General features: G+C 38.9%; 3 protein-coding genes, 1 long non-coding RNA gene and 1 pseudogene across 4 annotated transcripts; 4 read left to right on the forward strand and 1 right to left on the reverse strand.

Annotated features, from left to right (window-relative positions):
- Positions 1-10,594: 10,594 nt before the first annotated feature.
- Positions 10,595-11,532, forward strand: LOC143181888 (uncharacterized). Its single transcript, XM_076382545.1, has 2 exons — positions 10,595-10,623; positions 10,668-11,532. The coding sequence occupies exons 1-2, from the start codon at positions 10,595-10,597 to the stop codon at positions 11,530-11,532; spliced, it is 894 nt and encodes a 297-aa protein (XP_076238660.1).
- Positions 11,533-22,487: 10,955 nt separating this feature from the next.
- On the reverse strand, positions 22,488-102,321 carry Naa60 (N-alpha-acetyltransferase 60). The gene is made up of 2 exons (XM_076382210.1): positions 101,654-102,321; positions 22,488-23,174 (listed from the first exon to the last, which is right to left on the reverse strand). Exons 1-2 carry the CDS (start codon positions 101,898-101,900, stop codon positions 22,615-22,617), a joined length of 807 nt encoding a protein of 268 aa, XP_076238325.1. The 5' UTR covers positions 101,901-102,321; the 3' UTR covers positions 22,488-22,614.
- LOC143181847 (zinc finger BED domain-containing protein 4-like) lies at positions 93,587-94,386 on the forward strand (annotated as a pseudogene).
- LOC143181676 (uncharacterized) lies at positions 98,389-101,604 on the forward strand. Its single transcript, XR_013002318.1, has 2 exons — positions 98,389-99,148; positions 101,251-101,604. It is a non-coding gene; the product is annotated as an uncharacterized LOC143181676 (long non-coding RNA).
- Positions 102,322-105,818: 3,497 nt separating the features above from the next.
- Positions 105,819-110,471, forward strand: LOC143181889 (uncharacterized). Its single transcript, XM_076382546.1, has 6 exons — positions 105,819-105,832; positions 105,875-106,142; positions 106,224-106,360; positions 109,679-109,814; positions 110,222-110,406; positions 110,453-110,471. The coding sequence occupies exons 1-6, from the start codon at positions 105,819-105,821 to the stop codon at positions 110,469-110,471; spliced, it is 759 nt and encodes a 252-aa protein (XP_076238661.1).
- The last annotated feature ends 33,708 nt before the right edge of the window (positions 110,472-144,179 follow it).

Here is a 144,179-nt window from a genome sequence, read left to right on the forward strand (position 1 = left end):
AAAAAAAGGGGGGGGGGGTTTCATTTATTTCATCCAAATATCCATAACCTTCTTGGAACATTATTGCAAAACCAAGATGGCGCGACCAAAGTGCGCCCCACGACCGATAAGAAGCAAATGCGCAAGAGGAAAATTCGAACGATATAAATACTCCTGCGCAAAGCTGCAAGCGCACCAATAAGGAAACAGGAAAAACAAAGGGACCAATCAGAAACCTACAAGATTTTTCAACAGCTTCGGAAAAGGGTATAAAAGAACGCAAAAAAAATCACAATCGCCACAGAAGAGAACATCATGCCGAAGCGAGCAGGCAAACGAAGAACCTATAGAGCTAACCTGGAAAGAATCATGGATAATTTACTCCAGATACCCGCTCCCATTCTCCCTATCCCAGAATCCGTCTTAGGACCGGTAACCATTAACTGAAATTTTCTTTATTCTTTCATTTTGAAAATACTAATAGCCTCTAATCTAACGAAGCAGCACCAAGAAACACAGTCAAAGCCGACTGTGCGGAGCAATGTGCCAGTCGTTCCAGAGACCAGGATAATGGTAGCAGGAGCTGTCCCAGGCCTTTATCCAGAGGGCGCCCCAGTCCTCGTCCCAACAAAAGCAGCTGCCCCTGCAGAAGACGCTCCAGCCGCCCAGCCTCCAGAGGAAACCTGGTCCCTCCCAGTCACCCCGACCAGACCGATAACCCCGGACCCTGGACCCCTCCCAAAACCCACGATCCCGTACCGGCTACTACAAGTGGACGTTCCAGAGCCAGACTGGAACCAATACAAGAACCTATCCCAAAACGACCCCCGAAAAAATTTGTGGCAAACAGGAAGCCTATTTGGAACCGGCGCTGCGGGTCCCCCAAATTCAAATGGGAACTGCAGGTGCACCCGATGCACGAGGCCACCAAAAGAAGACCCATCTCAGCGCAGAAAGACAAAGGAAATCCCAAAAGTCTTGAAAAAGCAATGGGTAAAATCCAAGTCAAGACTCGATCTCTCGAGGACGAGAGATTCCGTAAGGGGGGAGGTGTAACGCCCCACGACTCTGTCTCTGTCTCTTCCTATTTCACTCTATCTCTCTCTACTATCGCTGTCTCTCTCCATCTTATTGTAAACATATCTATCTCTTTCTATTTCTATCTTATTACTGTATATAAGCGCGTATTCTGTTATCCATTTACTAATAGACATTTTTGTATTACGACACACATTATATATTATAGATTTTAATTACATTCTCATATAAGTATAGCATATTTCGTACGTTTTCATATTAAAACAGCCACTATTAGAATAAGACCACCATTAGAATTAGAACAACTGCGCATGTGCGAACTCCGACTGGCGAGTATAAAAGGAGCTGCGAAAGCAGCAGGAGGATACTTCTCTCTGGCATCAGGTTCCGAATAGACGAAGATCTGGGAGGCAGCTGAGATACTCGTCCAGTGAGATCGAGACCGCTCCTTTAGGGGTAGCGACCGTTTTCCAGAGATCAAGAGTATTCGATGCTCCTTTACAGGTTCAATCTTGAGTAACTTTATGACAGGTGCACTACGACGATTCTAAGCAAGTGCAGTACGGGCGACATCTTGGAGGTAGCTGATATACTAAAGATCGAGACCGCTCCTTTAGGGGTAGCGACCGTTCTACCAAATAGTAATTGATGCTCCTTTAATATAGAGTTCGTGCTTGCCGTAAGCAGACGAATCGCTTGCCAACAAGCGCTAGAAGCCATTCCTAGTCGGACGCATTTCTAAGACCGCTCCTGAAGAGTCTTTTCTCCAAGGTAGCGACTGATGTAGAAAAGATAACGAAGGGCTTACGGATGCTTAGGCAATCAAGCAAAGATTATATGTTTCATGAAACCTTGAGACCGCTCTTAGGTTATAGCCACCTATAACTTCGGCAGCGACCAGGGCATACGAGACAAGATCTATTGCACACACACACACACACTTACACTGCGTATCGTTTAAAATAGAGGATCCTCTACCGCAATTAATACGGATTATTAATTAATAACAGCATAATTACTCTTATTCACGAATTTTAAGCATAGACACATAACCTAACTCTCGCGTTATCGAGATAAATGGTAGAAGTATATCGCATAACGATTACAATCAACATAACTTCGTCTGTACATAATAATTAACCTTATTTGTTCTTATAAATATTTAACGAATTAGAATAGGCATTAGTATTGTATTTACGTTAGAATTAGGATAGGGTTTACTGAATAAATTATTGTCAAGAAAGATCTAAGCTTTGGATTTTAACTCCTTAACCGCACGCCACACGAACCCCACTTTTCGTCCATCGGAAAGCCGCTCTTCCATGGACAACGTAGCATCGCTTTAGGGACGTTACATAAGCCAAAACAATTCATTCATCACAGCTAAAGAAATAAAAGAAAATTTGTCCTTACTCATCGAGACCACACAAATTAAATGTTTGTCTGAGGCTGATTTACGCGGTAGAATATCTAGGAAAAGACCACACATTTTTCAAGTAGATGCTCAGAAACGTTTACTGTTCGCCAAAGACCATTATAGGAAACCGCTATCGTTTTCGAAAAGCATCATCTGGAGTAATGAATCAAAATTCGAGTTAAAGTCAAATGAAAGAAGAAAATATGTATGGCGTAAAGAAGAAAACGCATTCAAAATAAATGTTATAACTCCAGTAGTGAAACACGGTGGTTGCTTTATAATGATGTGGAGAAAGGTATTCTTACAGCTACAAAGTATATTGGTATACTGAAGGAAAATTTATTTACATCTATTGAAAAATTTGGAGAAAATCGTACATATCAGTTTCAACAGGACAACGATCCTAAACATACAGCGAAAATTGTTAAGAAATGTTTTATTCAACAAAATATACAACAGCTCTCTTGGCCACCATAAAGTCCAGAGGCGTTCGTAAATATTGTGGCTTCAAGAGCAATTGTAAATAGTACATCTAGTATGTTTCCTCTGATCGTTCCATGTACTTCATTTGCTGCTACTTCCGCTTCATCGGTGGTCCTGTCTTCGTTCGTCTGTGAAAGTGAATCTCGTGTATCATTGAGTTTGGGATACGCGATGAAGTCGAAGACTATTCATGGGAAGAGTCGGGAACTGTGCTGCCAGACTGAGGACGCAAATCTTGAGAATTACCCCCTTCACTACGCATACTAACGCACGGGCCGCGTATCCGTGAGCTCGGCACTTCGGACAGCTTCGAACAGCTTCGGACAACTTCGGGTAGCTCCGAGAGGTCGAGAGAGAAGGTGGATCGTGATGCGCACTGTCTCATTCTATGAAATGTTTAAATCCCAATCGCTAGCAAGCGGCAAGCGGCACGCACTTTGTGCGAGCTTTCCAATTGCCCGGATATTTTCAGTTTCCAACTTAGAAAAGTATTCTAATGAAAAAAAATTTCGAAAATTTTTTTCTGCAGAAAAACTCATTTTAAGACCCCCTGATTACGTTTTAACTAATAAAAAAAGAGCTTTTTTATATCTAATTTTATATTCATATCTCAAGATCTTATTAGATTTAGAGCAAAATCGATGCATGGATTATCGAATTAACCCTCTTATCGAATTAACCCTTTCTGATTCAGAATTAATTGCACTTCAGAATTCAAGATTATCATAAAATAAATACTCTGATACTGAAAATTCATCAAATGTATTAGAATAAGAGTCCATTCTTGACCAGTAACGTGCACGTTGTCACAATCTTCAATATAAAATATTTATATTGGTAATTATTTAGAATAAGGACCTCCTCACCGATTTCTTTGAAACTTTTTTATATCATGTATCTTGATACGTGGATTAATTTTTCTAAATGAAATAATTGTCGCTCTCTTCTTATTTTCGAAATAAATATTTTTATATGCTTGAAAATTATGATGGCAGGCCGAGGGTAGGTAGCAAAAAGGGGATTTGAGTTAGATTATAGCTAGGGCCAGAAAAAGAGATGTTTCGAGTTGGTTAGAGCTAGGGCCAGGAAAAGAGATGTTTCGAGTTGGTTAGAGCTAGGGCTAGGAAAAGAGATGTTTCGAGTTGGTTAGAGCTAGGGCTAGGAAAAGAGATGTTTCGAGTTCGTTAGATCTAGGGCCAGAAAAAGAGATGTTTCGAGTTGGTTAGAGCTAGGGTCAGGAAAAGAGATGTTTCGAGTTGGTTAGAGCTCTAACCCAACTCAAACCCCCTTTTTGCTACCTACCCTCGGCTTGCTACCATAATTTTCAAAATTTTTCAAAATGTTTATCTCGAAAACGAAAAGAGAGCGATAATTATTTCATTTAGAAAAATTAATCCACGTATCAAGATACATGATATAAAAAGATTTCAAAAAACTCGGTAAGGAGGTCCTTATTCTAAATAATTACCTTTATATTAACCAAAGGAACATTAAGTCACACGAAAAAAAGCTTGATATATAAAAACGTTTACATGAGTACAATGATACTATAAAAAAATGACAAAGAAAAGCAGTAAATATATGCATTTCGAATGTCATGACCCACAGGTCGTTACACTGATCTATTCGGAAAGTACGATGCTACGCGCATCGCGATCGCGTTTCTTTTGTTTCACGTGGTAAAGCACCCAGTGGGGTGATCGCGCTACGTGACAGTTAACGGTTAGATCAGATCGATGGCTAATCGTTGCGTGTTTTGTGATTCGTGACATTTGTTGTGTGTTGTATCAGGTAAGTAAAACTTTTTTCACATCTAATTTTGTAGTTTCCCTTTAATTCCCCCTTTCCGCGAATTAAAGCTTATTTTTCTTGCTTGTGTATATAGCTTATATATTTTTACTATTTCATTCTTTTTGCGGTGAGATGGATACGTTCGAGAAACCTAGTGGAAGCAATTCACGTGTTTTCCGTGGTTTGTCGAACGTTAAAAGGCATACGGAATCTGCGAGACGTAAATACTTTTTGTCGAAAGAAAGTTCGCGAGTATGTATGGATGTTAAGGACTCGAGAAAAAAGACTTATGCCTCAATGGCTTGATATCGAAGATTTCAAGCCTTGGTTGCATAAAGTCCTCGAGGATCCTTTTTCGTGTTTTTGTTCGGTTTGCAATAAATCATTTGCTTGCGGTATATCACAAATTAGACGTCATGCCGATTCTAAATGCCACATCAAAAACTGTAAAAAGAATGGAATACATGTGAGGTCAAGTAACGATATCAGTACGCAATCTGAAGAATCACCTTTGTCATTTCTTGATCGAAAGAAATCTGCGGAGATTCGTTTCGCGGCCCTGATCGCCGACAGAAATATTTCGCATCAATCGGCAGAAGCGATTCTTCAGTTTTTCCAAGACGTCGGGAAAGATCCCGGTGTTTTGGAAAAAATGACGTTCGGTCGAACAAAGTGTAGTAGTATTATATCGAACGTTCTGTGTCCTCGAAAAACAGAACGTCTTAGTAGTATTTTACAGAACAATAAGTTCTCAGTATTTATAGATGAAACTTCAGACATTACCAATGAAAAGTGGATGACGTTTCTTGTTCGGTATGTCGATCCCCAGACTATGGATATTCGAACGGAATTAGTCGAATTGATGAATCTCGACGCGAAGGATTGTAGCGCGGAAAAATTATTTAGTACATTCAAGCATGCTATGTGGAAAAGACAAATTCCGTTCGAAAACATTGTCGCCCTATCTTGTGACAACGCACCTGTCATGATAGGACGACACTCGTCATTTAAGACTAAGCTTGCAGAAATTCGCGATAATTCGTTTTTTACCATGCCGCGTGTGTGTCATTCCTCGGCATTGGTAGTGCGTGCAGCATGTGCTACCATTCCCAAGGTCTGCGAAGAACTTCTTCGCAAAGTCGCGGCGTTTATTTACAGTAGTCCCAAACGTTCGGCCATTTTTCGCGATTTTCAAGAATGTTTCCAAAATTCCGACCGCAAAATTTTAAAGTTGTGTACTACGCGATGGCTGTCACATCATTCATCCGTAGTTACACTTCTAGAAAATTGGGACAGTGTGTTACATTTTCTGCAAGAGTTAGTCTTAAATGAAAAATCAAAGTCTGGAGAATATCTGTTGATCTCAATGCGAAATCCAGAAGCGAAAGCATATCTGCTTTTTTTAAAATATGTTCTCGAGTTTTTTAATAATTTTAATTTATTCTTTCAAGCTCGAGAAACAAGAATCCATTTGCTTCAAAAGACTGCGGAAACTCTTTTGTATAATATAGCAAGTAATTTTTTAAAACCCGCACTTTTGAAGCACATGGGTTTAGCAAAATTAATAGATTTTTCGCGAGGCGATAATCAGATCGCACTTCATCACGTTAATGTAGGTCCGGATTGTGATAACTTCCTCCGCGGGTTCATCGAGGAAGGCAAACCCGACATCGTCGAAACCGTTCGTATAGTTTGTTTAAAATTTTACGTCGTGGCTGCTAATGAAATTCGTGATCGATTACCAATCGATGACGAATTTCTTAGTAAACTTTATATTTTTAGTCCTCATTTAACTTTAGATTTTACTACCAGAGACACTTCCTTCAGAAGTGTTCTCTTTATTGCACAAAAGTTCGGCGGTTTCGATGAAGACGGTTTGCAAAAAGAATGGTTAGAATTGCATCTGGACTTCGCAAATGAGGATCAACAAAAATATGTAAATATGGATTTCGACAATTTTTGGAAAACGATTTTGTTAACCCCAAATGATCAGGGCTTTAGTAAATATCCATGTTTATGTAGATTAGTAAATTCAATTAGATCGCTCCTCAATTCGAATGCCGATGCCGAAAGATCGTTTTCCATGTTGCCGGACATAAAGACTAAGAAACGTAATAAACTTAGTTCGACTTCCGTCAATGCCCTTTGCGTAGTGAAATCGGCATTAAGGGCAAAGGGGGACAAACCTCAGTCCATGGAGATAGATGACAAACATCTATCTCTCATGTCCTCTGAGACTTTGTATTCTTGTTCTATTAAGAAACAGAACTGTCAATTACGATTATATGCCGCACATGACGACGGCCTCGCGGATACTCCCTCTTCATCCTTTGACGCGACTTAGCGATGTCCAGAATAGTATCACTTTTATTTTTATATTTATTTTCATTTAGATTCCTCTAATTTAATTTATTTTTGGACATCGCTAACATATAAATAGCTTTCTGACTTGCTTCATATAATTTCTATTCTTTCCCTGCTTTAGGTATGCTTGCCTGCTGTAAATATAATACGCTTGCTCGCTGTAAATATGCTTGCTTGTTGTAAATAGTATTTATAGACAGAACTTCCAGATAATTGTACATATAAATTTATATATATTAGTTATATAATAAATTTACATGTAACAATCATCTCGAAATTCCGTCATATGTAACTCTTCTGCTTGTGCTTTCTATTCTTTGGAAATGTAAAGAATTGTTTAACTTTTCCGTTTCATTTTATTTTTTATTTTGATGTACATTATATTACATGTTTTCGATCACGTAAACAATTTTTTACATTTCCCTCCCGATGAAAGAAACCACCACCTTCACGCGGTTTTCATCGAGCGGTAGTATGTACGTTATTTTATAATAGCTGCGAGATCAACTCATACATAAAATTGAAAAAATGTATTAAAAAACCTCATTGAAAAATATTTTATATTAAAAGCTGCGATAGCGTACACGTTACTGGCTAAGAGTGGACTCCTATTCTAATATATACATTTGACGAATTTTCAGTATCAGAGTATTTATTGTGTGATAATCTTGAATTCTGAAGTGCAATTAATTTTGAATCAGAAAGGGTTAATTCGATAATCCATGCATCGATTTTGCTCTAAATCTAATAAGATCTTGAGATATGAATATAAAATTTAGATATAAAGTTTCATTGAAATTCATTCAGTCGTTTGAATGCAATTGGGTTAATAAACATATGCGGTTTTTTAAAAAGAGCTCTTTTTTTATTAGTTAAAACGTAAGCAGGGGGTCTTAAAATGAGTTTTTCTGCAGAAAAAAATTTTCGAAATTTTTTTTCATTACAATACTTTTCTAAGTTGGACACTGAAAATATCCAGGCAATCGGAAAGCTCGCGCAAGGTGCGTGCCGCTTGCCGCTTGCTAGCGATTGGGATTTAAACATTTCAAAGAATGAGAGAGTGCGCATCACGATCCACCTTCTCTCTCGACCTCCCGAAGCTGCCCGAAACTGTCCGAAGCGCCGAACTCACGGATACGCGGCCCGTGCGTTAGTATATGTAGTGAAGGGGGTAATTCTCAAGATTTGCATCCTCAGTCTGGCAGCAGAGGTCGGGAAGAATATAGAATTCTGAGTAATTGTAAATAGTACATCTAGTATGTTTCCTCTGATTGCTCCATGTCCTTCATCTGCTGCTGCTTCCGCTTCATCGGTGGTCCTGTCTTCGTTCGTCTGTGAAAGTGAATCCCGTGTATCATTGAGTTTGGGATACGCGATGAAGTCGAAGACTTTTCATGGGGAGAGTCGGGAAGAATGCAGGATACAGCTCGCAGCTGTATCATGGGAGAATGGTTGGGATAGAGCGAAAAAAGATATGGCCTTGATCGTCCTATTAGTTGGATCGACGCGGGACGTTTTGACTTCTCTGTCCGCTGCCTAGCTGTTGAATCACGAAATTGTAGTTTCGGCCTTGGAGTTTCGTTATGGAACTATGAAATTAGCTAATTTGAAGTAAATGCTTTTTCGAAATTGATGGCAGCAGAAAGGGTAGTCGCTGACTAGGGAGGTGTAGAGGCTGGCGACTGTCGCCTTTCCACATTGTCCTGCGAAAACGCGGGATAAGTTAGCAGCCTCACAATTTATCACGACTTTGGACAAGGACGTAATTAGGAAGTCGCTGCGCGTTGGTGGCCTCACAGAGCTGGGGACCGTTGTCATCAGAGCTCTAGAGATGGAAAGCGTTGAGTCGCTTTCGCAGGACGAAGCGCAACAGTTTGCGCTTGTAAATAGGGAGCACTACGAGGGGCAGTAGTTCAAACACCTCACACGTTTTGAGTTCCAATAAAAAAAAATATTTGAAGATGATGCAGCCTGTGAAGAGGACACCCAAAGACAAGAATGCCTGTTGGATCTGAAGATAGTCAGGCCAGCTGCGGAAGAACTGCCCGGAAGCAAAGAAAAGAAAGACGTAGCGGGAGAACACTGGACTGCAATCTTACATTCCCCACCGAGGGGCCAGAAATTTGTTATCGCTGGACAAGAATAGGAATTCAAGGGGAACGAACAGGCTGGAGCTGAGACCACCTCAAGAGGAACGACAATGCGCACGAATTGGACGGCATACGAAGGCCGTGATGTTCCATTCCTTCAGTGAGAAAAGTGACTTGTAGAAAAGTCAAAGAAGAGAAGAAGAAGAGGGAAAAGGAAGCTGCTAAGAGTAGCCGGAAAGTAGACTTTCGTAGCGGATGTAAGCGTACAAGATAACAACGGGAGAGATAGACTGCATTCCATCACTGGTGGTCGTTGCAAGTCCTATAGGCGCGACTCCTACTTGGTAAAACGTCCGGCGCAAGGTCTGTCGTCTCGTGAAAATTTCTAATAGGATACAAAGAAAAATGGACGCTTTTCTGCAAGAAAATTGGCCATTCCCCGTTTCCCGTTGGATTAGTCGGTGTGAATGCAGTTTCACCGAATAGTGAAAAAGTCCTCAAGAAGATGGTCCCAGAGCACTAGCTTCTCGCCCAGGATTTTTGCATGATTTTCGCCTGGGATGATAGCCAAATGTTAAGACGTAGTTTGAAAAGGGCCATGCAGGTATGATTTCCTCTAACACCAATTTTTCAGACCTATGCTCGCAACGAAGAATGAGAAAATGGTCGAAGCAAACGTCTTCAGAACCAATAAGCTCAGAGTCTTCTGACAGTTGTCATGGTGATAAGATGTGATCGAACCGTATGATACAAACCAATGTAAGTTGCCCGATTGTAAATAAAGTTCTATTATACTGTGTTTATTGTTTGATATGTTTGTTATGAGCTCGTGGTACGCGCGGGGAGTCACCGATAACTGTACCCACGTACACGTGTATTTCAATACTCATGCGCCCATTTTCCAAAAATAACTTAAAAGCAAAAACATTAGCATGGTAAAAGAAGGCAAGCAAGTTTAAGAGAGAATTAAATGAATTGCCTGTACTGAGACCAGAAATATGTATTGCGTTAAAACTAGAAATAAAATGGATTATGACACCATAACGTAAATAAGTTACAAACATAGTGTAACAACCAGCTGCGATTTCGACTATGAAAAATCAAGTTTTGACAGACAATTTTCTTCTTACATTCAATAAATAATAACTGATAATTAGATCTAAACAGTGACATTGATATAAATTCTTAACTCATAACCCTTACCTCAAATCCTTAATCGAATCTTCGCGCCAGCGATATGTAACGCGCGTGCGCACATACAACGGAACGCTTCCCATTACGCGTGCGCACAAAATCAGTATCTGGGACGAAACCGAGTAGGCCGAGTCCCCACGAAAAGCCGCCCAATGGTGGCGACCAATGAGTGCGCGGTATAAGGCGCTGTTGTGGAAAAAGAGGCAGCGTGGTACGCAGTTGGTGAGCATTGAACGGCATGAAAGAAACGACGAATATAGCGAGATAGTTCGTTAATTAATTAGTAGAATTACGTTGTAGTGAAAATACAGTCTTGTCAGTCAGTCAGTCAGTCAAAAAAAGAAAAAGAAAAAGAAGAAAAAAAAAAAAGAACAAAGGATGGCTAATAACAACAAAGGAGAGGTGCAACCTGCACAAGTAGGCCGCATCGCAAAATTACCATCATTCTGGCGGGAGGACCCCGAATTGTGGTTTAGCGAAATGGAAGCCACATTCTCGATCGCACAGATAATACATGATGAAACGACATTATCGTACGTGGTAGACAATGCCGATCCAGTTATCTTGCCGCACATCGCGGACGTGATCAGGGCACCGCCGTCTCAAGATAAGTACAAGACAATCAAGACGCGCATACTTTCCGCGTTCGCGGAAGCAGAGGAAGTAAAGTTGCGCAGGGTACTAAAAGGCCTGGTACTAGGCGATTTAAAACCATCGCACCACCTGCAGCGAATGAGGAACGCAGCAGGAACACAATGCTCAGACGCAGTCCTGCGATCCCTGTTCATGGAACAGTTGCCAGAACAGACAAGGGCGATCCTGGCTGGTAACCATGGCCCTAACTTGACGAACGTGTCCTTACTCGCCGACAAGATCTTAGAACTGCAGCGCCATAACCTCATCATGGCAGCTTCAAGCTCGACAACCACCGGGTGTACAGCCTGTGGACCGGCGATCGCTGCTCTGTCCACCAAGCTGGAGACATTATCAGTCGAGCTGAAACGATTCCGGAGACGCACCCCGTCAAGAGGCAGATCAAGATCCAGGCCCCGGGAGCAACCAAATAGCTGGTGTCATTTTTACCGCAAGTTTGGTGCCAAGGCATGGAGTTGCAGACCACCGTGTGCTTGGAAAACAAGTACAGAGATGGAAAGCGAGAAAAGTCGTCTGGGATAGAGATGGTCCAGGGCGACGAGCAGCTGAAATACCGTCTCGTGTTAACCGATTATAAAGCAGGTATGAATTTTTTAATCGACACAGGTGCTGACGTATCCGTCCTACCACGCACGGTCGAGTCGCAGCCCCAGGAGGTTGCACGGTTAAGGCTGCACGGTTAAAGCTGCACGGTTAAGGCTGCACGGTTAAGGCTGCACGCAGCCAATGGGTCCCCGATAGTTTCTGCCATTGCTACATCGACGATATCCCCATCGCCTCTCGGAGTAGCGAAGAGCACGAGGAGCATATGAGGGCGGTGTTCCGGAGACTTCGCGAGCATGGACTAGCCATCAACGTAGCCAAATGCACGTTCGGAGCGAGCCAGGTTGAGTACCTGGGCTATCTTGTCAACGTGCAGAGAACAAGGCCGCTACCGGAAAGGGTAAAGGCGATCCAGGAGTTCCTGAAGCCGAAGAACGTTAGCGAGCTGCGACGTTTTTTGGGCGTCATAAACTTTTACCGACGATTCATCGAGCACGCAGCCGGAGAGCAGGCCCCCCTACTGGCATACATAGTGGGAGCTGGGAAGAGAGACCGACGACCCATTTACTGGAACGAGGGGAGCGAGCAGACTTTTGAGCGGTGCAAGCAGCAATTGGTCAACGCAACCCTGATGGTACATCCACGGGAAGACAGCGTGTTAAGGTTGTATACGGATGCTTCCGACACGGTGATGGGAACAGCTCTGCAGCAATAGAATGGGGACAAGAGGGAACCACTAGGTTTCTTCTCCCGGAAGTTTACGGACTCAGCGGAGATATAGTGCCTATGACAGGGAGTTACAGGCGATTTATAGCAGCCTAAAGTACTTCCGTTTTATGGTAGAAGGAAGGAAATGAATTATTCAGACCAACCACAAACCCATATATATAACCCATACATATGCCTTCTTACAGAAAGCCTAAAAAGCAACGCCTAGACAGCTGCGGCAATCAGATTTAATAGGCCAGTTTACGACAGAGATCATTCATATTTCTGGAACGGATAATGGGGTAGCGGACGCCTTGTCAAGAGTTGAAGCCATTCAAATGCCAGGCATTGTAAGCACTCAAGAGCTGGCAGAAGAGCAAGCCAAGGACAACGAGTATCAGGAATTACTGCGTAAAGGGTCGGCGCTGATACTGAAGAGACTTCGACTGGATGATTCTGATGTCACACTTTACTGCATCATCTCGACAGACGAGGCCCGTCCTTACGTGCCACTCAATCTCCGGAGAAGGATTTTTGGAATGTCCCACAACTTGGCTCACCCGAGCAACAGGACAACGCGGAAGCTAATCCAGCGGCGATTCGTTTGGCCAGGCATGGGCGCGGACGTGGCTGAGTGGACGCGAACGTGCATGGCGTGCTAGCTAAGCAAAATTCATAGACACACCAAGAACACCCCAGAGCATATCGAGGTTCCGCCATGCAGGTTTGCACACGTGCACCTGGATATCGTGGGCCCGCTGCCGCCAACGAAGGGTCACAGATACTGCTTAACGCTAATTGACCGTTTCACAAGATGGCCAGAGGCAGTACCGATCCCCGACATCACAGCGGGGACCGTTGCGGATGCGTTCTATGTGCCATGGGTGTCCCACTTTGGCACACCAGCCACAATTACAACGGACCGCGGAACCCAGTTCGAATCAACCCTCTTCAGGGCCTTAGCGAGATTGTTGGGATGCAACAAAATCCACACGACGGCGTACCACCCAGCATCTAACGACCTTATCGAACGCTGGCACAGGACACTAAAGGCCGCTATCATGTGCCGCAGGCACGAAAACTGGGCAAAGAGTTTACCAACAGTGCTGTTGTTCATAGAATGAACAGAAGGTAGTAATGTAGATGTAATGTAGTAGGTAATATCAAATATTTGTCTATGAAAAAGACTATTGTCTATATTGCTAACACAGAAAAAAGGAGAAAGCATTGTCAGAATGCAAACATTGTAATATATAAACACATCAGACACATTTCTCTTGCTTACTTGCTTAAAAGTATTCGATTATCTGAACAGTATGTTCTGTTAATCGATGTTCTGATAATCACATTTACCGATAACCGAGTCGTTTATCGATCATTCTATTAATCGGTGTTGTGGTAATCGAGGTTCTACTGTTATCTAACTATCATTAACTTATATTAAACGAATTAACAATTTCTTATTATTTGAAAATGTCATTATTTGTAGGCAATTTGGAGAGCGAAGTAAGGGTGCAAGTGGCCGAGGCATGGGCGCAAGGTCGACCTGATGAGACCGAGGTGGAGTTTATGGTGCAGACGTGACCCGTGGCGATTTTTAGGAATTGTAAGAATCGCGTTTAAGAAAATTGTCAATGGACATTGACGCACCGTAAAACTCCATCCTGCAGGCCAGATGGGGAAAACCCAGGCAGCGGCCGAGAGCTCGGGCGAGTGCACCCCACGGTATCCACGTGCCCTTACTCCGCTGACTTCTTTAGGCGGGTGGGTTTTCCCAAATATTCCGCAGATCGGACGTAGTGGGGAAAAACAACCACTCAGGATAGATTTAAGAGAGACAGCGTGTCAGCAGAGAGTCTGTCTGAGAAAACGAAGTGTAATAGCAACGTGCACGATCCGCGTGCTGGTCAGAAGTCCACGAGTGACAGGTCGATCGCAGTTCGATCGGAATTACGAACTCTAAATAAACTGTTAGTGTTATATGATAACCGTTCATTTTTCTATTAAAACCCCGCTCGTCCTCCCTACATATTTAAAAATTTAAAACGTGCCAATAGCGCACTAATAAACAGGCAGCTGGGGTTTACAGACCCAATTCAAGACGAATTACCTGGAGCGGGTTTGCGGGTGATCGTGAGTATAGCCTCAAATACAATCAATTGGAACGAAATTGATCATTATCGATTTTAATCGGGAGGTAGGTGTACTTTTTAAACGATTTTTAGTAACACACTTTATGGTTTCACATTTTGATTTGATTAAACACTGCTAATTACAGGACTATAAAATGAAAGACAAAAATACGTCATTCATATTGTATTAAAAGGTCACGGAAATATTAGTAATCTCTTCAGTTTTTAACAAGGAAAATGACGAAAAAACCAAACAATTTTTAGTTTACATGTATATTACAGAATTTCTAAATTAACTAATGTTACAGAATTTTCAATTCATTATTGTACTTACTAGACTGATCCTCATTTTACGATCTCCGAACTCTTTTGGTTTCACCTTTCTAAACCAGTTAATATTAATAAAGAGGTAAACATTGTGGGGGTACCCCTAGACAGAATAGGGAAAGATTGCGTGGCTGTGACAAGTGGCTGCGACAAACCGTCGCCACATATCTCTATGTTTAGGTTAAGATTGGAATGGATGATCGTTATGTATAAAGTTCGAGAGGATGTTTAAAACCAGAGCGATACGGGGTGAAAGAGAAAAAAATGACCGCGGAGAATGCGTCAGAGCGTGAATGAGTATAGAAGGAGAGTTCGATGAGAGATTCGAAAGCGAGTGGACACATGAGCGTCAAGAGTGGAACCACGTTCTAATAAAGCCCAAAATTCTGTACAATTAGAGACACACGTCACTTTCTTTCCGTTTCCCAACATAATCCCAATGCATAAAAAAAGCATTTAATCCACCTATTACTGTAAATTGTTTTATATTTATACCGTATTTAGACCATACGGTTGCATCAATGGATTGTCTCAGATCTTTGAAACAGATAATTAAAGCTCTTACTTAATCAGAAAAAAATTCAATGGATAGAAACACAACAACTATCACGCGAATAATGTTACTGAAACATAAAGTTTCTAAATTATTAACGAAAGACATTGACATATTTGTAATTGCAAAAACAATGGAAATTTTTAAAAAATAGATACCGAGATTTTATCCACGGATCTGTCAACACAGTTTAAAAATAATAGCTAGAATAAAGAACTACAAATTATAAATAAATTAAAAGCAATCAACGATACGGCAGAAAGGGTAGTTATACTACATAATAAAAAATTATAATAAATTAATAACAAAACACGAGACTCAGAAACAATTCAAAAACAGAATTTGTTGCAAAAAATACATATAATTATATGTAAAGTGTTAATTATAATTGTTTCCCCACTTGCAAGAAATACACATTCTTACAATCTTAGTGCAAGGTGATAAATAAGAAATAGTTACCTTAATAAAAATAATTTTATTCTATTTTTGGCAGAAACTTATATTCAAACACAATAATACATTGTGACGTTGCGCATAGCGCCATCCCCGGGTTTAGTGAATTTTGTGAAATTAGTAACAAGAAGAATTATACGGCTCCCTTGCAGAACACGTGCCGAGAGACTCCTCCTGGAGGGGAATACCGTGAATTCGAATCGCCACTAATTTTGGGTGACTCCGCACCGAGCGTGTACGACGTTTCAGGGCCGTAGAAGGAACCCGAGAGACCCCGAGGCCGTCCTCGTCCCCCCGGCCGTGCAGTTTCCGGATTCAGGCGCAGTATCAACACCGGATGCTACAGGGGCCCTCCACCCCAAGGTTGAGGGACTTGCCGCCCCTGCGGAGGACCAGCAGAGCCGAAAGAAAATCTGTCAACTACTAGCCAAGGGAAGGTCCCGCGGTGCTGCCCTTCTACTGTGGCTCAAGAGGAAGGCGAGGATGGAGACGAGCCCGAAGATCGTTGCCCAGGAGCCATAGGAAGTCCTGCGGAAATCTTCCCAACGCCGAAGAAACGCGGATTGTTGCCGCAGAGGAGTGGCCTGCCCTGGGAGCCTCACTTCACGCGTACGCGTCTGGACTATTGCGAGTATAATGAGGAGCTGTCGCGTTTGCGCGGAGGGACGTGCCGCGAATCGGGAGGGGACGCATGCGCGCGTGCTGATCGTAGTTACTCGTTGCCGACACGCTGAGAGATTGAGAGCTTGAGAAAATCAGCGAATAATTAGGGTAAGCTGCACAGATTACTTTGGTCTCAATTATCAGACACGGAGTGCCGTAGTACTAAGCGCGATTCGGATTTCCTTCGAGGCGCCCTCGAATATTGCGATATCGTGTAATTCGTCTGGATTGTTCTCGTGAAATTCCGGTGTCATTATGACTGACATAAACTTTGTAACGGGTGAGTTCGCGCGTGCCCATTTTCCGAGCACGCGTGTCTGTTTCTATTGCCGAACACTTGTACAACCTTTCGTTGCCGTGCCGCCTACGCGACCCAGATTAATTGTCGAATAAACACCTATGGAAGCTACATGTCGTTTCGTTCTTGCCTTGCCGCGAACACTAGATTTCTCCCCGCGTCGGGCCCACGACTTTTCCTCTCTCCCTCCGATAGTTCAATAACTTTACTAGATAATTTAGAATAATAGCGAAGCTGTGCTTATGCGAATGTACAGGGTGTAACAAAATGTAGTGTCATGGTTTGGTAGCTGGCTCTATCCCTTCGAGTCAGTGGAGATTTGTTAAAAGAAATTACCCTGAAATTAACCTTGACCTTGAAATTCAAGGTCAAATTTTTTTATGCTTGAATCCCATTCTATTCGCTATGGGGGTCAAACTTGTTAAAGGAACCGTAAGTCGCAACTCAACCGTTCTCTTATAAAACTGTTAAATGTTTTAACATCGTCTCCATTCCTTGAGTTTCTCATTCTTTGCCACAGAATAGAACCATCAAGATTCATGGCTGTTAACAATCGTGCTTGAACAGAGGCTTCGATTTGGCCACCATTATTTTGTAAACAGAACGGACTAGAAGACAGAATGGGAATAGACGACAGTAAACATCATAACTTTCAGATAACCACTGCCAATAATCAGTCTTTTCTGGCCTCTTGTGTAGTGAGTGTTAGACGTCAGTTATGCCAAGGAGAAGTAGAAATTAAAACGTGCATCAGATGCTTCATGCCATTAATAAAGCGTTTGGAAATTATACATTAACTTGCAATATACAGAGTGTAACAAAAATGTTACAGTTCCTTGAAAGGGGTGATCCAGGGGGTGATTTGAAACAACTTTCTCCTTAGCGAAAATGTAAGACGAGGCTTCATTAACGAGTTATTAACGAAGAACACCGGCCAATGAGAGCATGAGCTTGCTGCCCGAGTGACCGTGGTAGCGTTGGGTACGCGCTAGGCGCTACGGTTGTACTCCGAACAAGAAAGTCGGCTTGCATCGAAGGAAATAGCATTAGTATGAAAATATTTGCATATTATAAACGAAAAAGCAATGCAATAAAAAAAAAAATGAACGGAGAATTGGAGAATTAACGTTAAAGATAGAAACGTTGAAAGTAGTCTGCGTTAGATTTAAAACATAATAGTTACTAATGAATTAAATGCAATTCGTCTGTAGTTTGTAAATCTATGTCACTGGATCACTGTACCGATCCTGGTCATCGACCGTCGAAATGTTTGTGGTAGGGTAGAATTTTTCCAAAGAAACTCCTTCTACCCCCACGTAGTTTAAGCACCTCAGACCTTCCTTGTTTGGACACTCCGGGATCACGTCTCCTTCGAAACCAAAGCAATAATGCCATAAATTACCTAAACGCGTGCCCCTGATCTGTGCTAAGCCGGTTAGACTGGTCCTAGCAGCGACACCTCGAAACATGGTGCTAAAAATTTTTTTCTTATTCTTCGGGGACGGAAAAGATTTTCTCTTCATCGCGGACCCTTTTGGACCAATGCACGACATGTCTGTTTTCTGTCTCGAAGCATTGGATACGTAGGCAGTAAAAGAGTGGAGTGAGCGCTTTTGTAAAACTGCTTCTTGGTGCTCGTTGTGCACTTCTGCAAAGCACACGGAACGATGGGAAACTATGTGAGGGTAGAAGGAGCTTCTTTGAAAAAATTCTACCCTAGCATAAACCATTTCGACTGTCGATGACTAGGATCGGTACAGTGACCCAGTGACACAGGTTTGCAAACTACAGGTGAAGTTTTTTTCTCCTCTCCCTTTATTTTTTGTTGTATTGCTTTTTCGTTTATATGTTATGCGAATAAGAAATTTACGTATTCGTGTTTTTACGTTGCACGTAGTTTTCCTCGATTTTAAGTAATTATTCACTTCAAATGATAAACAAAAAAAGGACTCGGTATTATTTATTATGTCGCTTTCAGTTTTCATACTAATGCTATTTTCTTCGATGTATGACGATTTTTTTGTTCGGAATGCAACCGTAGCATCTAGCGCGCGTAGCCAACGCTACCACGGTTGCGCGGGCGGCAAACTCGCGCTCTCATTGGCCTGTGTTTTTCGTTAATAACTCGTTAACGAAGCCTCATCTTACGTTTTCGCTAAGGAAAAAGTTGTTTCAAATCACCCCTTTCAAGGAACTGCAACATTTTTGTTACACCCTGTAGACTGGACCAACGTTCTCAAGATTTTGAATTTGCTATTACTGGGCATTGGAGGGCAGACCGATTTCGTATTCATTGGAGGAAAGAGGAGCATATAACACTGTTCAACACGGGTCTGATTTTGTAAGTGTGAATAAACATTTCTTATAGATTTCGACGTGCTGATTACGAATCTGCAAACCGTTTTTTCCCAGAACGTACAGTTTTTGAAAAAATCAATTTTGAAAAAAATGACAAATTTTCAACTTTGGGATTTTTTTCTGCTTTTACCGTAGTAGTTATTTAGTTACTCTTTGCACGAAATCATTCTGTGGACTCTCCCGAATAAAATAATATAAATAGTTATTAGATTATAAACATCGAAATAGGTTTAAATAACAATTAAAGTGAAAAGGACACCCAAAACGCACCCATTTTCGCTGATATTTTTCACTTTATTTTAAAAAGTAAGGGTCTAGGAGAAAATTTGACTATACCACGCGATAGAGCAAACCTTTATACTAAGGAAAGCATCAGGTAAATGTCCAAAATTATTTTTGTTTTCAATATAGAAATAAAATAGTTTGGCGAAACGCGCGGCGGCGACAGTGGTACTCAATGACGTCAATGCGTATAGGGACCGCTGAACGGCAGGCGGTAGGCGAAGCGTCCTCCGCGCGCGCCGCTGTCATTGAGTACCACTGTCGCCGCCGCGCGTTTCGCTAAACTATTTTATTTCTATATTGAAAACAAAAATAATTTTGAACATTCGCTTGATGCTTTCCTTAGTAGAAAGGTTTGCTCTGTCGCATGGTATAGTCAAATTTTCTCCTAGACCTTTACTTTTTGAAATAAAGTGAAAAATATCAGCAAAAATGGGTGCGTTTTGGATGTCCTTTTCACTTTAATTGTTATTTAAACCTATTTCGATGTTTATAATCTAATAACTATTTATATTATTTTATTCGGGAGAGTCCACAGAATCATTTCGTGCAAAGATCAACTAAATAACTACTACGGTAAAAACAGAAAAAAATCCCAAAGTTGAAAATTTGTCATTTTCTTCAAAATTGATTTTTTCAAAAACTGTACGTTCTGGGGGGAAACGGTTTGCATATTCGTAATCAGCACGTCGAAATCTATAAGAAATGTTTATTCACGCTTACAAAATCGAAAAAAAGTCAAAATTTGTCGAACAGTGTAATTGTACTTGCTCGTGCTCATCCTCTTTTGGGTTTACGCGGCATTGCAAGTCGGGTTGACGTTTCGCACATGACTGTGCTACACCTAATTCGCGATGAAGGATTACGTCTATATCGTATTCGACTAGTTCAAATTCTTCATCATGGTGATCGTCTTCTACGACGCAATTTTTGTCGATGAATCCTGAAGAAATTAGAACGCAATCCACAGTTTCTGCAACATGTGGTTTTCACACACGAGAGCAATTTTTCTAACACAAATATTTAGAATTCGCAAAATACTAGAATCTGGGCGTATCGAAATCCACATGTAATGATCGTAAGGTTTAATCAAGGCCGCTTTTCAATTTATGTGTGGGGAGAAATCATTGGGGATAATATTATCGGCCCTTTTTATCTGCCAAACTCACTAACTGGAACACATTATCTTTAGTTTCTTCATTCGCGTTTCATAAATCGATTGAAGCAAATGATACCACAAGACAGGCGTTGCTAAATTTATTTTATGCATGATGGTGCACCATCACATTATATTAGACCGGCACGTGGATTTTTATCTGAAATGTTTGGAAGTCGATGGATAAGACGAAGACTTTCACCTCATTTGTGGCTGCCACGTTCCCCAGATCTTACGCCTCTTGATTTCCTTTTCTAAGGAGCAGCGAAACATATTGTTAACCGGTCAGGACTGTCAATAAGAACTATACAGCAATTAAAATCACGAATCGAAGACGCTTTTCGCCGTGTGCAGTTTATATCGAACATTTATGAAGAAGTTCGCAAAAATTTGCAAGAAAGACTAAGGGTTTGTTTACGAAACAATGATGACTATATCGAAGCCGGTGATCAAGCACGACTATTAAGAGCGATAAATCTTGATGGTTCTATTCTATGGCAAAGAATGAGAACCTCAAGGAACGGAAGACGACGTTAAAACATTTAACATTGTTTTATAAGAGAACGGTTGAGTTGCGACCTACAGTTTTCGTTTAACAAATCTAGTCTCCATGGTGAGCAGAATGCGATTCAAGCATAAAAAATTTGACCTTGAACTTCAAGGTCAAGATCAATTTTGCAGAAATTTCTTTTAACAAAAGAATGTGTAGAATTATCTGCTAAAACCATGATACTAAATTTTGTTACACCCTGTACATGTAACACTGTAGAGTTCCAGGAGTATGTAGTCCTGCTCTCGGATCAAGGGTGTTTTTAAACATATTATTTTCTTTAAGAATTCAAACCATTTTAGGGGTTGAGAATAAAAAGATTCGTCAACAAATTTTGCGTTACCCATAGTTAGGAACCACTGTAGTACTTACAAATACTTGGAGAATAAACAAAAACAAAAAAGAAAAATAGAAAGAGGGAAAACAAACAGTGATTATAAACCAGTTTAGAGGATTAGAATTATTTCCTGTTTGGAGTCATTTATAGATCTGGAGTTAGAACTAAAGAAAAATACAGAAATTTTTGTGTGCAGCAGCTTCGAGACACATAGTAGTTATAAGCTTCAGGCAGTTTTCCCAACAAAAACTATACACAATTTAATTTAATTTTAATAAAATAATCATTGAATTTAAAACTAATTTATTTATTGGGTCGGCTTAGTTGTTGGGTATTTGGAGCGTATAGTTCGATGAATCGGCTGAAAAGTTTAATAATGTGATAAAACGTGTTCTGTATCTTTTGATTAAAGTCAGCGTATACTTCGACTGAAGGTAGACTAAAATGAGTTCTTTAGATACACTCGTTAAAATTATGTTTTCAATTTATTCATGGCTTGTGGGACGCATGAAAGGTTCTTAATAAACACGATTGTAAACGTTCCATGCTGTATTAAAATTAGTTTTCTCACAATTATTCACGTAGTCAATCAATATAAAGTATAATACCATTAATAAACAATCGTAATAAAATCAAGTTTGTGTGCATACTTGTAAACAGTATTGTGAAATTGCAGAATTCGTCCTTTTTGAAACCGTTGAACATTCGATACGAAATATATATCGATTTTTTGCTTGTTTAAATACGCTTGCGTATTCCCAAAGGATTATACTCAAATCCCTAATACCCTGTGTAAAAATGTATCATGCACGTCTCATATTCAATCAAATTTCCAGATTTAATTACCTTAAACTGATTAGATCTGGCAGTTTGTATGTTTTATTTATTTCTAATATATCTATTGCGTATCTTAAAAACTAAATTAGTAAATTAATTATATGATCCATGGTGAAAGAATTACAAAATCTAATGTATAATTTTCAGTAAAGTAAAAAAACTATTTATTCGCAGTACTACTGATCGAATGCATATTAACTCTTGTTAATTAAGTATTGTCATTTATATGAAAAATCATTTATTTTGTAACTCAGTTTGTAAAATTTCTAAAATAATTACGAAACTGATCATTAAAATTTATTGTTTGAATAGATGTAACATCTAAATTGACATATACATGCAAGTTTTACAAAATAAAACGAAAACAAATATTTGGTTCAACATTGGTATTTGTCAAAATGTATTATCTATGTAGTAGCCCAAAGAAGTCGTTGCCAAATCCAACGTGGAACTCTGCATGGTCCTAGACTAGCCATTGCACTTATTATGTGACGTAACCAATTCCAAATACCCCATGGCGCATGTCCTCCATTTACATAAAGTACATATGTAAACCCATCTTTGCATTTGCCTCGAATTGAATAATAATATGGTAAAAAACTATGTAATCGAAAATGACATCTCTGGTAAAACAAGATAGCTGGTGCATTGCTAGACAATACGTGTAGGAAGACTGCTTTTACGGAAGAACGTTCTGGAGCAGTAACATGTGCTAATAATTGTTCTAACAATAACGAGGCAATTCCATTTCTTCTATATGCACGACGTACCCCTAAACTAAGAATATAGCCCACTAAACAATCTTTTCCTAAACTTGAACACAAAATACCACGATCCTCTGTGTTCAATTTGGCATAAGGCTTTATTTCTGCGACAATAAGCCCGATTATTACTCCACCATATACAGCAGCCAGTGCATAAAACCGTGAGGAACTTGTTATATCTTCATACCACGAGTACGGGTAATCTACGACAAAATAAATTAACATTTATATTAAAGTCATTTACATAATTGATATAGATTTATTCGGCTAAATTTTATTAATACATCGTCATAATAATATATAACAGTTTGACAAGAAAAATGAATACTATACAGTAAAAATGAAATAAGTATGTAATCAATCCTTTCAATTTAATAATAAACGTGATTCCTCTTACTAGCATTTTTTATTTATTCAAGGCCTTGGGTTCTTAATAAATCAAGGATCTGGCACATGAATAAGAGTAGTCTATACTAGACAGTAATAAGTGAAAAAAATACCAATTTCTGTATTTTTCATTACAAGCTACCCTTCTAGATTCCTTGTATTTTTACAATGAAAACGATATCAGATACAATTTGACAAATCTAGTTTTATCGGACATCTTTGTCGATTATTGTTAATTTCTGAAAATTTATCAATTGTTTTACGTGTACATTCTTAAGCTGGTCCCACAAACAGTGGTCCTGCATGCATTTAGACAGTTCGGTGTAGTCGTTGAGCTGTGAGTACCGTTGTATCCGAGTTCTGTGCGAACCATTGTGATTCAAGGATCCTTTACAAACGGTTACGGTTATCTACTGGTGTAAAATCAGTTAAGTGCTTTAGATTTAAGGCAATTGCATAGCTTCTGGACTTATTTTTGACACAAAGTCAATTTCTTGGACATGCAACACACGATATTGTTTAATCATATATTTTGATGTGCATAACACGGTACCTTTCCTTCTTAGGTGACGTGCGACACACGGTATCTTTAAAGTTGCTACTAACATGCCTGAATCATACGATCCAGAAGCCCAACTTTTGTTTTAATTTTGTTATGCAGGTGTTTCTGAATAAAGATTTCGTGTTTGAGATTTCATTTGTTAGTTACAAGCATCGAAAAATCTGGTTGAAATCACCAGAATTTCTGGTAATTTCCACCAGAAATCAGTTTTGGTAATTTCCACCAGATTTTTAGACGCTTACAACTAACAAACGAAGCCTTAAAGATAAAATCGTTATTCTTGATTTTTTTCTTATTTCAGTGTTTAGAATCACCTCATAAAGTTATGCCGTACTGTTCAGAAGCACCACCCAGTATATGGATTCCTTAATAGTCGAAAGCTAAAATAAGAAGCAACTTTCTTTTTATTTGGTTTATAATAAGGATTGAAAGAAACTGTTTATCAATGTGTTCTGCTCTTTCTGTCCCACCGTCTTATACTTAAAACAGAAATTTTCGTTATTTATACCCGTGAAAGCCGCGAGTATCATTCTAGTAGATAATATTCGAGATATGTGTGGGACTGGCCATTTAGAAAGCTTTGTTACTCATGCTCGTACTAGCCCATCTTCCGTTCGTTGTGGGTAATTTATCACAAGTCGAAGAAAAGTTTTAGAGCAACAACAAAATTTTCCGCAACAACAGTAATTTTCTTGTGGCATCCCCTTCGCACCAATATCAACTCGTGTTCTCCAAACTGTCACGAATTTGCCGCGGATTCACTACTGTTGGAGTCTCTCGTTATCATACAGTGAACACACTCGTAGACTGAGAAAGAGCGACGCTGGTTGTTACAGAGGCAAATTGGAAATCCTTACCATTATTTGTATGTGTTCACGAACAGTCAATTGTCTACGCGAAACGAGATAATGACGCTGTTAACTTTGACGTGCAGATATAAATTAAAGAAATAAAATAAAGCATGGAACTATCCAAAGAACAAGTTTCGTACGAGGAGAGACGTATGAATATGAGGTTATCTGAATTCAAGCAAGAGCGAGTAGTGTGGGAAATTCGATTCATTTTCTTTTTATTAAGCTTGTGAAACCCTTAGGCATTTATTTAGCTACAAGTTAACAAATAACCAGAATATTATAAACGAGTATATGACATATCATTGGACATACAGGATGGGCTAGAAATCATAGTACAACCAGGCAGGGGTGATTCTACGTTAAAAAAGAAGGAAAACTTTTGATATAACATTTTTTCATCCAGGGCTCTGTTTTTGAGAAAATCGAATTTAAAGTTGTTCAATCTTCTAAACAATTTAGTACAATTTACTTATCGTGCATTTTACTACTACGGTTGTCTCTGCCTGAGACAGAGTTTGCATTAGAAAAGTGTCCACACAGTTCGGTTTACGTTAGAAGTCATAGGTTATCAGACTGCGTACTAGTTCATTTCATCTCATTTATCTTCGTTTTATTAAATCATCACCAAGTTATGGCAAGATATTCCAATCGGGAGTATGTTGATATGTTACTTGCTTTGGGAGCTTGTGATGGCAACGCCATTGCTGCAAGTAGACTCTAGGCTCAACAATTCCCTAATCGTCGACATCCCGACCGCAGAGTTACATAAAAAGTGACGACGACGTTACAACAATTTTGAAGACAGAGTTTTCCAGGATATACACGATACTTCCACAATTATTAATGTTAGCAGAGGAACCATTCGTCGTATTCTGTACAATAACCATATACATCCATATTTCGTTTCTCGTATTGAAAATCTCCTACAATGTGATTATGTACCACGAATGAACTTTTGTCAATGGTTATTTGAATACTATGCTGTAGATCAGCTATCCCTGTCCTGTATTTTATTGACCGATGAATCCAAATTTGCACGAGATGGAATCTTGAATGTACATAATACTCGTTGATGGGCAAACACATATCTTCGTGTTTATCGCGAAATCTACATTCGAACAAAGTGGAGTGTAAGCGTTTGCGCTAGACTACTTGGTAATCAAATCATAGAATCCTATTTTCTTCCAGATAATTTAAGTGGTAATAGGTTGTTGAAGGATGTAGCCTTAACTACTAAAAGGAGATTACTCGAAGGAAGACAAACATTTTTTTAATCAAAATTATTCGTGTTAGATCGGCTACGGCGGTGAGGTACGTTGGCCAACTAGATCTCTGGACCTCATGCCTCTAGATTTTTATTTAAGAGTGCATATCAAAGAACAAGTTTATGAAGACGATATTACAAACATTACACATTTGAAACAGAAGATTATTGAAGAATTCAGAAGAATTAAAGAGCAGTAATAGCTATCGCTCTATTCAGATATTACTAATTCGTCGAGCAAACTTATGTATGCAGTAAAGAAGAAGACATTTTCAACAATATTTGTAACAGTATACTATATTGTAGTATTGTAATAATAATTAGTAATAAAAAATAAAAAATAAGTAATCAGTAGAAACACTTTGTATTGGTTTAACCACACAATCATCAATATTTGTAAACACTATTTCGGACAGAAACAACCGCAGTAGTAGAAACACAAGCAAATTGTACTAAATCGTTTACAACGTTGAACAAACTTTACAGTCGAATTTCTCGAAAACGGAGCTGCGGATGAGAAAATACTATACCAAAATTTGTTCTTCTTTTTTCACGTAAAATCACCTTTATCACCTGTCTGGTTGTCCTACGATTTCCGGTCCACCCTTTATAGTTCGTATTCTTTTACAAAAAACGAGATGCAACAACACGCTCTAATATTTGACTTCGCTATAAATATGTCGATGTTCATCAATAGTTGAAATCCTAATTTTAGAAGCGATTTTATTAGTTTTTGCCTTTGTAAGTTGTATAGTTAACAGTATCAATTTATTTAATACTTCTCAGCTCGTCATCGATTATACTTGAGCATAATCGTAATCGGAAATATTCGCGACGTGTGTGGGACCAACTTTACAGATGAAGTATCTGCTAAAGAGTAGAACACCTGTGAGAATATAGAAGTGAAACAATTGATAATAAATAAGTAATTGACAACAATCGACAAATCTAACCTGTAAAACTAGATTTGTCAAACTGTATGACATAAATTTATCAATAATACATGAAACTATAAGAGTAATATTGATGACCTCTTAAAAATTTTGGTTTAAGTTGAAGTTGTCATAGGATCAACTTGGAAGAACTTATGCCTTACGCTTACGGTATAACAAGGAACAAGTGTTATATATAATATACTCTCCAACAATGAAAATTTCAATCATCATTTTTAGACAAACTCAATTAATATCCAACTCGATCTTCATCTAATCAAATTACTAATAACAGTATTCAATATGAATTCCTTTTTCTAAATTACGATTGAAATTGAAACAAAGCGTATGATTTACTGTTAAATGTTTACTGTTAAATTTTATTCGATTCGCATCATGTTTGGATTTGCTTTTACTAGAAACACTTTAGCCATTTATTAGTACAATTTTCATTATTGGACAGTACATAGTAACGTTTAGGGTACATGATCAAGTATCGAATTTCTATACTGATTTTACTATAATATGTATGCTTGTCCGTTCTCAAAGTCTGGTACAACTTGAATTTCATATTCCACGTTTACATTAAACATGTAATCAATAAAAAACATTATTTTATGGTGTATAGTATAGTTTATGGATAATAAAAATGCAGAAGCTTTTGATTGATAACATAGAGATAATTAAATAATATAACAACAATGAAGGACTAGTTCATTTTTACGTCAAAAATATATTCAGACACCCTATAAACATAAAATTAAAAAGAAAATAGAAACTTTTTGTAGAAATTTATTATTTGGTTGCATGTTCCTTGTGTTTAATGAATTTTAGACAGTTTGGAACGTTAAAAACGATTTTTTTTTTAATGTCTTACGCTGGGTTTTTATTCCTCTGTTAGACGATTTTATCAATTTTCTTTAGCGTTTATCGATGTTTTTCACTAATTCTAGAGTCCAGCTGATTACTTTGAAATAGTTATACGCCTGAAAAAGATTGCTACTTTAGTTTTGTAACATAAATTAGTAACATGCAAATATTCTTGCAAAATTAAATTGCATTTTTCGTTAATTTATCTTCTAGTACTCAAATAATAAACCAACAGAGTTTTCATTATGTAGGTATTTACATGTAATTATGCAAAAGTGTATGACATACAATATTGCAGTTTAGTCTATAGATACCAAAAATAAAAAACTGTTGATTTATTACATGGTCAAAATAAAGTTCGTTAATCTATTATGTACTGACCATCAGAAGATAAACCATAGAAAAATGCATTTTGATTTTGCAAAAATAGTCGAGTACATTACAAATTTATGTTATGAAATTAATGTAAAAATTCTTTTATAAAGGTGCCAGCGTTCCCATGTATTCAGAATTGACCAGAGTGTCTGACCAGAGTCACGAGTGACATCCGCCAATTTGCTAAGCTGGCGACCAGTGAGGATATGCAGCTTGATAAACCGTGACATCATGATCACGTGACTGGCAGGACTGGTCGTGACCAAAGAGTGGATAGAGTGGAAGGTATGCGTATATACAATTAATAGTGCCCCTGGTGAGTCAGATTGGAAGCTTTAAACAGCCATTTCGAGTATGTAGTATGCAGTCACACTTGATGTGATTTCTATGATATACGATAATAGGTCATTTTGTTTGATTTTGTTGTGCGTCGGCGTTATTCAGAGCATCACAGAGCGTCATCTTTGCGTTTTGAGCTTCAAACGAGTCTACTCTGAAATTCTTTTTGGATCTTCATAAGCAACTGCCGTAGACATTACATCTTTCTGAGCGTGTTGTGGATTTGCAGTGACCGTACAAGTAAACAGGTATTCCTCGGACAGTATATTGTTATGCACAAGACGGTACATACAGTATGTCCCACGAAATCCTGGACAGTCGATTATTTGCTAACCTATTAAAGATACGAAAAAAGTTTTTATATGAAATTGAATGACAAAAGGGGACTGATTTATTGGCCGTAACAATTTTTTTTTATCATTATTGTTTACAGAGATATGAAAGTTAAGTTTGGTTTTTTAAATGGGATTATATATATTTTTTTTGATCAATAGATAGTACGTTTCAAGACGAATTCAGCAAACATTAATGTATACACCTTTTTTCAAATAGTTTTTAAGATATTACGCGTAAAAGTTTACTGATTTTCGGTACAAGAAAATCTGCGAGACCAGGAAGCACAGTAGGGAGTCTCGACTCTCGACCACACTTAAGATGCTACGGGTTAAACCGTGCCTCTTGAAACTGATACGAAGAGACTGTGGTAGGAACGGCAGGCCTAAATCTTGTACCGAAAATCAGTAAACTTTTACGCGTAATATCTTAAAAACTATTTGAAAAAAGGTGTATACATTAATGTTTGCTGAATTCGTCTTGAAACGTACTATCTATTGATCAAAAAATATATATATAATCCCATTTAAAAAACCAAACTTAACTTTCATATCTCTGTAAACAGTAATGATAAAAAAAATTGTTACGGCCAATAAATCAGCCCCCTCTTGCCATTCAATTTCATATGAAAATTTTTTTCGTATCTTTAATAGGTTACCAAATAATCGATTGTCCAGGATTTCGTGGAACATACTGTATGTGTTTGTATGTACGGTAAAATTACCGATTCGGTCACTTTTTGAAATTCGGTTTTGTCAATAACCAGAATAGCATCCGTATTCGTAACGTCTTAAAGTGATTTGATAATAAAACCGGTAAAAAACTTGATAATAAATCCGTGTCTGGTAGTGGGATCAATTAGTCAATTCATTTTTCTATTCATTTATTGTATTTATTGGAAGGTGCAACCAGTCCATGCGAAATGAAGAAAATAAATACAGACTTACAAATAACTCTCGTGAAACAAAGGCAGATCTATAATACATAAGACTAAATACGTATAAAGATACAAATTTAAAAAAATCCGCATGTAGGAAAATACATCAACATAATTATACGAATGTTGCTGTATTATCGATTCGGTAAAATGATCAAATCGATTAAAAACCACATCGTCTAAACTAGCTCTAACTCGTTTTTTAACGTTAGTGGTATACTTTCCAAAACATTGAATAGACATCGTTCCAAGAATCTTAAATAAACTTCTCCATTAATTGTAACATCAAAGAAGTATGGCCTAATTATCTAACAATTATGAATTCCACATCATACTATTATGGATTCTCTCTATCGAACATTACTTTCAAGTATCCAGAATAGATTGCTTGTCAACCACATCCTTGAACTTTGATTGGATACCATTCTGTTCGTATAAAAAACACATTTGTACATTTTAGTCGTTGTACAACATCAGAAGAATCGCGCTACCATTCGTACGAACTGGAGACGCTAGCAATAGTAAACGCATTGAAATACCTTTAAACAAATAAATTTAAATATATATAATGAAATAAATTTAAACCGTGACAGGGTGCTTACATGTGAACGTCTTATTAAACACGCCAAACAAGATGAGAGATGCAATAAAAAACGGTATACAAACGTAGACTTTAAGGAAGGAGATTCTGTTTTTGTAAAACCATCCGATACACGGCGAGCAAAAACGGATTTAAAATATCCAGAACTATTTACTATAGGAAAGGTGTTACCAAATGATCGTTATCAAGTTATAGGTATGAGTGGCAAGCTGCAGGTTGTACCTATGAACCGTTCGAGACTTTGGAAGAGTGACTTGTCAGAAGATACGAATAGCGACAGCGAAAATGAAAATATGGATGAACTGTGTTAGTAACACTGTGTTAGTAACTGTGTTTGTAACACTTGCAATGTAACAATTTAAAAGAGGCAAATACGATTTATTAAAAGGCAGTTATGTTATAAATCTCTGTCTTATGATTATTTTATGAATGAAGTTGAAGGCAGGTAGTCTGACGCTATTTCGCTTTCGACGGATTTCTTACAAGATTGGTGTTAGGAAATTGAGGTAAGCAAATGGCTAATACAGATCATGTGCTTTTTGTCAGCGCGCTTTCGCCATCGGCAGTCAAGTAGGGTACCTCTGGGGATACCATAAAAACACAAAGGGACGATACTGACGAAGGCGTTCTCACAGCTAACGGACGGTCAAAAGACCATTCTTGTACTGACTTTCGTCGTGTAAAGCATAGTCTTGAAAACGCCTAGTGTCTTTATTCGAAGACATTCCCTGATTTCGTCTTACATTGGAGAATGAAAGAGGGGAAGTTATGCAATCATAGAGTGTCTGTCGCGTGGTTGTACTAAACATGAAAGTCTTCGAATAAGAATACGAGTAACAAGTGTAAAAGGTACTGCGAGTATCGAGTACAAAAGGTACGGTGAGTATTTAATGTAAGAAAAGTAGAGTGGGTACTATGAATTGCATTGGGCAGTATGTAGCAACAGAAAAGTACAGTGAGTACTACGCTGTGATAGTTACGATGTCCTTGAATGTTTGTAATTTTATGATTCTTTTAACTAGGTGGTCTTAGTCAGGAATGGCCGAGTGGTTTGTTACTATTTAATGTCAAGTATGGCTGTTATATGAAAGGATGCTTCCCGAGAGCGTGAAGCATGTCAGGTTGGTCCTGTTAGCGTCAACAGATTTTAAAAAAAGGTTTATGACTGGAGTCGAGGATGAACGGTTCCGTGCCGTCTTGTCTCCGAGGATTGGGACTTATGCTATGGGCCCTTGAACGAGGGTGCGTGAGACTAAACAGTTCCGATGCCAGGCGATGATTGATGACCACGTTAAGTCTTCCAGCTATCGGATGTTGAAGAATTGAATGTTTATGTGAAGAGATAGTGAGTTTGGGACTAGCAAGCGGCCCGACGCCGCGTTGTTAAAGAACAGGGACTTTGCTCCTGGAGGCTCTGGCCATGGAGTGAGGAGAGTCTTTTGAGTCTCTGGCAAAAGGACCGTATTAAGGGACACGGCACTTAGTCCAGAACCACCATAGAAATCGTTCTTGGTAATTTTTCCTAACAAATAAGTAGTAGTGTTTTGAAAATGTTTTGATATCAGCTACAAGAGTATCTAGTAGACAATATACGATCTACTTTAAAAAATTATACTTGTCCGTGTCAAGGGTTTACAAGATCAGCACAAGCTCGAATATCAATTATCCCAATATGTCCCTCTTAATACCATACAACATTTATCTGAAACATTTTTCCCTGTCGTGCATAGTTTTCGAAATATCTCTGTTTCCAGATAAAACGAACACACTGTAGATATTCAATATCATAAATTACTAGGTTATAGTAAAACTAGGTGGTTGACATTTAGGCCAGCATTAAAAGGAATTTTAAAATTATTTTATGCTCTTATATTATACTTCATGGGTCAAAAGGAGTATTCTACAGTTGTAAAAGAGTTTTTTAACAATCCCTTTTCTGAACCATCATAATTTTTCGTTCACAATCAAGCTTCAATATTTCATAAATATATTCACAATTACATTTTCATGATAAATGAGTTGAATTATTTACAAATTTCATTTATAATCAAGTCTCTTAAAAACATTCTAAAAATCGTAGAGTTCCGTTTATGTCTTCTAAGCTCAAATGCACCTACGGAAAGAATATTTTTATTAATTAATAATATTTAGAGCACTAAAAAAACACAACTTAAAGTCGAAACACTTGAAGCTTGTATTTACACAAAATTTAATTACGAAATGAATTATTTAGAACTTCATGAGATTTTAAAAGATAACGACGAACTTTAAAGACAGACACATTTTTCAGAAAATTATTGTTAAAAGTATTCCTTTTAAAATTTTACTAAAGAGACACATCTACAGTTACGAAATCTCACTTATACCATTAAAATAATTCAAATTAGATCTGTTTTCATTATTTATTACCTAGAATCTGTCTAACGTAATTCAAACCTAGCCCGACACAAAGTACTCGAATTAAACAGTTTGCAATCTATAAAAATATACAGGTTGCAGCACGGTCACAGCAAAATCCACGATGTGGTACGGTCACGATACAGTCACGGTACGGCTATGTGTGAATTCTCTTTTAGTCTTTTGTTCGATTGTAACTTGTAAGAATCGAAAAAGATTTCGCGTCAACCTCGTTATTTCATTCACTTTAACAGATCTCAGTTTTGTACTGTTTATTCCTTTATTCTGTATTATATTACTCAATTTTAGTGTAAGTTAGTATAAGTAATAACAGTATAAGTAATAACAGTTAATGTAGTTGCACAATAACTACATATACAATCGTGTATGTTCCTCAAGGAGCTACATACATTTAAACGGGCAAAAGAAAGCATCATTTTCAAGAATTGCTTTTGGTATAAATAACAGTTTTATTAAAAAATTCTTGCATATATTTGAAAAGGCTTCACTTATGGAAAAAAAAAATTAGAAAAACGTTTCGTAATTTATTTGTTGTTGCCACTTGTGCCATTGTTTACAAGTTTTTCGTAAACAATGTCCACGATGTTAAAAACATCTTGTTGCATTTATCTGGAAAGAAGTACATGTTCCTCCGAAGCAAAAAAATAAAGCTAGTAGTTTTTAGGATCGATTTCTTGGATTTTGATTTTTGAAAAAGTTATAAGTGTTTGAATTTTCAAGTATTATTTTAACAAGTGCAAAATTGCAACACAATCGATTGAACTGTGCAAGAAAACGTAATTTCAAGACAAACACGTTAAAAATTGTATGTGTAGATTAAACATGGGAAACATATCTTTTTAAACTTATATAAAAGCGTCAATGCATGGCACGTATGAAATACCTTGCATCACAGACTAAATCGTCTGTGAATTTTTAACCAAACCTTTTTTTAATGAAAACAAATCAGTCGCAGGATTTTACTAATTTCTACCGACAATTATCGGTGTCGTTACGTATCGACGCTTATAGCTTGCACTATCGATGGTAATCTGTTAAACAGCGCTATCGAGACTTGTCGATAATTTAGTGGTATCGATAAATTCATTAGAGTTCTTAAGAATCACTAGCATTTTAAGGTATCAATGATCATTGCATTATTGAACCTTTGTTTTGAGGTGTATGCAACGATCTTTTTGCTGCATGAAAATAGGTTTAGTTGCGCTTTCATAATCTAGAAGGGAATTTAAGTTTCTCCTTATGGAACTGCAGTGGTAATATCCAAGACTATGCAGTTGCACGCTCAGTAATTGTAATTTCATCTACTTTTTCTTAGCAAATATGTAAAAACGCTCGTACCAATAAATATACATTTTTCAAATACAAGTTTTGAGTATTGGGAATACTCCCTAATACAAATTACTATTACACAACAATCAACTCGTGCAACTCCCAAGCAGATACATGTATAATTCGTTTTCACAGTTTCACACGTAATGGTTTATAATAACCGTGACATACATAACTAAAATAACCCTTCAGAATATGACTAACACGTTCTACGAAAACTGTCGTTAGCCTTGTTACGAGCCGAGGGCTAGATAGTCTTACCGAGGGTCAGGGTTTTTTGGAATATTGTTATTTTTTCGTGGACGAACCAACGGGTAACTTTGCACTCGTTGGGAGCGACCTCACGGATGTGGACGAACCAGTGCGCAAAGGCCAACTCCGGGAGCCACCTTAGGTTTTGGGTAGGTTTTCGTGGATGAACCGACACTCAACTTGGCGAGTATCGGGAGCCACTAGGATGGAATAAAGACTGTGGACGAACCAGCGAGTAACTTTGCACTCGCCAGGAGCCACGGGACTTGAACGAACCAGTGCGCAATGGCCAACACCGGGAGCCACTTGTAGGTTAGGAAATAGATCTTCGCAAGGATTGCGAAGATGTTAATATAGCCTCGTAACTTTCAAATTTATAATATATCTCGACCGGTAAAGATATAATATTTGTGGGATCGTTACGCGTTCGCTTCTTATTGTATTTAGGAAAGGTTTTGATTGAACTAAGTCCAATTTAACTAACCTTATAAAAATGTATATTATTACGAGTTTAAGTTGACTCAAAGAAATACAAGTGTTTATGAATTTAACGTGTCGCGGAACTAAGTCCTCTCTCTCTAGATTACGCACAGAGGTATGCGGGGGACGCGTTGATAAGACTACGTTACAGTGAATTTACTTTACGTACTGTACTCTATGATTTTGCTTGAAGGAGAACTAACGCTCGATCTTACTTCCAGTCTAAGCCGCGTACTAAACTCGAACTAGATTGCGAATGAGCCCGCTAGACCGAGTTTCTTGGCCTTTTTATAGTCAAAAATCTATGGGAAAAATGGTGGGGACTCGGCTGCATCGCAGAGTTTCCGAGAAAAGTTGAAAGATATTAGTTTCAAAGAAATCTATTAATTGGGTGCAACGGAAATGCCTATCGGCCCTTACATGGTGACTTCCAGGCAAAGTCAAAGGTCAACGGAAGTAGCTTCGAATCGAGCCCTTTCATAGTTACTTTACGTAACTCGTCTGGACTCGTAACAGCCTATACCGACGGTCTTTGGGAGCCTCAGAACACTATCGATGATTATCATTAAGTTCGCGAGAGTTATAACAACAAATACCGATATGTTCGTGTAGTAGAATTGTATTTATCTATAATTGTCAATAGAGCTCGCTATCGACACCGACAATGGTCGATAAAAATTAGCAGAATCCGGCTACAACTGAATGATGTTTGACTGCTTCGCTATAGATGGCTGTAATTTTATTCATTGTAGGAATTTTCAAATCAAAATTTCTGAGCATGTAACTAAAATATAGTACTATCGAATACCGATATTTTTGAAAACTTGATTTTTTAACTCACCTAGGTGCACGTAGCCCACTGAAGTTAATTGTAAGATAAATGTAAGTGCTTAATGTAGTGATGGGATCGATACCGATACTATTGATGACATTCAAGCAATTCGATACTAAAGTACTCATTGGGAAGTATCGATAAGTATTGAAACAAAATGTACTTGGTATCAATGTTCGATATCGATGCTTCTTCGTCTGATACCAAATCAATGTATTGAATCAAAATTTGTTTGATACTTCACGAATGTATCGACATCTACTTGATACCATACCCAACGAAATAATTGACATCTCTTAAATACTACACTCATTGATTAAATAAGTGAATGATCAAAAATTAAACATACATATATACTCATTTGATGCTTCACCGAGATATTTTAATACAAGAAATTATGTTTTATTAACTATGCAAAATAAATGTAAATATGATTAACATGGAAAACATTTATATTACTGTTGTATGCGGTTATGTGCATTATGTTTGACAATCTTTCATCTTTATTTATAAATCTATGAATATTTACAATCTTGGTCTCGGTATATGTATGTACGCATTCATCAATTTTAAATAATTAATTAATAAAATAACGTTCTGCTCACGACCACACTTCAAAATGATGCAATATCAATAATAATGCATCATAATATTTATAACAATAAACAGATCAACTTTGATATTACTTATAATTGCCTTTTATAGCATTAAAGTATGAAACAGGTATCAATATTTTCGTGGAAGTATCAAACTGGTATCGATACTTGTATCGGTTCCAACACTACTAATGAGCAAACAATGCTCCTTCACTTCATGCACAGTATGCAATTAGTCAGACCGTAGAATGACAGAAAACAAGAAAAAATATTTTTAAAAAATGATAAAATTATCTAATAGAAAAATAAGAAACAGCGTGTATCATTAACAAAAAGTAATTCTTAACATTCCAAACTGCCTAAAGCTCGTTAATAAACAAGAGAAGCATCCAAACAAACAATAAACTTATGTATAATATAAATCTTATGTGTATAAGGTGTCAGAGTATTTCTATGACATAAAAGAGAACTAATTTTTCATTCATGTTATATCGTTTAATAATTTGTATTTTATCAATGAAAAGTGTTTGCATTTTTATTATCCACAAAGTACACTGTGCAACACAAACTAATGTTCTTTCTTTTACTGTATGCTTACTGTAAATGCAGATCATTATAATCAAATTATACAAGTGACTCACTTTTCTTGTCGAACTTTAAGATGATCAACTCCTGGAACATGAACTTTACCCTACTTGAGGAACTTCAATACACACATCCGAGTAAAATTTAACTGAGTGAAGGTGCATATACAATTATATAATGAAATTTCGGTGATTATGCAGAACCAGGGCCACCTGACCGATTTCGATGACTATATTTTGGCATATATGTTGCCAAAACCAACATTTCTAACAACTTTTTTCCATACTTATAACCAACGCTTAGTTTTAGCTTCCGAGGTATCAGCAAAAATACGTTTAATGCTATGTCTTGTACTTTAAAGGTTTCACTTTTAAAGACGGGTAATAAATAAGTCCGATGTCGAATCGAAACCTAAACTGTAGGAAAATTCGTGTGCACAGAAGAGAAAAATAGTTCAGAGAGAATCTAAGCTAAATGAAACTGCCCATGAATGGGGCCCTCGTGCTCATGTTTTGGCCTCTGTAGCAACTACCACGTTGCAGTTTCCTTAGCAAGAATCTAAACACTGCAGCATAACTTCGTGTCTGTGCACATAACCTACCGAGAAATCTTCACTGGTACATTTGTGGTCGACTTTGCTTTGTATATACAGTGTCCCGGAAGTAAAGGTACAAGCAGAAAGGGGGCGACTCTACTAGAAAAATAACAGGGACAGTTAATAGACTGTTTCAATGTTTGTCACACCGATTATTGCTATTCAAACAATTCTGACCACATCCCCCTTCAATCTCTCTCTCTATTATTTAATAGCTCCCGTGTAAGAAAGAGATAGAGAGTATCAATACGACCAGATTCGTCTGAGCTGGCTATACTCTTTGTTTCAAAACATAAAGCCAACATAAAGGCATTATTACTGCAAAACGAAAGCAGATTAGACACTATTTTATGGAATATTTTATGATTCGATTGGGGTATTGTACCATCCCTCAAAATATTGAAACGTCTATATCTTACACCCTGCATATAGACATAGTGTTACAACCACGATGTTTAGCTGACGGCGCTGTTTTAGACTCTACTGATTACAGAATTACCTTGTATAAGAAATATTTTTACTGATATCTCAAAAACTAAAGCCGAGGGGCTTAAAATGACTCAGGACGTTCATCTTGACAACATTTCAAAACCATCGAAATCAATGGCGTATAGTCCTATTCTGAACAATTACCAAAATCTCTCCTAAATTTTTCATTATTCACCAAGATATTTATGAAACATTTATTTATTAATCCTTTATGGTCCAAAATCTTTTACATTGATACCATTAAAAATGGTTTATTTTTTAAACAAAATCCACAAATATTTTATGGATTTGATAGAAGTTCCAAACTCAAAGAAAATAATAAGAAAAACAAAAGTACAGTAGACTCCCGTATCGGAACTAATTGGGAGACAAAAGTGGCCGAATAATAGATCATTTTCATTTGTATTAAACTTCACTTATTTAAATAGAATTGAATAAAATCAATAACTTATTTCAATGTTTTCGGATTATATTTTCTTAGTTGCTAAATTACATAGGCGTGTAAATTTTAATATTAGGTTCCTGTTTCCGAATGCCTGATATTGTAGATTCTCTTACACTATGTATTCTTATAAATTTCATTGCACTTTCACCACCATCGAGGTATTTAATTATTTTAGATTTTTGCTTCAACAATTAGAACTAACCATTTCGGTTACTCTGTTAGTTTCATACTGAATTATCATGATTAGGATTTCTTCGGCCGAACATAGGAAAATATGTATTACATTGTATATAAACATCGCTACGAAACGCTGTTTAGACAACAGAACGTTCGGATAATAGGGGTTCAGATACGGGAGTCTCTACTACTAACAGATTGTACTAGACGTCCTGCTACAGTCTATGTATAGGACTGTTTTAATTGATACTAAGAAATATGCATTAGCACGAGATATTCCACAAAATGTCATCATGTAATTTCTAGATTCATCCCAAAAAATTTCATACAACTCTTTGAGGATTACATCGAAGAATCCCCTTGTAATTGTAAGTTGGAAAGTGAAAATATTTGGGCAAGAGAAAAGATCACGCATGGCTTGTGCCACTTGCACGCGACTTGGAAAACCTTTCAGTTTCAAGAGCGAGAGAGTAAGGTTCACTTTACATTCGCCTTCTCTTTCGACTTTCCGAAACTGTCGAAGCGTTCCGAAGCGCCGAACTCGCGTACGCGCAGCTAATTCGCTAGTTTGTGTAATGAAGAAATTTTGAGAAATGCACGTCACCAAATAGAGTATTACAGATTCCCATTCCACAGTGGCAGCCCTCCTAATTAGGCGCCGCTTCGTTCACACAAGTCCAACTAAATTTGTCACGTATTTTACTTTACTTTATCGTTACCCAACAAAAAGGAATACTCAGGCATGGGTTTACGCGAAACGATTGTTCGTTCTAACATGAGTTCATTTTGAGCTGGAAAAACGTGTATTCGAAAAAAAAGTTCAATGCAGCGCAATCTGATCATAATTTCGTTCAAAACTCTAAAACCAGAATACTAAAATAAAAATCTAAGACCAGGAGAAAACCCAATTGCTCCTAACAGCTATCAACCGATCATACTCTGACCAATACAGTGTAAGTTAGTGGAAAAGATAATCCCAACAAAAACATTGTTAGTATAAAAATATGCACCAAATACGTTCGTAAACATCCCGGTTATTCTGATCTTACAAAGTAGCGAATAGTGTGGTGCGCTATTGAAAAAGCTTGCGAAATAAGTATCACGTTTGGAGTCATATACAAATTGAAAAATTAAACCTACAATATACTTGACGGGCACTGTTTCATCAAAATCATAATTCATAATAGCTTAATTAATAATAAGCAAGTGTTTGTACAAGTTTCCCGTTTTTGTCGCTCTCTCGCCTGATTGCGAGAGCTAGGTATTCTACCTTCGGTTGCTGACAGGTGTATGAGAGATAGATTTTGGTTCCTTGACCAGGTTAAAGAGTTGGAACTTACTGTGAATTTTACCACTTTTTATTCAAGCACTGATTAGCTCTGGTACTGTCGCAATCTGTATCGCAAGACGGGCTATGCTTAAGCGCGTCAAGCTGATCGGCTTCTTCGGTGATCAGTAGGTCTGGGAGGCAAAACGGTGGAGACTTAAGACGACACGTTTTGCCAAGGTTTATGGAATTCACCAACTTGGCATAAAGTCATCCGGCTTAGTACGACTGTGCATCAGAGCACATTTAACTAACGGGAGCTATTAATATCCTTTCCCCTTAGAAAACGGACATTTCGAGCGTGAGTTGTAACGGGAGTACTAGAGTTTCATCTTTTACATATTTTTTCGCGTGTACAAAATTTAATTACAATCGTTTCTTAGGTTACTAGTTCGTGGTTACATACAGGGTGTAACAAAAATGTCGCAGTTCCTTAAAAGGGGTGATTCAGGGGGTTATTTGAAACAACTTTTTCCTTAGCGAAAATGTAAGATGAGGCTTCATTAACGAGTTATTAATGAAAAACACCGGCCAATGAGAGCACGAGTTTGCCATCCGAGCGACTGCGGTAGCGTTGGGTACGCGCTGGGCGCTACGGTTGTACTCCGAACAAGAAAGTCGGCATGCGTCGAAGGAAATAGCATTAGTATGAAAATATTTGCATAACGTATAAACGAAAAAGCAATGCAACAAAAGAAATGAACGGAGACTTGGAGAATTAACGTTGAAGATAGAAACGTTGAAAGTAGTCTGCGTTAGATTTAAAAAATAATAATCATTAATGAATTAAATGCAATTCATCTGTAGTTTGTAAATCTGTGTCACTGGGTCACTGTACCGATACTGGTCATCGACCGTCGAAATGGTTTATGGTAGGGTAGAATTTTTCCAAAGAAGCTCCTTGTACCCCCCACGTAGTTTAAGCACCTCAGACCTTCCTTGTTCGGACACTCCGAGATCATGTCTCCTTCGAAACCAAAGCAATAAAGCCATAAATTACCTAAACGCGTGCCCTAGCGTAAACCATTTTGACGGTCGATGACCAGGATCGGTACAGTGACCCAGTGACACAGGTTTACAAACTACAAGTGAAGTTTGTCCTCTTCTTCCTTTATTTTTCGTTGTATTGCTTTTTCGTTTATAAGTTATGCGAATAAGAAATTTACATATTCGTGTTTTTACGTTGCACGTAGTTTTCCTCGATTTTAAGTAATTATTCACTTCGAGTGATAAACAAAAAAAGGACTCGGTGTTATTTATTATGTCGCTTTCAGTTTTCATACTAATGCTATTTTCTTCGATGTATGACGACTTTCTTGTTCGGAGTACAACCGTAGCATCTAGCGCGCGTACCCAACGCTACCGCAGTCGCTCGGGCGGCAAACTCGCGCTCTCATTGGCCGGTGTTTTTCGTAAATAACTCGTTAACGAAGCCTCATCTTACATTTTCGCTAAGGAAAAAGTTGTTTCAAATCACCCCCTGAATCACCCCTTTTAAGGAACTGCGACATTTTTGTTACACCCTGTATATGTTATCTCTGCGTTTCACTTTCATTATTACGTACATGATAGCAGCAACAGTAACTATTACAATACAACCTCCCGTATCTGAACTTCTACTTTCCGAATACTTTAATTCTACTATTCGGATGTTCCATTATTCTGTAGGAATATGTACAAACTGTATAAGTATGTATGTATAATTTCCTACGTTTGACTGAATGTATTCTATTTTATTTCTACTTCTATTTTCTGGGATTTGTATTATGTCGCATGCATGCATTTAACTGGATGCGATGTCTACTCAAATAGATTGGGTATTCGCAAGATATTCTGTTATACAATTTTTCGGTATGTCTATTAACAGTTCTAACCATACTTTGAGTTCACAATCTATGTTTTCTGTGATTTTATATATCGGTAACGAATCGCGAAGGTATGAGATGCTATGTTCTTACAATTCCCTAGATCCTTCGTGTCTGCTATTATATATTTATTTGCATTTGTATTAACAATTATGATAGATGATTTTGTAGCTACTGACGCATAGCTATTGTTCCTAACATGTGTTGAGATTAATTTTACTTCTAGGATTTTGAACGTTTGGTTCGTAATATGTAAGTGGAATGCTAATTACAATTTTTTATCCATCTATATATGCGGATACGGTTGATATTTTTTCTAAAAGTATTACGTCATGCGGTTTTAATACTATTGGAAATTTCAGTCCATCAGGGAGACGCGGAGTGGTATTTCATAAAAGGTTTACTAATTAATTCGGAGATAAAAATTACTATTAAATCACGTTTAGTATCAATGGTAAAAATATCGTTCCTTTGTTTTTTAATGGAACGGTTCATACTAGTTCGTATTTTGCCAACCGTGTTCGAACAGTACCCGTACCGTGAAGGTTAGGTTTTTTTGGCAAACCATATTTACATTTTCGCTGGAGACTTCTTGAAATCGACCGAAGGGGACCCTTTTTTATGACTTCGAATACGCGGGCGAAACGCCGCACAGTAAGGGGCCCCACATCCGAAATACAACTCCTAAGGATAAAAATAGCAATAGGTCCTTTAGTAATGAAAATTCTAATTTCTATGTTTCTTATTAGATCTTCACAAAAATGTCAAATGTTTTTCTGATGAAAGTGATTCAAACATGATATAATTCTTATTTTTTTTTTTCGGATCCTACTAATTCGAAAATACTGAAGAATAGAATTCAGATAGGCTTGGTCGTCAGTGAAATCATGGTCGCGGCACAGTCATGGCAAGATCATGTCACGGTATAGTCGCGATATGATCATGGTACGGTCACAATAGGACTGTGTGCTAATAGATCTTAAGTCAGTGTGAAGTTCAAATGAAATTATTGATAAAGATTGAGAGACTGATGGGGTTTACGATGTGTACGTGACTTATTCGCTATTTTTCAGTATAACAATTTCGTCTCTGCACAATTATTGCAGTTGTTCAGTATTTAACGTCGTAAACAGGAAAAATTCTAAATCCCGAACAGGACACGGAACCCTTGGCTTTTTTCTGGCACTCAATAGCAATTGACGTGACGTAAACCCCCTGAGTAGTTGCACGTGGAAATCTTAGCGACTTTTGGAGGCCTAGAGTAAGTCCCAGGTCATGTGTTTTAGTTTTGCATTCCCCTACCGCTCTATGTACTGAGGAGTGGGCGGTGTATAGGTCGTTTTGACATTGGTCCTCTGTTTTCCCTTCCACTTAAGTTCGCTATTAAGAAGGGGAAACAGAGTTTTCGTGGAAAGGAGTAGACAGGAAGAAAGGGAGAATTAACACGAACGGTAGACGAGGCATTTTCTTTCGGACTTTTATCCTTTGGCTCTTGCCCGCTCTTTGTACGACCACAAACCATTGTATAAGTACTATTTCCTTATATATCTTTAAGTGTTTGTTATTGCTTTTGTTCATAATAAATTATGTATAAAATCAAGTGTGTTTGAACCAGTGTCTCTATTAACACTACACTCAAAACAGTTATTGTTGATTGGATATGCTTCTGCATATTGGTAAATTGGAAATTCGTAAATTTTATATTTAAATGTTTCTTATAAATTATGCAAATAATTTGGTATACTATTTGGTATCTGTAGTTGTTTTTCTATCGCAATTTTACTTGCTTTTCGTCTTTGATTTAAATTTATTACGTTAAAATTAATTTTTTCTGCGTCTTCGGGATCCATTGTGCCAAAAAAAGTTTTTACTAGGGTGCCTATTCTATTTATTAAGCCTCTGATCTTGTCTTTCCTCGTTGATGTCTGTGGGAGAATTTTGATAGCCCCTGATTGTTCCTGACTTTGGTGACCTGCCCATTGGAAGGGGCGCGTGTCTTTCAATGGGTGATCGGGTCATTAGGGCACCGAGGTGGGAGCCTGGGTTGAGTGATGCAATAAGAGAGGAACACGACTAAGAAAGTTGGGAGAGGTCAGAATGCGAAGATGAACTATTTTGTAATAAGTCGTCAAGGCGGTCGGACCTCTCGTGTACTTTAAGTAAGAGAAAAACTCATTCCTAGATATTTCCATTATATTTTACATTATTTTCAATTTTTATCATTCGTTTTGTTATAACACTGAAGTGATTGTAACACGTAATGTTTATTTGTTGAATGTATCGGCTACTTTGGTCATACCTGGTTTCCAGCTATTTGGTGTCTATCTGTATGACTATTTTCCAGGAATCTGTAATAAGGTTTAAATCTCTTATGTGGTCATAGTAGATTTCTGGTATGTTTGTCTGATGTCTGATTTTTATCTCTGGATCCTCGCCAGTAGGCGTTGCCTCATTAAGTCCCCATGACGTGAGGAGCTTAAAATGAGTTTTGCTGCATTTCCAAATTGTCACCTATAAAGGGAGTTGTTCTCTCGCGGACTGGTTTTTCGTTAAACGTTTTCTTGAGAAATAGTTATGTATGTTCGAACTCAGAATGATGTGTTATGTGTGTAAGGTGAGTAGTTACGTCTTTATTATATTACACTGTTCGACAAATTTTGACTTTTTTTCGATTTTGTAAACGTGAATAAACATTTCTTATAGATTTCAACGTGCTGATTACGAATCTGTAAACCGTTTTTTTCCAGAACGTACAGTTTTTGAAAAAATCAATTTTGAAAAAAATGACAAATTTTCAACTTTGGGATTTTTTTGTGCTTTTGCCGTAGTAGTTATTTAGTTGCTCTTTGCACGCAATGATTCTGTGGACTCTCCCGAATAAAAGGATATAAATAGTTATTAGATTATAAACATTGAAATAGGTTTAAATAACAATTAAAGTGAAAAGGACACCCAAAACGCACCCATTTTTGCTGATATTTTTCACTTTATTTCAAAAAATAAGGGTCTAGGAGAAAATTTGACTATAGCACGCGATAGAGCAAACCTTTCTATTAAGGAAAGCATCAGGTGAATGTCCAAAATTATTTTTGTTTTCAATATAGAAATAAAATAGTTTGGCGAAACGCGCGACGGAGACAGTGGTACTCAATGACGTCAATGCGTATAGGGACCGCTGAACGGCAGGCGGTAGGCGAAGCGTCCACCGGCGCGCGCCGCCATCATTGAGTACCACTGTCGCCGCCGCGCGTTTCGCCAAATTATTTTATTTCTATATTGAAAACAAAAATAATTTTGAACATTCGCTTGATGCTTTCCTTAGTAGAAAGGTTTGCTCTATCGCGTGGTATAGTCAAATTTTCTCTTAGACCCTTACTTTTTGAAATAAGGTGAAAAATATCAGCAAAAATGGGTGCGTTTTGGGTGTCCTTTTCACTTTAATTGTTATTTAAACCTATTTCGATGTTTATAATCTAATAACTATTTATATTATTTTATTCGGGAGAGTCCACAGAATCATTTCGTGCAAAGATCAATTAAATAACTACTACGGCAAAAGCACAAAAAAATCCCAAAGTTGAAAATTTGTCATTTTTTTCAAAATTGATTTTTTCAAAAACTGTACGTTCTGGAAAAAAACGGTTTGCAGATTCGTAATCAGCACGTCGAAATCTATAAGAAATGTTTATTCACGCTTACAAAATCAGACCCGTGTTGAACAGTGTTATTTGCCGTGTTTTTATGTTTTATTAATTTTTGTATTCCCAGTGTTACCTATGGTTGTAGTTTCCTTATTTATCTTAACTGAGTTAGTTCTTTCCTGTTCTATGCACTTTTAATTATTTAGAACATTATCTTATTATTATTTTTTGATTTTGTTATTTTTATATTTATCCTTGTATGTTACTTCTTTGATGTAGTTCGGTATTAATTTAATACATGCGTTTTGTTTTGTTTGTTTCAGGATGGGGAGAAGTGGGAATGACCGTCTAGAAAGAACGAAAAACAATTTTTCCTACTATAATATATCTAAAGTAATAACAAGATATTTTTATCATTTTTTAAAATAAATTGCATATTAGTTAGTTAGTATTAACTGTTTCCAGCTCATTTTCCTTTATTCGACCATTTCCTATTTCCTGCACCCTAGTTTTAAGATAGGTTTCAGTTAGTTTCCGCTTTTCCCCTTTAATTCTTATTATACAGTATGTCCCACGAAATCCTGGACAGTCGATTATTTGCTAACCTATTAAAGATACGAAAAAAGTTTTTATATGAAATTGAATGGCAAGAGGGGGCTGATTTATTGGCCGTAACAATTTTTTTTTATCATTATTGTTTACAGAGATATGAAAGTTAAGTTTGGTTTTTTAAATGGGATTATATATATTTTTTTTGATCAATAGATAGTACGTTTCAAGACGAATTCAGCAAACATTAATGTATACACCTTTTTTCAAATAGTTTTTAAGATATTACGCGTAAAAGTTTACTGATTTTCGGTGGAAGATTTAGGCCTGCCGTTCCTACCACAGTCTCTTCGTATCAGTTTCAAGATGCACGGTTTAACCCGTAGCATCTTAAGTGTGGTCGAGAGTCGAGACTCCCTACTGTGCTTCCTGGTCTCGCAGATTTTCTTCCACCGAAAATCAGTAAACTTTTACGCGTAATATCTTAGGAAGTTCGTGTAAATTCATATTTTTTTTTTTCGTTCTTTTGTTATAATTGTCTTTACATATATAAATATTATTTTCAAATTATTCGATGTGAAATAGTTAACCAATTAAGCAATTAAATCCATAGTGTGTGTATGTGTGAGTTCGTGTCTAATTCTTTCTTCTATACAGGGTTACCAGCAATAACAAATTTAAAAGTGAGGCGTTAAAATTATCTTAAGGAGATTTTAAAAGGAAGAAGAAATTCTATTGGTGAGTTTTTGAAATTAATACTGTTTCCTTCTTTCGTTCTAAAAATTTAAAGATCAATCATTTAGCAACAAGTGGTAATAATTTCAGATAGTCTAAAGACTGTGGGAATCCCCCTAGTCTGAATTATTCCACAATAAAAGAGGGAATGAATGTCTACTTGCACGTACCAATATAGATATTTTTGTTCTTACATATACAGGGTGTTAAAAAAAAAACCATTCAATATTTATATGGTATATAGGATACATTGTACTGAGTAAAAAAGCTTTAGTAAACATAGGTTGAAAGGTCAACCGTTTATATATATATAGTATTATCTATCTACACATTTTTATATACTTTCTTATTGGAACATTATGTTATTCGACCTTTAACTAAATATAGCAATAAATTCAACTTACATATTTTATATTCTTTTCTCTTAATTTCTTTCGGCCTTTATTCTATTCAGATTTGGAATACGTTTTGTCAAGGACTGTAGCACCACCGATCCCTTTAACTACTCGAAATAACTTTTCAAATTTTATTTACTTCTAAATTTAAATCCTTCTCATGCTCTCTTCCGTGCATTAGGAATAAAAAATATTAAAAATATTAGCGTTCGGGCGTCTCAACCCGCTCGGCGCTTAACAGTGTCCATATACAGTCGATGCAGAAAGTATTCGTACAGCGACCAATTTCAAATAAAACATTGTATACTTATGTCAGCAATCAATTTCGGCACAAAAAGACGATGAACATATATTTTTGGGTGTTTGAAAAGTAAATTTTGTGTAATTAAAATTTTATTACCTTTAACATTTACAAAGTTGCCAACAAAAACAGATAAATGTGCAAAAACAAATGCACAGAAAGTATTTGTCCAGTAATACAGAAGTCAATAAAGTATGAAAATAAACTAAATATTTAACATTTCCTTTTGCCTTTACAATAGCTTCCTCTAGTAGAGCAGCTTTTACACTTTCTTTGGATTTTATTTCATGACAACGAATTTTCTGCTCCAGATAATCCCATACATGCTCTATGGAGTTGATGTCTGGTGACTGTGGCAGTGACTTCATATATTTAAGGGTGTTATATAAAATCCATTGCCTAATGTTATATGCTCAATGCTTGGAATCATTATCATTGAATATCATTATATTGTGTGAATATAAAATCATCTTTAAAACCTATTTTGTTTGCACTAATATTTGCTTATTCTCTGCAAAAAATATAGCTTCTATCTGTCCTACCGTAATAATGATTTCGACTTTTATATTTGACTTTAACGGTTTTTTAGTAATAAGAGAGATTTTTTCGCCATTATCTATCATCATGGTCCATGGAAGGGTACACATGGTTCCTAATTAAGTTCACGAACAATTCCAGACCTTTATCCGATTCCACATATTGAGGATTTTTCTCGTATGCTTTGAGGAAAAACAGTTCTTTCCATATCAGATCTCGTGCGCACGTTCCGTCTGATTCCGGTAAATTCAGAGGATATTTCGAAAACTGCAATTACAACGCCATTCGGTTTATTCAAATATACCGTCATGCCATTTGTTCGGTTCGCGGGTAATCGGTATACTCGCGACACTCGTTTTGCCACTCGCCAAATTAATCTTGATTGGCTGTTTCAAAATCCGGATGGACCTCGTCAGTGAAATGTTACAGTGAGTCCGTACGATGACTCTAGTTGCGGTGAAGTTCAGACGGCTCTGACTTCTTGTCGAAGAATCGAATGTGTCTCTTCGAAGATTCGAATGTGTCTCTTCGAAGATTCGAATGTGTCTCTTCGAAGATTCGAATGTGTCTCTTCGAAGATTCGAATGTATCTCTTCGTTTTTCCCGGAGTCCGTTCTTCATCACCCTACATTCCCCAAAACGCGCGACTTTAAGGGCGTCACCGAATTTGCACGACGAAACAAATCGGCATTGATTGGCCTTTGGCCCAAAGAAGGAAGATCTTCCTAGTCACCCTGACGGGGGCAAAGGAACCGCCCCGATTTCCTCGCGACGAAAGTGGAGGAAACGTTTCCTTCAGGTCGAAGGCCGCGAAAATTGGGGAGGAAGAACGAACCCCGGAATAGCGTGGCTCGAGCGGGCCCACGCGCGTATTTTCCGAATGTTTTTATGGCCGTATTGTCCCGCGAGTCAGCATCAATCCTCTGAGTCCGAAAAGAATGAGCTGGCGAAGGCACCGATTGCGGGCAATACGGCCCTCGATGGTTATTAGGGATGAACACTCCGTTCGAAGAAAGCACGAAATTACTTTATTCTGCCAGATGTGGAATTTTTGAACGTACGGATGAATACACAAGGTATTTACAAGAAACTCGGATTCCCACATCTGGCAGCAATAAACGCGATTGCCTCTTCGAACGGAACACCATTTGGGCTGAGGAATGCTGCTGAAACATTCCTGCGTTTTATTGACATGGTTTTAAGGGGGCTTGATTTTTGTTACGCCCATCTAGATGATATTTTCGTAGCATCAAAGACCGAGGCCGAACATGTCAATCATTTGCAGCAGCTTTGCTCACGCCTGGATCAGTACGGTGTTCTGATAAACTCGGGCAAGTGCGTTTTCGCGGCCAAAGAGGTAACGTTTTCGGGGTATACTGTAAACAAAGACGGCATAAAACCATTACCAGATAAAGTTAAAGTCATTGTAGATTTTCCTAAACTTGGCACAGTTAAGCAGCTTCGCAGGTTCCTCGGTATGATTAACTTTTATCGTAGATTCATACCTATCGCTGCGGCTGTACAGACTCCGCTCAATCATCTGCTTAAGGGTCCGAAGGTGAAAGGAAAGGCCCCGGTTCAATGGTCGAAGCAGATGGTTGAAGCAGAAACAGCATTTCACAAGTCAAAAGAAGCGTTAGCTAATACTGCGTTATTAGCGCATCTATCGAGTCGCTCGCATCTCGTGATTATGGTGGATGCCTTGGATTTTGCAGTAGGCCTAGCGTTGCAACGCCTTTAGCCTTCCATACGAAGTCTTATCTTCGCGTATGATCGTGAATTGCTAGCCATTTATACAGCAGCTAGAAAATTTTGGGCATTTTGTAGAAGGCCGAGTTTTTACCGTATACAGTAATGTTGCGGACGAGAGCCGCTCTCGGGTCTGGTCGCGGCTCTCGTCCGCGACTGATAGTCGATTCGACTTCCTTTGTTCTCGGTCGCCGAGATAATTGGTACACGACCGGAGAAGCAAAAAAAAGGGTCTCGCTCGACCATCGAGGTTCGAGCTTGATGCCCGAAATCAATGACGTCAGAAAAGACAATTTAATAGGAAAAATTGAAGTTCCTTATTTGCAAACAGATTTTCACGCAAGTAACACCAATCGATTCCTTGTGCTCTCCCGATAAAAATGATATCAAATACGACATGATTCCTATTATTTATAATTAAGATATTTAAATAATAAAGGTTGGAACCCTGCGACGGTTACGGAGAATCGTCAAAGTTACTTTTCTATCAGTTCTTTACGAGCTAAAAATGACAGTAAATGAAGATTTGGCTAACAGAATTTATGTATATTATATTTAATCCATGTCGGAAAGAAGATATTGAAAATAAAAAAATAAAAATTTCTAAACATTTAAAACGGAACTTATATACTTTTTGTGTTACGCTTTCATTTTCTTAATAATTTCAGTCATTAAATAATTAAACACAAAAATATGAGGGAATAATAGGGAGTTAGCCCTACGACGAGAGCCGCGCTCGTCGAATCGACTACCACTCACGGACGAGAGTCGCGCTCGGGTCTAGTCGTGCCTTAGAATCGACTACCATTCACGGACGAGAGTCGCGCCCGGGTCTGTTTACATAACGCGATGAGCATGACCTTTCGTTCTACAAACCAAGTTTTATGTATCTTTGTTAAAAATAATCGGAATCATGTCGTGTTTGACATCATTTTAATCGGGAGAGCACAAGGAATCGATTGGCGTTACTTGCGTGAAAATCCGTTTGCGAATAAGAAACTTTAATTTTTCCTATTTAAATCCCTAATGCTATCGTTGTTTTTTATGACGTCCTTGTTTTCGGGCGTCGAGTTCGAACGCGATGGTTCCAAGGTTTCTCGGCGGCACGTATCAAACGAGGTAGTGGGGATAAACCACAGTTCTCGTCCGTGTAGACGAAACGGCTCTCGTCCGCAACATTACTGTACACCGATCACAAACCCCTCGTTTTCGTCTTTCGGCAGAAGCCAGAAAAATTTACACCACGATAATTTCGTTATTTAGATTTTATAGCGCAATTTACTACTGATATTAGGCATGTAAATGGTAAGAATAATGAAGTAGAAGATAGCTTATCGAGAATAGAGTCAGTAACTGCAGTACTGAATTATGAAGATTTAGCACAATCGCCAGAAGTAGACAAAGAGTTAAGAAGACTTTCATCCGGTTCTAATACTTCATTACAACTTAAGAGCGTTAAGTTAATTAATAGCGATTATACATTCTTTTGTGATGTTTCAATGAACTCCGCTAGACCATTTGTCACCGCATCGTTTCGTAGACAAGCGTTCGCGTCTATTCACGCTTGTGCTCATCCGGGTATTAAAGCTACGATTAGACAGGTTAAGGAAAAGTTCGTTTGGCCATCGATAGATCGCGATTGTCGTGAATGGGCACAAAGTTGTATTGAGTGTCAGTGAGCAAAGGTTAGTAGACACGTATGTAGTCCGACATCTAATTTCCCTTTGCCGACTGCTAGATTTGAACATATTCAGATATTGTCTAACGTGCGTGGACCATTTTACACGCTGGGCCGAAACGTATCCTATCGCGAACATGGTAGCGAAAACTGCGGCAAAGACTTTTGTAGCCGGGTGGATTGCACGATGAACAAAGTTTGATGAAAAAAATAATCACTTCTAAGAAACATTCTACATTTATACTCAAGCAAAATGCAGACGAACGACTTTTGTCATTGCAATCCCGCAACAGTAACGATTGTTAACCCATTCGCGACGATTGACATACTGATGTCATACTTCTACTGACCATTTTTACGAATGACGTACTGGTATGTCATGCAAATTTTAACTTTATAGACGATTTTCGTATATGTACGACTTCATAGCATTGTTAAACAATTGTAATCATGTTTTTTACTATAGGATAAATGGAAGCAAATGTAAGAATCTTATAGATAAGATAAGAACTTTCAAATATTTTTTCACAAAACTGATTACATCGCTAATATAATATTATTATAAAATAATAACAATTTTATGTTTTGCGAAATATACATTTTTCTTCTTTTATTTAATAGGTATGTTTAGGAAGCTATGTTGATTTACTTCTTTTCTTCTGGCGACATATTGACTTCATTGCCTTGATTCTGACGTCATATTGATTTCATTAATTTAGTCTTGACAGACATAGCTATAATATCATGGTATAATATTACACAGCTTTAGTTTAGAGGCCAGAATTCTATTTTCATTAACCTAAATCACCCAGTACTGATATTCCGTACTTCAAGGAAGTTATGATACGAGTCAGATTCGTAGAAATTTTGGACTATTTAGATACATTTTAATAATAATTCTACTTTGGGCAGTACTGGTTCCCTGTACAAAACAAGGCCAGTTATCAATGTTATTAAAAAAGAAACATTCTTATAAAATCTAGAACCAGCCTGTATTAAATTTGATATAATGAATCTAAAAGGGCAGAAACTGGAGTGAAATTTTATAAATTCTGTGATTCGAAAACAAAATATATTCATAACTTCAAAATATACGTTTGGAAAGATAAAACAGAAAAAGAAAAAGCTAGTACAAGAATAGTATTGGATTTGATGAAATAGAAAGTGAACTGCTTTATAAAGAATATGCTATTTACGTTAAGAACTGGTATAGCCCATTAGATTTATTTTGAAAATTATTTTTAAAACTAATGCTTATGACACAGTAAGATTAAACAGAAGGGGAAAACTAAAACAATTAAAAAACATAAAATTAAATAAAGGAGAAGCGATGATAATGTCTTTTAATGGATTAGCAACCATAAAATGGAAAGACAAGAAAGACGTATGTACCATACCATACATGATCTTGAATTCATGGAAACTATTGTCTGTATTTTGAAAGAAGATTCTTGGTAGCTAAGGCCTCTAACTTGCGGTGTTGCAGCTATCCTGCCTTGTGAGTTGTATTTCTCCTATACGACACATATCTTTCTTAATGGGTCCTAACCTATTCCCTGTTTTTCTCTGGCGTCTATGTTTGTCTGCCTGTTTTTTCCCCAGGCATCCTCAACGTCCTTTCCATGGCCGCTGAGAAAGTGTCAAATTCTATTGATAATATAGGGAGGCTCTAATGCACGGAAAAAATGGCGGACAACTCGAAGAATGTCTTCTCATGAGGCAGTTCGAGTTACGTATGTAACTCTATGGAATTATTTAATAGTTACTTAAATAATGCTAAAGAATTAAACTGATATAAATAACACATCATTAGTGGTTTATATCATGTTTCGGAATAGTAAAAAAAAAAAACTAAATCAACGCAAGATACATCTGCGCATCCGTTTTCAATAACTTTTTGTTTCTTCACTTTTTGTAAATTATCTATAGAAAGAAACCTTGTCTTTGCTTGTTGTCGTTTGTACAGACAATTATTAATAGTTTGTGAAAGATAAAATGGTTGATAGTTTGACAGAGTGGCCTGAAGCTGTCGACAAATTACAATGTTAATCTCGAAAAAAATTTTTTGTAAGAAAAAATGATAAATATTTCTACAATATCTAAGTTATAGATTTCACAATCGCATGTATTCTATGATAAAAATAATTAAAACAATACAAAATAGCGCGGTCAAAAACTGAGACTAATTTAGCATTCGAAAATTTCGATACAAAATCGTACCGTCATTTTTTTAAGATTGAATAATATAGAAACAATAGAATGCCTGAGATAGGTAAAGACTGAAAACTATGCAAATTTAAATAACTGTTACCTACAATAAATGTATTTATATCACATACAATAGAATAGTATGCATTAGAATCATTCCTACTTACATACTTGCTTACTTTCGCGAAACAGGCTGTATTTTTTTATATTATCATCTCACGTATATGATACTACGAATTGAAAAATTCAATCTCAAATTGATATATTATCGATTGAAGTGAAAGAAAAATGATTTCAATGCACACATTTTGAAAAAAAAATAAGTAGAAATTACATGTTTAAATATCCTGTATTTTGTATATTAATTGAAAACACACCAAACAATACCTTGAACTATCTCGCAACTTCATCTGAGTCCATGTAATAGTGCATCGTAATCAAAATCCCTTGCATTTGTCGAAAAAGTGAGTAAGTAGTCGATTTCGCACGGGCGCCATTACATTGAATTATCTGCAGATAAAGAAATCTGCTTTATCGAGTCTGTGAGAGAGACGAACTTGCTCTTAAAGATAGAAATGGAAATCCGATCTCCTACACAATCTTGCAGGAGATACGTTTCTGGAATTGGATCCCTTTCGAGCCGAGCGTTTTCGAAGCACGCCTCAAGGATCTTCTTTCGATATACAGACAATAATAAATATAAACGTAAAATTAATGATACCGAATGTAAGAAAATACGGCTTTCTTAAAAATCATCATGCCATGGGCGTTGGCTTGACGCTCTGCGGCGACAGCAACGGCCGGCTGTTCTACCGTGGCAAAGCAACGTGGTCCTTTGCAGGGAAAACACCGCAGGACCTAACCTAGCAAAAGCGACACGTAGGCTCAACGCTGGGTCTTCTGCCGCCAGGAGGCGTCCACTCTTATGCGACCTTGCGAGCGGAGTCAGTTCTTTAGGAAGCCCTCCGCGAATTTGTATTTACACTATCCTTGTGAAATATATTTAGAAAATTGAAAATCCGTTCGTGTTCAGATTTTGATATTTCTAATACGAACGTTTTAAAACATATCATGTACAAATAACGAATATTCAGTTTAACTTGAAAATAAATTTTTGTAATATATACAATATCCCGTTTCGTGTGAGATTCGTTTCATGGATGAAGTCTGCACACGAAAACAAAGAAAAGTTTATATAAACATATGTACGTCTTATTCGACCTTACTTTCGAGTTAGAGGAAGTTCCGTTCTGACACCTTCTATCTACTTACCTTCACAATACATGTACAAAATGATCTGCTTGCATCGAAGCAGACGCTCGGAGACGTTACTTTATTGAATGGTTTACCCTTTTTATTTACCCAGGTATTGTTCGTACTGCGTGAAAGCCTTATACAATTTTTTGGCGTAGTATTGTAAAATTACCAATGAATGTTCTGTATACAATGTATTGTAAATAAACTCAAAGATAATAACTCATTGGGTTTAACTCTGGGAAGCGGATACGTCAGGCAATAGGACCTTCACAACCTATCCATTTATTCGGGAATTTTTCATTCAATAATTGTCTTGCAACTCGACTAAAATGTGACCCGCATGAATCGTATGCGGCGTATGATGTCAAGTGGGACATCTATTAACGATGTATTCAATTCTGTACGTAAGAAATTAACATAGTATTCTCTTATTAAACGTCCAAAAAAAGGCCCAATTAAATAATCACTTATTATTCCGGGCCATAAATTTAAACTAAATTGTTGCTGGAACCTTGACGGAATAATACCATGTGAGTGTTCCTCAGACCATGCATGTCTATTATGAAAATTTATCGCCCCGTTGCTGGTGAAGTTTCATCGGTGGAAAATACAAGAGATACAAACAGCGTTATCAGACAATGTCACTGAATCTCCGTTTACAAGAATGGGATAAAGTAGGATGATGGAGCGGTTTTTACCACTCCGCTCTGCTTTTCTTTCTCCAAGAAATAGTTGTATAGAAAAAATAATATTTGGTACAGTGTTGCTTCTCCCACTCCGCCACACAGAGCGGAACGCTGGAAGCCGCCCCAGCATCCTACCTTCTACCCACTCCTTCAAACAGAGATTCAGTGACTTTCTCTGATAACGCTAGATACAAGACTCTGATCCAAATCGAACATTTGAAAAAAACAAATATAATAGAAAATGTTACTCTACGTTCAAAATCAATTTTCAAAAGTCCTTGTTCTCGCTGCAAATGAGATGGATATAATTGCTGCTCTCTCAATGTTCTCCACGCAATCATACGCGAAACATTTTCTGCTGCTGCTATTCTGTGCACATTGTCTTCGTTACTTATTTCAATACAATTTAGGATTCGCTCTTCCAAATTTACGGATCATCGAGTACAATTAGAAATGCTGAAATTTTGTTTCCAAACGGAATTAGAGTCACAAAGGCGTTTATGTATTCTTTGTTATGTTTCCCGATTAGGTAGATACCTTCTAAGAAAACGCTTTATATACAAATGTCTTGCTTTAGCACTGTCAGACTGGGCAGACCTATAGCAAAACTGCATTTCAACCACCTCTTGGTTCGAAAAACTTTTCGTTTTCAATAATCTAATGCTTAGTGTTACTGGTCAGTAATAATTCATATATGATACAAATTATAAGACGAAACAGAAAGATAAACATAACTCATCCACTAATATCTTCTGAAAGAATTATTCCAATATAGAACTTGCCATAACTTGAAAACAAGGTCGAATAAGACATGTGTAAATCTGAACTTTTTTTGTTGTTTCAATGTATAAAATCTATTTCTGGAACAGAACCCATATAAAATGGCACAGTCTGTATTATAATATATCTTTCCAACAAACACGGCAAATGTGGGATCAATCCCAGTACCTCTATGCTACAAGTGGTATTGCTACATGATTTATTAGTATTTGTTTTTCTTACATTCCTTCCTTTTACTACTTTTCATATATTTTTCGAACAGTTTCAAAATGTATTAAAAATGGAACATAAAGATATTTGCAGTCTCAAATATCATTTTATATACCAACCAGAACTCGGCAGCTAGTGGCGAGCAGATAATACAAAAAGATACTAAATCTGAAATAAATATATGCTTAGTTTCAGCACCGATCGCTATCAAGTATTTTACACTTGTTATGTTGACTTGGGTCCCGTTTTTATGCTCACTAGGGCGCGACAGTTCTCGTCTCGAATGGGTTAATCACTCATCGTTGCAATTTCCAACTGACAATGGTATGAATCTGACTGACAGTCGTTAACAATATGGAGTTGCAACGACAAAAGTCGCTCGTTTGTATTCAGTCTAACATCATTTAAGAATGCATTGAGTCGAAAATACAAGTACTAAATACAAGAACTGTCCCGAAAGTGTTCTTGAGATTGTAGTATAGGCAATGGTTTTTGTATGGTAATGGTTTGTAATCGTGTTAAATGTGAGTTCCGTAGGGTATGTATATGTAGAATCAAAGTGATATTTGTTGGAACACCAATATTGACCAAGTTTTTATAAAAGATTAAATTATTATACTTGAAGTTTTCAAAAGATTTCAATAGGTTTGTTTGCTTTAATATCTTAAATTAGTTTTCACAATTAGTTGATTTTTTAGGGGATTGGTTCTTGTAGTAATAGAATTTTGAGTGTCCATTCAATATTCCGCTAAGGCGGAAAGATGACCATGTTTGGCACACAGTTGGTATTCTTTGAAACGTGTACTGATCCTCCTTCCGGCCTCACCTATCTACACTTTGCAACAGGAGCAAGGAATTGGATATACTTTCGTGGCACTCAACAGTGGTCTTCAATCTTTTACATTCCGACGCGTTCTTCCAATATTTGTTGATGGTTCAAAAATTGTAGGAATGTTGTTTCTCCGCGGAATCTTACTAATGCGATCAATCGTGCCTTGAAGGCGTGGAACGAAAACCAGTTTTCGGTATTCACGATCTTATGACGAATTTTCCTCAGTTAGCGATGAGTTCTGAGTTTGTAATTTCTGTAGAGTTTGGTGAACTTGTCTAGTATTGTATCCATTCTTACAGAAGGTCTTGCCAAGATGTTTAATTTTAGTTCTCACGTTTTAAGGTATCGCAAGTGTCAACGCCTGTTATAGTAAGGAGCTTATGACGGAGTTTTTCCTGAGAAGCATAGTGGTGCAAGGAAGTATGCAGGTATCTGTGTTAGTGAGGGACGGTTTGACCTAAGATACCGTCTTTATTGCGCCGTACCAAGACATCTAGGAAAGGAAAGTAATCTCGCTGCTCAGTTTCTACAGTGAACTTAATGCTTGAATATATTTGCCATGTTTCCAAACGACAAAAGTATTGTCGATACACCAGAACCAAAATGAAAGTTTGAGAGGGGCAATCCGAAGGATTTCATTTTAAAAGTGTTTTATGAAAATATCTGCAATGATGGGCGACATAGAAGAACCTATTTCTGCCCCGAACATTTGTTCATGAACTCACCTTGAAATTGGAAATTGGTGGAAGCAGAACAATGCAAAACAATGTTTAATCAGTGAGAAAAGGATGAAAGACATTTTTTGGGACTTTTTCATGATGTCAAGAACGTCTGGGACAGGAATATTTGTGAACAAGATTTACGTCAAAATCTATCAAAAGGTTACCTGGGTCTGTTTTGATCGAGCTGATATTCACAAAATCCACGGCGTTTTTTAAATGGGATTAGTTATGATTTACTAGTTATCGGAGAGGTTCGATAACGGGCTAGCTAATAAATGGTAGCACCAATATTGTTTACTATTGGCCGGAAAGGAATAAATTATTTATGTATTTTCAGAAGGCCATGTAATGATCAAGTTCAGCGTATATAGAGTGTTCACAAATGGAGCGGTTTATCTGAGAACAGGTAGAAGAATTCCTGTGGTGTGCGGTTCAAAAATGAAATTCAAAGACTACAATTTCTCTTACGAATAAGTATATTAATATTTATTAAATTAAATGGAATACAATTGATATTGATACTTATTCTATACTTATTCTCAGACTTCTTGGGTAATACGCAAATCGATGGTTTGATTGTTACGTTACTAAACTAGACTTGGTAGATAACTATTACGGTTAACATATTGACTGAGCTCATCTGATGGACACTAAGTTAGAGTTAATGACGACCTAGAATTGACCAAGGAGCTGGTTAAAGTTATCTCAGTAGGTAATCAAGGAGCTGACTAAAGCTATCCCGATGTACAGAAAGCAAGGAGCTGATTAAAGCTGCCTCGATCGAAGGAACCAAGAAGCTGCTTAACACGTTCGTCGCTACGCCACCCATATTTAGGTGAGGAGTATGCTTCTGTGGGCACCCCGTCACCTAAATATGGGTGACGCTGTTCTTGTTAAAGTTCATAGGATTTTCAGTTGGGCCCGGCGAGAAGAAACGAACGTGTTAAAGCTGCATTGACAAACTGCATCGATTAAGACCAGTAAAGTTAAGAACCACTGGAGCTCTCTATGATCTGGATCGTTATAGGAATCTCAAACTGGTTTGAAAATTGCCCTCTTTCATCAATATCAGTAATCCCCCTCATCGGAGGAGAAATGTTGTACCGCACATGCGCGCCCATGTACCGTCCCAGAATATTAATCACTGTCATGTTGTCATCTTGTCGTTAGCGTGTCCTATAAATCTGTGAACAAGCATGCCATAGGATCCTGTTTGACTGCGGTTCTGCTGCTATACACATACGTCTATGGAAGAACCCTGATGCTAATGCGTCCGCATATAGCGACATGACTGTTTAAATTGAGCTATTGAGGTTAGGACGGGTTTGAGTTAGGCTTCCGGCCAACTTTATAAGTATATGCTATACTATTTTATTATTAATATTATTAAAGATGATTAATGATATATTTGATTTTTAAAATGTTAGGGCATCGAGATAATTGTTGTTTATTACAGATATATAATCTAGGAGCACAGGATTCTTTAAGGGAGAGGGATTTCAAAGTTTCCAATGAAACATCAGTCTCTTTGAACAGTTTAATGGTTCTAATGGACCAGCTGATCCATTAAAAATTCTCTGATTGGCGTCATTATTCCGCACAAATAAGTACGGATATATTAATAGGACTTCTTCAGAGTGAGGACACGGAACATTACACGGTATTATCCGAGAGTCATTAATACGATTATTCTGATAGCTTTCATTTTTTACGACGTTTTTGCGTTTCCTCAAAGTTTCCCTTCCAAACAAATTTTACGCTATAATTCTGAAACTGTACACAAAAAACTGTTTCAAGTAAACGTTACTCGATTTGACGAGGATTATTTCAATAATAAGATAATTAATTAGAAAGCAGACGGCTTCACTAATTTTGACGATTTTGCAATGTTGTACAGCACGAGATTTTGAACAACTTTTTCCTATACGGCACGTACGGCACGTAACATAAAACAATAAAATGGTTGCTAGGTCAAGATTTCCTTTAATAATAATCTTCGACGAACTGGTCTTTTCCCTCAAGCAACAGATATACCATTTTTTACAGTCCTTCAATAAGTTGCGGGTTGAATGTTGCCTATACGTGTAAAGACTAATCATCTTTAAAAGTCGTCGAAGATTATTATTGAAAGAATTCTTGACCCAGCAAGCGTTTTTTTGTTTTATATTACGTGCCGTACGAACGAACTTTGAAAATATCTGAAAATTCGGAAATATTTCTGAAAATCCAGGAATCCTTTCGGAAAAGATTAGAGATATGTTTGCGTGCATCGATTATAAACATATGGTAAGTCCTTATTATTCACAGGTAGCGTTCTTCTTTAACACTTTAGCTAAAGCACTCACATGATTCAAGAATATGTACAAAAACCAGAGATACTCCCGCTATCTGTGCAAACTATAAAGGTCCCCACCCAGCCAACTACAGCAAATGTCCTGCATTAACAGCATTTCTCACGAAAAGGTCAAAAACCACGCCCATTCAAAAAACTAACATACCATATACCCCTCCACAAAACCATAACTACCCACCTAAGACAACTGAATTCAAATATGGCAATTTACCAACTTACGCCAAAGTCACAGCTACAAATTTGCCCGCTAATCCAAAAAACCACAGTCATTCCCAAACACATGAAGACCTAAATGACGTACTAGAAAACGTAAATAACATAAACAGTACAACTGATCTGAACATGTTCCGGACGATACTTGAACTCATTCAAAAACATTACACGAAATACACAAATAGCCTTGAAAGAGGTAAAGCCACTATATTTATTATTCAACAATTAGGTGTCCAATATAAATAATTTCCCTACTAACATCATGATGTGGAACGCCACCAGCCTAAGGTTACAAATACCTGAACTCCAACTTTATCTAGAAACAAATAATATAGACATAGTTATTTCCGAAACCTGGTTAAACACAGCTGATCCGTATAATATCAAAAACTTCAGGATATTTACACAGGATAGACCCCAAAATACAACACAGGGAGAAGGAGTGGCTATACTTATCCCCATTAATACTACATGAAAGCATAAGACAACCCTTAATCGCCAACGTTGAAAGAGTCTTTGTCAAAATTAAATCCAACCCTACTCTTATTACACTGTCCAACAGCCAATCAATCTGTGTTCCGATACTCATTATCCTTTGCTTATAGAATTTCGTACGTTGATTACAAATCTGAAATCCGTTTTTTTTATCACCCTCAATCTCTGAGAAATTTAATTTTTAAGAAATTACACATTTTTCAACTATGAACTAATTTTGAGGCGTTATTACAAAAGATATCTCAGTTTTGTTTATATATAATGATTCTGTAGACTTCCCTTTATTGTATCGAGCGTTCGCTGTTTCTGAGCACCACTGTCGGCAACCCAGTACCTACGGAACAATTTTGCCTAATATTTTGGAAAAAATATTTGTGTTCCCACTTTTCCAGAACGTTTCCTTGAGAAAAAAGGCTGCTCCATTGCGTGGTGTGGTTGGTTTTTTGCTGGACCTTTACTTTTAAGATATACTCAAACAAACCTCAAAAAATTGGTGCCAGTTCAGTGTTACTTAATCTTCAATGACTGTTTAGATGTATATATATATATATAATATAAAATATATAATATAATATAATATATATGTATATAATATAATATAATATAATATAATATAATATAATATATATAAATAATATATATAATTCACAATAGAATTAAAATTAGTATCAATTGTGACGTTGCGCATAGCGCCGTCCCCGTTTTGTGAGATTATGCGAAGTTAGTGAAAAGAAGGACCGTACGGCCCCCTTGCGGAACACATGCCGAGAGACGCCTCCTGGAGGAAAATATCGTGAATTAGGAATCGCTGCTAATGTCGGGTGCCTCCGTGCCGAGCGCGCAGGACGTTTCAGGGCCGTAAAGGAGACCTGAGGGACCCTGAGGCCGTCCCTGTCCCCTGGCCGTACAGTTTCCGGATTCAGACGCCGTATCTACACTGGATGGTACAGGGGCCCTCCACCCTTGGAGTTCAGAGACTACCATATAATAATAAATGCCATACCATAGATAATTTATCGTCACATCACCTGCCTATTCACCTTGAAATTCTCACGTCATCACAAAATGTTAATAAAATACGATTTGAGTTCACCGACTGGAAATTATATAAGACTTTGTGCAACAACTATAACCTCAAGACGGACATCCAGACACCAACACACTACGACCAAGAAATACTAAATCACCAAGTAACCCGGATTATAAAGGACAGGAACAGATCAAGAAGAAAATTTCAAAAAACAGATAATCCTTATTACAAATTACAAATTACTACTCATCACAAGAATACAAAAACTACTCTTGCAACATAAAAACAGACAATGGCAAATCAAATTATCAAAGATACAAAAAGCTGGCAACACATTGTGGCAAGTATACAAAACTACTGGAAATAAATCACAACAGATCCCCACGCTTCAATCTAGAAATAACCAACCACACTCTACTAATAAGCAAAATGCTGACCTACTTGCCGTAGGTCATACTTCCAACAGGTACACGACAGAGCAGACGAACTATCCTCAATGCTAGAAACAGAAGTTAACGATACTCATAAACACACAAAATCTTCAAATAGACACATATACTCTTCCATTTACCCCAAAAGACATACACGACATTATAAGCAAACTTCTCAACAATAAAGCACCCGGTTCTGATAAAATCACAATTAAGTTAAAAAACATTACCAGGAAACTCCATGTCCCATACAGCAGTTTAAATCCAGTGTACTTAATCAAAATATAATAAAAGACCTTGTAATACACTTCAAAGCTGATGAACTTGCATTCAGAATGACATAAGGGCAAGAGGGGTTCCTTGCTCGCACCAACTGAATTCGTCTTTTCTCAGGCATTATGACGGTTTCGGACAATAATAGGAGTTCCCCTAACGCCGGAGCTAATGTCGAATATTAGCTATATTTTTAAAAAATTAAATACGACACAGTGACCAAACTGCGAAAATAAAGAGGAGTTTCGCCTCTATCACCTTTGCGGTTTGGCCGCCTTGTTGCGTTTCATTACTTAAGGGCCTAGGATCAGCTATGTCAGACCGGCAACATTACCGAGAAAATTAGGCAAAAATAGAGGTTTATGCCATTACACTTTTTATCTTTATATTAGAAGATTCTAAGATGGAAAAGGGCTCCCTCGATAGAGAAAGATTCAATCGAGTGCGCTCTGGTCATGGTTTAGTCAGATTCTGTTGAGTAAGTAAAGCAAAAATCGACAAATTCACAGCCATGAAATCAAAGCATTTTTAAGTAAATTGGAAATTGTTCTGAGCAAAATCATGACCAAAGCGCACTCGATTGAATCTTTCTCTATCGAATGAGCTCTTTTCCAGCTCAAAATCTTCTAATATAAGGATGAAAAGTATTATGGCGTGTTGACAGTGCTTTTTGTCAGATTAGGAAAAAACAGAGTAAGAAAGTAACAAGTTCCGTTCGGATTGTGCACACCAGGCGGCGCCTAATCAGCAAACCCTGTGGCGGATATTTTTATGTGGGAGGCAAGGAATCGAAACAGTCATTTTCACAATAACACGCGGTTGTCTCTTGTATTACTCCTTGTGTTCTGTGACTCTTCGAGACTCTACAAAAATTTCTTCTACTTCTAGACCTTAGACTACTTAGACATAGAACGTAAATTAATAACGAACTTATGCTATAGCTATTTCTCGGAACTCCTCGCTTTATACGTTCGGTTAACCTTATATCTAGTGATATAATATTGCACGGGTAAAGTGACACCACAACCCATGATATCCAGATTTGATACCGAATTTTGAGAATTTGCCCCTCCACTGCACATACAATAGTACGAACTGCGTGCATTGTTCGTGTCCTATAAGAATTCCCATGAAATATCATTCTGAGAGACACTGTTGTAGCACCCACAGTAGGTGAGCTCAGTGCTTTGGACCGCTTCGAACAGCTTCGGAAAGAAGTTTGAAACGCTTAGGTCCAAGTTACCTAATGATCTGACTCTTGACTGCAAGCAAGGGCTACTCGCAGTCTTTTTGATATTACAAATATTTTCACTTTCCGACTCCGAAGAAGATTCCTAGGTGAGATCTCCTAAAATTTTTGAAATTTCGAGGGATGAGTCTAAAAATCAAACGATGACATTCTATGAAATATCTCGTGTCAACGTGTATTTTATTATAAAGGACTAAATTAAAACAAGTTTATGTATAAGATGATACAACTGAGAAGGGATCATTCTACATGTAAAAATAAACCGAAAATAAAGAATAAACCGAAAATAAATTTTTTATATGATACTTATGTTGTGCCCCGCGAGATGATTCGCAGGACGAGGTACGGAACCTGGTCCTTGGGTTCGCGAGCAGTTAAAGGATTACTCCACTCCACTGGGTGATTTTAGCAAATTTTCGTTCATTGAATAAAGTGTCTGAACAGTTAGCGAGCGTACAAGTGGTCGCTTCGACCTTTCGTTGTTCGCGGTCGTCTTCGAACTCCTCAATTCTGCCTATATCGAATTCTGTCTCGCTGTGGGATCACACATTATCATATATCGCCCTGTCCTTCGAATCAGAGATCTGATTAATTTCTATAAAGCCTGTATTATTTCTTCTAACTGCAAAAGATTTAGTGTGCTTCCTCCGTATACTTGTTATCTCCGGCCTTCACCTGGTCCCCTTTTTCGCTGTCAATAACCGAGAAATGCTGATGCATTTCACAACATTGTTATGCGAGCGATTATAACCGACACCGCCGAGTTGATGCAACAAAACAACGCGTAAACGTTTTCCTCTTAGGTATTACGAAGAATGACCCAAAAGGAATATTATAAAGAGGAGGCGAGTTAATCAGTCGTTAGTCTTTCAGTCAGGATTAGTCAATCCGGGATCAGAGCGAATCTCTGACCATCGCCGCGACGTGAGAGCTGTAACACTGTAACAGTGAGGGCGTATCGCGTAGCAACGGTAAATCGCGTAACGAGTCGAAAGGAATAGCTAATAATTCCGCGAAGTTCATATCCGCCTCCCTTTTACCGCTTAGAGAAACTCCGCAAAGTACGAAGTAGGGAAGTACGTGAAACAAAGGAACTCGCGACGCGAAGCAACTCCGAGTGACCAGCGACCGGCTACACTAGCGAGGTGACATCCGTAACTTTGTACTCTCAATTAAGTAGAAGAAGTTGGTATGTAAACTGTGAATTGTCAAATACATATATAATTGTTAAACCCAAACAAGATATATCAGTTCACTTTCCTCCCTCTCCTTACGTTACATATAAGAGAAAGTTTAATCAAGGTGTCCTTTAGCACTTTACAAGAGCAAGAACCTCTAAGGTTGATCTCTGCCGCTTGAGACGACCGCCGTCTAGTTAGGACGTAACATACTAATTCTTTCGTATGACTCGATAAATATTAAGTTCTCCGAAAGTTCTTTTCGTTTTTTCAGTAGGTGTTAAATATAAAATATTTTGTATTCTGTGTACTATTTTTGAATAATATATGATTCGCTGTGTTCTACTATCTTTTGCCATCTCTTCGGAAGCCTCATAATGCCACTTTTCCAAAATTCTCTTGGCTTACAGATTTTTCGGCAAGGGGCTTCGTAGTTAAAAAAATCAAAAACGGAGTTTTTCAGGGTATTTCGGGCAAAACCGTAATAAATAGATATGATTTTTACATCACCTTTACATAGTGAATGTATTATGTGATTTTTAACATTTTGCATTGTAAAGAATAATGGACAAGTATGACAATTTTTTAAATGGCTCAATTGAATGATGCATATGGGCGCCTCATATTCAGAAACATCGTCGGAACAATTCCTATCGATCAGCTATACGGACAAAACGTGGAACATTCCAACTACATTTTGCTGGTCAAGCGTACGTATAGGGAGTTGGAGACAGCGGACGACCGGCTCTCTAAAAAACTGCCGTATTGTGTGTTCCTGCACTCATACGTGATGGCCCTTAACGTTACGTTATTCGACATCTCGCAAAATGAGAATAAAGAAGGTCGACTGCGTAGTGAGGGCGAAGCTGGAACATATCTGGACGGCATGATGTTACCACCGCCCATAGTAATGCCCATAGAGTAACCTGGGTAAAATGGTGACCCATCTGGAGACACCGTGGTAACGAATACACCTGCAGTTGCAATTCCCATGTGCACCGAAGGTCCGGAGGGTGGATCATTTGGAGTAATTACTGCTAACAGTCATAATGGTTATGAGTGCTACATCAGCACCCGTGTAACCAGAAGAAGGATTGAAGCATTAATCCGAGGTGATGCCACCTGGACACCCCTTGCGCAACCATTAATGCCACAGGGATTCGTGGCTAATAGCAACTTCTTTGGTTACGGTGATATTAATACTCTCACGCCTGACGCAAGGAATTCTATACAGGGCTTACGATTCCCAATTGACCAAGTGTCTGCAGGCGTAGAGACAACGCTATAATATAGCCCCCAGATAGCGGCCCTGAAAAATAAAGTCCTTGAGGGTATTTCTTCAAAGATAAAAGTGACAGGAGCTCGAGTGACAAGAAAGATGGTGACTCCAGTTGGAGAACCTTTGGTTGATTGAAATGCCCAGTTATGGGCACCCTGTTCAATGGGAGCAGCGCTGTCCAATATGGTGTATCTCCTTGTTCTAAAACGTAGAAGAGATAGCACATAGAGTTTGCGGGACAATAAATGGTGAAGTGCCCGCTGCATGGATAGAGACACGAAATGCAAAGTTTGAATACGTGGGTCAGTTTGCACTAACTTATGGTGTCGATAGTTCGACATTGCGACAGTCGACTCATTCAGCTGTCTCATCTACGGAGAGTAGAGTAACGGATACTGACGCTTTTGTTACTCGAAATTTTAGAATGTAGTCTTAGGTGGAGTATTCTTGGATTATCAGGAATTACGATCTATTCAAATCAGTAACAAATTCCAATCAATCAGTGATAACGATGACCTTGAAGAAGAAACTTCAGTAAAGGAGGATAACAATAAAGCCAAAAAGAAATTTGTGAAACCCCAACCAATTTTCACAACAAATTCTAATTTAAAAAACATAATAAATAAACTATCAACAGTTAGTATTCCAAAAATAGCTTTTGCTATAAAAGAAATAAATATTAATAATCATACCACATATGCTAGTACAATGGATTATTTTGAATCAATAATTTGAATATTAAAAGAGGCAAACACAATTTTATAGATATACCCCAAAAAATAATAAGCCTAAATCAATGTTAATTAAAGACATTAAAGGAGATTTCAGCTTACCAGAATTCAGAAATATTAGACTTACACGTTCCAAATACCAAGATAATTAATATATCAAAATTTATATTTAACAAAATACAATCTGGTCAATGCCATCACATATTACAATTGTCGCATGATAGTGTAACATTTGATCTTTTTAAAATAAAAACCCTCGCTTACAAAAGGATTAAATGGGAATACTTAAGGAAACCGTTAATTTTCCAATGTAGAAAATGTCAACAACTGGGATATGTAAGTAAAAACTGCCACCTACAGTATAAATGTGTTAAATGTTCTCTTTCACATCTACCTAAAATTTCGCAGAATGCGTCTGAAGTAAAGTGTGCCAACTGTAGTCTAGCAGGACACCCTGCTTCTTATAAAGGGTGTCAATATATTAAATTTGCATTAAGACAAAAAAAGCTTCAACAGATCAGTTGATAAATAAGAAGCTTGTTCTACAGATAATTTTAGAGGCCAAGCTCATAACAAATCACCTTTGGAAGGAAACAATCAGAGAATGGAATAACCCTCAACAATGGTGCCACCTTCATGGATAGATAATTTAAAGAAAGAAATTGCAACGTTAGTTGCCAATCAATTTCAAACTTTAGTAGCTCAGATATCAGCTAATACTGAAAAAATAGATTTTATTCTTAACATACTTTATATAACCAATAATGAATAATTTATACATATATAAGGATTACTTAAAGATAGCCGTAATTAATGTCAATTCAATTAGAACTAACTGCAGAAGAATGGTACTATTCCAATTTTTAAAAGACTACAGTCATGAAATAGTTCTACTATCTAAAACTAAATTGGTTCCACAAAATAGAATAACTTTTAAAGATTACAAGATTATAAGAGTAGATAGACCTTAAAAATTTTGACCTCATCCAATCCTACTTATAAACCAGCATTATCCTTTTTGTATATCTGCTTCGCTGACTCAAAGTTAAACCTGAGAGACAATGTGGGTGGTAAATTAAAATCGTTTCAATATGATAGTGATCATAATGCAATTAGTTTCAATTTCGATCTAAACACTGAAACATTTACTTGTGGATTAACTAATAAAAATAATTTTAGATTCAATTTTAGAAGTGCAAATTGGGTTAACACTAGATTGCCTAAGCAAGTCATTTTGACTGCTTTTGAATTTCAATTAAGAAAATAATGATTTAAATAATGACACAGCTTCTTATAATTTTGTGACTTTTTCTACAACATATAAATGGGTTAATTAATCATTGTTATTACCAAAATACGCTGGGTGGTCGAAGAAGTATATGGCACTATAGGGCAGAAATATCGTTTACTACACCACAGTCTAGATAATAAAATGCTCCCAATTTTAAAATCGTTATGTCAAATAGCTGGGTTCTTACATAATATGTTTGGAAAAAGATTAAATTCTGATTTAGAACTCGCCGACACAATCGTAGATTACATGAAACACTACTACTACTTACATGAAACAGGTGAGAGATTAAATCGACGTAAAAAACTTTTTGAAACAATATCTGCTACCAGTCTCATCTTTTCCGGAACTTAATGAAAACCAATTAAGGATATTAATTACCGGTGCATATCAATTATCACAAGCAGTATGCTACTTTAGCGAATTAATGAATGATATGGATGACTTGAATGTTCAATGTTTGAAAGAAAATAGCAGCACTTCAAAAATGAAAGTTCAATCGAGACACATAAATTCTAAAACATATCAATGTTACATACAGTATCAGCCAAACACAACACTCATACAGATATACAGCAATATACTTGTGATTGTGCGAGTGGAAACCGAACTGTAAGTTGTTGTTCACATGTAGCCGCGATTATATATTATTTATTACATGCGCGTTATAAGTCCAGAATTGTCAAGCCCGCGGAAATACTAACACATTTATGTGATGCAACAGGTATACCTACAGTTATTAACGAAGACAGCGACGCAGATTATATTCTGCAGCAATGTATTTCTGTTATATACCTTAATATTTAACATACCAGCCTCCAAGTTCCATATTACAGATAATCCGTTTTTAGAGCATGAACTATCTCATAAAATGAGCTCTTTTCAGGGCTACTTACAACAAGAATAACTCTGTTCCTAACATGAATAAAAAAACAGACATTTTCAGGGCTACCACATACTTGAAACGAGGAAAACTCTATTATCAACACATAAAAAATATACATCAAATAGTGCTCTGGGAATTAGATATCTCCCGTTTCATTGAAATCGGACCCTTTTCCAGTAAGTTGGAAGAAAGCTAAGGTAATACCCATTCTAAAAGCTAATAAAGACCCCAAGGATTCATCTAGTTATCGTCCCATTAGTATGACCCCTTCTCTCAGTAAAGTTTACGAGGCCATTATAAATAATAATATTTTATATACTTATAATAAATTCAAAATAATCCCAGACTGTCAATTTGGATTTAAATTTCAACATTCTACAATACATGCAATTCATAAATTGTTATCTGATATTAATTTACTGGCTTCTAATAGCAAATTAGCAGGGGCAGCCTTGTTAGATCTGGAAAAGACTTTTGATTCTGTTTGGCAGTATAGCTTAAATTTATAAACTTATTAAAAAACAATTCCCTATCTGGCTAATCTCATTAATATGGCTAATCTCATCAATATTCATCTGAAAAGTTTTTGATGTTAGAAAATTTGCAATAAGGAACATTTAATTTTCCTATTTTATTTAATACACAGTTGAGGACAAAAATAAGTGGATTGGTAGTAGGTTTAAGTATCGGTGAAGTTTAATCTAATTAACATTATTGTTATATATATATCAATTTTATTTGTTATATACTTTATAGTATATTCATTATTTAGTACATAATTGAAGAACAATATTTACATTTTTGAATAAAGAATTCGTATTTAACGAATTAGTCAGCTATTTTTCGAGAGACAAAAATAAGTGGACATTTGGTTACAATGTCGTGACAGGGCGCTAATGTTTACAAACACTATGCTTTTGTACTGCTTACTTGCAGAAGAATCAAACGAATATTTTAGTGCCTGTTCAAGCTTTGTAAAAGTAATATCACGCTTGAAAAAATACCAAAATGTCAAAAACAGAAGATATTTCCCGTCAAATATGCCACTTAATTGTTTCGGACTGCCATAATAAATTGAGTTACCGTGAAATTGCGCGGAAGTACAGTGTATCGAAAAGTGCTGTAGAAAGAATTTATAAAAAATGTTTAATGCATAATACTGTGGAAAATTTAAGTGGCCGAAATGTTCGAAAATGTAGACAAGACCCAACGATCGCCTCGAGAAGTATTGCAGAAACATTGCAATTAAATATTTCAACGAATACAATTAAAAGAAAGATTGCACGAAGCTGGTTTAAAATGTTGCAAGGCTAGATGTAAATCACATATTAATCAAAGAAATATAAAAAAACCTTTAGCTTTTACTAAAAAATATAGTATGGACTGACGAAAGTAAATTTGAATTGCGACAACTAAAAAAGAAACAGCAAGTCTGGAGGAAAAGAAATGAAGCATATAAGAACCTGTTTATTACATCAACCGGTTAAATTTGGCGGTGGATCATTGATGGTATGGAGGTGCTTTTCCTGGAATGGAATCGGTACATTAGTACAGATTGACGGAATAACGACTGCAAACAAGTATATTGATATACTAAATGAAAATTTAGAAGAGGCAATATTAAAAATGGGTCGCGATGAAGAATTTGTCTTCCAGCAGGACAATGACCCAAAACACACTGCCAAAAAAAGTGTAAAATTTGTTATGGATTCGAACATCAAATTGCTTGAATGACCGTCACAGAGCCCCGACATGAGTTCAATAGAGAACTTATGGAATTTATTAGACGGAAAAGTTCCTTTAGATAAGCGAACGAACAAAATTGAATGTTTTAAAAATTTACAGACTGCATTTACAAATATTAGTAAAGATTATATTGAAAATCTTATAAACAATATTCTATAAATAAATATTAAATTTATTATGCATTTTATTTTCCATGTATTTTATTATGTGTCCACTTATTTTTTGTCTCTCGAAAAATAGCTTACTAATTCGTAAAACTATACGAATTTTTTATTTAAAAATGTAAATAATATTCTTTAATTGTGTACTAAATAATGTATGTACTATAAAGTATGTAAAAAATAAAATTGATATATGTAACAACAATATTAGTTTGACTAAACTTCACCAATACATGGATCCACTATTTGTCCACTTATTTCTGTCCTCGACTGAATTTACTAGTGATTTACCTAAATTATTTAATTTAAATGATAATAATAATGCGTCGATGATTGCCTTTGCTCACGATGTCATAGTATATGTAAATAGTAACACTGTTATGAAAAAGCAAGAATTATTAGAAAAAATGGTTGAAAAAATTAATAAATATTACATCGAATGGAATCTGTCAGTTAACCCAAGTAAATGTGAAACTATTTTATTTAGGAAGCCATTACACTATTCATCTAGCAAAGCAAAAACAGGTAGTAATAAATTCCAGACACACATATCAAAAACAGATTCAAATATGTAAGTACCAATCCCTCACAAAAAAGAAGTTAAATACCTAGGTATGCCCTATTGACTACTTATTAACAGGTAATATACAAATAGATATTCAATTAGATAAGGCTAGAAAAGCTTTCCAGGCAAATAGTCGTATATTTCGAAATAGTCAATTAACAAATAGAACAAAAGTTATACTACATATGTTATTAGTAAGGCCAATAATTACATATGCGGCACCAATGTAGTGGAATAATAGTGGAAATTGCGAACATTGTTTTCTCTGATGAGACAATTTTCACCATTGAACAATACGTAAACAAATAAAACGATCGTGTGTGGTTGCCTGAGAGGTCATACGAGAATTTAAACACTCGTCTTGCCACCAGACGTCATTTGCCTGTTCAGATGATGGTTTGGGTCGCTGTGACGGCCGATGGCCACTCTCTGCTCGTGTTTTTAGAGCTTGACGTCAAAGTGAATGCCACCATTTACCGTGAAAAGGTCTTGAAAGCTGCGCTGAAGCCCTGGATAGACATTTCGGTGGCAGGTCGTGGATGTTCTAACAGGACTCAAAATCAAGTTCCGCACTTCATTTTCTGCTCAACAGTGGATGTCAAATTCTCCTAATGCGAATCCCATGGATTTCTCAATCTGGGCTATTTTAGAGGCCAAGGTCAACATTAGAAAATACGAAAGTTTGAACGCTCTAAAGTCAGCACTTGTCCAGGAATGGAAGAAGATTCCCCAGACACAACTACGGGCAGCGCACGATTCGTTCTTTCACTGTTTGGATGACATTATTCGTGCAAAAGGAGGATATATCGAACAATGAGCATATGTACATTCAATTTCTTGAATGTTTACGAAAATTTTTCCTTTGGAGGAAATAGAAATATTAAAAAGTGTATCTATTACAGCGCTTTGAAGTTGTAACAGTCCAGCCACCCTGTATATTAAACAGAATTAGAGGGTATGCGTTTTGATGATATATATAGAAAAAAAAAAAATAATAATAATAATAATAATTTCGCCCACATAAAAGACACCCTAATGCTCAGCCACCAACACTGTCTCGAAGGCAGCTAATAATGGGTTATACCACTCTCAAGGCGATTATATTTTGTGATAAAATGGGATTATTACAAAATGATGAAAACATTCCGATAATATATCATTGAAGGAGAAACAAAGCAAACCAAAAAATAGCCATTAATCCTCTTGATTTTAAATTTAACAAAGAGAAATTTAAATTTTCTATTGATCTCCCAAAAGTCAACATTTTTGACTTTCATAGACTAAATTATAACAAATATTGGTGGTTAGAACCTAATGACATTTTCCATAGAGAACTAACTAATAAAAAAAATACTCTTACGAATGATAGAAGACGATATAATTATAATAATATTATATAATATAATGTAAATAGAATTACTTGTAAGTATTTAAGTAGTTTCTAAGTTTAATTTTTAATTTTAGTTTTTAAGTTTTGTTATTTTAAGTGATAAACCAAATAATATTATAATATGTGTTCTTTTCCATATTTTTCCCAGAGTATTTTCATAGTGCAATTAATTTTGCTGTGATGAAGAGATATATAGTCATCTATAGTTTTTGTTGACAAAGAAATTATTTTTTCTATATTTAGTAGTAAGTTATAACGTGAGTGCCTTAATTATATTTGGTAATATGTTATGTTATTCATAATAATCATTTTTGGCTGTTCTTTACTGAGTCTATTATCGCCATTGTAAAAGTCTAATTTGTATACTAAGAATAATAAACTTCTGCATTAAAGTAAAAAAAAAAGTGAGTATAGTGTCTGATTGGGGAACTGCTGTATAGTTTTTGGCGTAGGTTCGCGCCCCATAGGGTTCCAATTTTTCTTTTATTTATTTATTTATTTATGTGGACCAAATCTTCCAAAAACACCCCACCACTTTCGGGAGGTGACTGGGGTAGTATGAGATTTTTACCCATTAAAACCCCCACGGTGGCCTTCCCTATCCTGTCCCTATCCTAGAACCGTGACAGGTCGTACTATTATTTAATCGTCGTCACTATCTTCATTAATAATAAGGACCACTGGGTCTTTATGAAACATTTTACTTAACATTTCTGCGAGTCGGACAATTGTCGACAGGTACCGTGCGTGCGATAAGTACTAGATAATTGCTACCACGTACGAGCAACACCCGATTCTGCGGTTACCATTCGCACATTCACAGCAATACCGTTTGATTCCCGAAACGCCAATAGAATTTGGTGTATAATCAATATAGCAACGATAAGTTTTACAACTGATGTACCGCGATTTGACTTCGAATTTGACTACATATGTTATTGTGCTCCTTTAAAAAACGAATACAGGGTGACCCATATTAGGTGGCGGAGCCGAAAAGGGGATATTCTTGGGGTGATTCTAAACAACCTTTTCCTTTGCAAAAATGTTCTCTGAAGCTTTGTTAACGAGTTATTAACGAAAAACATCGACCAATCAGAGAGCGCGGATAGCCGACGGACGACCGTCCGGTGACAGGGCACAGGCTACTCGTACCGTTCACTATTCGCCTGTGCTCGAGCCTTGTACAAGAAACTCAAGATCTTTACGTTATTGCCCAATTTCTCTTAAACTATTGGAATAAAAATTATGAAAAAATCAGGGACACGTTAGCTATCGCGCAAAGTCGAATTATGATCATATTAATTCAGTACATAAAACCACTAATATCATTGTTCAAAATTTTTTTCACAGTTTTTAAATGTTTTCGTAGTTCCTACGAATCGTACATTATTTTACTGTGTATCAAAACATTGAAAATTGTACAAAAATATTTATTTCAAAAGGAATGAACGAAAATTGGACGTATTAGTTGCTGTAATCGGTAACAATTACGGAAACACCGATTTCTATTTTTTAATTATGATGGACCAAAGCAAAAAGTGTTTCAATACATTGAGGTTAATAAAATGACTCCCTCATTCGAAAGTAAAAATAAAACTTACCCATTCGAACAGAAATTCACCTGCTGCTTAAACACTTGCTCCACTGAGTCACTGTGTCGATTCTGGTCGTTGGGGGATGATGCCTGGTAACATACAGCATAGGGTCTACTGATCGCAGGTATACTACAAGGTCAAGTGCTCGTTTGGTGAAGTGATCAGTGTGAGTGACCGCGAAGTGTTGTAAATGCAAAGTGGTTTCTTGTGGTGGCATACCAGCGATCAGCGCTACCTGCGCAGATCATCCGCCAATGATTGGGATCAGCACAGTGACCCAATGGAGCTAGTGTTCAAGCAGCAAGTGAATTTCTCTTCGAATGGGTAAGTTTTATTTTTACTTTCGAATGAGGGAGTCATATTATTAACCTCAATTTATTTAAACATTTTTTGCTTTGGTCCATCATAATTAAAAAATAGAAATCGGTGTTTCCGTAGTTTTTACCGATTACAGCAACTAATACGTTCAATTTTCGTTTATTCATTATGAAATAAGTAACTCTTGGACAGTTTTCAATGTTTTAATACACAGTAAAATAACGTACAATCCGTAGGAACTACAAAAACATTGCTTTTTATGTAGCGGCCAGCAGTACGTACAAATAAGAACATTTGGCGTGCAGATGGTTGGCAGGATTTTTAGACACGTGCGTAAAGAAAGCTATTTTTGAGAAGATAGTTCCGTTAGCTGTTTTAAACAATGCATGTTTCCTTTTGTTCAAGACTTTTATTTTTGGGCCTCAATAGCTACGGCGGGTGTCATAAAGTCCGGAATTTCCGAGAGGCCTAAGCATTGCGAGATTGACAACGTGCGGGCCAAATGGTCAAGCGACTCGGGCCTCTGGGAAATTCCGCTGCGTTGCCAAGTTGGGCCAGTAGACCGTTCTCCGTAAGGTAGTGACACGAGGTCACCGTCACGACGGTTGAAATAGAGGGCGCGACCGAGCTGGAATTTTCCCATTGGTCAAGGAGCGTGAGCATTGGCCAATGGGAAGGTAGGGATAGGTTCGGCGCGCTTTCGTTGCAGCAGAAAAAAAAGACTTGAGAGAGTTGACTTGTAGACGCCTACGCGACAACCAGAAAAAATAAAACACCTTCTTCAGAAGCAAAATAAGTGATTTTTGGAAACACATCCTTTCGCTAAATTAATTTTTTTTTACTATGGCATTACTTTACTAAATTGACTTTTTTTAAATTGTGTTCTCTCGTTTTTTTATTTTTTACAACTTGGATAATTAATTTAAAAATCTGAATAAATTCCATATGTGTCGCGATAGCTAACGTGTTCCTGATTTTTTTCATAATTTTCCATCTAATAGTTTAAGAGAAATTGAGCAATAACGTAGAGATCTTGAGTTTCTTGTACAAGACTCGGGCACAGCAAGTAGTGAACGCTACGCGTAACCTGTGCCCTATCACCGGACAGCCGTCCGTCCGCTATAGGCGCTCTCTGATTGGTCAATGTTTTTCGTTAATAACTCGTTAACAAAGCTTCAAAGAACATTTTTGCAAAGGAAAAGATTGTGTAGAATCACCCCAGGAATATCCCCTTTTCGGCTCCGCCACCTTATGTAGAACACCCTGTATTATTATTTTCGCTATCCATTAATTCAGATAAATACGAAACTGCCTGTGATAATTTGTATGAACCGGTAAACAAAATTTTTAATTCCTGTTGTGTCATTTCTGGAAAGTCTAAAAAATCAGATACTGACACCTGCCTGAATGGAACTTTTCGTTTACTCCAATATCTGTTTTCAACTTCTGTTGCTAAAGTGTTTTCTATATTCTGCCGATCTTGTATTCTTTGTGATATCATGTGAAATTCCTACATCAGACTGTAAATGTTTTTTGAATTTATTATTTAAAAAGCATGCTATTTTAAAAAATAATTTTGTGGCAATAACTTGTTATCTATTTGGTAGTAGAGAAGTTTATATTTTTGACCAAGAATACCGTGAGTTTCTTCAACGACCCAACGAACTTTGGTGACCTTTCGAGATGTACTTGATTCTGAAGTTATAAGTTGATTACGTTTTCCTTTCAGTGCAGGCATCAGCACCTGAAAACCGCATTCCTGTAGATGGGATTGAACATCGAGAAATCCTCTATTAACTACACAAATGTCTCCGCGTTTTGTAAGACTTTGTAATCCATATGGATCTTGCAAAAGGATTTTCATTATTTGAGCATCAATTTGATTGGCATAAATGGATCCAAGCATATCTATGATGTAACCATTTGTCGTGCACAGCGGAACCTTTTCCTGACCAGAATAAGATTTGCGCTTTGGGCCTTTTCAGTGACGATGTGACCGCTGCAATCCTTTAGCAAAAGGGCCTTGCTCTGTGTCCCCTAGCGAGAGGATCATCCTGTATTTTCTGTGAACAGGCGGGAGGTGATCATGGGCGGTGCACCGTAAAGGTCTTTACAGGTATACAGATTAAAATATCAATGAAAGTATAAAATATCAAACAGCATCCGTAATAGTTTTTAAGCTTATTTTTAAGGTGTTTGTAAAACATTTTTAAATGATTATTATTTGCTGCCATGTAGTTAATAATGAAAAGAAAATCGGAACCATGTGGGGCGCGAACCTATGCCAAAAAGTATGCAGCGATTCCCCAGCCAGACCACTTTACTCACTGCGCCACGGCCACTGCTGAAAAAGTGGCTCATGTTCCTGAATATGAGGCGCCCATATACGTCATTTAATTGAGCCATTTAAAAAATGTTCATACTTGTCCATTATTCTTTACAATGCAAAATGTTAGAAATCACGTAATCCACTTACTGTGTAAAAATGATGTAAAAATCATATGTATTTATCACGGTTTTGCCCGAAATACCCCGAAAAATTCGGTTTTTGATTTTTTTAATTACGGCACACCCTGCCGAAAAATCTGAAAAAATTGAGAATAATAATCGTACCATCATGTTGTTACTTTAAAAATAAAAAAGTGGTCATTTTTAAACTTTACTACAAAATCTGCATTTTTCAGTATGTTTTTCCAGTTTTTCATTTTTTATGCTTAGTATTTGTAACCGAAAAATCTAAAAAAATTCTCCAACATGTATCACTATATCATCCATGTTACAGAATTTTTTCAGAATTTTCCTATTGTGTTAAATAGGGAAAATGTGGCAAAAACCGGTATTCTTACTTTTCCCTATAACTACCCCCCGGTTGAGGTAAGGAGTTGAAAATTGGCACAGAATGTTTTCTTTTGATACCCTATCGAATGCCACATACCCGACAAAAATCGGCTCAAGGGCACTTTTGACCCCCTTATCCTGCTAGACCCTTTAAAGCAAAGTGCGGAAAAATTAGAAGTGGTAGACAAAACATACCGCACGTATTATTAAAGAACAGATTATATACAACGTACCCCACGTTTTAGAAACACCCCCAAAAAGTCCAGACATTAACCCCATAGAATACTTATGGGCAGAAATTGACAAACAACTTAGTAAACATAATATTAATTCCAAGGAAGGATTAAAGACAAAAATTATGGAAGTTTAGAACAATATAAAAAAAGATATTACTGAAAATTTGGTTGATAGCATGCAACGACAGTTGCAAGCCATAATAAATGTTCATGGTGGTCCGACAAAATATTAAAACAGTATAATTGTTTAAAATATGTACTAATTAGTTTAGTCGTTCAAATACTTTTGTGATGTTCATTTAGATGACATTACCAAGAAATATTTGATAAGTATTGTTTACGTTATCAGAGATACTTCAAATTTAACATGTATAATCATGATACTTATGTGTTATTACATAAATAAAAGTATTTTGTAATTCGTAATATGACTCATGTTGTTTCAATGTCAAACTTTTCATTTCAGAGCGTTCGAATATTTTCGTGACTCACTATATGTTCTTGGTACATATTTCGAATAGTTTTTGAAAGTATGATAGCTCGTAACTTTTTCATTTTCGAAAACTATTTGTTCAAGCAAAACAGTGAATAACAGGGAATTAGTAAATTAGAACACTTTTCGTAGCATTCTGTACGCAGACGAGCATGACCTTTCTTTTTAAAAACCAAGTTTTATGTATCTTTATTATAAATAATCCGAATCATATCGTTTTTTATATTATTTTCATCGGGAGAGCACAAAGAATCGATTGATGTTATTTGTATGAAAATTTATTTACTAATAAGAAACTTTTTCCTACTCTTAATCTCTAATTCTATTCTTGTATTTTATGGCTCCATTGTTCTCGGGCGTCGAGCTCGAGCGCGAAAGTTCCCAGAAATTTGTGTCTCCGTGGCACATATCAAACGAGATAGCGGGGATAGCTGCAGCTCTCGATCGTGATGCCCCAAACGGCTCTCAATCAAGCAATTACTGTAGCTAATATCCGTTTTCAGGTGCCGTTTAGCGCTAGGGAAACTCCCCCAAACTTCGAACTTCGACCAAAAGTACTTACTTGTGAGATCAGACTTATCCACTGTGACCAATTGGACCCGCATACTTCCCAGACACAAATTTATCACCTCTAAATAGTATTTCAGAGTACGGATGGGCGATTCTACCCGATTCTTTTAGAATCGATCGATTTTTATTCTGAAGAATCAATTATTTTATCGATTATTTTAAGAAGCTATTCTTAATCCTTTGTGGACGAGTGTTGACAAATTGTTGACAAGTCTTTTTCCCGTTGTAGACGCGTGTCGGCAAATAGTCGCCTACAAGTTGATTTATATTACCCGTTCAGACGCGGACCGGTTGCGGAATGGTTCCGCTCAAAGAAATATTATTACATGTAATACAATGTAACCATTTATACATAACCTAGCATTGGTTCAGGCGCGTTGCGTCTCAGATATGTGCCGATCGACATTCTCTGCAAGAATGTTTTGTCTAACGCGATACGTGTCTGAAGCTGTCGGAACGTGCATGAACGTCTACGTTCGCATAAAATTATATTTAACCCATTTGCATCCAAGCGCGGAATATCCCGCGAGCCCACGACTGTCGGCTATCACTGAGCGCGAACATTTTAAAGAATACCACGAGAAGTAATTCGTTCAGGTAGTTATTTTAATTTAAATAATTATATTCTACTTCTTAAATAATATTTATTTCTCTCCTTTTTCATAAAAAAATGTAAAATGCGATGTTCGCGATGTAACATTGTGTATCAATCGTTTTACACAGTACAGTTTTAACAAACTCCGCGAACAATTTGGATGTTGTTTATTGCATATAAGATCGACCACGCGCGGTGATACGAGCCAGTCGTCATTTTTAAAGCATCCATTCTCTGACCGTCTTCGGAGTGGTTAACATCGTATTGTGCCTGCTCATCTCAGTAAGGACTAATAAGTGTTTACAGTGTCGTGCTTCGTGTGTTTTTACATAGACAGCGCGTGTGCTTTTTGTGCTTAAGTTTTGGATTGCCTTGCCTCGTTATCTGTCTAGAAATTTACGACTACAGCGAATTTAAAAATACCCTACTAGCAAAAGGCCTTCAATTCCATACATTTTCGTTAAAGTCTGAGAAACCGCTCACGGTCATTCTTAAGGGCTGCCATTAGAGGAAATTAACCTGAATGGATTGTCGCCCATTAACTGCTCCCAAATCAAAGGGAAGTCCTCTTCTAATTCTGTTATCTACAAAATCTCCTTCCCGCCTGCCACCTCATTCGCGCAAGTGACAATAATAAGTCACCTTTTCCATCTAAAAGTATATTGGGAGAAGTTTAACAATTCAAAAAATAGACGCAATGCTTCCGCTGCCACTCGACCCGTTCGTGTAAAAAATCCCCTGATTCGTCCCCTAAGGGGCGAATTCTCAACAGAGAAACTTCATAACAAAGCTTCAGTCCCTAGATTAATAAATCTCATCAAAGATTACAGTTCCAGATATGACACTTCCTCACATAATAACCCCCGGGTTAATTCTACCAATCCACTGCCAATTGAACAAATTCCATACAGAATTAAAATCCGTTTCTCACTTTCATGTATTAGTAAAACACAAAACCATAATACCAAAAATACACTCTTCGTAGCATGCTCTTGCTGTTAATGCGCTGTCTACATGGCTTGGAAACTTCTCTTAAAGTTCAAGTGTGTTTCAACCCCCCTTAATAACTCTTCTATGTTTCAGCCCTATATGTTTCAGGTTTTTTTGAAAATTTTTTCTGAGCAACTTCATGTATCTCGGAAGGAAGTTACGTCAAGCATTTATTCAGACACTCTACTTCGATAGCGTGCAGTAGGTGGAGCCACCTCCCAGCCGCTACAAGACCAGGACTCATCCTCTCTAAAAAAAAAAAAAAAAAAAAAGTGATACGAGCCAGTCGTCAATTGAATGTCGCTGATGTTTCTGCGCGGCAGCTTAAATAGAGTCATGATGTAAATGGGTTAAACAGTCTTTGAATCGGGACGAGATATATTTTTTTCACCACGCATCTTGAAAAATTAATAGAATTAATTACAAATTTTACTTTCTTATGTAAGCAAGAAAATAAAAGATATAGTGATAATGATAAAAAGGAAAGTGCTTAGAAGGAAATTGGAAATATTTTAAATGAACTGGGTAATGTTACACTTTATTTCCCATTGATTAAATGAACATTAGTCATATGCTATTACATAAATAGTTTTAATTATGCAATCACCCGATAGCTCCATATTCACTATTCAAAAAATCTGTGAATGTGTCTCGTACATGAAAAATCATAGAGATACTACTACCACCTTGCGATGGAAGATTTCGTACATTTTCTCCCAAAAATACCATAACCGGTTTACAATTGTGAGACGACATGGTATAATTGTGTAAAATACAACTTGTTAAGCCGATAGGACTATAGAAAATGTTTCCTTATAGTTAAAATAAAGTGATCCACTGTTAGCTGGTACAGTAATAGTAACATGCTTTCCATCCAAAGCACTTATACAGTTAGGAAAATTCCAAGTATTCCAAAATTCATCAGCTACTTCAAGCCATTTTTCTCAGCTAAGTATGGTCATATACTCTGATAAAAGATGCTTAATTATTGCATTGCAAACCTCAATGACAATAAGTGAAGTAGCTGTATGTCCTAATCGGTAACTGTAGGCTATAATTCTATATGAATCACCGGTTGTTAAACACCTGAAAAATGGCATGTATGTTGGATTTATTTATTATAATACTGATGATAATTGTGGTAATTATTTGGAAATTCACCCTCCTCATTGATTTCAATGACCTTGAAATATGTTGCCATTATTCTGAACAACTTTTTCCTACACATGTAGTAAGCGGTCTCTTTTATCTTTCGATATGTTCACAAAAGTTTTTTAAGATTTTTTTCTCAAATTAAAAGTAAATATTTACAATTTAATTAAGAGTAAACATTTATTTGCGTGCGGAAGAGGACCCCACGAAAGGACCCTTCTTCTGGTTTGAGCATCGACAGCGTCCGCATCGGTGGAGCTTTGGTGACTTTTATAATTGATTACGCACACATTTGCACTATTTGCTGCTAATCAGTGATTGTTGTAATAAATGCCCACGAGTTAGACTACGATTTATATCGATTTCTAACAAAACCTGAACAAATAAATAGCGGTGAATATACAGTATGTCCCACGAAATCCTGGACAGTCGATTATTTGCTAACCTATTAAAGATACGAAAAAAGTTTTTATATGAAATTGAATGGCAAGAGGGGGCTGATTTATTGGCCGTAACAATTTCTTTTTATCATTATTGTTTACAGAGATATGAAAGTTAAGTTTGGTTTTTAAATGGGATTATATATATATTTTTTGATCAATAGATAGTACGTTTCAAGACGAATTCAGCAACCATTAATGTATACACCTTTTTTCAAATAGTTTTTAAGATATTACGCGTAAAAGTTTACTGATTTTCGGTGGAAGATTTAGGCCTGCCGTTTCTACCACAGTCTCTTCGTATCAGTTTCAAGAGGCACGGTTTAACACGTTCGACGCGCGACAGGGTAGATCTATCGAGTTGAGCCCGTTTCCCCGGAGAATTATTGACCCGGCGGTGCTGCCGCGCGCTAGCATACAATCGGACAAACCTTTTTCGACCATTTTTTAACCCCCGCATGCAACGTGTTAACCCGTAGCATCTTAAGTGTGGTCGAGAGTCGAGACTCCCTACTGTGCTTCCTGGTCTCGCAGATTTTCTTCCACCGAAAATCAGTAAACTGTTACGCGTAATATCTTAAAAACTATTTGAAAAAAGGTGTATACATTAATGTTTGCTGAATTCGTCTTGAAACGTACTATCTATTGATAAAAAAAAATATATATAATCCCATTTAAAAAACCAAACTTAACTTTCATATCTCTGTAAACAATAATGATAAAAAGAAATTGTTACGGCCAATAAATCAGCCCCCACTTGCCATTCAATTTCATATAAAAACTTTTTTCGTATTTTTATTAGGTTAGCAAATAATCGACTGTCCAGGATTTCGTGGGACATACTGTATATAGTGATAAACACAGTTTTGTGAATATCTCAAAAACTAAGAGACCGTTTAGTACACGTACAAGAAAAAGTTGTTCAGAATGATAACAACATATTTCAAGGACATTAAAATTGGAGAGGAAGGCTAACTCCTAATAATTACCGTAATTATTAACTCTATTCAATTTTTTCAACTAAAGAATGTAAAAAGCTATGGAATAATTTTTGAGACAAGTTATCGGGGAGCAATAAAAGCAATAGACACAAACAGTGGACAAAGCGCAAATAAAATTAACCTTTCGGTACTTGCGTGTGTGCACAGATATTAGTTTTCGATCGGAATAAGCATTTTACTCAAAAAGCACTGTGGCCTGAGACCCCAAGATATTCTTTTTGTGTGCTGTTAGCCTTCGAGGAGTGTTATTGTACTTTATTGCAGGCCGTTAGGGTTCCACGTCCGACAATCGTAAACTCTCTGTACCGCGTTTAGGCTTCATTCGTTTTATGATCTTTGTTAGACGTAGTTGTAATAATTTTTTTCTCTTTACTTTCTGAATACAAATAACTGGAACTGTCCTCGCAATGGTCCGAGGAAATTCCACTTGACGACCACGTCAAAAGCTTTCCCCAAAGGTGCTCATTCTTCAACGACAAATACTTCACTTTGGGGACCATGGTGTCTCCTTCACATTCAATATGATATTTACATTGATAAGCTCAAGGATCATAACAAGACAGTCTTGTGCAGTAAGTACATTTACACATACAGTTTCTGTCAACAGCTTTGGAGCATGCTCTTTAAATGCGCAGGCCAGGACTGTTAGTAAAAATATTTGATTGTATAGCAGCGCGCAGCATTCTCGACTCGCATGCTTAGAATGCAAACTTTGTGCTGGCCATTCCAAATAGATTTAGATATCTACATAAGATATGTAAAATATTACCTAATTGGTTATAACCTACGCGCTGAACTGGCGATTCACGATAAGCTTCTCTACGCGGAGCTTTCCTAAAATGTAGTAAGTCCATCGTGGACACAAGACAGCAAGTCATGGTCATCGTCATTTAGACATTTTGTCCATCGAAACATTTGTTGAAGAGCAAATTCTCGAATTGGAACTCAGTTTTTACGCAGTACTAAAGTTTCTGAATTTTCAATAATTGACGTTGTGTCGTTACACAGATTGAAAGTGTGCGACAAGCGCGCGACGAAATAGGCCGTGTTAGATTTCCGACGAATGGTTTACGATGTGGCTAACTAAAGTAACAACATTATGTCTTTATGTGGAATTATAAAAAGCGAGTAGCTATGGACTAAGTTAGAGATAATTGACCTTTATATGTACATCCGCGGCGAAGTATGAGCCGCCGGGTAGGCACCGTTAGGTCCGGCTTTTCCGATTTTTAGGACCACGGACCCCACGACGACGTCCGGCTGGAAGGGTGAAAATCGTGCTCACTGATTGGCCATCCCTCTGGTATGCGAAACAATATACAGGGTGTAACAAAAATGTCGCAGTTCCTTAAAAGGGGTGATTGAGGGGGTGATTTGAAACAACTTTTTCCTTAGCGAAAATGTAAGATGAGGCTTCGTTAACGAGTTATTAACGAAAAACACCGGCCAATGAGAGCGCGAGTTTGCCGCCCGAGCGACCGCGGTAGCGTTGGGTACGCGCGCTAGATGCTACGGTTGTACTCCGAACAAGAAAGTCGTCATACATCGAAGAAAATAGCATTAGTATGAAAACTGAAAGCGACATAATAAATAACACCGAGTCCTTTTTTTGTTTATCACTTGAAGTGAATAATTACTTAAAATCGAGGAAAACTACGTGCAACGTAAAAATACGAATATGTAAATCTCTTATTCGCATAACGTATAAACGAAAAAGTAATACAACGAAAAATAAAGGAAGAAGAGAACAAACTTCACCTGTAGTTTGTAAACCTGTGTCACTGGGTCACTGTACCGATCCTGGTCATCGACCGTCGAAATGGTTTATGCTAGGGCACGCGTTTAGGTAATTTATGGCTTTATTGCTTTGGTTTCGAAGGAGACATGATCTCGGAGTGTCCGAACAAGGAAGGTCTGAGGTGCTTAAACTACGTGGGGGGTACAAGGAGCTTCCTTGGAAAAATTCTACCCTACCATAAACCATTTCGACGGTCGATGACCAGTATCGGTACAGTGACCCAGTGACACAGATTTACAAACTACAGATGAATTGCATTTAATTCATTAATAATTATTATTTTTTAAATCTAACGCAGACTACTTTCAACGTTTCTATCTTCAACGTTAATTCTCCAAGTCTCCGTTCATTTCTTTTGTTGCATTGCTTTTTCGTTTATACGTTATGCAAATATTTTCATACTAATGCTATTTCCTTCGACGCATGCCGACTTTCTTGTTCGGAGTACAACCGTAGCGCCCAGCGCGTACCCAACGCTACCGCAGTCGCTCGGACGGCAAACTCGCGCTCTCATTGGCCGGTGTTTTTCATTAATAACTCGTTAACGAAGCCTCATCTTACATTTTCGCTAAGGAAAAAGTTGTTTCAAATCACCCCCTGAATCACCCCTTTTAAGGAACTGCGACATTTTTGTTACACCCTGTATAAGCTGAGTTCTAGGAATTCTGTCAGATTACAAGCATTTCGACTTTGAGCGAGAACATTTGACCTTGCGTAGAGAAACTCTCGAGGTTGTAATTACTTGACAGTGTAAGATACAGTCAGATCTCATCAACTATCAATCGACTTGTGTTAGTACTATTGTGTAACATTTTTACGTCAACCGAAATCCCAATACCACGATTTACGGGAAGCTGCGTCAACAGGCTATGATGATGGAATCTCCGTCTACGTAAGTACATTACTCATACGTACTATTACTGTTTTATCCTTCGAACATATTAATCCTCTTTTTATAATCCAATAAATGTACAATTACATTTTGTTTGCAAAATTCACTACATATACGGTGAAAATTTTACAGAGACGGTTCGAAAAGTCCGCACGTCATTTGGTCATCATAACGCACCACCTTGCAGCACTGTGGTTAATTTAATTACAAAATTTAAAGTTAGTGATTCAATTTTTATCACGATAAGCAGTGGCTGTCCTCGTAACGGTCGATTAAATGAAAACATAGCCGCAGTGAGTGCAAGTGTTGACGAAAGTCGTTCCACCTCAATTCGCCATTGTGCTCAGCAATTGAACATTTCAAGATGCTCTGTTCAATGAATTTTGACAAAAGATCTGCATTTGTATGCCTATAAGATCCAACTGACACAAGAACTGCAGCCAGCAGGCCATGTGCAGCGCCGTACATTCGTAAATTTAGCGATAAGTCGCATTTTCAACTTACAAGGGGAGGGGTTGAGTTCCGGGATGAGTTTTGTGATTCATTATATAAGGGCTGTCAGCAAGAAAGGATCGTGAGTGGAACGGTAGAATGCTTGGTTGGTGTGCTCCGGGTCCCTGGTTCAAATCTGAGTTAGTGGTAGAATAATTTTTTTTTCTTTTTTTCTGTATTAATAAAATTTTTATATAGTTAAGTAATTTTTATTTTATCTCGCGTTAATTTTAAATTCGAAAATGCATTTGTAATACAATTAAAGTGACGATCCTAACTGTCCAGAATAATGTTTATATACCTGACCGAATACCTGCTCGACGGCGATGTCTTCCAAGTAACTTTTGCGTTTGGCGAGTGCATTTTTGCAGAATAACTGAATACATTGTTGCTGAAGGTACATATTTTCCAAACCATTTCTACATTTGATCGTTAGTGTAAGAGTGCGAGCGCAGAATCGCACGACGGCACGACCATTGTCGTGCCATCTAGCGTTACGGAAGATGATATATTTTTGTTGATAGCCTGAGCGCGATCGGGAGCAACGAGTCTGTTTTGTTTTGTTTCGAGTCCTGGCTTAGGCGTGCAGAGACAAAGAGAAGAGTCGTTCGATCTCCGCCGCCATGAGGTGCTAAATACATTTCTCGTTACCTTCAGCTAGCGGTTTTCTTTATTGTGAAACTTAATTGCGTAATCCTGCCGATTAGTTTGATACACGTGGTGACGGTGTATTCTGTTCAACATGTCGAGGACAGTCGTGACAGAACTTTCTAACTTTACCGTTGCCGAGCTGAAGAAGATTCTCCGAGCAAGAAGATTGAGCACTAGTGGGTCAAAAATCGAATTAATTGTGAGATTGATGGAGGCCGATCCACAGATCGAAACTTAGATTGCGACGTTAGTTACCGAAATTGCGAACCGAGAAACTGATAACCCCGAAGGGCCTCAGGACGATTTAGAATCGCCGTTTCGTTCGCCTGAAGAAACGCAGTCGGAACTTCTGGGACCTGCTTCGGGTAAGGCGTCGGAATTCATTCAGAGAGAGAATGAATTCTTACGAAGAGAGAGAGACCTGCTGGAAAGAGAGTTAAGACTTATGCGGTTGGAGAAACAGATGACTCCTACAGATTCTTATGTTTCTACCAACACTTCTACCAGCAGCGTTAATACAAAAGCAGTGGCGGAAATGTTAAACGAATATGCGGACGAAAAGGAAAAGTTTGAAAATTGGCGTCGTCAGGCGGAACTCGTGAGAACCACCTATAACCTCAACAAGAACATAATGAAGGTGAACGTCCACCAACGATTACGCGGAAAAGCCCTGGACTGGTTTCACGCGAAACCTACCAATATTATCCTCTCTGTCAAGGAAATATTTGACCATCTACGTGACCGATTCGATCACCGGCCGAACAAATTAGAATTACGACGAGAATTTAAACGTCGAGTGTGGCAGAAGAATGAAACATTCGCGGACTATTATCATGACAAAGTTAATTTGTCGAAAAAGGTTACGGTTGACACAGAGGAATTAGTTTATTTACTTCTTAACGGCATTCCCGACGTAGAACTGAGAAACCAAGGAAGAATGCATTGCTTTAAATCGCCCAGTGATGTACTCCGAGCGTTCTCCAAGCTGACAGTAAAAAGCCCTGTCAAAGATGACCGAGAACGAAAGGACCTCAAATAATTCATTACGGCGAAGCAAGAATCGTCGACAGCGTCGACTACCCGTCGGAACGATCTCCGATGTTTCAATTGTCATCGAACAGGACACCTTCAGAAGGACTGCCGAAAACCCAAACGTGACTTGGGTACCTACTTCCAGTATGGTAGTGCAGATCACCGAATTGCGGATTGTCCAAAGAAGACCGCGTCAGCGTCGAAGCCTACGGCGAGTATGTCTACAAATGTGGTACAACCAGTGGCGTCGAACATAGCGTTCATGGTTTCAGTTGCGTTCCAAGTTCAACATAGTCCCGGTAATGTCGCTTCATATACGTTATCAGCCATGATAGATTCCGGATCCCCGGTTAGTTTAATTAAGGCTAGTTTGGTACCAAAGAGCTGTTATACGCCAATTACTTCGAATCGTCCCATGTTTTATGGTATTAATAGGTCCCCCGTAGATATTAAAGGCGTTTTTGAAACGGATGTCGTAATCGATGACGTGAATCTTCGTCATACTTTTTTTATTGTCCCAGAAACTACAATGTCATATTCTATTATATTAGGAAGAGATTATATTACTTCACCGTTAGTAAAACCTAGTACTAGCCGTACTTTTGGATTTCCAATGAGTAACGAAGATGCACCAGATAGTAGCAATAATAGTGTCCATCAGATAATGCAAATTGAATACGTGGAACAGCCAACTACAGTAACAGATCATTTAAATGTTAATCCTAAAATCGATTCCAGAATATCGGCGACGTTGCAAAATTTGTATGAAACGGAAAATCAAGTTAAACATGATAACGAAGCGTATCCTAATAATGTAGAGATGGTAATATCTTTGAAAAATGAGTAACCTATTACTTTTAAACCTAGAAGACTATCATTTTCCGATAAAGCAAAACTACGGGATATTCTAGATCAACTATTGGAGGATGGCATAATTCGTCCTAGCAACTCTCCTTATGCGAGTCCCATTGTTTTAGTGAAAAAGAAAAATGGCGACTTAAAACTTTGTGTTGATTATCGCGAACTCAACAAAATCACGATAAAAGATAATTTCCCTACACCACTGATTGATGATCGTCTTGATCGCTTAAAGAATAAAAAGTACTTTTCTAAATTGGACTTGAAGAATGAATTCCACCACGTAAAGGTCGCTGAAGGTTCTATTAAATTTACTGCTTTTGTGGCCCCATGGGGACAATTTGAATATCTGAAAATGCCATTCGGATTAACGAATGCACCGCATGTCTTTCAAAGATATACCATTTAAGCATCTAGTCGAGCAAGACAAGATTTTATTATATATCGACGATCTTCTAGTAGCTACTAATACAGTGGATAGTCATCTATCGATTTTACAAGAAATTTTTCAATTAGCATGTACTAGTAAATTAGTAGACAAGTGCTCATTTCTGTACACCGAAGTTACATACTTGGGTTACTTAATCGATGAGAACGGCATTAGACCTAGCAAAGACAACGTAGAATCCGTCTTGAATTATCCAATCCCTAAAAGTGCCAAAGAAGTTCAACGATTCGTAAGTTTAGCAAGCTACTTTCGTAGGTTTATTAGAAACTTTTCGTTAATCGCGAAACCATTCTATGATCTGGTAAAGAAATCAACCGAATTTCGATTTAGCTCGAAAGAACATAAGGCATTCGAAATATTAAAACAATGCCTAGCAAGTGAACCGGTATTAGCCATTTATGACCCAAAATTAAAAACCGAACTTCACTGTGACGCCAGTTCCAGCGGTTTTGGTGCTATTTTAATGCAAAAGCAGTTGAATGGAATTTTCAGGCCAGTGTTTTATTTTAGCAAGAGGACATCCATTCCCGAGTCCAAATACCACAGTTTCGAATTGGAATGCTTAGCTGCAATTTATGCGATCAAGAGATTTCATATATATTTAGCTGGTCTCCCCTTTAAAATTGTTACGGATTATGATAGCTTTCGTCTAACCTTGAACAAGCAATCCGTCAACCCTCGGATTTATAGATGGGCCCTATTTTTACAGAACTATGAATATGAGTTAGAACACCGTGTTAATAGTCGAATGAGTCATGTGGATGCGTTGAGCAGATGTCATAATATTTTAGTGTTACAATGTAATACTTTCGAACAAGTATTAGCAATCAAGCAAAATCAGGATAAACGTATCCAAGAACTCAAACAGCGATTAGAAAGCGTAGAAGATAAGTTTTACGAATTACGCGATGGATTAGTTTATCTAAAAGCGAAAAATCAGAAATTATTATTTTTTGTACCTTCGAGCATGGAAACGAACGTTATTAGAACATGCCACGACGACTTAGGACACTTGTGTATGGACAAAGTGGTAGAATATATTAATCGCGTATATTGATTTCCGAAAATGAGAGAAAAGGTCCGAAACCATATAGATAATTGTCTAAAGTGTATCAATTTTTCTCCTATTGAGGGCAAAAGCGAAGGTTATTTACATTCGTTACAAAATGAAAAACTTCCCTTCCATACAATACACATTGATCATTATGGTCCCTTAGAAAGAAGCAGTAGGGGCTATAAATTTATTCTTACCATTATAGACGCGTTTTCTAAATTCATTAGATTATATAGTTGTAAATCAACAAAAACAGAGGAAGTGATTAAGCATCTAAGAGATTATTTCAGGCATTATAGCAAACCTTACAGAATAATTAGTGACCGAGGCTCTTGTTTTATTTCAAATAATTTTAAAGAATTTGTGACGAACGAAGTGATTAGTCACGTTTTAGTTGCAGTAGGAAAGCCAAGGGCAAACGGACAGGTCGAAAGGTATCACCGCATGATTACGCCGATGCTTGCTAAATTAACCGATACATTAAAAAATTGGAATCGGATATTAGGACAAGTAGATTTTGCAATCAATAATACTCTTTGCAAATCAACTGGAACTAGTCCTAGTATGATATTATTTGGAATTAATCAGTTAGGTTCTGCTAATGATACACTAAGACCGATATTGGATACATATAGCGAGGACAACAGACAGCTTGACAATATCAGGGACGTAGCGAGTAAAACAATTTTGCAAAAACAGAAAGCAAACGAAGTAGAATACAACAAAAAACGTAAACCTGGAACCATCTACAAGACCGGAGATTATGTAATGATCCGTAACTACGATGTTACCCCAGGGATAAATAAAAAACTCATACCTAAATTTAAAGGACCATATGAGGTCACCAAAGTTTTAGACCGTGATCGTTACATAGTTAGCGACGTAGAAGGTTCCCAATTGTCGCGAGCGCCATTTTCTACAGTAGTAGAACCTGATCAAATGAAACCATGGGTCCGCGTACATGAAGAATCTGAATAATCTTATGTATAATGCGCATATTAACCCTTTTATTTCCTATAAGTAATACATACAGGGTGTAACAAAAATGTCGCAGTTCCTTAAAAGGGGTGATTCAGGGGGTGATTTGAAACAACTTTTTCCTTAGCGAAAATGTAAGATAAGGCTTCGTTAACGAGTTATTAATGAAAAACACCGGCCAATGAGAGCGCGAGTTTGCCGTCCGAGCGACTGCGGTAGCGTTGGGTACGCGCTGGTCGCTACGGTTGTACTCCGAACAAGAAAGTCGACATGCGTCGAAGGAAATAGCATTAGTGTGAAAATATTTGCATAATGTATAAACGAAAAAGCAATGCAACAAAAGAAATGAATGGAGAATTGGAGAATTAACGTTGAAGATAGAAACGTTGAAAGTAGTCTGCGTTAGATTTAAAAAATAATAATCATTAATGAATTAAATGCAATTCATCTGTAGTTTGTAAATCTGTGTCACTGGGTCACTGTACCGATACTGGTCATCGACCTCTGGAATGGTTTATGGCAGGGTAGAATTTTTCCAAAGAAGCTCCTTGTACCCCCCACGTAGTTTAAGCACCTCAGACCTTCTTTGTTCGGACACTCCGAGGTCATGTCTCCTTCGAAACCAAAGCAATAAAGCCATAAATTACCTAAACGCGTGCCCTAGCATAAACCATTTCGACGGTCGATGACCAGGATCGGTACAGTGACCCAGTGACACAGGTTTACAAACTACAGGTGAAGTTTGTCCTCTTCTTCCTTTATTTTTCGTTGTATTGCTTTTTCGTTTATACGTTATGCGAATAAGAAATTTACATATTCGTGTTTTTACGTTGCACGTAGTTTTCCTCGATTTTAAGTAATTATTCGCTTCAAGTGATACACAAAAAAAGGACTCGGTATTATTTATTATGTCGCTTTCAGTTTTCGTACTAATGCTATTTTCTTCGATGTATGACGACTTTCTTGTTCGGAGTACAACCGTAGCATCTAGCGCGCGTACCCAACGCTACCGCAGTCGCTCGGGCGGCAAACTCGCGCTCTCATTGGCCGGTGTTTTTCGTAAATAACTCGTTAACGAAGCCTCATCTTACATTTTCGCTAAGAAAAAAGTTGTTTCAAATCACCCCCTGAATCACCCCTTTTAAGGAACTGCGACATTTTTGTTACACCCTGTATAATGTTTTATATATGTGTACATCTATCTTATAATACTATACTACGCATTTCATGTTATTATACTCAAGATACTGTCTAATTGGTAAGCTCTTGTAAATGTGTTTACGTCAATTGTACTTCGCGTGTCTCCCATGACCGAGGACGGATAGTGTCAGAAATGGCCGAACTGTAAGAGTGCGAGCGCGGAATCGCACGACGGCACGACCATTGTCGTGCCATATAGCGCTACGGAAAATTACATATTTTGGTCATAGCTCGAGCGCGATCAGGAGCGGCGAGTGTTTTTGTTTTTTTCGAGTCCTGGCTTGAGCGTGCCGAGAGGAGAGCGTCTGTTCGGTCTCGACCGCCGCGAGATGCGGAATAAATATTCTTGTTACCTTCAGCTAACGGATTTTTCTTTCGAGAACCTTACCGCTGACCTTCCTACAAAAAGGAGGTTCTATGTCGGACAAAATGATAAATGCAATTTTATTCAGAATTTGTAAAGATTTGCTTCCTACTTCCATCATAGAATATAAAGAATTTCTAACATTACTTAAAGTTCTGACGCCCCTCTATAAGCCTCCTTTGAAAAAAAACGATGACGAAAAACCTCAAATTACGATACAATATCATGAAACAGAATTTCATTAAAGATCTACAAAATTCAGATTTTTATTGTCTAACGCGCGACGATTGGACTGATTGCTCTAATCAGAGTTACCTAGGAATAACAATCCACTATTTATAAAATTCTTCAAATATAAAAAGTGACTGTTTAGGATGCATATCACTACATGAGCGTCATACTGCTTATTATTTTAAAAAACACATAGAAAAAATATAAGAATTTAAACTTAAAAAGGACAAAGTAACGACAATAGTATCGGATGGCGAGACAGCTATCAAAAAGGCCTGCGTCGAATTAATTGGAAAAGATCCGCATCTAATCTGTATTACACATGTTGTTGCTCACCTTCTTCCCGATACATTGCATAATTTTACAGAAGTAACAAGCATTATCGACGAAATAAAGTCCATAGTAATACTCGCCAGGAGAAGTATTCGAACATCTGATAAATTAAAAGAAGTGCAGTTACTAGCAGGAAAAACTGAAAGGACTGTGCTTAGACGTAACTTAGAGAAGACTTAACCTTACACAAGACGTTCCAACTCGATGGACTACAAAAAGTGACATGATTGAAAGATACTTAGAATTGAAAGAACATATTTATACTGTGATGTCAAAATGTGAAAATCCTATCGATGTTTTGAACAGAGAAGAAATTAAAGTTATTAGAGATATATTCCCACCCAATCATGGAACCCATAAGAAATGTAATTACAGATATAAGTGAAGATCAATATCCTACTTGCAGTATTATAATTCCAATAGTTCACTGCATGGAGCAGAAGATAAATAACATAACATAAAAATTTAATTTTCTTTATATATAACACGGTTGAATTGCGTCTCGATAATGCAAAGCATTGTGGGAACTTCCCTAATCGAGCGCAATCCTAGCCTTTGGGTTTATAAAACCAAATATCTTTTTCGGTGACGCGATCGACGCGATCAATCATACCACGGGTATGCTTTCGTACGGGCCCCGTCACCCAAATATGTGTGACGCTGTTCTTGTTGAAGTTCATCGAATTTTTAGTTGGGCCCGGCGAGAAACTCGCGCTTGGCAACGAACGTGTTAAAGATCATATTGTGTACGTGGTGAGCCATTCCAAATATATTTTTCCATTTGTTGAACATAAATTTGATTCGGAATTGTGACACCCTTAGTTAAGTTCACACTTTTTATAGTTCTTTGATTATTGGAAACTTGGCAACGCATAAGCATTATGGAAAACCTTGCCAAGTGAATATTTAAATTCAAAATTCAAAAACACCTGTTAGAACGCTAAAGATGTCATCTTCCTCGAATCTCTGCCGGCGATGTTTCAACATTTTTTTGGCTAATCAGCTATTGTAAAGCGATACACTGAATGTATACGAGAGATTGCCGCGAATTGGGTGGTGCGTCGTGTGAGAAAATTCGTGATGTAAAAGAACGAATTAGAACATTCACACATACACGTTACTCAGATTTCTTTAACCATAAAGCTTGACCAATCACGGACTCAATAGCGCCGAAATCGTGTTCTCATTAATGAAGCAGCGATATAACCCTTTCATAGTCGGAATGGATTGACCCTGAATCCTTTCGAAGGCGTGATGCCGCGACACTTGTTCGACGTACAACACACGTCGAGATGTGTGTCGTAAGTCCCCTATCTTTTAAAGATAGAATTTTCTTCTATTTCTTAATATTTTTAAATAGGAAGAAAAGGACTTAGAAAGTTCGTGTCAATTCATTTTATGTCATAATTTTTCCTTATACATATATATTATTTTCAAATTATTTCGTATAAATTAGTTAAATAGTTATTCAATAGTGTGCGTGGGTACGTGTCTAATTCTTTCTTCAAAAACAGGATTATCAGCTTTGAATAATATATTTTGAGAGTACAAGTGAGATTCTGTGTGTCGCAAATATATCAAGGAAATTTAAATTCTATTGGTGAGTTTTTAAAATTGATACTGTTTCCTTCTTCTTTTAAAATTTTAAAAATTAACCCCTTTATACCAAGTGGCAATAACTTCAGATGGTCCAACAACTGCGGGATTCTTCCTAGTCTGAATTATTGCACATAAATAGAGAATAAATGTCTACTTGCTTATAGTATAAACATTTCTGTTCGTATATTATAAAGTTTAAGATCTCTTTATATCCATCCATTTCTTTTATAAAGTGGACGAAGTTTCTATAAGAATATCATAATTTACAGCCAAAAGTTCGTTTATTCGATTTATGTTAGTATAGTGTCAAAACCTTACGAACCACCAATATATCATTACCATAAAATAGTGCATGTAAACAAATTCAAAAGTTCTCAGTTTGTAAACAAAGATACTTGAATGCTGATCGTAGAAAGTACGAAATGTAAATAAAAACGATAAGTTTTTCTCAGTTCTGTATCAGTATTACTATCAGTACTATCAGTACTATAAGAAACATCGTCCATACTTCAGACAGAGTAAGTATTGAAATTTAAATACAAAATTTTTTAACATTCTTTAACAGCACAAAACGTATGTATAAAATCTCCTCAAACTAATAAAACCAATAGAAACCATAAAACCAATAAAACTAATAAAACCAACCAATGATTCGCTAAATATTGATCAAGAATCTATAAGTGCAAATTCTAGTATAACAAGACATCTTGAATTAGAGCAATATTTAGAATTAACAAGAATTTCGAGGCAGGAGGACATTTTCACATATTGGAGAAATGTTGAAAAATCATTCCTATTTCTGAATAAAATAGCAATGAGATGCTGTCGATAATTGCTACAAGTGTTCCTTCGGAATGCCTGTTTTCTAAAGCAAGCTTGATCATGTGCGACAACCGTAATAGATTAATTGGTAGGCACTTAAACATATCGTTATTTTTAAGTTCACTTGCTCGAAAAAACTGGTGTGTGTTCTAACTTTTATTACTTTCTTTAAATTTTAACTTTAATTCTTTCATTGAACATTTGTCTTTAATTCTTTAATTTTTGTTAATTGTTTAGTTAATCTTGGCTTGGCTTGGCTTATTGTTTCATTATAATTGAAATCTACATATTGATAAGATAACACAGTTTTTGTCATAAAACCCAATAATTCCTTTTTTATTTGAAACATTTAAAACCTAACCCAAATCTAGCTTTGATGCAAATATCTTATTGCTGTGTGCATGAAAATAAGTATGATAACAATTTGTCTAATGGTTTATATGAGATACATTTTAGTTTAAACGTACACTTTATGCTTTTATGAATTTTCTAAATTATAATTTTTTATTTTTCAACTTTTACAAATAGAAAATGAAACTAGAATATTTTCAATTAAATAAACTACAACTGCAATTATAAAGAATATGTATTATACATTATACTTTTTAATATAATAATTCATTAAACATGTTTTATCACATTTAATTGATTCTACTCTTAACCTTAATCAACTTTAATTAATATCCTTAACTATTCTTTTTATCGATTCTTCAGATGTGGTATTGACGCGATGGTGCGTGAATGGCAATTTGTGGGAAATTCTCATTACACGCCAACGCGTGATTGGGAGCAAACGTATTACACCATTGTGAGCACTTTAGGGCTTTGCAACGCAAGAAGTTGATGTATGAAACATAATATAACAACTAAGTGTATAAAGGATAGAAGATATACAGAATGTTCATCGATAAATGCCATTTGAAATATCTGTTAAATGAATGACTGTGCGAAAAAAGTGCATACGTTAATGCAAGGCAAGCAATTTTTTACTTCATTTTTCAAGGCCATTTGAAGGTTGCTTTATTTTCTTTTTAATGGATGTTATATTTTCGTTTCACTGCAGTGAAAGAGCGTAAAAAACAAATTCAAAACACTACTGCTTATAAGTGACCTTGAAATGACCTTCCAAGTCGTAATTTATGACTTGCTATGAAAAAATTGTATTCGAGAAGGCTACATCTATGTTTAGTAACCGAAGGAAGAAATTTTAAACATATTCGGTGGACAAAGTACATGAAAGAACAAAAAAGCTCATCCTCTTCTGTTACAATAGAAACTCCCTTTTTACGACTTGGAACGTCACTTCAAGGTCATTTGTAAGTTGTGTTTTGAATTTGTTTTTTACGCTCTTTCATTGTAATAAAACAAAAACTAGCAATCCATTCAAAAAATACAGTAATTTCCAAATGACCTTGAAAAGTTAAGTAAAAAATTGCGTTGCATTAACGTATTCTGCGTAAAAAAGCTATTAAAAATACATTTGACGCCTTTTCTATAAAGTCAATCGTTTAGCAGTTATTTCAAACGGCACTTATCGATGGATACCATATATAAAGAAATAAAACATAACATATCAACAGCAAAAACAATTGTTAACAACTAATGTGTAAGAATATATTACAACTTAATGCCATCAGCTCAGGTGAACCGTTATGTTTTAAAAGTATTTTTGAACATTAATTACCTGATGTTATATCATTTTCTAAATTGTAATAAACTTTTGTAGAAAATAAAGTTTAAATTAGCAAAACTATTGATTTTTTGTGTAAACACAATAAGACAAACGTTTCTTGTAAGTATTATTTAAGAAATATTTTTGTCAGAAATTAATTAGTACTTTAACTGCTATATACATAGAAATCGATTATTACATGCATATCCATGATGCGTTCAATTATTGCAATATGATCAACAAACGAAAACTCTTGGGGTGCAAGAGCAATAGAAAATATATCATTACTCGTGTCCAATTTATCTTTATTTTGAAAGAATAACATTTTAAAGATCTAATATTTTTATATGTTATATTAAACCTTTCGGTCTTAGCGCCGATTATAGTCGGCATTCATGTGAAGATCTGTGGATCCAAGCGCCGATTATAGTCGGCGTCTATGTGAATGCCTGTAAGTTCGAGCGCTAACTATAGTCGACATTCACGTAATGAACTATTGAATCTAAAAACCAACACTCGTGGTAGTTACTCCGTATAGGTAGAACATGTTCGCGGGCAGTTACGCTGGAACGAAAGGGTCAAGGGAGTATATTGGTCTAGAAGTGACAAAAAATCGATTTTTGGATTTTTACATTTTCCAAATATATATGGCCTTTAAAATATTTTTCGAATTCGTTAAAATGATAAAATTATAGAAGTTTAAAAAAAACCGTACGCGGATTTCACCGCTAGCTGAATACCATTGTGCTAGACATCAGGTGAACGTATGACTGTCCCCTTGGTTCCCATTATGCCTGTCTCCATGTATCATTCATATGATTTACTGGAGAGATGTTTGGAAGCAAATACTCAAAATAAAAACGAAAGTCTGCATTTTCTCGAACACCTGCATTTCGGACCAACAACAATTGAAATTTTGCAATATATCTGTACATATTTGATAAAGGCTTGAATACTATTCTCAATATGATGTTAATAATAGGAGTCAACATTGGTCGGAAAACAGAACAAAAAACGACAAAGAAGATAAGGTGCGTGAGAACAAAGTTAAGCAGCGCAAGTCAAATATATAGTACAAAAAGGCTACAAAATATGGACAATTAGCTTAACTTCAATTTTTTTAAGATAAGGTACTGTCAACTGAAGGTAAGTGCGATTAATTTTTCTGTATTGGAGAAAAACTAAAAGTAAAATTTAAACCTCATTTTTTCGGAACTACATTCTTTAAAATGATAGCCACAATATCTCTATAACGGTGCATTCGTCTTAATGACCTTTTGAGTGCACATTCTAAAATGATGTCATTCTCGACTGGACCAAAATTATAGAAATATTTATAAAAATGACCTTTTAATAATTAATACAAATTAATACAAATATTCAAGAGAAAAAAAGAACTTTCCTCTTTATCATAGCACCGGTTTGTTAAAAATTAATTTTAATGTATGACTGTCATTCAAACGATAGTTACAACCTTAATGAATATAATTTTTTTTTAAACATTTCTTTTAGATGGCTACAAAGCTCATACAGCCATGTCACATTTATTATTTTGTCGTATGTGTCTGCATATTACTAAAAGACCAAATACAATATTTAAAAAAATGTTGTGTACTATATTTACTCTGATTTTCTACAAAAAATTTCAAAAAGTGATAATGAAACTCACATGCTAGACCAGAATACCCCCTTAAACCTTACAGGTTGTATGTCACTTCCGATATAATATTATAATTTTACTGTATCAGTTATGTCACAAGGGATGTGACATTCATATAAGCATGAAATAAAACTATGACGTAGCTATATATCAGATAAGCTGTATCCAACATAGAAGATACTTTGGAAGGCTAGGTTTTAGACATGAAGACAAAAAAGGAAGTTCATGTGCACATATGTTCAGAAATGCTTAGTTTTATAATTATACGCTGTTTTATATTAGATAAAACAATAGCCAAGTTCTTGCATGTACAAGGTGTAAAAATATTTATGGTTACGACTGAAGGGGGCGAATCTACACATCTGAATCAGTGAACATTTGCAAAACAACTGAACCATAATCTTGTTTATAACATTGAAAATTAATTTTAATTTTCTTTATTATGTAAATGTGTTCAGTTTGTTGAGTAAAGAAAATATTTGAAAGGAACTATATGCTACAAACAAACCATTTAATCAGGAAAAATTGTTAAATAGTTGGTATTAGTTTCATTGTGCAGAATCACACATAGGAGCATGAGCCAACCACACTCTGCTATACGACAACATCTAGACTGAATGTGAGGCCCAACATAGTGGTGTGCGTATTGTAATACTAAATGGTTCGTTTGCAACATATGGTTCCTTACAAATATTTTTTTTTATTCAACAAATTGGACACATTTATATAATAAAGAAAATTAAAATTAATTTTCAATGTTATAAACAAGTCTGCGGATAGATTTTTCTGCAAATGTCCACTGATCCAGAGGTGTAGATTCACCCCTTTCAGCCATGACCATTAATATTTTTATACTCTATACATGTGCTATCTTCTGTAAGGTCGAACTAGTTCCAAAAATATCCCAGCTTTTTAAGTGAGCGAAACACTGTCATGGATCTTAAAAGGAATATCATACCTAATGCAATATAGAACAGCATATGACTGAAAAATTAAGCATTTCACAACATATGTAGATATGAACTCTTTTCAATATCTTGCTTCGTACATGCCCCACATGTTTGGAAATACTTATACAAAGCACTAATGTCAAAAAAGAATAAAAAGTTAACGTATTTTAATGTGCTATAAGTGGGTTAAGAGTTTTACGCCAATACCGATCTAATCTCTTCACTACAATCACAAACACATTGTTCATGAAAATTTTCAGAGTACTTTGATACTTGAAATATTTAGATTATCAACCTACTTGACTACCTCATTCATATGTATAAACTATATTTCATTGAAAAATGATTCTGTAAATATTAACTAAATAATGTTATAAAAAGATAATCTTTCTTTAAGACTTTAATATTAAGCATTCTCAATAATTATTTCATTATCTTAAGTGAAATTATTATGCAAAGTTTGTTACAATTTGAATTTAACTTTATAGATTCCCTTTACACATAAAACTAATTAATATACAATAATATAATAGTTATAATTATTTCAATAATTAACATAATACACACGATTGTTTTATTTTTGCATATAAATAACCCTGAAATGCACACATTACTTTTCTAGGGTACTACACGGTACATTGGGTCTTCCAAGTTTAGCGTAGAGTTTGCTGGGGCCATAAAAGAAACGAGTGTACTGTTCCAGTAGAAATTAGATAACGTTACAACAAACCTAGTTCTTTCCTTTCTAACCAATAACAATATTTAGCAAATGATTATGCTATTATATATTCCATATTCCTTAATTGATTCATATGTATAAATCCATTTAATACTGTATAATATCTGGCTTAAACCTAATATGAATTGCCTTCTAAAATAACATAAACAAAGCAATAAAGTCCTCTATTTATTTAAAAGACTGAACACAGAACCATAAAGGATTAATTATATTTAAAAAGTGCAAATATAAGTTATCTTCATATAACTTGTAATATATTTTTTTTAATACATAGAAAACTTCATACCAATTGGAAACCAATCTTGACAAAGTGCCCGTACTTCCTCTAAATCATCAGGGCAGAGGAAACGCAGCTGGACATCACTCAAAACACATAAGGGTACAGTTGCCGGTGTCACGGAGGTTTTTTGTTCAATAGACGAATTTCTTGCAATCTTCTCATCTGTATATTTACGTTTACTTTCTTGAGCTACTTTCAACTCACTTCTTTCAATTTCTGGCAAAATAAGGTATCGATTAAAAGATACGGCCATTACGCCACAGCTTTTCTGTCATTTCATTAATCATTTCTTGAATAATCTTAAGCATGTCACGTTGCATGTAAACGTTTGCTAGTAAACATATCGGGATCCGCAGACATTTTGTTTTCTCCCTCCTCTTATCCCACATTCTATCTTTCTTTTTTTCACTCGCTACCTCAATCCATTTCGTTCTCTTCTACTTTCTTTCGCGATATAAACGATTCTGCACAACCTTTAACAGTATGCTTCAAATAATAATTCATCAGGACTATCTAAATTACATTGTTGAACAAAATACTTGATCACAATTCTTGCCTGGTCTTATCGGCCTAGGGTCACTACGAAAAATGGTACATGCTCTCATCTGTGACACCAGGTTCCGTGGCGCAATTCTCACTACCACAAGCACAGTTCCAGCTGACTCGAAATCTCGTGACGTAGAGTTCCTTATTTACTTACTGAGGAACTCTATCGCGACGTAAAAGACCCGTTAAATAGAGATTAATATAATTTTTGCGTCACTACTAAAATCATTGTTAAATTTGAAAAAATTTTATTAAACCAGTAAACAGAAATTCAAACACGTCAATTACAAACAGCACCGTTACACGCGTGTGGCGCTAAGAATTGCGACATGGAATCTGATATTATAGATGAGCTGACTGTTTTTCGCAGTAATTCTCAAGGACTTTGCCTATACAGCATACAGAGGGTGTATTCGGGAATTACTGCCAGTACTGGTAGCGTTAAAAATATCGTTCATTTATACACTTTCAGTATACTGCGGCAGTAATATCATCAACTCTAGCTGCTTATTACTCTCAGTGCTGTGAGTACTGCAGCCAATGAGATGAAGCAGTTATGCCACGGACTAAGGAATAAATCCATAGGTTGTATACCTTCAGCAAACTGTAGGAACAGCAAATGCCAGGCAATGATGTCATAAACACCAGCCATCTTGGTGCTGCGAATACTTGAAGTTCCAAAAGTAAAGCAATTGCAGTAGCTAGGAAATTCAGCATGCTGATTGTTTGAGGATTTGAAAATTATTCGCGCTTCGAGCAAAAGTAGACAAAGAAAAAAGATGTCCTCCCTTGAGAATCAGGAGAATGGAGAATTGGGGGGATATATATTATGTTGCATATCCAATTAGTTATTTTTATTACTTAGACTGAGTTCTTGGTCGTGGAGTATTAAAAGACTTTTCCAATGAATGTACAAAATGATTTACTTAGATGAAAGAGTTTATATTGAAATTCTCTAATGAAATCTATATTTTAAATAGGTCTTTATAGTTTGATTTCTGGATTTATAATGTGTTCTTTTATAGTTTTTAGATTGTTAAATAAACATACGTTTGCTATTGTAATGATTATTTTTACATATTTCTAATAAATAAAGCGGAAGTTACAACTGTACCGAGCATATAATTAGTTGTATATGAATATTATTACTTTTTACATTACATGAAAATTTTAAGTTTAAACTTCCCTCTAGAAGAGAACACAAAACTATTAAGTTTACAATCCGACAGAGGCACTGTATGCAATCAAGCTCAAGGAATAGTCGTCAGATAACGATATCACTACACTTGTGACTTCTTTTCTTTCCAGTATGGAACCATCAATCCTGTAACCGTAACCTACATAAATGCGAATGAATCGATTTCTTCCGAATAATTATTTGCATCGGCAGCGCATAAAATTTTTGTTATGATATGTTTGTGAACTATTTGCTTGGTTTGATTTGAATTTTTTAGTCCATGTCATCCAAAATATATAAATATAATGTGCATGGTCGATAATCGTTTGGATATAGCAATATAATGAAATAATAATTTAATAGCCTACTAGTAGTGGAATAAGATACTAAAACACCATATTTTCTAATTGAGAAAGATAGAAGGATAGATTATCCAAACTTTGTAGGTTAAAGTTTTACATAAAGAAACTTGTAAAACTGTCTCTCGTATATTTTTTTACTTATTTGTAACAAATCTCTCATATCAAGTATCTTTCCTGAGGCATAGAAGTTGTCTTGTTACTCCTGTATTTAAGAGTAAAGACAGACTTTTCATTTATAATTATAGACTGATAAGTAATAGAAACCTTACGTCGAAGGTATTGGAGAACATAGTTTGTGATACATTATCATTTTTATTAAAAAATATATTAACTAAAGAACAAGGTTATGTAGCTGGCTGGTCTACTGTAATCAGTTTAATGAATTATAGTTGATACAGTGTACGTTAATTTTAGATAGGCTTTTGTCTCTCATTCCATATTATTATCTAAACTATCTGCTATCAGCTTTAACCATCCCCTTTGATTGGACCTTAAGTTTTGTAACTAGTAGATCCTAAATAATAAAATTTAATAAAAAGTACATTAGTTTAGTTAGTTTGGGTGTTCCTTAGGCCTCATATCTTGAACTGTAGTTGGTCAAACTTTATCAACGATAACTGTAGGGTTGTTATTAATAGTATGTTTCCCCATTTTTGGGATCATATACAAATGTTTTGCAGTATTATAAATAAACATGATACTATTTTCCTACGGATTAATCTCTTAAACCAAGAAATATGTCATGAAAACAATCTTATAAGGGAACATCGCAAGGTGTAAATCTCCGATTTCGATGAAACTTGGAAGGATTATAGAGTAGCTGAAAATATCTGACGCGTATTTTTTTTATTGGCATTAATTTATTTTAAGGAGATGATAGCAAAGTACAAATAAGTAACGGCTCATAAGCTGCAGGTCCGTCATTTGAAGTTCTCGAGAGGTTTTTTTTCAATTTCTATTTAAAATAATTCTAATTTTCATGTACCTTTTCACAGATTAGAATTATTTTGTAATAAAAACTACTAATCTTGTTTAAAAAATGTTTATGTAGGATATATGTGTTTCTTAAGGTCACTCGTTTCATAGCCGAATTTTGCACAAAATGTAGTCTAACTAGGAATGTTATTATTTTAATTATATCGTAAAAATTCAAAATTTTATTTTATCCATATTTTGTGTTTTGCTTTGTGGTATTCACATACAAATTCGTGAAACGATCAATTAACATTTAGTCAGTGAAAACAACGAAAATATACTATTTTTTAAATAAATTGATATTTTTAAAAACTGTTTACATAGTTGGATTCGTCGTTTAAAAATACGAATCGCCCCATTTACACCATTTTGCTGCAAGTAATAAATTTCGAGATATTAAGCGAAATATGTTTTCCACCTTCCACTTTGAGGATGGTTTTCATCCCCTTAACATGAATTAAAGCCAATAAAAAGAAATACTCTCAACACCTTCCCCTTTAAGATACAAATTTTGACGCTCTTACAATACATAATCTTCGTATTTAGTTGGGAGTCTAGTATTTCTTTTTGTTTTCTATTAAGCCTTAACATTTTCATATATCGTCTTATTAGTACTTTCGTTACAATTTATCAACACTCTTACTCTTTCATCAATAGTCACCTGCTCTGTCGCACTTTCATTTTCCACTTAATCCCCACTACTGCTATTCAACTGTGATTCCGATGCATCCTCATACATAATGGTTTCAGTATCTTTTTCCGCATCAACTTCCTCTTTTTCACTCATATATCCAAACTCATTATTATTATCACTCTTACCAACAGAATTTCTTAACATACTGCTATTCCTTCGCAACGTCTGTCCATTCCTCAGTCTTAATTAAGTATGATCTTGGCTCATTACATTTACTTAAAATTACTGTTTTTTTTCAATGGGCCGCACGCTAGGCCGTATGTGACCGTGGTTAAAATGTATTCCTGAACCGGGACCGAAGAATCGCGGCGCAAGAGAATCCATTAAAGATTGCGATCGTCCTCGTGTACGCGTATTTTCCGGTACATTTTCTCCATGTCTGCAGAGAATGTGAACCTGAACCGTCGCCATTGGAGGATGACGTCGGCTAGGTCAAGCTGCAGTTTTGGCTCGGGGTGAAAGCAATCGTTAAGGGATACGCCGAAGGTAGTGCGATGTGAATTTTGGACTCACCGTTTGTGTCGTGCAATATCCCGTGATGCGGCAAAAAATATACCTCGGAACCCTAGCCGTCAGATCCGCAAACTTTGCGCATATGATCGAGTTGCTCGTACTCCTCGAGGAAATTCGAGTAGGCCTTCCCGAACGCGGGACGCGACGCGAAACTTCGTTCATTGCGGAGTAACATGCGTAGGGCGGCCGATCGCGATTCTCTCAGGTCACGAGTATCTCTGCGCCGAGGTAAACGCACGATGAACCGACCACTGCTGTCGCGAGAGTGAATGCTGGAAAAATGGTTCTCACAGTGCTGTTCCTCGTCAGTCAGCGCCAGCCGCCGCTCGGTGTTCGGCTTCTCCTAGGCCGAGAAGCGTTGGAGAAGGTCATGTAGCTGCTGATCAACTCCGCACTGGAAGCTGGGTGATGGATGGATGGATGGAGGGTTTTTACAGCTATATCTCGTAAGTTTTTACTTTATATTTATTTCTGTTTGTCTATCGGATATGCGTTCTCCGACGCGCGTGCAGACGCTGCGTCCAGCCGCCGCGTCCATCGACCGCGTTTGCGGGACGCGGCGCGGCGGCCAGACGTAAGCAGCGATTCTCAATAATTGTTTAATAATGCATATTGTTTAATATATAAAACAGTTGAATAATAAAGCAAAACAATATGTCGTATGTTCAACTGTATTCTTCAGATAACGATAGCATATTATATTGACTAATTACTGAGAATCGCTGCTTGCGTCTGACTGCCGCGTCCCACGAACGCGGAGGCTGGAGGCAACATCTGGACGCGCGTCGGAGACCACGTCTTAAGATCTCATAAATTATAAATTCATATATTTTCTTTATTTTAGCGTATCGTGTGCTAAAGCTCCGTACATTAATTTAATCGTATAGATGTGGTGGTTTTTAGTCAACGGCCATTGTGTGTTGGACATTTGGACATTGTGTGGTAATTGAAATTTAAAATGGAGCATCGTGACATTAGAGTTGCGTACAAGAAGTGCGTTTACTGCAATTGCGGAATAACCACTTGCGATGGTAGAACTGGAAGAACATTTCATGCTCTTTAAGTCTCCGCTGATGAACGTTTAATCATTTGGTTAGTTAATTGCGGTTTGGAAGATTGGGTGGAAAAGCCAAACACGGAATTACAGTTTTCATGCAACAGGGCGTTTAAAACAGGATGCAATTCCTGAATTGTATCCTATAGACGGTATTTCTACTTCTAACGCGTCATCCAAGACACATGTCAATTGTTTAAAGGATCAGGTATGAAACTTGAGAAGCAAATACAGCAATTGAAGGACAAATATAATGTCATTCGCTTGCGACTGGGGGCGAAATGTAAAGCATACACGCGTTTAAATGAGAAGCTTTCTTCAGGTGACATCAGTGATGATTGTTTGAAGAAAGTAATCGCGAAAAGGGTTTGTGGGTTTCTTTTGACATTTAATTTAATGCAATTATTTTCACGTAGAAGGAATAAACACACGTCGAAACAAGAGCGATTATGTCAAACATTGCATTACACTTCGCCCTCTTTATACAACAAAATGCTTGAGCAACTCAAATTTCATTTCTCCAGTCCAATGACTATTATTCGTTGGTTCGGAGTAATTTGGTCTGGGATTTGCCAGAATTTATTTCGAAGTTTGAAAATTAAAATAGAACATATGGATGATATGTTCCGCAATTGCGTTCTGTCTTTTGATGAAATGGCCATAAAAAAGTTTTTCGCGTTCCACCCAGTAAAACAAATTATTGAAAGTTTCCAAAATTTGGGGCCTTTGGGTAGATACCTGTGTGGCGTGTGTAACGGCCAACTCGCCCTTGCTGTGATGAATTCATTGTTAGTGTATATTTTTGCCTTTAGTCTTCGTAGCTTTCTCTTTTCTACTTTTCCTGATGTGTTTACTATTTCCTGTCTATTCTTTAGAGTTCTACGCTCTCAAGGGTTCGTCCTGGCCTGGTCATCATTAAGCACATTTGGCGACCAGACCAGGGCGACTTTAAGGACTGTTTCTTTTCTTTCAACTTTCTCTCCGGTTTTCTCTCCTTTCCGTTTTCCTTCTTCGTTCTTTCTACTATCACTATCTTTCTTTACGTGTAGGTTTTAAGGGCGGAATTTTCTAAGCGCGGAACACTTAGTCCGGAGCAACCGAGTAGGCACGTCTACAGATTCCTGTATACTTCGTATGAGTGTGACAATAAAATAATTGAGAGCTGAATTAGTTGGAGTCAATTTGTATTATTCGCTTCACCTGGTAGTAGGTACTCTTGTACTTGTTTTTATGCTCAGAGGTTTGTACAATAATTGGAAACAGCCCCTAGCATTCTTTGTTTCGAAAAACGGTGTATCATCGGAAAATTTATTATTAATTACTAGATTCAGTTTTAGATGAATTACATAAAGCAGGCTTAAGGGTTAGAGCTATAGTTTGTGATCAGGGTTCAAGCAACCAAAGTATGGCACAAGCTAGAGTCACAGTTCAAAATCCAAATTTTTTTAGAAATGGTCAGAAAATTTTCTTATTGTTTAATTATTTGCATTTGTTCAAAAGTATTAGAAATAATTTATTAAAACATGATTTTTCCATTAACGGTTCGCGAGTTTCCTGGGGTGATGTTGCTGCTTTGCGGAATTTAGAATCTCATAAAGGTACGCGAGCAGCTTATAAATTATCGGAAAAATATATAAGGCCAAATTCGTTTGGCAGAATGAAATGCAAACTTGCTTTCCAAGTTTTTAGTCATACGGTATCTTCTGCCTTGCATACAGCTCACGCCACTGGATGCGTAAGGTCAAGTACTGCACCGTTTACTGGTAATTTCTTTGAAACGCCCAACAATTTGTTTGATAATTTAAATAGCAGAGTACCTTGTGATCCTAATCCAAACAAGTGCGCAATCTCATATACAAATTCAACGGTTAGAGACAATTTGTTGACACAACGTGAGAATATCGCGAATTGGTTCGTTCTAGGTCCACATGGTCCCAAAACTCCGCATTGTTTCTTAGGATTACAACAATTTATAAATGCCACCTTACAACTTTGGGACGATTTACATTCGAATGGTGCATTATTTTTGTTAATTTCGCGCTTAAATTCAGATGTTATAGAGAATCTTTTTTCGATTCCTAGAATGCATGGTGGCACTTATAACCACAATCCTTCTGTGAAAGCGGTGCGTTTAGCTTTGAGGAAAAATAGAGTACTAAACTTGCATAAGAATTTGCTGTATGTGATCATACAAAAAACAAATACAATGCAGTATTTGATAATTATTATCCAGCATTACGCAGTGAAACATTGATCTTAGATAAACTGTTTCATATCCGAATTGGTTTACCGAAGGTGAATGTACTGCACATAGATAAGAAATGGTATATCTCGCTATGACAATTAAAATTCATAAAGACACGATTCGGCTTGGTAGAGAACAGTGAAACGATCGCACAAATTATTCAAAATTACAACATTTCCAAAACCTCTGAATGTGCTTTATCATATATTAGGCCTTTTTCTTATATTTTTATTAACATAAAATAATTTTCTCCACTAAGCCGAAGCAAAAATTGCACTTGTGCACTGATACACTTTTTTTTGCGTCGGATTTAGTTTCTTTTCGCATAATTTTAACACCCAACTCCTCGACAGCCATACACTCTGAGTATTCGAAACGAACTCAAACCTAACCCAGACCTATGCGAGGTTATGCGAAGTTATGCTAGTTTTAAAAGGGTGGAGTGATCACCGGTGTGACTTTCAGGCCACTGTCGGAGGAGGACCGTTCGACTTCATGCCGAAGCATGGAGGCAATAACCCGTTCCTACCCACTGCCCCAACCTCGGGATCTCCCCTGTTTTAGCGGCCCGGACGTATATAGGGAGCGCCTTTCGATGAGGGTACGTCGTCATTGAAGACCGTACCATAGTTTCTCCCCAGTTGAAGCTAAGTGGTATATCACGTTGGGTGAAACGGGTCCTCGGACGCACTGACCCCTGCAAAGGGATCAACTCGACTTGCGCCGATTTGCACCGAATCTGTTCTAGATTGGAAGTCTTTTTAACCTATAAAGTTTTAATTGCGCCCCGGGACCTAGAACCAGCTATCCTGGTACCCCCCACCCCCCACCCTCACCCCCACCCCCCGCACACACACACACACAATTACAACGCAAGATACATAAAAGGGAGAAGCCTAAAGTTAAGTATAAAACCTGTAAATAAATAAATTTACCAGTAAATAAGAAGAGAGAGTAGTTTGTAGAAAATTAGAAATAAGATACTCACTTGTATTTGCAGATCAAAAGGTAGCCGAGATGGTGGACTGCGAAGGAAAACGAGACGTCGAAACCGATACTGAGATGAAGCAAGAAAGCAGGACCAGGCTGGAAGAGGAGTCCGTCATGAGTCGAAAATTCCAGCTGCCGAGAGGAATCGAAGTCGTTGCCGCCCTCGGAACCCAGAGATCAGAAGCGAAAGCCCTAGAAATTAAGTAAGAAAATTAACAGAATGTAAATAGATAAAGAATAGGGACACAGAAACAGTAATATTATATAGAAATTAATATGATTAATTAACTATGTCTTAAACGCATAATCATAAACACACTAATAGAATAGGAAGTAAATAATTAGGATAGTATTATGATTAATGGTCAAGCGAAAAATAGAGAATTAAGCTGGAATAAGAATAAATAAGAGCAAGCTAACAACGATACAAGTATAGAAGCGCCTAGGAGAAACGTCGAAGAGAGGAGCGGTAGCGGCGCAACGTCACTACCCCCCTTCCTCTTTTTCTTTCTCCTTCGTCACCTTCGTCTGGCACCATCCCCCTAAGCAGCATCGGTAGCCGCAGACTGTTGAGGAGCTCTGCGACAGGAGGGGCTGGCGGCGTATCACAAGACACGCGTGCAGCAGGCGGCACGCCAAAGACGCGCCGTGAGACAAATGTGCCATGAATGCGGCATGGTGCACCCCTCAGTAGGGATCGGAGGTAATAAAACCAGTAATTTGATATCATGTGTTAGAATCGCTTAAAATAAGTGATCTAGCTGGGTTCCGGACAAGGTGAGAGTTGCGGGTAATGAAAAGAAACAATTACACACATTCAATTTTAAGTCGGCCCTTAAAAGGGCTTACGACGTTTATTAAATCTTTGACCGTGTATCGTGAGAGCTGGGGGTTCCTCTGGTCCTGGCGGGCTCCTAGTGGCTGGCGGCGGAGCGGAGGGCCCTGGGTGGTCGTGGCGATGCCGGATTCTGCCTCGTCAGCGACGTTGGCGTCTGAAAACGAGAAAGAGCGGCGAAATCGCGGCGGTAGCGAGAGTATGAATCAAGCTGTACCAAAGTGGACTGTATTATCGACTCTTCTTCTCTGGCGAAGGAAAAGTCAATGAGCGAGTGGCTAGAGAGGAGGGGGGGCCTCTTCTCTTCACCTTTGCACCTTATAGAAAGGCTCGCTTCGTACGAATCCCGATAAATGCGGGGATTCGCGAGCGGGGGGACACGCTATAACTAGCAATTGCTAGTCCTGGAGGCTGAGGACGGCCGGAGGCTCCACGACTTCGTTCACCTCACCGTGTGCTTCTATTCGTCACACGGGGGTTGCTTCTAAACGGGGTGGCAGAGCGCGAGTAACGCAGAGGTGATAGGCACGAACGTTAGCTCTCTCTGTTGTAGCCCGTCTCTCAGGGATCAACCAGGCAGCGGCCTTTGTTGCTCCTGGGCGAAGACGAAACTCAGAGAATCAGGGCAGACCCCGATTCCAAGAGCACAAATCTCGCTGAATTGTCACCTTTTGACGAACTAGGTGCTCTGTCGTACGTATAATACGTATTAAATCGAACAGAGCAGCTTCCTAGTTGCAGGAGACAACGGTTCAGCTATGAAGCAAGTAAAATGTCAAGTGTCTGTCGACCAAAGTACTTAAAATCGTGTAATTGGCTATGCGGATGATGGCTTGACGACCTGTCTAAAGGACTGGCGCAAGCCTCACTGCCGAAAGACGACTGCTGCGAGAGCCGCGTGTGTCTCCGCAAAACGCGAAACACGCTAATTTTGCCGCTAATTTTGAGGGGTAGTTTCACCCCCTAAATATGTGTTAGAATCGCTGAATTCAGGGATCTAACAGGGTCCGGATTAGGCGGTTAAGAGAAGGTGTTAGAATCGCTGAAATTCAGGGATCTAACGGGGTCCGGATTGGGTGGTTGAGAGGAGGGTGTCAAGAAAAATTGTACAATTTATCAAGTTTAAGTCGGCCCTGCCAAGGGCTTAAGTACGACCTTTATTTTTTGAAGTTTAAAAACTTTGGGACGGGCCTGGTTGTATTCGGGACGCCGAATGCACGGGCCCTTCTCCTCCTTCGATCGCTGGTCAGCGACGCTGGCGTCTGGAAAAGAAAATAGCGGTAGAACCGCACAGGTAAGCGAGCGTATTGCTTTCTAGCTATACCGTGTCTTCCCGATTCCAGGCTTCGAAAACGAGCCTATGTGGAGGGGGGAGCAATACCTTGACGTATCGTTAAGGTAGTGCAGTGGACTGTATTACCGACGTTTCTTCGCTCTGAAGAAAGCGTCGGCAGACGAGTGTACAGAGAGGAGGGATCCTCCTTTTCTCTGTTTAACCTGCCTTCCAAGAAGGCTTGCCTCGTACGAATTACGGTTGTAAGCCGAGATTCGCGAGCGTTCGACCCACGGCACTAGCACTAGCTAGGCTTGGTGGCTGATAAAGGCCAGAGGTTCTACCACTCGCCGTTCACCGCGACGTGCGCATCTATTCGTCGCATGCGGGCTGCTACCAAACGGGTGATATAACACGGGCAACGCAGAGGTGATACACTTACGTTTACCATCTCTGTTTGGTGCCAATATCGTGGCTCAACCAAGAAGTGGTCTTGATTGTTCCTCCGACGAATAGCAAACTCAGGGAATCGAGGTAACCACCGATTCCAAGAGTGCAGTTACTCGTCTTTTAAACTATCGCGACTAAACAATCGCTGCTCCTTCGCACGTGTAGTACGTGATTCTCGAATGGAGCAATAGCGAGCTGCAGTACGATATCACAGCGTAGAAAGCGTCACGAGCTAAGGAATTTGGTGCCCAAATTTCCTAACTCAGCAGACTCTTCTGTAATTGCTGTCCCTTGCTACCGTGCGAGCGATCGGTGCAAGACTGACTTCGACATGCGAGCGCGAGATGCTCCGCGAAAATCGCGGAGTCCCCGAAAATCCGCTACGCGGCGCTCGCTTATCATTGTCTATCTTTGTCTAATGTACCGATTTTCCTCTCTCTCTTTGTCAGGCTCCGATACCCCCACTCGATATCGGGCCTGAGGTTCAAACAGCTGATCGTGATCGCTCACCTGTTCGAACTGCAACTGCATCGGATGAAAAAACGAGTCGTAATTTGAATGTACCGAGTTCATTCTCAACGCAACTGAATCCCCTACCGAAGGCGACCTTTGTTCGGTCACGTACGTTAACGTACTGCGATTCTCGCGGACGAAACAAAGATTCGAAATTTAACTGTATTTTAAACATACCGTCCCCCTTGCACTGTCCGTGCAAAAGGAGTATCGGCAGCTTCAACACAAATACAACTCGGATCGCGAAACTTGAAAGACCAAAATTTCTTTAGGCGATCAAGGGAGAGAGCAAAGTACCGCAAGTGGAGTTCAATTGAGATGAACTCACTCACGGCGCTTCGCAAAAATTCAATCAAACAAAATTTAATTGAACTTACTTTGCACTAGGTTGACAAGAACCTGGGTGGCCCCGGAGGAAACGCATGGAAGTTTCGATGGCCACCCCGATGGCCGTTCGGGTCATCTGCTCCAGGGTACCGGGCGGCGGTCGGGTTCCTCGTGCCGAAGGGGGTGCCGGCGCTGGAGGCCTCAATCCGGCCGCGACGGTTGACGGTGGTTGACCGGTTGCGGGGGTGGCGACCCGCCGTTCCGCCCTCTTCCTCCGTCGCTTGTTGGCCCCCTTGGAGGGGCCAGCCGAAGAACCAGCCTGCTGCTTTGGTGGTGCAGTTCCTTCTTGCGGCTTACCTCCCTGCTCTTTCCAAAGCAGGGACGTAAGCAGGCCCTCCTTGTTCCATTTGAGCAGGTAACGTCCTCCCGTTGCCGGTATACGGTATCGCCTGGTGGTGAGCGGAATATGCCCCGGCACTTTGTAAGTTTCCGTACCGAGTTTTAATTCCCACTCTTCCTGGGGAGGCGTGGGTGGTCCACTCGCGTGTGCGCTTTCTCGCTCCGGCGGGGCGGCGGTGGTGAGGGCCTCCTCGCCGATCCGCATACAGCGGTCGAAGCTCGCGGAGATCGCTTTGTCGCTTGCCATTGTTGCTTGGCTAATGATCGTCAACCGGCTGCGATCGGATCAAATTTCGGTGGCGCCCGCGAGTTCGCGGGGGGCGCTCTTCCCTTAGAGAGAGAGAGAGAGAGAGAAGTACCTCATCTCCCCTCCCTGGACTGTCAAGGGGGCCAGGAGCCAAAGGGGGGTTCGTGACCGTTTGTCTTTTCAAATAGAACGGTTGCCCTCACCTTTGTCTCGTTCGGCCTTTACCGAATTTTGTCCGGTGTTTATTTCGCCTGCTCGACCTCGGCAACCGTTGCCGCGGCAGACTCATCCACGGGTAACTTACACATCCTTGTAATCGGACGTGTATATGTGGACTTTGCTGTACGGACTTTTACCACCCGTACATTTTCGTCCTTACCCGGGAACACCTCCTCAATTCTCCCCATGTCCCACTGATTGGGGGGGAGAAGAGGATTCTGCACTAACACCAGATCCCCTGGTTGCAGTTGCAGTTGGGTGGTGCGCCACTTATAGCGATTTTGGAGGTGCGTGAGATAATCTCGCGTCCAGTGCCTCCAGAGCTGCTCGTGAAATTTTTGAATCGCTCTCTACCGCGATAATCGCGAGAGTTTTTCAGTTTCCACCGACTGCAGCGGAATCGCATTTAGTGGATCTCCTGTCAGGAAATGTCCGGGCGTCAGAGGCGCATAATCATCTGGGTGGTCACTCAGGGGGGCGATCGGTCGCGAGTTGAGACCCGCTTCGATCTTGCAGAGAAGCGTCTGCATTTCCTCTCCCGTCGGCGTGAATTCACCCAGTGTGCGCTTTAAATGGTGTTTCACCGATTTTACGCCGGCTTCCTGCATTCCACCGAAATGAGGAGCGCTGGGGGGGTTAAACCTCCACCTTATCCGCACAGAGCCGCATTTGTTTTGCATTTCTGTGGAGGAAAACGCCTCACAGAACTGCTTACGTAACTCTCGATCGGCCCCAACGAAATTGGTGCCATTGTCGCTGAAAATGCAAGACGGTATACCACGTCTTGCTACAAACCGATCGAGTGCAGCTAGAAACGCGCTCGTCGTATAATCATGGACGAGCTCGATGTGGACGGCGCGCGTGGCGTAACAAACGAACACCGCGATGTACGCTTTGTGAGCCGTCTTTCCTCGACCAGCGGAGTCGCGGACACGGTAAGGCCCCGTGTAGTCCACTCCGCAGTTGTCGAAGGCCTTTGCAGGCCTGCAGCGTTCCGGTATCAAATGCTGCATTATTTGCGTGGAGGCGCTGCTTCGCCATCTCACGCATCGCATGCATTTGTTTATAACGGTCTTCGCTGCGTTTCGGCAGCCGAGAATCCAGTAGCTTTGCCTCACAGTATGCAAGCTCAGCTGCAAGCCCCCGTGCAACGTATCCACGTGGCACTGCCGGATTATGAGTGTTGACACATAATGTTTCGGCAGTATTATCGGGTGCTTGGTTTCCCATGCAAGCGTCGCATTCTCCAGTCGTCCGCCAACCCTCAAGACGTCATTTTCGTCGAGAAAAGGGTTTAGGCTTTTTAGCGGAGATTTCTCAGGTATTCCTCGGCGTTTTTTCAAGCACCGGTACTCTTCTGAGAAATGCGTACCTTGTATGTGACGCACGATACGTTCAGTTGCGATTCGCAATTCTGACGCCTCGATTACTCGACTGTCGGGTGACCCCTGATCGGCGCGCGTTTGTTTTCGCCAGCGAAGACAATACGCCGTTACACGCAACAGTTTCTCCACGTTTGAAATCGGAACAGAAATTTCCATTCCGGTTTCGGAATCGTTACATGTGCATGTGCTATGCGCTTGCTTTCAGTGGTCTCCACGGAAGCTGACATCGCTGGCCACTCCACTTCCGGTCCGCTCAGCCACCCTGGTCCACACATCCACAGTCTTGACTGCAGAAAATCTGCAGCCTCTATCCCACACGAATTTATATCCGCGGGACTTGAGCGTGTTGGCACGTAACGCCATTCAGCGCTCGGAAGAGACGTTTGGATTTTTGACATGCGGTTGGCTATCACAGCCGTCCATGTCGATGAGTGTGTTTTAAGCCAAGCGAGGGCGATCGTAGAATCTGTCCAACAGACAACACGATCGATCGGCAGTGAGAGAGATTTTCTCACATGCACGATAAGCTCGGCGAGCAGTACGGCCCCGTTCAATTCAAGAACTGGGATCGACTGCGCTTTGATCGGAGGCACTCGCGTTTTTGTTATTAGAAGTGTAACGTCCCTAAAGCGATGCTACGTTGTCCATGGAAGAGCGGCTTTCCGATGGACGAAAAGTGGGGTTCGTGTGGCGTGCGGTTAAGGAGTTAAAATCCAAAGCTTAGATCTTTCTTGACATTAATTTATTCAGTAAAACCCTATTCTAATTCTAACGTAAATACAATACTAATGCCTATTCTAATTCGTTAAATATTTATAAGAACAAATAAGGTTAATTATTATGTACAGACGAGGTTATGTTGATCGTAATCGTTATGCGATATACTTCGCGAGAGTTAGGTTATGTGTCTATGATTCGTGAATAGAGATTAGGTTATGTGTCTAAGCTTTTACATTCGTGTACAAGAGTGATTATGCTGTTATTAGTTAATCCGTATTAATTGCGGTAGAGGATCCTCTGTATTAGACGATACGCAGTGTAAGTGTGTGTGTGTGTGCAATAGATCTTGTCTCGTATGCCCTGGTCGCTGCCGAAGTTATAGATGGCTATAACCTAAGAGCGGTCTCAAGGTTTCATGAAACATATAATCTTTGCTTGATTGCCTAAGCATCCGTAAGCCCTTCGTTATCTTTTCTACATCAGTCGCTACCTTAGAGAAAAAACTCTTCAGGAGCGGTCTTAGAAATGCGTCCGACGTAGAATGGCTTCTAGCGCTTGTTGGCAAGCGATTCGTCTGCTTACGGCAAGCACGAACTCTATATTAAAGGAGCATCAATTACTATTTGGTAGAACGGTCGCTACCCCTAAAGGAGCGGTCTCGATCTTTAGTATATCAGCTACCTCCAAGATGTCGCCCGTACTGCACTTGCTTAGAATCGTCGTAGTGCACCTGTCATAAAGCTACTCAAGATTGAACCTGTAAAGGAGCATCGAATACTCTTGATCTCTGGAAAACGGTCGCTACCCCTAAAGAAGCGGTCTCGATCTCACTGGACGAGTATCTCAGCTGCCTCCCAGATCTTCGTCTATTTGCAACTTGATGCCAGAGAGAAGTGTGTTCCTGCTGCTTTCGCAGCTCCTTTTATACTCGCCAGTCGGAGTTCGCACATGCGCAGTTGTTCTAATTCTAATGGCGCTCTTATTCTAATAGTGGCTGTTTTAATATGAAAACGTACGAAATATGCTATACTTATATGAGAATGTAATTAAAATCTATAATATATAATGTGTGTCGTAATACAAAAATGTTTATTAGTAATTGGATAACAGAATACGCGCTATTATACAGTTATAAGATAGAAATAGAAAAAGATAGATATGTTTACAATAAGATGGAGAGAGACAGCGATAGTAGAGAGAGATAGAGTGAAATAGGAAGAGACAGAGACAGAGACAGAGACAGAGACAGAGACAGAGACAGAGTCGTGGGGCGTTACAGAAGTGATGTAAACACCTCATTGTTTATCGTCGTCACTCTCAAGTAGGTGACGGCGGAGTAGGCAGCGAGTGATGCGTCACAAAATCCATGGAGCTCCACAGAGACTGCATCGGCTCCGTATCGGATCCATCTGGGTAATTTCCATTCGTTTAATCTACTCCAATCGGCACAAAATGTGTTCCACATTTTGAGCGTATCCGCGGAAACGTGCTCGTCACACTGGATTTTCTCCAGCTACTGGGTTTGCATCAAAATTTTCGCGCGGATTACGACTGGCGAAAGCCAGCCGAGGGGATCGTACAGTTTTGCAATTTCCGAAAACAAAGTGCGCTTTGTTATCGTTGTTGCAGACGTTTGAAACCGTTGCAGGTTGAAGCAGAAAAAATCTCCATATGGTATCCATCGCAGACCGAGTACCTTTAATTCGAAGTGGGAGCTCTGTGGAATATTTCGTAATAAATCTGACGAATTTCCAGCCCATTTGCGAAGGTTAAATCCACCTCGCTGTAGGAGCTCGCACGTTTGTTTACGGATTCTCTCCAACAACAGTTTGTCGGGAGCTCCCACAAACATATTGTCTACATAGACGTCCTTCTCGAGGACAGGCGCGGCGAGCGGGTACCTGTCGCCGTCCTGTTTTTTCAATTCGAGAAGCGTTCGCATTGAAAGATATGGAGCGCACGCCGTACCTTATGTGACGGTATTCAACTCGTAAGCGTTAAGTCGCTCGGTCGCGGGGGTGCGCCACACGATGCTGTTGTGCCAGACAACGCCCATGCGCATAACATAATTGCGTCACCCGAGAACGCTCTAGAAAGACACGTGTTCCGCTAAGCTCGTTCCGCTAATTCAGCATCAACATCTCAACGTTGTTGCTAACAGGAGCATATATGGTAATGTGCAACCTCACCAAAAAATGCCGAACAGAACTCGAGAGAGTCTGAAATCGAGAAGCTCGAAGAAAACCACGGCCGAGAGCTGGTCGAAGCGATCACTGTAACCTCCCGAACTGTTCAGTACTTCTGCTCAATAAACGGAGTTTTGTTGAAATCACCTGCTGGATTCTAATCCTTTAACCGCTCGCGAACCCCAAGGCCATGTCCTGTCCCTTGTCCTGCGAAGTCACCACGCGGGGCACAACAATGCATTGGAAACAACGATCCTCTTTAGCGACGAGAATTTGACGATACATCTTCTCGTTATCCGCTACTAGCACGTATTCATACAGACGCCACCTCGTTAATACGGCGGTGATATCGGTCTGTAATTTTTGACCTATGTGGAGGATGTCGTTCAGCGAGCGTCCGCCCGTTGTTTTGCTGGAGACGTTAAACACGACGCGCAGCTTCGTCGTAGCGTTCTCCGTGCGAATAACCGCTCGGTGAGGGATATAGAGTCGCGTGTTATCGACCGACTCCAGGCGACTCATATGATTCAAAGACTCATATTCAGTGAGAAACTCACTGTATTCCCTCACGAGGGTTTGGTCCACGTCCAGTTTTCTCCTCAACCTTGTCAAAGCGGAGAGAGCTATTGGGAGAGATTCGCCCAACAGCTCGTCCGGGTTTGAATGGTTAAAAGGCAACCGAACTATGAACCTTCCCGTCGCGTCTCGCGCGACGGTTTGTGCGAAGTGCTCTTCGCATTCGTCCTCGACTTTGGTGTTTTCTAATGTCGAGAGAATCTCCCAGAATCGCCGTATCGCTTTATCCTGCGATTCAAGGACGTTGCAATGCAGCGTCCTCACGGGATTTTGGGAGAAGATGACTGCGCCGTTTGATTAATGCAAACGAAATTGAAGATTCTGAAGTTAGTATAGAATTAGAGAGCGAGAATGAACAAAATGAGGAGTTAGAAGGTGAAGAAAATATAAATTTAAATTATGCTAGAACCAAAAGAAATAATATTGTTTCATTATTTTAAAAATAAATATGTACTTTCATAAACTATTGCATTTTTATTTATAACATTTGGAATAAAGGCGATACATAATACACATAATTACTTAAGTCATATTACATTTTTTAATTTTTATTCGTTGGAACGTTGCCTTATCAATATTTCCAACAAATTATTCCGTTGTTCTTGTATTTTATTGGATTGGTTAATTTTTTCGGTTAAAATTTTAATTGCTTCTACACGTTTCTCCTGTATTTCTAACTTTTTTTTTCTAATATTATAGAAGCTTTTATTTTTACAAGTCCTAGTATTGTCCCTTGCAGATTGATTCGTTTCTGCCTCCTCAGTAGTCTGAATCTGAATATGTGCTTCTAAAGGCCTCTGGGAGGCTGAACTGTAGCTTGGGATTAAAGCATTTTCTATTTCCCTCATATCTAAGTTACTTGTATCTGGAAAAAGCGTCTATGTTGTAAATATACTGAATTATGAGAATAAGTGTAGTAATTCATCGAATTCGTGCTGTTATTACTGCTCACTTCATACACATTACTCACACACAATGGTTGGTGGTGCACAGAGGAACTTGGGTGTGTAAATGTGTGCAAATGCATGCGTGTAAACTGAGTAGTCCTCTTAACACTATATGGATCGTCTACTACAAATATGGGTGAATGCATGTTTGGGTAATGTATGTTTTTGCGGTGTGTATTTCAGGGAAAATAGCATTTTGCTCATTCAGTGGTGCTAAGAGGATGCATGATGCCAGCGTGGAGGAAAAGTTAATTGTTGTATCGTCGAGAAACGTTTCCTCGAATTCTTCATAATAGTCCCAGCTTATCCTACCACGTCCTGACTACTTATTGTTATCTTTAATGATTCTAAGAGTTTTCTTCATATTTCGTAATTTTCTGTCCAGCATTTGTGCATTTACAGTAATTCCGTGTTTTTGGAAAATGTTGACAATTTCTGTCCACAACAGTTTTTTTTTTATTTTGGGGTCCCGGAAACGTAGAATTCGTTCTCTATTCGACTGTATTAATAATTTGGTATGTCTGTAATTCCAGACAAAAGTGTTAAAATCTGCAACATGTGTAAATAGGATATTAGTATATGTATACAAAAAATTAATAAAAGGATGAAGATTACGTTCAATTCACAAAATGTTTTTGACATACCTTGAGCAGAAGGTCCTTCAATCGTTCTTGGATATTCATTTCCATCTATACCATGTGTAAAAAGACATTAGTATATGTATAGAAAAAATGAATAAAATCATAAATATTATGTTTAATTCACCTAATTTTTATTACATACCTTGTGAAGTGCTTTCTTGTTCAAGTTCATGCATGGAATTCAAATTACTTGAATCTGTAACGTGTATAGACAGGATATTAATATATGTATACAAAATGATAAAGATTACATCTCATTCATACAATATTTTGTACGTACATTGTGAAGTACATGGTTGCGCAAGTTCCTCGATTGACTGAAAACTATCTGAATCTGTAACATGTGTAGACAGGATATTAGTTTATAACAGGATATAAAGTAATAAAATGATAAATATTGTAACGAGTAAGAGGGAGGCCGCTAACTCCCCACTCGTGGCCGCCTCAGGCGGAGATGGTTCGCGCCGCGGCCGCGAGGCGGCCACCGCGGAATCTCGCGTTCTCGCGAGTGAAATAGCGACACCGCGGGAATAAAAGGCGAACCAGGCAGCAGAGCGTTCCAGCGCTCTTTTCAATGCAGCCAAACTGCTTCTGTCTAAATTAAAGAATTGCAGCTCCAACGCGGAAAAACTCACGGCATTTTTTGAAGTGGCCCAGACTCTCGACTAATGTTCGCTCTTCCTAACTTTTTACTCTGGAACGCTGGTTCTCTAATCAAAAAAAGGAACGAACTTATGCTAGTGTTACAGAATAATCAAATTCATATAGCTCTCACAACCGAGACTTGGCTCAACCCAAATGCTGACTTCTCCATACCTGGCTATAAGGTTGCAAGGAAAGACAGAGGAACCAACTCAAGGGGTGGCGTGGCAATACTAATCCACAACTCTCTCTCATTTACCACCATCTCAAATCCATATCTGGACACTAACTCTTCCTTCGAGAGCATCTTCATCAAGTGCTCACACCCATCCATTTACATAGGGGTGGTATATAATCCGCCTAATAATAATTTAAACTCTGCAGACCTTGATGCATTCACTGGGATAGGATCCCCCTTCATAATTGGCGGAGACTTCAACGCGAGGTACACCTCCTGGCGAAACTGCAACAATAATAAAAGTGGTATTACACTTTACAATCACGCCAATAGAGGTCCCTATCAAATTATCGCTCCACAAAAGTTCACCTTCCAAGGTGCACCTACACAAAACCCGTCTACACTGGATATCTTCTTGGTTCATCATCACAAATACACTGAGTGTGAAGTCAAGGATGACTTCACGGCGCAACATAGGCTAGTTGTCCTACGGCCCAATGAAAACGCAATGAGCCCTCCTGGATGGACTAGAAACACGGACTGGGAAAAATACAATCTGATTACTCACAATTACAAACTCCAGACTCATCTCACCACAGTAATCGACATAGATAACTGCATCACCAATTGTAACAAATTTATCATCACCTCTGCCAGAAAGGCCTCGGAAGTCATTCCCATTAACGATGGCATACCCATGGACTCCCTATTAACGACATACATTCGTCGGAGGAGAAAAGCCAGGAAAAACTGGCAGAAGACTGGTAATTCATATTTTCATTCAGTCATGAAGTTATACTCCAACGAAATTCTAAAGCGAATTTCTAACATCCGTACTGAAAAATGGAACTCTCATCTCAAATCTCTGGATAAGGCTGATCCAACCTTCTGGAGAGCCTACAAAGTTTTAACTCACACTCCCACAATTATTCCACCCCTCAACGTAAACGGAGCACTCACTCCGGGCGACAGAGAGAGAGCAGACGCTCTGGCAGCCTCCTTCGCCGCACCTATTCTCAGCAATTCAGCCTCGCAGTCACCTCACGAGCAGGAAGTCCAGGAATTCATCGATTCGGTCAAATCTGACACCATCGATAAACCACTTGAAATCTTCCAAGTGAAATTCAACGAGATTTCCGCTGCAATCAAAAGACTTCCTGCCAACAAAGCACCTGGACCAGAGGGCATCACTGCCAAAATACTACAGTTCGCCTCTAAAAAGATTATCCTACAAATATACTACTTATTTCGAGCCTTAGTCACCCTCTCCTATTTTCCAAACTCTTGGAAAATAGCAAGAGTGATACCCATTCCAAAACATGGGAAACCCAAAAACGAAATAGATAGCTATAGACCAATTAGCTTACTGCCGATCTTGGGCAAAGTCTTCGAGAGGTGCATCCTGAACTTAATTAATCAACACATTCAGGACAAAAATATACTCATCAACGAACAATTTGGTTTTAGATCCGGACACGCCACAATCCATCAACTCATACGAGTTGCTTCGGCCATAACTCACGAACTCAACGTAGGCAGACTGGCTGCCATGGTCCTTCTAGATCTGACAAAAGCATTTGATTCCGTCTGGCACGATGCCCTAACTACAAACTAAACAAATGTGGATTTCCAATGGTTATAATTAAACTTCTTCACTCCTACCTAACTCAAAGAGGGATTTTTGTCTCCATCCATGGCAAGAGATCCGGCACATACACCCTTACATCAGGAGTGCCACAGGGCTCCATACTGGGACCTTTATTGTTCTCACTCTTCATAAATGACATCCCAAGAATGTTTGGCTTTCTGTTGTCACTGTATGCTGATGATACAGCCTTAACCGCCTTCTCATGGAAAACCACAGCATTACTTTTGAAGATACAAGTATATCTTAATGACATTCAGGATTATTTTACCTCCTGGAAACTTACAGTAAACCCCTCCAAAACCCAGGCGATTTTCTTTAATACTATAGGGGCTCCTCCTCCAGCCGATACACTCAAAATTGGAAACAACAGCATTCCGTGGTCATCTGAAGTCAAATATCTCGGAATTATCTTTGATAAAAGGTGCTCCTGGCAGCCAGCAATCAACGACAGAGTCAAAAAAACCAGGAAAGCAGCTGCAGCAATCAGAAAATATCTCGCTCCATCCTCACGACTTAATCTAAAACTCAGGATTCACACATACAAAACCTGCATACGTCCAGTCCTTCTTTATGGACATCAGATCTGGGCTTGCTCCGCCAAAACCAGCCTTAAAAACATACATTACACCCAAGAAAAAATCCTGAGAATGATCACAGGAATGTCTAACACATATTCAACAACACAGCTACACAAGGACACTGACACGGAGCCCATACTGAACCACATCAGAAGATCCATTAACAAATACTCAGTCAAAAACCATCAAAACCCGCTAGTCCAGATCACTGGCACGTACGATCTACATCGTATTCCATACAAAGTAAAATACCTTTTTCCCCTCATGATGAGAACATAACCTATCAAGCACTTCATATTGACCTCAATTTTATAACTCCCTAACAATCTCATACTCCCTAATCCTACTCACTTTTTTAATTAAACAATACTCGGGTTTTTGACAATTTTTCCCGGCTTCAACTTAAAGCATTCATTACTAGGACATCAAGACGGTAATCCCATATCAATCAGCTGCTGACTGCTGGTAAGGGGGCGCTGCAGCTCCTAGGAACGGCACAACACACTTAACACTAGAAAGACGGGAGCTTAGTATATACCTATATTGCCTGAAAGCAGTCAAAATGACTGCATTGTGAAAAAATAACTAATGCGCAAAGAAATTTGTTTAACAGTAATTTTTAATATATTTTATATCACTTACAGTCATTTAACAAGTTATTAATAAGTATTAACAATAAAAAAAATGTATTTCACACTCAGAGATCCTCCTTCCCATCTGAATGACGTTACAGCGCGTTCAAAGGGAACAAAGCGCGTGGCCAGGCCTGGCATAAAGATTCGAATAACAAGTACGAATAACAATAACAATAACAATAACTTTAGTTATTGAACAACTGCAACTTATCAAGAATATGTCGAAATCGACAATTTATCATGAACTTGTATGTTATCATGTTATTCCAATCCAGAGCCGAACTGGTCTTTTCCAAGCAGTCAAAATGACTGCTTTTCGGCAATATAGGTATAACACATATATATTCCGGAAGTGAAGGACGGGGGGGGGGGGGGGGGGGGGGGGGGCAACAACAATGATTAATTAACCCATTTATATGTTGTAGAAAAAGTCACAAAATTATAAGAAGCTGTGTCATTATTTAAATCATTATTTTCTTAATTGAAATTCAAAAGCAGTCAAAATGACTTGCTTAGGCAATCTAGTGTTAAGCAGCTAAGGCAAACCCAAAGACATGCATTGATAAGAGTGACAAAAGCCTACAGGACCATATCAACAGATGCCCTTCAAGTAATAGCCGCGGAAACACCAATAGACCTGCTCCTCTAAGAGAAGACCACCCTATATCACCTTAGACACAACAATCAATTCAAGTACGGAAACTTAGAATTTGAACCTTCAGACGCAGGCCTGACAAAAGAGGAGTATAGTCGTCACTACAGAACAATAAAAACACAGACAAATATAATTTGGCAAAACAACTGGAATCAATCCTCAAAAGGAAGAATAACTTTCGAATTCTTCAAGAACATCGAAACAAGACTACAGTCTAAATGGATCAACTTATCCCATCACACAGTACAGATACTCTCGGGACACGGAAACATTAACCACAAACTGCATGGACTGAAGATAGCGGATACCGATCTATGCGACTGTGGAAGAAAGGATACTGTAACACACATAATATTCGAATGCAGGAAACTGACAAAGGAAAGAAGCACACTAACCACAGCTCTAAGATCCAAAAATGTAAACTGGCCATGCAACATAGAAGACCTGGTTCTCGAGACGACATTCGACCACTTCGAAGCATACATCACGGAAGTGATGAAGATCCGGGAAAGAAGAACGGCTCGAAGACCAAGAAGAAGCCAACGAAGAATCAGGGAACCGAACTAAACAAGCAGTAGGAACTAGAAAGTACCAAGACGGACAGACAATGACGGACTGACTAACGTACATAACGGAGACTATGACGGGCCCGTACCTAATATCACGGGCATCCTGCATACACAGGGTGTATTAGGACGGGCGGCTGTACTTGGGACGGTAATTTAGACCTAGTCTGAATGGCCGGGACAAGTGCAGTCAAACACTTCTCTAAGGCCAGGCAAAAACCGAACCTCAGAAGAAGCCTGCAAGAGACCGAGCCTCGGGCTGGTGATCCCGCCTCCCCGTGGCCCCCGCTGGAACGCTGCCTTCCTTGGGCCTATACTTGTATGGGTACAAGGAGGGTAGTAACCAAGTGAATCACTTCCCACCCGGGACGGTCTTCCCTTCGGATGATCCTGTAGGAAGGTGACGAGGGGGTTTTTCTGAGTCTGCGCCCCCTGGTAGTGGTTTAACGCTCCGAACATCGACCGACATAGGCGCAAGCCTCGTTCGGGATGCTCGCTTCAGGCCGTAGGCAACAAATACAATCAACGTCTCTCGAGCTTCACGTCTATGTCCAATGCCTTTTGCTTCTTATCAAATTTATAATTTCTCCATACTACTGCCTTATTCTTCTTCACCATAGTTAACACTCCAGTCCTTATTACTTCCAGGTCTATAGGCACGATTCCTGCGATGACCTGCATCGCTATTGTCGAAACTGTTCTACAGCTTTTAGTTATTGTGAGTAACATTACTCTTTGCGCTGCCATTATATTCCTTTTTACATGCGCTTTTTGTACCTTATCGTGCCAAATAGCTGCTCCATACGTCACTATCGGCAAGAACACTGCCTTATACAATGTGTTAAGGACTTTCCCTTTCAGTCCCCATTCCTCAGCAGCAACCTTCCTCACCGTTCCTACAAATCCGACTAGTTTGTCTCTTATGTGTTTGGCATGCAGGTACTTGACTTGGTCAAAATATCTTATTTTCTTGCCATTTATTTTTATATCTGGTAATTTCTGCCTGTCAAACTTTCCTTTGACCATCATAGCAGTGGTCTTATTTTCTGATACTTTTAATTTATTAAAGCTGCACCAACTTAGTACCACTTCTATTGCGTCCTTTCCAATCTTTTCAAGCTCAGTTCTGCTATTCGCTTTAATCAGTAGTGCAAGATCGTCTGCATATGCCAAAAACTCCAGCACTTCGTTCGGAATCTTATTCTCCAATTCCTGCAAAAGTTCGTCCATACACCAGGTCCAAGCTTTGAGGCCTATTATTGACCCTTGCGGACAGCCTTTTTCCATTTTACATGTCACCTCTTGATACTTTGATATTATCTTCATTCTTCTTCGCTTAAAATAGCTTTGCACCAACTTTATTATTGTGCTGCTACATTGCGCCTTTATTAACCTGCCAATTATTGCGCTCCACCACAGATTGTCGAACGCGCCTTCTACGTCTATAAATACTGCAACTACATACTTCTTTCGTGTTGCTTGTATGCCTCTTCTAAACTTCAGCAGTGCATCAACTGTGGACATTCCCTCCTTAAAGCCAAATTGGCAGGGGTGCCCCATCCCCATTTCTGAATATCTTTCGTCTATCCTATCTACAATCAGTCTCTCGAAGACCTTTCCTACAACCGACAGTAGGGTAATCGGCCTGTAGGATCCGTCGTTTTCTTTGTCGCGATCTTTGCTCTTCAGAATGATTTTAAGTCTCGCCAATTTCCAGGCTCTCGGGAAGGTGGACTCTCTCAGACAATTAGTGAACAGCGTTACTAATATTTGCTTGTTCGTTTTATTTAGCCATTTTATTATTTCAGCCTGAATGTTGTCTATGCTTGGCGCCTTCTTATTTTTGCATTTCCGGACTGCCCTTTCCACTTCCTACTCCTCAATTGGTTTTTCTACATTGCTGTTTTTGTATTCTGCTATTTGCAGCCTGAGCCTTTTTTGTTCTGCACTTGCTTCCGAAACTGGACTCATTCGCGGAACCACCTTGGCCAGTATAGTTTTCATACTGTCTTTCCAGGAGAGCGTTTGTTCTCCATCTTGCTTCCTGATAGACGATAGTGGTTCTTCTACTTGTCTCTTATTATTTTATAAATGATCCCCCAGGGATCTTCATTGCCTGTGGTGTGTACAAAGTTTTTCCAGGATCGTTCTTTGCATATTCTTACTAATGCCACATATTTATTTCTCTCGGATCGAAATCTCTCTTTAAGATATAAGATTTCATCCTCAAGATTAAGTCGTCTAGCCCTGGAAAGTTGTTTTTTCCACCAGTTTACTTCTTTCCTTTTATCCGCAAGTTCGGTGTTCTACCAGGGAACCTTCAGCTTTCTATTTTTAATTCTTGGTATCGCTTTGTCACACAGATTCTGCAAAGTCTTCGTGATCAATTTTGTCGCTTTTTCTGGTTTCATTAGTCCAAGTGATTCCACAAATTATTCATCCATTCGCTCCTTTGCCATTTCAACCAGCTTATCCCATTCAGCCCTCCTTACATTGTATCCGCTGGTGCTAATGACTCTCCTGTAATCTGCACCGTCATTCCGTCCTCTCAATTCTATAGTTATCAGGCTATGGTCGCTGATATTTCATTGTTCTGATACAGACCATAGTATATCTCTTCGTAGCAGATTTGTTGTTACAAGTGTTATATCAATGTTCGATTCACCTCTGCTCGTGAAGAACGTTGAATGTTCACATGCTTTGTTCAGCACATGTAGATTATTTACACACATAAACTCCTCTATCCTCTTTCCTCTGTCGTCAATGTCATCTGAATGTCATGTCACAGAGTGAGCGTTTGCATCCATTGTGATCATTATTGGTTTCCCTTTTAATGCATTCAAGACCGTTTCCACTTCGGCCAGAAACGGCTCAATGTCCAGGGAGCACTGACAATACACATTTATAATATAAAACTCCTCGTTTTGGTCTTTCACTTGAAAAACAAGTGTGTGCGGTGACTCTCCCAGCCCTCTCTGGAAGACTTCTATGTCTTTATTAGCAATTATTGCAGCAACCCATGGTGTGTCTGTTCTTGGTTGTAACACCTTTAGGTTTGATGTGTAGCCTTTGACTTTGCCATTATAGTTGTATGGCTCTTGTAGACATAGTATGTCCAGTCTCCTTTCCTCTATCTCCTTCACCATGATTGCCGCCGCCGCTACAGATCTTTGAGCATTTATTTGCCCAATTTTTAGTCCCATTTTATTCTGGACTTATACACTTCAATTTGCTTCATATAGACAGGGCAAGAGCCGCTCCTCACCGAGTGACCTGTTGCAGCTTTCTTGGCACGCACGCAATTAATGCATTTGTGCTTGTCTTTTGTTTTACACTCGGCTTTTACATGCCCCTCTACACCACACTGCTCACATACTTGCTTTTCGGCAGTGCACGCCTTGGCGATATGTCCGTACCCTTGGCACTTAAAGCACCTGGTCACCCCAACATACTCCCTGATTCTGTAGGTGCTCCACATTAAGTAGACGCGACCTCTATCCAGCATTTCTTTATACTCCCTTGCAGGGATTTCCACAATCCAGTTTACTCTTTCATTTTTCGTCCGATAGGAATGCTTAAAGTTTATGCTTTCCTTCAGACACTTAAGTTGTGTCTCTAATCTCCCCGGGAAGTTCTTATTTACAAGATCTTCCTTGAGTTCTTCAGTCTTATGATCTTTCTCCACGTCGTATATCACTATACATGGACTAAGCTTTTTTGGTTCTTCAACCACCAGATCCACTTTACTAAGTGAGGTCTGCTTAATTATCTCGATATCTTCTTTGCCATTAACTTCGACAATGAGGCCACCTTTCCTCATTTGTCTGACATACTTTACTTTCAACTGGGAGCGCTTGTCTCCCATCTCTTTAAATACACATTTCTTGATATCCTCATTTGTCCTCTTGTCTCCTGCATTCGCAGGTTTGATCAAGAGGACATTCTTCGCCACTTTCTCTTTTTCTCTCCTAGCAGGAGCTCTGATCACTTCTGCATACGAAGTAACGCCCTTCCCAGCAGCCGCCGCTTGCGCGTACGACTGTGCTCGAGGCATACATTCCTTCCTTGCTGCCAGCTCAGCTTGGAGTCTCTCATTCTCCACTACCACCTTGTATATCTTGCTTTCAAGATATGCCCATTTAGCCATAATCTGTCTTATTGTGCTTTTAGAGATTTTGTTTCCCTCCGTTAGGAGGAAACCCTCTATCTCTGCTCTTTCCTTCTTCATCTCTTCCATTATTTTAGGGCACAGCTGCTCCTCAAGATCAGGACTGTCTCCTCTGTGTCTCTTCACGCCTCCAGATTTCTCCTTGCCTTCGGTACCGAGCTCAAGCGTTTCCCCTTGACTTTGTCCAGGCAATACTTCCACAACCATCTCTTCGATCACCCGACCATCTTCAGGTTTTTTTTGGATTTTTTGTATATTTTTATTTTTATTTAAATTTAAGTTAGTGTTCAAGTCTTCCATATTCATCCCACGAGCGTGGTCGGAAAGGATGTCAGCCCAGGCAGAGCCGCCTTGCCTGGGTAAGCCTGCTTACTCAGGGGGTTCGGCAGGTACCCCTGAGGGATCGTTTGTGGCCAACGCTAGCTTAACGTCTCCGTGACCATGCAGCCCTCGGCACGATGCCTCACACCTTGGCTTGAGACTGGCCGACTCTTGGACAGACCCATCACCTTGAGCCACTCTGGCTAGGTTACACCTGCCAGGGACTACGTTCCCGCCAGCACAGCCTCAAGGATCACCTAGGCTCAGTGCCCCACCGCCACGACAAGACGATCGACCATCGGTGGAGGTCCAGAGGGACATTTGATATCGGCCATTTGGTCACTGTGTGACGCGCCGCACGTCGATGGATTCCCACCACAGCGGCTGTAGCCAGCCAGGTGTTACGGGCAGTAATGTACTCTCTAGCTCACCCCTGCCAAAGGAACTCGCAACGTAGATGTTATGTCACGTTCGACTTGGAAAAACCCTGCCCTCCTCCCACGAGTCGGATTCATCGGACAAGTTGGGTCTACCCTTTCGGGAAGCGGCTCGTTTAGTCAGTCCTGCACGCTGCTGAACAACGCGCAGAGCTGTCCAGCGGAGACCACGAGGAGGTAGAGCCGCCGGCTTTTGCTCGACCCCATGCAGGTTGGCTCCGGCTTTGCCTTTGCCGTTAAACCCTACGACAACAGTACCGAAGCACCGCCTGCTCGAGTTGTCAGGGTTGGTTCTGTTACCTTCATTGCTCCACTACTGGTTGTTTGCGTGTGGGCGATGCGTTGTCCAGTCCTCTTCCTTCTTTTGGAGTATTGCCTTTGTTGTTTTTGTGAGGTTCCTGTAGATCCCTTCCTGGATTAGGTGTGATATCGGCGGTGACCATTCGATTCCTAGCTGTGTGGCTCTATTCCGCAGCTCTGCTCTTTCCTCTGTGTATCGGGTGCAGTCATAAAGGACATGCTCTGGTGTTTCGTCCGCTTGTCCACATCTGCATTGTGCCATGCTTGTCAGGCCCTTCTGCTTAAGTTTGGCGGCAAAGTCGCCATGTCCGCTCAGAAATTACATGATGTAGTGGTTTATGTTTAGCCATTTATTCTGTAGCCGTGCTTGTATACTGGGAAATATGCTGTGTGTATATCTACCATTGTCTGTACTTTGCTCGTTCGGGTGGTTCGTTGTCTGCGTTATCCGGAAAATGATAAGTTCCTATGGTGAATGGTGTCTGTTTCCATATCATATATTTCAGTGCTGCTTCTTTGATTTTAAGCTCTATAGGGAGTTCGCCTGCTATGACTGTCAGTGCGTCGGTGGATATGGTCCTATATGCCTTTGTGACTCGGATAAGTGCGAGTCTCTGGGCCCTTCGGAGTTCTCTGGTGCGGGTTAAATTTATCATGTCATACCACGCTGCAGCTGCATAGGTTGCAATGGGTACAAATAGACCCTTATACAGTGTGCGCAGTGTTCTATGATTTAGTTCCCAGTTCTTCTTTGCTATTACAGCCATTGCGTTGAACTTCTCAGCTGTCCTGGCCTTGATCTTCTCTACGTGCGTTTTTACCACCTGCTGTGTGTCGAAGTATACCCCGAGGTATCGGACGCATCTGGTCATTCGGATTTGCTTGTTTAGGACTTTAATTTTTGGTGGTCTTTTGATATCCAGAAAACCCTTGAGAAGGATCATTTCGGGATTTGTTGACGGAGATTGAGAGCTTCTCCTCTCGGCACTAGCCCTCCACTATTGTTGCTACTCGTTGTCCCCGCTCTCCTAGTTGAAGTCTGTTATTACCGAAGATGAATATAAGGAGGTCATCAGCATACGCTACTGTATCATATCCGGCTGTCTGCAATGTAGTCAGTAAGTCATCGAAGATAAGGTTCCACAGATGCGGTCCGAGGATGGAGCCTTGGGGACAGCCCTTGTTGACATTTTTATGCACCTCGCCGTGCTTCCCCATGATCCTGACTATGCGGTTACTAAGGTAGTCTTTCATGACATTGAAGAGGTTCTTTGGGCAGCGTCGCTCCGACAATCTGTGCAGTACACTCGGCCACCAGACGTTGTCGAACGCCCCGGCAATGTCGAAAAGTATGGCTAGGCCATAGACTTGCTGTGAGCTGTTCACGAGGTCTCTCATATGTATTATTCCGTCGCTTGTAGATTTGCCTCGACGGAATCCATACTGCTTGTCGCTCGCGTAGTCCGGATTCATAAAGACTGGTTGTAGCCTGGATGCTAACAATTTCTCGAGGCATTTGCCAAGAACTGGTAACAGGCAGATGGGCCGGTATGAGGATGACAACGATTCATCTCTCTCTGATCCTTTCAGCAAGGTCTTAATTGCTCCAGTCTTCCAAACCTCGGGAAATACTGCATGTCTAAGACAGGCGTTGAAGAGGCATAGTAAGTCCGCTTTTAGGACTGGATATGAGGCTTTGAGTATTTCCACCTCGATACGATCGGGCCCTGGAGCTTTGCTGTTCTTGAGGTCCAGAATTGCAAAATGCACCTCAGTCTCGTCGAATTCGTTGGTGTCCAGTGTGTCTTATTCTATTACAGATGTTGTTCTTCTGATTCTTTGCGTGTCCGTGGTGTCCTCAGTGTCATCAGGTATTAAGGAGTCTAAGAGATGTTTCGCGGCGTCTTCCCATGTTAGAGACAGTTGATTCCGGTCTGACGGTGTTGAGAGGGCTTTGTCGGGAGTTATCTTCTTGCTGTAGAGTTTATATACTGTACCCCATGGGTTCGCGTTCCCTTCCTCCGTTACAAATTGGTGCCAGCTGATTCTTTTTGCTTTCTTAACTTCCATTGAGTAATTTCTAAGTATTCGCCGGTATTTGCGTTTTTTGTCTGCTCTTAGTTCTTCGTCTCTCTCTAGCTGATAAGACTTCCTGGCATTATAGGTCTGCCGCTTCTTTTTTGTTAGCGATTCTGTCCACCATGGCACAGATTTTGTATGTAGCTGTTTGTGCTTGACTGATGTTTCGCAAGCTGCGAGGATTATTTCCTGCAGCGTGGCGGCTGCTTCCTGTACTTCATCTCTTGTCTGCCAATCTTGATTATTGAAGCGGTGGTTTCTTTCAGTTTCGAGAGTTTCGTAGAACCTGTTCCAGTTTACCTTTTTAATATCGTAACGTGGGAGTTGTGTGTTGGGTGCGGAGTTATTTGCTGGTGGTTTGCTGGAAAAGTATATGGCGTTGTGATCGCTTGTCGTCCATCCCTCTTTAACTGATCAGTCCGCTGTGTATCTGAGTATTTCTTCTGATGCTATTGTAATATTTATGTTTGAAGAGCCAGAGTGGGATCTGTAAGTCGGTGGGTTGTCGGCTTCATTGAGGGTGAACAGGTTTAGTTGTGCTATTGCTTGCTCCAGTTTTTCTCCTCTCGCGTCGGTTTGGTTTGAGTGCCATAATGCGGATTTGGCGTTCACATCTGCAGCGATAATAAGTTTCTTGCCCGAAAGTTCCCGTGAGATAGTTTGGAGTTGCTGTATGTATGGGTCGATGCTGTGTGAGCATTGGAAGTACATACTCGCCAGGTATATATTGCCAAAGGGTCCAGTAATTTCGATGACGGTACAGTGCTCCGTGCACATATGGGCTATTCTCAACACGGTGAATTTTTGTGATCTTACGGCTATTCCGGCTAACACTGTGTTCCCAGGAGGGCCGCCTGTGATTATGAATGAACGGCAGCCGAAGCCAATGAACTTCCCTTTGACATTGTATGGTTCTTGCATTAGGAGTAGGTCGATGTCTTTGCTGTCCATGAGCTTACGAACTTCTAGCGTAACATTCCTAACCCAGACCTAACCCAGACCGACGCATGTTGAGTTGTACTATTTTTATTTCCTGCTGATTGCTTGTGTTCGGCCTACTGTCCATGATCGGTTTGTAGGAGGACCTGGTTGGTTGCGGCGACGTACTGTGAGTTTGTGCTATTTCTAGGTTTGTGGTTTCACGCGTACTATTTATGTTTGGCTTATGTTCCATAATCTATTTTCGTTATGAGTGTTTCGATCGCATTCTTATATGCAGGGCAATCACGGGCTCTCGATGAATGGTTATGGTCCTTCCCGTGCCTTTTGCAATTTATGCACTTCGGTTGTTCCTCTTTTTTCGGGCAATCTTTGTAGGAGTGGCCTTCGCCACAACAATGTTCGCAAGTCTCAGCTTCTGCTCGGCAGTATTTCGAGATATGACCGAAGTGTTGGCACTTGAAGCATCTGCTGATGGGCACATAGTCCCGAATTGGGCATGCGTTCCACCCAATGAAGACTCTGTTGCTCTTTTTAAGAAGACTCCTTACAGTAGGGCTTATTTCCACCACCCGATCAACTGTATTCTTTTTCTTGTTTCCTGTCCTGAATTTGAGCTTGAATTCTTCGTCAAAGGTGTTCTTCGGAATATGCTCTAAGTTTTGTTGCCTTATTGCTAGCAGAATTTCCTCTTCTGATTGATCCTTGGGTGTGTATATTATCATATTCGGTCTTCGTTTTGTTGGTAATCCAGCTACCAGTCCTGCGCTTTCTAGTTTTTGACATTTTAGAATTGCTTCTAAGTCTTCTTTCGTCTCCATTTCCACTAACACTCCATTATTATTTATTCTCCTGACATTTCTGATTTTAAGTTTCTCTTTCGTAGGCACTATACTTTTAATTAGTGTCTTCTTTGTCTCTTCTCTGGTGGATATGCTACTTTTGCTTGCAGGATATATCGTTATGATGTTCCGCGATGGTTTCATAGTTTTGGACGGGACAATTTTCGAGGTCAGTTTTACTTAGTCTGCATAAGTTTTTCCATTGTTATGGATATCTTTCCTCAGCTCTGTCAGGTTTTGGACAGCATTCATTATTGTGCTGTCCAAGGCTGTTATGTTGCTTTGAACTGTGTTGTTGTTTTCAATTTGCTGTTTTAATTTCCTGTTTTCTTCGGTTAGTGCTACCAACAATTTGTGTGCCTCCATTGCTTGTTCTTTTACTTTCCTAACTTCAGCTGCGGTAATTTCCTTGGTTGCCTTGTTCAGAATGTCGTACATGTTGAGTGCTGGTGATGTCAATTATGTAGATGTTAATGGCATTGTTTTTGGTGTTTAAGTATTGTTTAATATGTTCACTTCTTTAAGCTTCATAGCTGCGTTCTCACTTGCACTACTTGTAGTGGTTTTACTGTTGGTTTCTGAGGTGTTGTTGCTATTGGCGGGCTTCTCAGGGTTGTTGCTGAGTTTTACGCCAGTTGAAGTTTTCTCCTTTTTCCTCTTCAATTTTGACTTGTTCAGTCGCTCAGTAGAGGAAGAGTCATCGGTGTTGGTTTCCGTATCCACTTCATATTCCCTCTTTCGAGGTTTGCTAGAGACATTGCCTTCTGGAATTCTTTCTATTTCCATACAGCTGTCTGACTCTTCTCCATCATACTCCCTTTCTCTCTCCTTTGACTCCTTCATCTCCTTCATTTCTTCTTCTCCTCTCTTCTTAAGGTTTTTTTGGTTTTTTGTTTTGGGTTTTGTTTTGATAAAGGTACTCATAATTGGTCCCACGAGAATGGCGGGAAATGAAGTCAACCTGGGCAGAGCCCCCACTACCCAGGCAAGCCTAATACGACGAGAGGTCAGCAGGTATCTCGAAGGTGGCCGCTTGGGACCGATGCTCTCATCAGCCACGTATCGGCGCTGGGCCGATACGCGCCCTCATCACCGCGTACCGCAGCTTGGGGCTAAGGACTTTTTACAGAGGTTTATCCCCTCGCGGTCGGGCTGGCTAAGATAAGACCCCCGTTTCTCCTGATGCCACGTACCGTCCTGGAAGTCTGGCGGGTCGTTGCAACACCAGAAGATTTACGGTATTGTCCAGAGGGACAACTAGTGTCTTTGAACTCTAAATTAGCACCAAGTGCGGTTCATCGGGCATGCTTTCGCCTATTCCGGAGATGTTGAATACTAAGCGATAACCACTGCGAATGGCACTGACCTGGAAAACCCCCCCGTCACCTTTTCAGGATCATCCGAGGAGAAGACCGTCCCATACGGGAAGCGACCCTCTGGCCGTCGCTCCTGCCCTCCTCCGCTCAGCGTAACACAATACAAGGAGCATCGATTTGTAGGGATGACGTTACCAGCGGGGACCACGAGGAGACGGGTCGTCAGCGGAAGGCTCGGTCTCTTGCGGGCTCCTGTGACAGAGATTACCTAAGAACCCCCGCCGCAGAAGAATTAGGGTCACAGTAACACACTGCCGTGGAACGACAGTGCCCGCGTGGTCACTGTGGCCCACGCGATGGCTGCTTCGGTGTTGCATTGTTGCTCACCTTCTACTTCTGTGTATAGCGACCATTAGGTGTTCTCTACTTTTGAGAACGCTGGTCGCAAAGTCTGAGAAGGTTCTATAAATCTCTCTTTCGGCTAGCTGTTTCTTGGTGCAGTGCCATGTCTTCCCTTGGGATTCGACGTGCTGTTCTAGTATTCCTCTTGCTTCAGTGAATTTCTTGCAGTCATAAATTATGTGTTCCACGGTATCTATTTGTCCACAAATACATATGTCCGTTTCTGATAGATTAAACCTTTGTAGTTTACTTCTGATGTCGCCATGTCCCGTGAGAAGTTGTACTACGTAGTGGTTTAATTTGATCCAGTCCGCGTTTAACCGTGTTCTTATATCCTCGAAAAATTGGTACGTTAGACGCCCTTTCGTAGATATATCCCAACGTTGTTGCCAGAGATTAAACATTTCCTCGTGTATATCCTCCGATATCTGATTTATTTGTGCCTCATTTCCACCTGCAATACTCTGATATTGGAGATTCCCAAATGCGAAGTCCTCATTTTGTCTTAGGTGGTACAGTGCTCTTCTCTTCCCCAAAAGTAGCTCTATTGGGGGTGTTGCCGTTACTACAGCTATTGCGTCTGTGGAGACTGTTCTGTATGCCTTAGATACACGCAGCAGCGCGTATCTTTGCAGTCTCTTTATATGAAATGAGCTCAACTTTTCTGACCATGCAGCAGCACCATATGTGACTATGGGGACGAACACTCCTTTATACAGTGTTCCCAGTGTCTTACTGTTTAATCCCCAGTTTGCTTTGGCAACTTGTGCTAAATCGTTGAAAATCTTTTTCGCTTTTTCGCAGATGTAATTAATGTGTGTTGACACATTTAATCTGAGCCCGAACTTGATTCCGAGGTATTTCACCGTTTCCGCATTCTTCATTGAAGATTCCTGAAGTCTGATCGTCGGTGGTCTTCCAAAATTCAGAAAGCCTTTGACTAAGAGCATTTTCGATTTGGAGGCCGATATTTCCAACTTCTGTTCGCTTGTCCATTGCAATATTATTGCAGTTGCAGCGTTTGCTTTCCGTTCTATTTCTAGCCTTGAGTTACCCCTAATAAAAACAGCAAGGTCATCAGCATATGCAATTACGTCATACGCTTCTGCCGCTAGCAGTGATAGCAACTCATCAAAAACGAGATTCCATAATTGAGGACCGAGTATCGATCCTTGTGGGCATCCTTTATTAGCTGTCTTCTTAATAAATGTGTACTCTGATGACATTTGCACTGTTCGTTCAGACAGGTAGCTCTGCGTTAACTTGTATAGATTCTTTGGACATTCCCTTTGCTTTAGATTACGTAGTATGCTAGGCCACCAGACGTTATCGAAAGCTCCGGTAATGTCAAAGAGCAGTGCGTATGCATATTTTTCTCTTGTGTTGTTGACAATTCGTTTTCGTTCCATAACTGCATTTTCAGTTGACCTTCCTTTACGGAATCCAAACTGTCTATTGGATGTACAGTCATTGTTTAAAATACAGTTAAATTTCGAAGCTTTGTTTCGTCCGCGAGAATCACAGTATGTTAACGTACTGTGACCGACCGAAGGTCGCCTTCGGTAGGAAATTCAGTTGCGTTGACAATAAACTCGGTACATTCGAATTGCGACTCGTTTTTCATCCGATGCGGTTGAAGTTCGAACAGGTGAACGATTACGATCAGCTGTTTGAATCTCAGGCCCGATACCGAGTGGGGGTATCGGAGCCTGACAAAGAGAGAGAGCAAGATCGGTACATTAGACAAAGAGAGACAATGATAAGCGAGCGCCGCGTAGCGGATTTTCGGGGACTCCGCGATTTTCGCGGAGCGTCTCGCGCTCGCATGTCGAAGTCAGTCTTGCACCGATCGCTCGCACGGTAGGAAGGAACAGCATTTACAGAAGAGTCTGCTGAGTTAGGAAATTTGGGCACCAAGTTCCTTAGCTCGTGACGCCTTCTACGCTGTAATATTGTACTACAGCTCGCTATAGCTCCCTTCGAGAATCACGTATTATACGTGCGAAGGAACAGCGATTGTTTAGACGCGATAATTTAAAAGACGAGTAACTGCGCTCTTGGAATCGGTGGTTACCTCTATTCCCTGAGCTTGCTATTCGTCGGAGGAGCAATCAAGACCTCTTCTTGGTTGAGCCACGATATTGGCACCAACAGAGAGGGTAAACGTAAGTGTATCACCTCTGGGTTGCCCGTGTTGTATCACCCGTTTAGCAGCAGCCCGCGTACGACGAATAGATGCGTACGTCGCGGTGAACGGTGAGTGCTACAACCTCTGGCCTTTATCAGCCGCCAAGTCTAGCTAGTGCTAGTACCGAGGGTCGAACGCTCGCGAATCTCGGCTTATAACCGTGATTCGTACGAGGCAAGCCTTCTTGGAAGGCAGGTTGAGCAGAGAAAAGGAGGATCCCTCCTCTCTGCACACTCGTCTGCCGACGCTTTCTTCAGAGCGAAGAAACGTCGGTATTACAGTCCACTGCACTACCTTAACGATACGTCAAGGTGTACTGCTCCCCCCTCCACATAGGCTCGTTTTCGAAGCCTGGAGTCGGGAAGACACGGTTTAGCTTGAAAGCAATACGCTCGCTTACCAGTGCGGTTTTGCCGCTCTTTTCTTTTCCAGACGCCAGCGTCGCTAAGGGACACAGGCCGGCGTCACAACCAGGGACCCATCCCCAGAGTTCTTGTTAAAAAACTCAAATTAAGTCAAAAATAAACGTCGTATATAAGCCCTTTTCAGGGCCGACTCAGATTTGATTACTAGTACAATTTTTTTTCTTGACACCCTCCTCTCAACCACCCAATCCGGACCCCGTTAGATCCCTGAATTTTCAGCGATTCTAACAGTCATGTTCATTGAATATGCTGTACATACGCTTAGCCATTAACTTCTCTAAGATCTTTCCAAGTGCCGGAAGCAGGGTAATTGGTCTATAAGATTTTGGATTAGACTCGTCTTTATTTTCTCCCTTTAGGAGAATTCTAACATTACCCGCTTTCCATTGCTTTGGAAAGATGCCGTTTTCAAGGCAGCCATTGAACAACGCTGTCATCTCATTGCTGAGTATGGGCCAAGCGTGTTTAACAACTTCATTTTCAATAGGGTCCAATCCTGGAGCCTTCTTATGCTTGATGCTTCTTATTACGTTCCCAATTTCTTCAGTGGTGAAGCTGGGTGCATCCTGTGTCTCAGGATGCAGATGAACTTCACGCCGAGTCCTTCTGTGCAGTGCAGTTTCCGTTGATGATATATCATCCGGAATTAAAGTGTTTAGAAGCTTGGCTGCAGTTTGGTTCCACGTCAACGTCTGTGTATTCCCGTCCTTTATACTCTGAAGAGCCTTCTCGATCTTCATTTTCTTCATCAGAATTTTATAAATGATGCCCCATGGATTCTCATTTCCTTCTCCAGTGACGAATTTGCGCCAGCTTTCGGCTTTTGCCGCCCTAATCGTCGACACATACCTATTCCTCAGGATATTGTATGACTGCCTGCGTTCCATCTTCAATGCCTAGTTTATTGTTTTCATATAGAGACGTCTAGCCCTGCATACTCTGCTTCTAAGGGTAGTGAGCTCGTCGTCCCACCAGGGAACTGATTTGAAAAATTGCTTTTTCTTTGGGATACTTTTCTCACAAGCCTCGATTATCATGGACTCAACTTCTTCAGATAGTTCTTGGGGATGTAAGCACTCAATGCTATTATTACGAAATCTTTGATTCCGTGCTATCTGAAGATTATTGATGAAGCTGTCCCAATTAGCTCGTTTTATGTTATATCTCCCTGTCTTCATATTGTTTAGTCTCTCTGTACTAAGGGAGATTTCAAATGTGATCACTCTATGATCACTTGTAACAAAGTTTGGATTTACAAGCCAGTTGTCTATCTTGTTGAAGCAGGCTCCAGAAGCTAGCGTCAGATCAATATTTGATTGTCCTCGAGCATTAGTGAATGTAAAGTGCCGTGTTTGCCGATTTACAATGAATAGGGAGTGCTGCGAGATGAAATCCTCCATCGCCTCACCTCTGGTGTCTGACAATCTGCTGTGCCATTGTGGAGAGTTCGCATTTGCGTCCAGGCAAATTACGATTTCCTGTCCTCTTAAGGCCTGCATTATTAGATCCAAATGCCTCAGATATATTTCGATTGGTTCACACCATTGCAAACTCTCTTTCTGTGCTAATTTCAGCACACACTATGTGTGTGTTGCTTAATTGTTCTATTTTAAGCACATTTATATATCTGTTTATTGGCACTATTGCTGATTTAACTTGGTCCGATGTTGTGATCGACGCAATTTCTTTCCTGTCCGTTATCACACGGGTTGATATGCCTAGGCCACAGATAACATTTCTGTAACTGTAGGGTTCTTGTATGAGGAGAATGTCGATGTTTTTCTCAAATGCCAATTGTCGAAGTTCATCCATGACAATTTTGGCGCCTTGTGCATTTACTTGTGCAACTTTTAATCTTATGGTTTCATTATACGAACCTGTTGGACTATCGTTGTCCATAATCAACTTTTGTTAAATAGTTCTCAAGCGCAGCTCGATATGCTGGACAAGTCTTGGATCTGGATGAATGATCGCATTTCCTCCCTGCCTTCTTGCAGTTTACGCAGGTGGGACTTTGCTCTGCTTTGGAACATGCTTTAAAAGCATGTCCTACAGTTCCACAATGGCCACATGTGTCTTTTTCTGCTCTACAGAATTTGGAAATATGTCCAAAACTCTGGCACTTGTAGCATCGACTAATAGGAACGTAGTCCCTTATAGGACACGAATTCCATCCAACGAAGACGCGGTTTTTCTTCCTCAGTTGCTCTCTCGTTCGGGGTGTAACTTGTATTACCCAGTTCACCGTTGCTTTGCTTTTGTCTCCTGTTTTGAATCGCAGTTTGCAATTTTCCGCAAAATCTTCTTCCGACATTTCTTCGAAGTTTTGCGATTTTAGTGCCGAAATAAGTTCTTTATCTGAAAGATCCTTGGGAGCGTTGTACATGATCACCAAAGGTTGTTTCTTTTCAGGAAGACTGGCTTTAAGACCGGCTGTCTCCAGCTTTTTACTCTTAAGAAGAGCTTCCATGTCTTCCTTGGAGTCAGTTTCCAGCAATAGTCCGTTGTTTCGTATCCGTCTAACGTTCTTAATTTTCAGCTTCTCCTTGGAGGGAATAATGCTTTTTTCCAGAATTTTCTTTGTTTCCTCGCTACTAGAGATTTTACTCTCTGCTGCAGGGAACACGGTTATTATATTCTTGGGTTTTATGGGTTGCTTCAACACCTTTTTTGGCGTGATGTTCGAGCTGGTCCTCACTGTGTCGGCGTAGCTCTTTTGCGGGACAGGGATTTGATGCTTAAGTGTGGTCAATTTTTCCACCGCCTTAGCTATCGTTGAACTAATCAGGAGTAGGTCGCTCTCTGCTTGTTCCTTTTCTTTGCTTTTTACTTGCTCTTCCAGCAGGTTATTTCGCTCAACGATCTTAAGTACAAATGCTTGTACTTCTCGGACCTTTAGCCGGAGCTGTTTTGCTTCTGCTAACTTTGACGATTCACAAACTTTCGTAGACAAGTCTATGAGACCATCAATTAGCGGCATTTTCATCATACATCTGCTTCCGTTGTTGATGGTATCTTTAACCTGCGGTGTTTGGGTTTCCTCTTCTGATGAAGAGTCACTCTTGCACCGGACAGGTGTTAGTATCCTTTTCTTGTTTTTCGGTCTCTTGGTGTGTCGGGATGTGACCGAGGAATCGGTTTCCGATGCGATGGTCGTGTCATCCTTCCTCTTGCGGTTGCGGTTAATTTCCTCTACTTCCATTTCTCTCTCCTCCGCATCTTTGTTTTTATTAATTTTAGTTTTTAAGGTTTTAATTTTAGGTATTTTGGAGTCCATACTTGATCCCACGAGTGTGGCGGGTCATAATGTCCACCCGGGCAGAGCCCCCTATACCCGGGTAAGGCTTGGTTGCATCGGAAGGCGCCAGGTATTCCGAAGTTGGTCGCTAGGGACCGGTGCTCCCACCAGCCACGTGGCGATGCTTGATCGTCATGCACCCTCATCACCGCGCACCATAGCTTGGGGTTAGGGACTTATAGAGGGTGATCCTCTCGCAGCCCGGTCGGCTAAGACAAGGCCCCCGCTTCTTCTGATGCCACGTACCACCAGGGCAGTCTAGCGGGTCGTTGCGACACCAGGAGACTTACGGTATCCGGTTCTAGCATCGTAGAACTGCGTCCTTTTTCTTCTTCTATGCTTCGCTGTTCTGCCTATTTTTGGAGTCCTTGAGGCTTTGTATTCTTGAGGTTTATGGTCTTGAGGCTTTATGTTCCTTGAGGCTTTATGTTCCTGAAGTTCTTCCTGTTGTATTTGAAATTCGTGAGGTTCTTGAAGTTCTTGAGGTTCCTGTCGGTTATTTGAATCTTGCTGTGCTTCTGATGAAGACTTGTCGATGATGAGGTGTCCTTGGCTTATTAAGTGTGTTATGTTCCTGATGTGGTTCCTTGTTATGGTTCCTTCAATGTTTCCTGGGGATACGCGGTTTAATTATTTCGCCAAATTAATTTTTCGAATTTCTCAGACATGTTTTTCCCACCCTAATTTTGAAGTTAAGATTTCTCTAATGGACGATGGCTTCGGCTCCATTGTCTTCGTAATTGAGTTGCTGGCGACGGTGGGTTCCACGCCACCTGGGGTCCAGACTAATACGATCCACTGACCCCTAACACTCCACGTCACCCTCCCTCACAGACGTCGTAACGGGACCACCCCTTCGCTGGACACGGTTGTTCCGAGCCGCAGAGCCCGCTCTGCGTCCGGCCGCCCCCAGTATAGGCACAGAGTGCCTAGTAGTGCGACTGCTATGCAGATACAGAGGTGACGCTTCCGTGGTCTATTGCTGTGGGACCCAGAGGTCCCCACAACTCAACTCTTCCGATCAACTTTACCACCACCACCGTCCGGGTTTACCACTCACTCTTTCGCGTCCTGAAGTCCGGTGCCCCGGCTTCAGGACCCCAGGAGCCCCACGAGGAGGCGAGGTGAGTGGATTTGAACCAGTTGGGCCCGCTAACTTCACCGAAGTCCTCCGAGGGAGTCATCAGTTCCATCGCAGTTCTCGACTCGGTCATGCTGGACCTGAGTCCGACCAAGAAGTCCCTCCCAGTTCTCTTGCTCCCGATCCAGAGGGACAACTAGTGTCTTTTGAACGCAAGATTGGCACCGAGGCGGTTCATCGGCGAGGCTTTCGCCTATTCCGGAGATGTTGGAGAACGATTACCACTACCAAGAGGACTGACCTGGAACCCCCCCCCCCGTCACCCTTTCAAGATCATCCGAGGGGTAGACCGTCCCATGTGGGACACGACCCTTTGGCCGACTCCCCTACACCCCTCCGCTCAGCGTAACACAATACAAGGAGCATCGATCTGTAGAGATGACGTTACCAGCGGGGACCACGAGGAGGCGGGTCGTCAGCGGAAGGCTCGGTCTCTTGCGGGCTTCTGTGACAGAGATTACTTAAGAACCCCTGCCACAGGAGAATTGAGGCCACAGCAA

Source organism: Calliopsis andreniformis, chromosome 7 (assembly GCF_051401765.1).
Source record: "Calliopsis andreniformis isolate RMS-2024a chromosome 7, iyCalAndr_principal, whole genome shotgun sequence".
Classification (NCBI taxonomy): Eukaryota; Metazoa; Arthropoda; class Insecta; order Hymenoptera; family Andrenidae; genus Calliopsis; species Calliopsis andreniformis.

What these genes read in the sequence shown, in the direction of transcription:
- LOC143181888 (XM_076382545.1), top strand. Translation starts at nt 10,595, where the DNA reads ATGAAAGAAACGACGAATATAGCGAGATA. An exon ending in ACGACGAATATAGCGAGATA is followed by an intron (nt 10,624 to 10,667) that starts GTTCGTTAATTA and finishes GTGAAAATACAG; the next exon opens with TCTTGTCAGTCAGTCAGTCA.
- Naa60 (XM_076382210.1), bottom strand. Translation starts at nt 101,900, where the DNA reads ATGGCCGTATCTTTTAATCGATACCTTATTTTGCCAGAAATTGAAAGA. An exon ending in TCAAGATTGGTTTCCAATTG is followed by an intron (nt 23,175 to 101,653) that starts GTATGAAGTTTT and finishes ATTTTGTCGTAG; the next exon opens with ATTACCCGTACTCGTGGTAT.
- LOC143181889 (XM_076382546.1), top strand. An exon ending in ACGAGTATCTCTGCGCCGAG is followed by an intron (nt 106,143 to 106,223) that starts GTAAACGCACGA and finishes GTTCCTCGTCAG; the next exon opens with TCAGCGCCAGCCGCCGCTCG. An exon ending in GGGAGCGCCTTTCGATGAGG is followed by an intron (nt 109,815 to 110,221) that starts GTACGTCGTCAT and finishes GCAGATCAAAAG; the next exon opens with GTAGCCGAGATGGTGGACTG.